Here is a 144,179-nt window from a genome sequence, read left to right as displayed (position 1 = left end):
AGGTGGTCATAAAAAATTAACTTTGGTGAGTGTAATTATCCTCCATGATTAATTCAGCAAAGCATAAAGAAGCCTCCAAAAGTTGAGAAAAGTTCCATGTATCCATTGACCTAGAATCCTGAAGAAATTAAAACAGTACTTTTTATTAAAAGAAACAAAAAGCAATCAAAATATGAGAATATGGGGGCGCCTGGGTGGCGCAGTCGGTTAAGCGTCCGACTTCAGCCAGGTCACGATCTCGCGGTCCGTGAGTTCGAGCCCCGCGTCGGGCTCTGGGCTGATGGCTCAGAGCCTGGAGCCTGTTTCTGATTCTGTGTCTCCCTCTCTCTCTGCCCCTCCCCCGTTCATGCTCTGTCTCTCTCTGTCCCCAAAATAAATAAAAAACGTTGAAAAAAAAAATTAAAAAAAAAAATATGAGAATATGAACTTTTCAATTGAACATCCTTTTCAAAGCACTTAAGCAGATTATAAATATGTTTTGTTTTCACCTTTTTAAAATGTTTTTAAAGTTTTATTTATTTATTTTCAGAGAGAGAGAGAGAGAGCATGAACAGAGGAGGGGTAGAGAGAGGGAGAGAGAATCCCAAGAAGGCTCTGTACTGCCAGCGCAGAGCCCAATGTGGGGCTTGAACCCACGAACTGTGAGATCATGACTCAAGCTGAAATCAAGAGTTGGGCACTCAACTGACTGAGCCACCCAGGCACCCCTGTTTTCACCTTTTCATGTTTATGCATGTGTGCAATGCTTTATTTATTTATTTTGTGTGTGTGTGCAATGCTTTTAAAGTCAGTGCCATTTAGTATAAAAAAACTTGTAACTAAGAAATCAAAAATAGGTTTTAGTGCAGCCACTATCATTTCAGACCTTTGGGTGAAGTTTTTAATGTCTCATGGCTTAAGTGCCCTTATGTAGCAAATAGGTTCAAGATATTTGTCCTTCTGTCTCAAAAGAATGTGATGAAGTTTGGTTGACCAACCATAGATGTAGAAGTCCATCAACACTTAAAACTGACTAGAGAAACATACTTTGCTGGAGATAGAGTTCTATCATTGTGATCTGTGGTGGGCACAATAATGGGCCCCAAAAGATGTTACAAATCCTAATTTCCAGAACCTGTGAATATGTTATCTTATATGGCAAAAGGACTTTTTGCAGATTTGATTAAGTTAAGAATCAAGATAGAGAGGGGTGCCTAGGGGGCTCAGTCAGTTGGGTGTCTGACTTCGGCTCAGGTCATGATTTGCAGTGGATGGGTTCAAGCCCCAGGTCAGGCATTGTGCTGACGGCTCAGAACCTGGAGCCTGTTTTGGATTCTGTGTCTCCCTCTCTCTCTTCCCCTCTCCTGTTTTTGCTCTATCTCTCTCTGTCTCTCAAAAATAAATTAAAATTAAAAAAAAAAAAAAAAAGAAGAATCTTGAGATAGAAAGATTATCCAGGTGGTTACAGGGATTTTCTCCTTGTTCAAACTCTAGCTAGGCTTCTCTGTGCCCTCTTCTTATAGACCTTAACCATGACCTATAAAAACTTGAACAAGTGCGCCTGGGTGGCTCAGTCAGTTAAGAGTCCGACTCTTGGTTTCGGCTCAGGTCATGGTCTCACAGTGTGTGGGTTTGAGCCCCACATGGGCTCCATGCTGACAGTGCAGAGCCTGCTTGGGATTCTCTCTCTCTCCCTCTCTCTCTGCCCCTCCCCCACTCCTCTCTCTGTCTCTCTCTCAAAAATAAAACTTAAAAAAAAACGAAACTTGAACAAATGCTAGCATAGTTTCTAACAGCTTGAGGGCACATTCCTAGGATGATTCTAGCCCCCATTTAAAGTGCCTCCCTGAGAAAACTCAAGCCTGCCCAAAGAATTTATGGTTTGTTCCAGCCAACTCCTGAAGGTGGGGCCCCCTACTCCGGATCTCTGTGAGAGGGGAGGAGCCTAACTTTGCTGAGTGCCAGTTAACAAATCCAGATGGATTCATATGGACCACCCCCACTTCCTGCTGCTTATAATTCTCCTTTCTCCGACTGTGCTGTCACCATTCCCTCTCTTTCCTCCTTCATTCTCCCTTTAAAACCCCCGTCACATGGGGCGCCTGGGTGGCTTGGTCGGTTAAGCGTCCGACTTCGGCTCAGGTCATGATCTCATGGTCCGTGAGTTCGAGCCCCGTGTCGGGCTTTGTGCTGACAGCTCAGAGCCTGGGGCCTGTTTCGGATTCTGTGTCTCCCTCTCTCTCTGCCCCTCCCCTGTTCATGCTCTGTCTCTCTCTGTCTCAAAAATAAATAAACGTTAAAAAAAAAAAATTATAAAACCCCCGTCACCTCTGCACAGATTGGAATGGAGCTCACTCAGCTCTTTCTCCTACCATCAGTAGTCATGGAATAAGATCTGTTTTCACTGCTTCAACTAATGTCTGACTGCATATATCTTTGACAATGGGTCCAATATAAAATCACAAAGGTCCTCATAAGAGGCAGGTGGGAAGATCAGAGATCAGAAGATGCGCCAACCTGAGCAGAGGTGGTGATGCAGCCATGAACCAAGGAGTATAGTCAGCCTCTACAAACTGGAAAAGGCAGGAAAGATCCTTCCCTAGGCTTTGAGAAGGAATGCAACCTTGCTGACGCCTCGATTTTAGCCCCCTAAGACCCTTCTCAGATCTCTGACCTCCAAAACTGTAAGATAACAAATTTATATTATTGTAAGACACTAAGTTTGTGGGGATTTGTTACATAACAGAAATAGGAAATTAAGAAATTAAACCATCCGTACTATAAGATCAGCCCAATGAAAGTGTGTTAATATCATCTAACCACCTGAGATAGTATTAAATCAGTCATCTGGATGGATTTTTGTGACCGTGGAAGATCATGAACTTGTAGCAGGCTGGCATCAACACATTTCTAAAGAATATATCTTCAAGTAGGTCCGTGATTCAAAATTAAATATCTTCCTTTGGGAACATGCAATACATACTGAATACCAGAGCCCTTGCATAAGACTGAGTAGAACTTCTCACCAAACACTTACGTGTCAAATCATGATCATTTTCCTCAGCACTTTTAACAAGGCTGAGTCATCTTGACTGAAATTGATTCACTTCACAACTTCTAAGGAAAATTCTAACATGCTATAAAGCTCTTAGTTATCTCTGCTCATGGGCACTATAAGGCAATGATATACCGTAGTCCCAACACCAGACTTCTTATAAAACCTTTAAAGAATTGCTTTTGTTTGCTTGGTGTGCTTGCCTATAGAAGAGAGAGAACAATGGACTCTTCTCCCAGAAACAGCATAGACAGACCAGGCAGGTGACAACCAGCAACTCATGTCACCTCTGTGCTGAAGGCCAGTTGTGATATCTATCAGATAATTCATTTTCCTTCTCTGGAGTTTAAAGTGACTAAAGATACTTGTATTTTGAGGTGTTTTGGGTTGTGGCTAACCCTGAGAGGCATATTATCAAATGCCAATATCAGTTCCTTTCCTGTTTTCCACCCACTGATCTGATACATTTCCATAGTTGATAGTATTCAGAATAAGCTTCTGGCCCAAGTTTGCCCAGTCATTAAGATGTTCGTTAACATTCCCATTGATCCCATATTTCTCTAATACCCTTAAATGTACACCTTACAATCTCTAGTACTTCTAGCAATTTTCCCAAGATTCACTTAATACAGATTGTGCCCATTTCTATCCAGCCCCACTCTTGCCTGCCACATCTGGGGGAAAATAACTGGAAAATCACTTATTTTCAGGACTCTGCCTGATGTTAGTCTAAGTTCAGGGATATTAACAATTCAAACTGGAAGAACACTTGCAGCAAGGGAAATGGAAATTATATTTTTTCTGGGAACTTCTATGTTGTCACCATTAAATCATACCATGACATGGTTTCAGATCGGAAAGATTCCATTTCTGCTACATTGGCCCTGTGTCTCCAGCTGGGCATTTTCCTTCAAACTATAAACTTTCTTTAGCTTGTTTTAAATTTAAATTAACTTCACCAGGAAAGAGGGTAAAGAAAAATATTATGTTTCAGCTGTAAGTTTGGAAAGGATTCTGTTGTTGTGTCCCTTTGAGGATTTTGTAATGGCAAAATTGCATTGACTACAAACAACCGTTCTTTTGACAGACGTGCATGATACACATGGTTTGGGAAAAGGAAGCCAATTATGGTCTGCAATCCATTTGTAATGAAGTAATGTCTCTAAAATTACCATTAGCATCCTACCTTCTTTGGTGGCAAGTTTTGCAAAAGCAACAGTTGGTTACTTCAACTTGTACAAGGTTTATTACAGGTACTTTCCCTAATGAGTGCCTTAATGTTTCATTACTAATCAATAATTAATTACTGCATTCTAAATTAATTAAAGAGGACCCAGGAGGAGAAACATAGAGCTGGCTAACTTAATTATGAAGCCTTAGGATGTAACAAGTCTCTAAAAGTTAAATTTTGTAAGACTGGCTCTGCCTTTAAATAAATGCATACTACTCTTCTAGAAAGTCCAATTAATTTGGTTACCCACCATTTCGGGAGAGTGAAGCACTGGATAACAACTTATTCTTGCTAAGAATGAGTTTGTAAATATGTCAGAGGTAGTTTGCTAATTTTATGAAATAACTTTAAGGATAATAAAATTAATTTAAAAAAATATATGCTATGGACTCAGGCTTCTAGAAGTGGCAGACCAAGCCCTCCACTGAAGATAATTAGAAAATCTGGGTGCTCCTGGGTGGCTCAGTTGGTCAAGCTTCCGACTTCGGCTTAGGTCATGATCTCACATTTTGTGAGTTGGAGCCCTGCATCGGGCTTTGCGCTGACAGCTCAGAGCCCGGAGCCTGCTTCAGATTCTGTGTCTTTGTCTCTCTCTGCTCCTTCCCTACTCGTGCACTGTCTCTCCCTGTCTCTCAAAAAATAAATAGACATTAAAAAAAAAAGACAGAAAGAAAGAAAATCCAGACAGAATCTTTTTAGTAAAAGTTGTTTGATGGAATCTCAGTTAATAAAATAGTGAAGACATACTGAGCCAGAAACCAGTAAAGGACAGGCCTGGGAACGGAGCTGGAGATTGGGGTCATTTTTCCCCTTAAGATGTTTGTCATTCCTGGAGAGGAGCTGAGGTTGAATGGTACCTTTCACAGCCTCACAGGGCTAGGGAAACAGAGAATGTGTTCCAGGATCTACCAAAAGTGTGTTCCATGAACTTCTTTCTTCATTTTCAGGATGAGAAAGTTGCACCCTAGGGTCAGGGTGAACCAGAAGTAAGTGGCCCTCACAGAAACTGAAGTTCAGCTTCAAGTTATTTCAATGCCCAAAACTGGAATAATATGAAGGAACCAGCCAGAAGCAAATGTAAACCCATCCTGGAGGAAAATCACATCTTCCCGGGACTCTTATTACTTCAAGAACTTTGCAGATGCAAAGTCTGGCATAATTTAAAATAACCAGGCACATGAAGGAACTTCATGACCTGAATAAAACTAGATACAAAAAACAAACCAATTGGACCTCCACATAGTGGAATTATCAGATGTGGACTCCTAAATGCTGAAAAAAAAAAAAAAAAGAAAGAAAAAAGAAAGAAAGATTTTGATCTCCGGGATATTCAGGTGAGAAAGGGAAAGGATTTCTGAAATACCAAATTTTGAAGCACCTCTGCTTCCAGATTAGCCAATCCAGAACATGTCCCCTAAACCCTCATCCCTCCTCAGAACCACTCAACACAAGCCCAAACCTTATGGGAAGCCCCTCTCTACCCCTCCCTGCTGACACACCCCATGATTTCTTCCAAGTGGTTCTCCTTGCTGCAGTGAACTAAATAAATAAATCTAACTTTCAAAGTGTATTTCTTGACATCTTTGGTTGGTGGCTTTGACCCAATTCAACGGAAGCATTAGGGTCATTTCCCTCCATATATGATGAGAAAGCTGATAGGCTTTCCAGCAACTGTAGACACAATAACTTAAAAGTAAGAACATGACATCTGATTTTTTTTTTTTTTTGAGAAGTGTGGCTCATCTGAATGAAGCAGGAAAGTCCTGGAAATTTAGTGCCTACTTATATATCTGAATAAACTAATAATAACAGCTGTATAATTCAGGGATTCTTGGAGCTATATATAGCAATCAGATCCTGGGAAGAAAAAAAATAATATGAAATACACATCATGATCTTAGTACACCTAATGCAGATCATGAGGTCCTTCAAATTATATATAAATATTTTTAACTTCATCTTTTTTAAGCTGTAATTTATAAACTGTAGGTTAACATAAGCTTTGTCTTGGTCACCAGGTTATATTTATTTACTTATATGAATGCTGAAAGATAATATTATTTGATTTCCATTTATTTTACTTTTTGAAGTTTATTTATTTTGAGAGAGACAGAGAGAGTGTGAGTGGGGGAGGGGCAAGAGAAAGGAGGAGAGAGAATCCCAAGCAGGCTCTGTGCACGGTCAGAGTGCAGAGCCCAATGTGGGGCTTGAACTCACAAAACCATGAGATCACCACCTAAAACAAAATCAAGAGTCAGTTGCTTAACCTAATGAGCCACCCAAAAACCCTTCCATTTATTTTACTTTTGGGGCCTTGTGCAGTTGAATGCCAGAGATAACATTCTCATCCATGCCTGCACCAATGAAATCAAAATCTCTGGGGAGGGGTCTCAGACACTGAAATATTTTAAAGCTCCAGGTGATTTTAAGAGGATTCATCTAGGATCAAGAATCACTAGTTTAGATGTCTATATCTTAAAACAAAAATAGACAGAAAACCTTGTTTAGGAAATGAAGAACATTTTTTCAGGTTAACTTATCCTGTTGGGTGAATTAACCAAGTGTTAAGTTACAATGACAATAAAAGTCCTTTTCATAACCAAGAGAAAGGTGCCATGTATATCAGACTTTCCACTATATTTTTTCATTCTACAAAGTCTTATTGTGTGCCTACTGTAAGCCAGGCCTTGTACCCTGGAAATAAGAGCAAACAAAATAGACATGTTCTCTCAAAGGACCTTATGGTCTAGAGGAAGAGCCAGACATTACCCAAATAGTCATACACATAAGCATTTAAGAATGATCTGTGACAAATGCTGTGAAGAAACAGTACAGAGTGCTTTGAGAAAACACATGGTTGGGTGGGTGGGGGGAGCAGTTCCAGGCTGAAATGTCAGAGAAGCTTGAGTTTGAGTTGAAAATTTTGAGTTGTAAAATTAATAAGGTGGGCAAGAGTGTCCCAGAAAAAAGAAAAAGCATGTGCAATGTCCCTAAGAAGAGTGTAGGGTAATGCTTCTCAAACTTTACTGTAGGAGTTGTCTGGGGTTCTTGTTGAAAGGCAATAGGTCTGAAGTGGAACCTAGCAATTGGTTTGTTTGTTTGTTTGTTTATTGGAGAGAGAGAGGGAGAGAGCACACACGAGCAGGAGAGGGGCAGAGACAGAGGGAGAGAGAATCCCAGGCAGGCTCTGCACTGTCAGTGTAGAGCCCAATGTGGGGCTCTATCCCAGGAACCAGGAGATCATGACCGGAACCAAAATCAAGAGTCCCATGTTTAACTGTCTGAGCCACCCAGGTACCCTGGAACCTGGCATTTTTATTCTTAAAAGGCTCACAGGTGATGATACTAATCTACTGGTCTACAGTCCACACTTTGAGTATCAAGAGATGGGCATTTAAGAATGTGAATAACTTTTGGTGTGACTGGACCACAGAGAGTCCGGGAGAGGAGAGGCAAATGCCACATCATACTGTAAGGCCACAAATCTCATTGAATTCTAACAGTTTGCCACTCGATTCCCTTTGTTTTTCTTTTTTTTTTCTTTTAATTTTTTTTTCAACGTTTTTTATTTATTTTTGGGACAGAGAGAGACAGAGCATGAACGGGGGAGGGGCAGAGAGAGAGGGAGACACAGAATCGGAAACAGGCTCCAGGCTCCGAGCCATCAGCCCAGAGCCTGATGCGGGGCTCGAACTCACGGACCGCGAGATCGTGACCTGGCTGAAGTCCAACGCTTAACCGACTGCGCCACCCAGGCGCCCCTCCCTTTGTTTTTCTATTGATGATCACTGTCATCTAGAATTAACAGGCGTTTTTCTCTTCTTTTCCAATCTTTGTAATTCACTTTATTGTATTTCTTAGAATCTCCAGTACAATGTTAAATAATTGAAGAAAGAGTGCTATTCTTTTCTTCTCCTGATTTTAATGGGGATGCTTCTAAAATGTCACCAATATATTTGCTTCAGGACTTATTTTTTTTTAATGTTTGTTTATTTTTGAGAGAGAGAGACAGAGTGCAAGCAGGGAGGGGCAGAGAGAGACACACAGAATCCAAAGCAGGCTCCAGGCTCTGAGCTGTCAGCACAGAGCCTTACACAGGGCTTGAACTCATGAACCATGAGATGACCTGAGCTGAAGTTGGACATTTAACTGACTGAACCACCCAGGCATCCCGCTTCATTCCTTATTATATACATGTTTTCAAGGTAAAGCAAATTCCTCCTTTTCCTTGTCTGTTAAGAGCGTGTGTGTTTACTTGTGACTAGGTGTTGGATTTTATCAAATGATTTTCAACATCTATTAAGATATCAAATGGCCTTCCGGTCTTGGTCTAATTTAAAAAATTAGAATGATAACTTTTCTAGAACCATCCTTACATTTCTGAGAAAAACGTAGGCCATAAAGTATTATTCTTTTAACTTACTGCAGTATGCAAATTATTCATGTTTTACTTGCAATCGTGTTTATAAATAAAATTGGCTTAAAGTTTTCTTGTGCCATTCTTGTTTAGTTTGGGGCTAAGTTTATCTTAGCTTCATAAAATGAATTGAGTAGCTTCCTGTCTTTATCTAGATTCTGGTGCATTCATATAAATGGGAATTATTTATTTCTTGAAGATGGGAAAAACTTGCCTATAGTACTGTAGGGATCAGGGCCTTTTAGAGTTATATCTTTTACTACCCTAGAAATTTATTACATAAATCTTGGTCTATTCTGGGTTTGGGTTTGTTTGTTTTTTTTTTACTACTTAATGAGCTGATGTTAGTAATTTATATTTTATAAAATTGTTGGCATAATGTTATTTATAGTATTCTCATATTTTTATAAACTGTTTGGTATCCAAGGTAAGTCCCATTTGTCTTTCTTGATGTTACTTATTTGTGGCTTTATTTGATTTTATTATCTTGACACTATTTTCAACTTTCCTGGTCTTAACACTAGGTTTGATTTTATTGAGCAACTTTTCTTTCTTTTTTTTTTTTTAAACATTTATTTATTTTTGAGACAGAGAGAGACAGAGCATGAACGGGGGAGGGTCAGAGAGAGAGGGAGACACAGAATCTGAAACGGGCTCCAGGCTCTGAGCCATCAGCCCAGAGCCTGACGCGGGGCTCGAACTCACGGACCGCGAGATCGTGACCTGAGCTGAAGTCGGCCACCTAACCGACTGAGCCACCCAGGTGCCCCTTGAGCAACTTTTCTTATTTCTTTAGGTTTTTTTCTGCTTTCTTTGGATTTGATTGTTTTACTTTAGTTTCTTGAATTGAGATATTTTGGTCTTCACTGTTTTCAAATAAATGCTTTATATTAAATATTTCTTCTAAACACTACTTTAGCCACATTCTACAGGTGTTATTATGTAATGCTTTCTTTTGCTTATTTATTTAACAGATATTTATTGAGCACCTAGAGTGTCCCAAGGACTGTTCTAACTGCTAGGAATACGACAATGAAAGAAGTGGATAGATAGTTCTCTCTCTCCTGGAACTTACATTCAACTCTTTTTTGAGATGAGCTGAATGGCTAACACCTCCTTCTCGGGAGGAAAAGTTGAACAAGAATGTTATATTTTTGTTTTTAATCTGGAAGTAAATCACAGAAAGCAAAGAGAACAGTAAGTACAAAGGCCTTGAGGTAAAATCTTGCTTGCCTTGCTTACAGCAAAGAGGCTAGTGCTGAATCAGCACAGTGAGCAAAAAGAAAGAGGTAGGAGAGAAAATAGCTAGATGGGACCTGGAAGGCCATGGTTAACATTTTTATGTTGTATTCTAATTGTGCCATGAAGCCAGTGGAAGATTTGAACAGAGAAGTGACATGATCTGACTCATATTTTTAAAGTTTCTCTCTGGTTACTCTATCGATAATGGACTATAGTAAACGAGAGTCTTTTAGTCCTGAATATACCTCATATCTGAACCAGTTTCTTTATGTTATGGAGGTTGAGACCCAATTCATGTTCAAATTGTTTAATCAGATTTCATAACCTTTTTACTCAAATCAACAGTATCTTTTGTATGTTTTGTCTACTTGACTTGTCAATTTTGGTGAAAAGTGTGCAAAATTCTCTGTGTGACTTGTCAATATTTTGTTGTATTTCTCTTAGTTATTATTGAACATATTTTGAGGTGATGTTGTGACATATAACAATTTGTGGCCTTCCTTTTGGTAGATTATTCCATTTCCCATTAAGATTTCCTCCCCTAATTCCTTTCTTTGCTGTGCGTGTTTTGTTTCCACTGTTAATCTGCCATCTTGTGGCTATTATTTTCCTTGTATGCTCTCACTCATTCTCCCTCACCCTTGCTCTCTCTTCTCTTTTTTCAACCTTCTGTCATTTTTCTTAAGGAGGCAGACTACATAAAGAACATTCATTTCTTTACTTCTGATTGCCACATTTTAGCACACTGGATATTTGAAGAATGCCAAGGGAAAGACAATAAGGATTGCAAAGCAACAAATACTCCATCCTGGCCAAATGTGAAAGTCCCACTACTATTTTGTTTTAGGAGCATCTTCATTTAGCAAATAAAGGGATTTGGTTTGTTTTTGTTTTTGTTTTTTGACAATCATCTGAGAATCTGTTTTATAATGGGTGAATGAATCTAATCCATTTATAGCCACTGTTTTTATTGAAGAATTTGGATTTAGTCTTGACATTTTCATTTTTGGCTCTCTATTCACTATATTTTTCCCATTTATTTCTCTATTTTTATATTTTCTGTCATGTGTTGAATAGTTCAAACTTTCCTTGTTCTATTTTTTTCTTAAATAGTTTAGAAATTGTACATTCTATTCTGATTCTTCCATGAGTCACCACTAAATTCTAACACAAATATTTAAAGCTCTTGTATTAGTTTCATATTGTAACCAATTACCAAAAAAAAAAAGCTTACTTGCTTAAAACAACACAAAATTATTATCTCACAGTTCTGTAAGTCAGAACTCCAAAATGGGTTGGCAGAGACATCCTACTTACAGAGGCTTTGGGGAAGAATTTGCTTCGTCACATTTTCCAGCTTCCTAGAGGCTTCCCATAGTTCTTCGTTCATGGCCCACATCACTCTAAACTCTGCTTTTGTTGGCACATCTCCTCTCTTCCTGATCCTCCTCAGTCCCTCTTAAATGGACCCTTGTGATTACATTGTGCCCACCTGGATAATCTGAAATAATCTCTCTATGTTAAGATTCTCAATTTAATCACATCCGCAAAATTCTTTTTGCCATGGAAGGTAACATATTCACAGATCTGGGGGATTTAGATGTGGACATATTTGATGGGCCATTATTCAGCTGAAAGTTAATTTCTAAAGTTAACTATATTCACACCTTGCCCTTAAGCAATATAAAGAACCTTAATAGTTTCCTTCATTCACTCCCACTTCAAAGCCACAAGCATCCCATATTGATATTTCCATTTCCCCCATATTCTCATTTAAATTTTTACTTAGGGATGCCCTGGTGGCTCAGTTGGTTAAACATCCTACTACTGATTTTGGCTCAGGTTGTGATCTCAGGGTTGGGTTCTTGAGATCCAATTGAGCCTCATGTAGGGCTCTGAGCTGATAGTGCAGAGCCTGCTTGGGATTCTCCCTCTCCCTCTCTCTCTGCCCCTCTCTCAAATGCTCCCTCCCTCTCTCTTAAAATAAATATACATTTAAAAACATAATTTTTTACTTACATAATTTGTTTAGAATATTATGCTTACTGATTTCTTTGCTTACATTGTTCTTAATATCTAACATATTCTTCTGGGATTGGAATTTTTTTATTACTGCATATCCAGTATAATTGATTAAGAGAGAGTCTCTGAGATATAAAATTTCTAAGTTTTAGCTTAAATGAAAACTTCTTTTATTTTGCATCACAGTTGGTGGATAATTGGCTGAGGTATAGAATCTTATGTTCAAAGATATTTTTCTACAAAATTTTGAGATTACCTATTGTGATCTTAGATATTGCTAATTTAATCTTCTCCATTTTTTTAATTGATGATGCAGGTTGGCTGGGTCCAAGGACCCAGGGGGGTCCTGCAGGACCAGCCAAGAGGGTCCTTGGATTAATGCTGGATAGAAATCAAATGCGAGCCAAGAGGAAATGAGAGCACAATTAAAGACAAAGAGAGTGTAGGCACAGAGCATCCAGAAGACTCAGAAAGGAGAGTGAGTCTTGTTTTTGCTTGGGGCCTGGGGTCTTTATTGAGGACAGTGTTCTGGTTGCACTGTCTTCTCAGTAATCCAGGAACAAAGATCAGGTTTAGGTGTCCTCCATAAATCACTTCTGCCCTGGAGCTAGGAGTCTTGATAAATCAGTGGTCTTGGAAAACCATTGCCCAGCCACTCCTCAGGCATTATTTATTATGCTGGAAGACTCCAAAGAAATCATTAATTCCTTGACCTTTGCGAGGAGGACATGTATTATCTGTTCTATAAGGCCCGTGTAAGGCAGGGGTGTGGATCCTGGCAAGAACAAAGGCAGGAAAAGGAGGGGGAAAAAAAAAAGGTTTTTCATGGGATCCCTTTAGTTTCCCTGTCTCATTGGGAAATTCAAAAACTTTTAGTAAACTTTTTTCCCATGTTGTTATGTGAGGGGTTTAATTAATGGATTCTGCTTAGCAATTGGTGGGTCCTTTTGATGAGATAAATCATGTTTTCCTTAAATTCTGGTAATGTTTTTTCAATTATCTAAGAATTATGTCTACTTCATTGTATCTTTTATTCCCTGTATATCTTTTCTGCCTGTATAGCCCATGGAAATTTTGTCTTCCATGGTCTTTTTTTCATATTATCTATATATTGTCCTGTAGTTTAGAGAAATCCTTGATATGAATTATAAACAGGACATTTTTTTTTTCTCTACTGGGTCCAAAAATGCCACCAAATTGACTTTTAGTTTCATCAATCAGATCTTTTATTTTTATAAACTCAGACTGATTCTTTTTTAGAAATATCTTACATAACTCTAAAGACAATATTAATTGTATTTGTTCTAAATTCCACCTAATTGCCCTATTAACTTATTTATTCAAGTATACTCTCTGCCATTTTTTTTATAGTGTGGTTTTTTCTAAGCAGAAAGAGTTAGGGGTCCCCTGATTAGGCCCCCAGTTGTTTTTGTGATCTATGCCCAAGCACACTACTTGCAGAACTTCCTAAGTGGTGTTGGAATTACAAAGGAATGCAAAAACCTCAGTACATAAGGATTTTAAGGAAACAAAATGCAAAAACTACCAGTCTATAGGCCAGGAGATAGCCTCACTGCATTAGACTTTAAGTTGGTGGTAAAATTTCCAGTGTTTTTTCAAAAGTGAAGTGGACCTAACACAGTCTGGAATCATCTTTATAGGATTTGAATCCCTGTGAGTATTTAAACACTGGACTAACTGGAGCCAGAGAATTGATGATACTGACCTTTGCTGGCCCTTGTGACTTCCATCAACCAGGACCTGGACTCTATCAATTTAGAATAACGTTTGCCCCAATTCTATACTGAGGTCTCTTTGTTAAGACCCTTTGTGAATATTCATGAATGCTTAGTTTAAAACCTCCCCAATTTTGTTGCCTGTGGAGTCACAACTTTGGAAATTATTCCCTGTGATCTCCATATTTGCTGCAAATAAAAACTACATTGTGTGGGGTGCCTGTGTAGCTCAGTCAGTTGAGCAGCTGACTTCAGATGTCATGATCTCATGGTTCATGAGTTAAAGCCCCTGCATTGGGCTCTTGGCTGTCACCATGGACCCCACTTAGGATCCTCTGTCCATCCCCGCCCCCCTCTCTGCCCCTCCCCAGTTGCTCTTGCTCTCAAAAATAAATAAAGATTTAAAAAAATTATTTTGTGTGACAACTCCCCTTGAGATAGTCTACCTGTAACTCATCAAGTAGCAAACTCACATTAGTTTGGTTACATTTTCTCAGCTATTTAATAATATGCTTTGGTGTGCACTTAGCATTTGAGAATCTCTCCTAGATGATTTGTTGTATCTCCATGGGCAGCTTGCTTAGGAAGAAGGGTGGTTTGTGCTCTTTCCTGACAGTCCCAATAGTCCTACGACCACAGAGGGGTGGATTTATAATGAAATTCCAGATTTTTCCTTTTTTGGTCATTTTTCAGTTTCTGAATCACCATATTTCTGATTCCCCTTTTCATTTTTGAGTTTAGTTATCTATTAATAATTAATCTCTCATTTTCAGAGATTTTGATAATCTCTGGGAGATTATCTAAGGGAGACATAGCATGCATTCACTTTATGATCTCTAAACAATTTCATAATCAATCATTTGACATTAAAATTTTATTTTTGTGTTTCTTAAACAGGGTAAGAATGCAGAGTATAACAAAGGTAGTGATTCACCATGTGGTACAGGGATAAGGATAGATGTACAGACCAATGGAATGGAATTGAGGATCCAGAAATAAACATAAACATTTATGAACAATTTATTTTTGACAAGGTTTCCAAGATCATTTAATAGGGAAAGAATAGTGCAACATATAGTGCTAGGCAACTGGTTAACCACATGAAAAAAAAATGAAGTTAAGGCCCTACTTTACACAATATATAAAAATTAACTCAAAGTGGATCAGTGACCTAAATATAAGAGATAAAATCATAAAACTCTTGGGAAAAAATAGGAGTAAATCTTAATTAACTTGGATTTAACTACCTGTAGTAGATTATGACACCTAAAGCCTGATCAACAAAATAAGAAACAGATAAATTAGACTTCACCAAAATGGAAGACTTTTGTGCACCAGAAGTCATCATCAAGAAAGTGAAAAGACAATCTTGCACAATGGGAATAATATTTGCAAATCATTTATCTGGTAAGAATCTGTTATTCAGACGTTACAAAGAATTCCTATAACTCAACAACAAAAAGATAAATAACTCAATTTAAAAATGGGCAAAGGACTTCACTAGATATTTCTCCATAGAAGATGTACAAATTGTGGGGCAACCTGGTCAGGTGGGGGCTGAAGGCACAGGTGGTGAAACAATTCACTCAAGGCAGAACAAAGGAGATAGAAGTTTACTGAATACGTTGCAAAGAATCAGCAGGGGCAAGACAGCAAACGAGAGACTGTCTGCCACAAAGCAGTCAGTGGTGAAGGGGATACTGTTAAGGAGGGATTGAGGAGGTATGGAAACATATGGAATTTTATTTTTTGATGCCTGTGCCCAGTTGTAAGTAGCCCATTGCTCAGCTAAGGCCTATGGATATTTTGAGGTGGGTCACCTAATAAGCCTGTTTGCATTCAGCCCAGTGGTCACTGTGGTCCCTTTTATCCTAGTCAGGTTTCCACTGCTCAAGCCTGTTGACCTCTATACAAATGGCCAACAATCACATAAAAAGATGCTCAACATCTTTAGTCATTAGGAAAATGCAAATCAAAACCACAATGAGATGCCACTTCACGTCCACTAGGATGACTATAATTTAAAAATGGGGGCGCCTGGGTGGCTCAGTCAGTTAAGCATCCGACTTCAGCCCAGGTCATGATCTCACCATTCCTGAGTTTGAGCCCTGCATCAGGTTCTGTGCTGACAGCTCAGAGCCTGGACCTTGCCTCAAGTTCTGTTTCTCTCTCTCTCTCTGGCCCTCCCTTGCTCATGCTCAGTCTCTCTGTCTCTCAAAAATAAGTGAACATTAAAAAAATAATAATGGAAGGGCACATGATGACTCAGTTGGTTAAGAATGTGACTCTTGGTTTTGGCTCAGGTCATAATCTTACAGTTCATGAGATCAAGCCCCTCATCTGGCTCTGCAGTGACCACATGGAGTTTGCTTGGGATTCTCTCTCTCCCCCTCTCTCTGCCCCTCCTTCCCCCCAAATAAATAAACTTAAAACAAATAATGGAAAATCCCAGGTGTTGGTGAAGACATGGAGAAATTGGAACTTTTATATTTTGCTGCTAGGAATGTAAAATAATTTAGCCTCTGTGGAAGACAGTCAGTTCTTCAAAAGGTAAACATACAATTACCACATGTACCCTTCAATTCTACTCCTAGGTACATATCCAAAAGAATTGAAAACAAGTACTTGAACAAGTGCACCCATATGCATGTTCATAACAGCACTATTCATAATAGCTAAAAGGTGAAATCTTGCCCAAAGTTCTCTCAACAGATAAATGTATAAACAAATCATGACGTATACACACAGTGGAGGATTATTCAAGAATGAAGTAATGATACATGCTACAACATGAATGAACCTCAAAAACATTATGCTAAGTGAAAGAAGTCAGACACAAAAGGTTGCATATTGTATCATTTCTTTTATGTGAAATATATATAGAATCGATAAATCCATAGAAAGAATGCAGGTTGATAGGAGACAGAGGCTGGGGACAGTGGGGAGTAAGGAGGAACTGCTTAATAGATATGAGGGGTGGTTTTTTTTACTAATGGGAATATTTTCAAACTATATAAAAGTGGTAGTTAGAGAACATTGTGACTATGTTAAATGTCATTGAGTTGTTTACTTTAAAATGGGTGATTTAAGTTAAGTGAAATTCACCTCAATAAATAACTTTTTTAAAGTGGTGACTAGTTTCCACTTCCATTTCTGGACTAGATGGAGTAGATATACATTCTCCATTCCTTCCACTAAATGCAGTTAAAATACATAAAACAAATACAATGAGACTCTGAAAGGTAGAGAGAAAAATGCCAGACCATCTAGTGACCTCTAGATTTCAGAAGCAACATGGCAGTATGGTCTTTGAGTTTTCTTTTTGCTTTGTATCTCAAACTAGGTAATGGAAAAGCCAGAAACCTGGAAACCCCAAAGGTACAGACCAAAAAACAAAACAAAACAAAAGAGCTCTCTCTTTCCAGCCAAAGGACCGGGAAAGGGGAGCTTAAATTTCCACCTCCAGCAGCAGTTGAGACAAATCCCTTCTCTCCCTCTTAAGGTGGTGCCAGGGTCAAGCCTTTCACTACTGTGTGGTCATAACAAAATCACCTCCTACGATGTCAGCAGGCCATGTGGGCAACAGGAATTAGACCCTTCTGCCCTTCCCAGGAAGTCTAGAGTAGCAAGAACACCCATCCACACCCAGCTGTAAAGAGGAGCCCTTCCTCACCCTGTATATCAGTGAAACCTCAACTTCCACCTCCACTTAGCAGTAATGAAGCAGCGCCCTCTCCCTACACCAGTGTAGTGTCAAAGAAAAATCTGCTGAAACAGAAGACTTATTAAGATTCAGAGTCTCATGACAGAATATCAGAATGTCCAGGTTTAAACAAAAATCCCTAGCCATACTAAGAACCAGAAAAATCTCAACTTGAATCCAGAGATGTTAGACTTATCTGACAAGGCTACTAAGGGAGCCAAATGAAACAAATTAAAATTTTAGGACTGAAAAATACAGAAATTTCAATAAAAATCTTAATGGATAAGCTCAACAACAGAATGGAAGGGGCAGAGGAAAGAATCAGCAAACGTGAAGATAGAACAATAGAAATGATCCAATATGACAAGAGAGAAAATAGACCAACAAAAAGGGAACAGAGCCTGTGGGGATATATAACAAAAGATCTATTCATGTCATCACAGTCCCAGAAGGAAATGACAAAAAGAAAAATCTAAAAAGGTATTCAAAGAAATAATGGCTGTAAATTCCCCAAATTTGGCAAAAAACATAAACCTACAGGTTCAAGAAACTGAGTGGACCCCAGACAAGATCAAAGAAAACATAGTAGAATATCTTCAGGGTACAGGGCTTGGTAAAGAGTTATTAGACATAATGCTAAAAGCATGATCTATAAAAGAAATCATTGATAAATTAGATTTAATCAAAATTTAAAATATTTGCTCAGTGATAGATCCTGTTAAGAGGATAAAAAGACAAGCTAAAGACTGGAAGAAGATATTTGCAAACCACATACACCACAAAAGGCTTATATCTAGAATGCATAAAAAACTCTCAAAATACAACAGCAAAAAAACAAAAACAAAATTAAAAAACCAATCCATTAGAAAATGGACAAACGATGTGATATAGGAGTGCTGACAATATTGACTCCATCTTTGACCCCTGCTCATGCTCTCTCTCTCTCTCTCTCTCTCTCAAAAATAAACATTATGGCACAAAAACAGACACACAGACCAATGGAATAGAATAGAAACCCCAGAACTAGACCCACAAACGTATGGCCAACTCATCTTTGACAAAGCAGGAAAGAACATCCAATGGAAAAAAGACAGTCTCTTTAACAAATGGTGCTTGGAGAACTGGACAGCAACATGCAGAAGATTGAAACTAGACCACTTTCTCACACCATTCACAAAAATAAACTCAAAATGGATAAAGGACCTGAATGTGAGACAGGAAACCATCAAAACCCTAGAGGAGAAAGCAGGAAAAGACCTCTCTGACCTCAGCCATAGCAATTTCTTACTTGACACATCCCCAAAGGCAAGGAATTAAAAGCAAAAATGAACTACTGGGACCTTATGAAGATAAAAAGCTTCTGCACAGCAAAGGAAACAACCAACAAAACTAAAAGGCAACCAACGGAATGGGAAAAGATATTTGCAAATGACATATCAGACAAAAGGCTAGTATCCAAAATCTATAAAGAGCTCACCAAACTCCACACCCGAAAAACAAATAATCCAGTGAAGAAGTGGGCAGAAAACATGAATAGACACTTCTCTAAAGAAGACATCCAGATGGCCAACAGGCACATGAAAAGATGCTCAACGTCGCTCCTCATCAGGGAAATGCAAATCAGAACCACACTCAGATATCACCTCACGCCAGTCAGAGTGGCCAAAATGAACAAATCAGGAGACTATAGATGCTGGTGAGGATGTGGAGAAAGGGGAACCCTTTTGCACTGTTGGTGGGAATGCAAACTGGTGCAGTGGGGAGGTTCCTCAAAAAATTAAAAATAGACCTACCCTATGACCCAGCAATAGCACTGCTAGGAATTTACCCAAGGGATACAGGAGTACTGATGCATAGGGGCACTTGGACCCCAATGTTTACAGCAGCACTCTCAACAATAGCCAAATTATGGAAAGAGCCTAAATGTCCATCAACTGATGAATGGATAAAGAAATTGTGGTTTATATACACAATGGAGTACTATGTGGCAATGAGAAAGAATGAAATATGGCCCTTTGTAGCAACATGGATGGAACTGGAGAGTGTGATGCTAAGTGAAATAAGCCATACAGAGAAAGACAGATACCATATGGTTTCACTCTTATGTGGATCCTGAGAAACGTAACAGAAACCCATGGGGGAGGGGAAGGAAAAAAAAAAAAAAAAAGAGGTTAGAGTGGGAGAGAGCCAAAGCATAAGAGACTGTTAAAAACTGAGAACAAACTGAGGGTTGATGGGGGGTGGGAGGGAAGGGAGGGTGGGTGATGGGTATCGAGGAAGGCACCTTTTGGGATGAGCACTGGGTGTTGTACGGAAACCAATTTGACAATAAACTTCATATATTGAAAAAAAAATAAAATAAAAATAAACATTAAATTTTTTTTTAGTAGTTTGGCAGTTTCTTAAAAAACTGGACATATACCCACCATATGACCCAGCAATCATGCTTCTGGATATTTTTCCAGATAAACGGTAAAAAAAAAATCACAAAAAACCTTCACATTTATTTGTAATAGCCAAAAACTGAAACAACTCAGCTGTACTTCAACAGATGAATCATCAAATAAAATGTGGTACAACCATACCATGGATCTACTCAACCATAAAAAAGAATGAACTATTGATATGTACAACTTTTGTGAATCTCCAGAGAATTATGGAAAAAAGTCAATCTCAAAGAATCACGTATTATATGATTTCATTTATATAATATTCTTGAATTGACAAAAGTATAGAAATAGAAAACAGATTAGTGGTTTGCAGAGGTTAGGGATGGTAGGGAAGAGAGGACGGAGTATGACTATAAAAGAGAAGTATGGGATGGGGTGCCTGGGTGGTTCAGTCAGTTAAGTGTCTGACTCTGGCTCGGGTCATGATATCACCGCTCTTGAGTTTGAGCCCCACGTTGAGCTGTCTGCTGTCAGCACAGAGCCCGTTTCAGATCCTCTGTCTCCCTCTCTCTCTGCCCCTCCCCTGCTCACACTCTCTCTTGCTTGCTCTCTCACTCACAAAAATAAATAAACTTAAAAAAAAAGAGAGAAGCATGGGGAAGATATTTGGGATGATGATGATCTTGATTGTGTTGGGGGTTACACAAATCTACACATGTGATAAAATGACATAGAATACACATTGTGCCAATGTCAATTTCCTAGTTTTGCTATTGTACCATATATACAATATGATATGCCGTAATATAAGATAATTTATAAAAGTAGCATTGTACTATAGTCGTATAAAATGTAACCATGAGGTAACTAGAGGCGGGGTACAACTAATCTTTGCAACTTCCTCTGAATCTATAATTATTTTTTAAAAATGGTTATAATTTGACGGTCATTTAATTTGGGGGAGCTTAGCACACATAAATTGCTGTGCTAACAATTTAGCACAGCCCTCTGGGACATTTGGTTGAAATGTCAATGAATTACCACTAGATGACAGCATAGATTGCATAACCAAAACATCAGAATATTCCCTAAGGAACTGACATTTAGTTAAGACTATTGTCTTTAAATACATGATGTTTTTTAAAATTTAAAAGATGGGATTTATTTATTTTTTTTTTTTTTTAATTTTTTTTTTTCAACGTTTATTTTATTTTTTGGGACAGAGAGAGACAGAGCATGAACGGGGGAGGGACAGAGAGAGAGGGAGACACAGAATCGGAAACAGGCTCCAGGCTCTGAGCCATCGGCCCAGAGCCTGACGCGGGGCTCGAACTCACAGACCGTGAGATCGTGACCTGGCTGAAGTCGGACGCTTAACCGACTGCGCCACCCAGGCGCCTCAATTTTTTTTAATGTTTATTGATTAATTCTGAGAAAGAGAGAGAGAGTGGGGAGAGGGGCAAAGAGAGATTGGGGGAGACAGAAAGAGAGAGAAACTTGAGCAGGTTCCATGCTGTCAGCACAGAGCCCTACACAGGGCTCAATCTCACAAACCATAAGACCCTGACCTGAGCCAAAATCAAGAGTTGGATGCTTAATGGACTGAGCCATCTAAGTGCCCCAAAAGACGGAATTTATAATCAGATAAAATTTTACTCTTCATTGATCTTATGTATTAAATTATGTATTAAAACTTACAGGGGCGCCTGGGTGGCGCAGTCGGTTGAGCGTCCGACTTCAGCTCAGGTCACGATCTCGCGGTCCGTGAGTTCGAGCCCCGCGTCAGGCTCTGGGCTGATGGCTCGGAGCCTGGAGCCTGTTTCCGATTCTGTGTCTCCCTCTCTCTCTGCCCCTCCCCCGTTCATGCTCTGTCTCTCTCTGTCCCAAAATAAATAAAAAACGTTTAAAAAAAAAAAAAAACTTACAGATGTTTTTTGTTTTTAAATTTTTGGTCCAACTATAAAACATTTCTAGCAATAATGATAAAACTTAGCAAGAATGATAAAACTTTAGCAATAATAATAAAACTTCTGTGTACCTCCTTGGAGATGCTAAAGTTACTCTGTGGCTATAACTGAAGATGAAAGTTGGCAAAAATATCACTGAAGAACTCTGACAGATGTGAATCCTGTGAGTTAAATACCAAACCTGTGAGTTAAGTTACAAACCAACTTTATTTTTAATTTTTATATTTAGCTTTTTCTTGAGAAAGAGAGAGAGCAGAGGAGGGACAGAGGGAGAGAGAGGATCTTATGCAGCTTCCACGCCCAGCGAAGAGCCCAACACAGGGCTCCATCTCACTACTGTGAAATCATGACCTAAGCCGAAATGAAGAATCTGACGCTTAACTGACTGAGCCACTCAGGCGCCCCCAAATAACTTTAGATCAAAAGGTATCTGCATGGGCCTTTTCTATTTGCTGTAAGAGTCTAGAAGTGCTGTCAGGCCAAGTAACCCCACACTCACTTTTTTCTTGAAGGCACATCTGTTTTCCCTGAGGTTGGAGTACATGAGATGTTATATAAGGTGACAAATACATTCCAACCTCAGAACTTTGTTCTTGTTACCTTTTTTTCCAGAATAATCTCTTATCAGATGTCCATTTAGCTCCTTCACTGTACACAAGTCCCCAAGATGTTACCTACTTAGAGATGTCTTCAGGGAGGCACCCTATCATATATAGCACCCCCCCAAAACACACACACACACACACACACACACGCACACACACCATATTTCTCCATCCATGCTATCTGATTTTTTTAGTTCCTAGTATTGACATTTTGGCACACTTTTTTCCCAGGGTAGGAATTTTGTCTATTTTATTCACTACTCCCATCTACCTAGATCAGTATAAGTACACATTAAGGAGATAAAAGATCAATTAAGGGAGATGTATATGATACGTGTATATAGTACATACCAAACAAATACTAGTTAATAGGGGTCCTGACTCTTCTATGTTGCCAGCAAGCCTGTTCTGGCATCTTCTTTTGGCATCTAAAAATATCAGCAAGACATGGCTTTTTGCAATTCTTAACAGCTTAGTATTTAAAACCTGATGGCTTTTCAGTGAATATAATTAAGCCATATTTTTAAAAATCTTATTTTTTTAAAGGGCACAGAGTATCCAAACAGAGTAATTAGGTGTCAGTGAAACTTGTAAATTTATAGAAGAGTTACAGCTTTAATTAAATTTTTATATTGGCTTTACTTTCTGCCAGCAAAAACCAAAACAGCTGGGTTTGGCTTGTTCTTATGAAAAACTAACAAGTCTTCCTTAATATCAAATAAGTATAAATCAGCACTAAAATTATTTTTTCTTCTCATGCAGGTAATCTTATAGCAATGGCCCTCCATAATATCAACATAAAAATTTAACACTCATGCTTAATCACCACCTCTTCATCAATACTTTCTTACTGTATGTTAAGAAAATTATATTTTCAGTCCAATAACTTTGTTATCTCTTAGTCAAGTCATATGTATACCAAAAAAAGTGAATTAGCTAAAAAAGAGGAGTATGATGTATAGTCTTAAGCAACTCTTCTCAAGTCTTCACAATTCTACAATTCAAGAAAGCTCTGAAGAATGAGTTTTCTTTTTAAAAATTTTTTTTCATGTTTATTTATTTTTTAGAGAGAGAGAGGGAATCTGCAAGCAGGGGGGGAGCAGAGAGAGAGGGAGAGACAGAATTGGAAACAGGCTCCAGGCTCTGAGCTGTCAGCACAGAGCCTGACATGGGGCTCAAACTCACAAACTTTGAGATCATGACCTGAGCCGAAGTCGGATGCTTAACAGACTGAGCCACCCAGGTGCCTCAAAATGAAGTTTTCTATAGCCTTTAAAATATGACCCGAGAAGTACTTCTGGAATGCAGAATAAGAAGCTCTGAAAATTAGCTCCTTCAGAAAAACAATGAGAATATTGGCAAAAATTGTCAAATCAACTTTTTCAGAACTCTGAAAATTAACCAAAAGCTTGCAGTAATTATAAGGAGAATTTATGAAGAGCTATTAAAGCTCAACAATAAAAAGACAAATAACCTAATTTAAAAATGAACAAAGGGAGGCGCCTGGGTGGCTCAGTCGGTTAAGCGCCCGACTTCAACTCAGGTCACGATCGCGGTCCGTGAGTTCGAGCCCCGCGTCGGGCTCTGGGCTGATGGCTCGGAGCCTGGAGCCTGCTTCCGATTCTGTGTCTCCCTCTCTCTCTGCCCCTCCCCCGTTCATGCTCTGTCTCTGTCTCAAAAATAAATAAAAACGTTAAAAAAAATTTTTTTTAAATGAACAAAGGATTGAATAAATATTTCTCCAAAGAAGATATATAAATGACCCATAAGTACACTGCTGATTGACATTATCAGCTGTCAGAGAAATAAAAATCAAGACCATAATGAAATACCACTTCATAGCCACTGGGATGGCTATAAATTGGAACCATCATTCATTGCAGGTGAGAATTTAAAATGGTGCTGCCATTTTGGAAAAAAAATTTTCAGTTTCTCCAAACAGTTACAAAGACATATCATCATATGACCCAGCAATTCCACTCCTATGTATGTAACATATGTTCACACAAAAACTTGTTTATGATTGTTCATATCAGCCTTATTCATAATAACCAAAAGGTAGAGAACCCAAATGTCCATCAACTGATGATTGGATAAGCAAAATGTGACATACTCATACAGTGGAATAATATTCAGCAATGAAAAGGAATGAAGCACTGTTATATGCTACATGGATAAACCTTGAAACTACAACTGAAGAAAGCAGACACAAAAGGTCACATGTTGTATAATTGCAATTACATAAAATGTCCAGAAAAGACAAATCCATAGAGATAGAAAGTAGATTTATGGTTGCCTGGGGCAGGGGAAGGGAGAATAAAGGGGAATAAAGAATAAATTCTAGAATCAGATAGTGGTGATAGCTGTACAATACAGTTGATCCTTGAACAACACAGGTCCGAACAGCATGGTCCACTTACATGCAGATTTTTTGCAGTGAATACAGTACAGTAAATATATTTTCTCTTCCTTCTGACTTCAATAACATTTTCTCTTCTCTAGCTTACTTTATTGTAAGAATACAGTATATAATGCATATGCAAAGTATGTGTTAATTGTTTACGTTATCAGTATGTCTTCCAGGCAATAGTAGGCTATTCATAGTTAAGTTTTGGGGGAGTCAAAAGTTATGTGCAGATTTTCAACTGTGTGGGGTCATGTTGTTCAAGGGCTAACTATAAATTGTACACTTTAAAATGGTGGATTTCATGGTATTTGAATTATTATCTTGATAAAGCTGTTTTTATATGTAAAAGAAAAAATAGGACTTGAACTCACAGTAAACTGAGTCGCTGTTATAAAATTTTTCATCTTTATTTTTGCCACTGAGCACAACTATTCACATATTTTCCTGCAGAAATATTAATGCATTTCTTCAGCGGGTGCTGGCCCGGACCCTGCTACAGGTGTTACAAATTACAAAATATGTTCACTGTTTATCATTCTAAAGTGCTAGAAATTCCAAATTCTTAATTCTGAAATGCATCAGTTTCCAGGGGTTTTGAATAACAACATGAACCTGGATTATTACTGACAATCGTTCACATAATAATAAATACTGAATCTCAAATTTGGTTCCTTTCTTGCAGCTCAGGACGGGGGCAAAACGATGCATGTTTAATAAGGGGCTAAGTATGGTGTTACCTGGCCTGAGAGCATTGCTAGACAGCTAAGAGCAAAAAGGGACTAATCTGTGATTAATGCAGGTACCTGTATCTCAAGCTGGTTTGTAAAACTAGGTTTGGTACTTTGAATCACAGCTCTGAGTTCTTGGTCGACACATCCGATCTTTAATCATGACCACAGAGAAACCTTAGCACCTCCAACAAGTGCTTAGAGGTGCTTTTTCCCCCCCAACCACTTTTTTAATGGGACAAAATTTAAAAGAAAAACAAAAATAAACAAACCCAAGCAAACACGCACACACTTGTGCAATGAATACTTCCTGATGCAAAGATCTCCATCATCTCATGTAAAAAGACTAAAGTTTCTCTTAATGAGAAACTGGTAGGATGAAACCTCAAACCATGGGATATCATCATTAAGTCCATGTTTTCTTCCTGTTAGAAACCAGACATTGTCATATTATTCACATCAATGCTGTCCATAAAACAACCTGTGGGTCTCTGGAGACTCTTGATAGGTTATTAGTAGTTCTTGGTCTTCACTTTTGAAAATACTAGATTGAGGTGTAATGACAATAACAAAAATTTCCACTAGGTAAGAGCTATGTTTTCATTTGCCTCTTATTGGGAGTTGAAAGATATAAAGGACCCCTGAAAATATATTTAAGCCAAAATGGTCTGAGGCCAGTGGTCCCCCAAATGGTCCCAGACCAGAAGCACCACCTGCATACTTGTTAGAAATGCAACTTCTTGGGCCCCACCACAGACTTAAACTGAATCAGAAACTCCACTCAGGGTGGGAGAGCATTATGTTTAAACAATCCTTTTAGGCAACTCCACTTTTTTTTTTTTTTAATTTTTTTTTTTCAACGTTTTTTATTTATTTTTGGGACAGAGAGAGACAGAGCATGAACGGGGGAGGGGCAGAGAGAGAGGGAGACACAGAATCGGAAACAGGCTCCAGGCTCCGAGCCATCAGCCCAGAGCCTGATGTGGGGCTCGAACTCACGGACCGCGACATCGTGACCTGGCTGAAGTCGGACACTTAACCGACTGCGCCACCCAGGCGCACAACTCCACTTTTTTAAGAAGTTTTTAGTTTATTTATTTTGAAAGAGAGAGCGCAAACTTGAGCAGGGGAGGGATAGAGAGAAAAGGAGAGAAAGAGTCCCAAGCAGGCTCCGTGTTGTCAGCACAAAGCCTCATGTGGGGCTCGAATTCATGAACAATGAGATCACGACCTGAGCTGAAATCAAGAGTTGGACACTTAACCTACTGAGCCACCCAGGCACCCCCAGGCAATTTTGAGATGTGCTGAAGTTTGAAAACTATTGGCCTATGCAAATGTCCCCACATATTCCAAGATACATTGGGAAAATGCTTTTTATAACATTCCCGTTTAGGAAATCATGCTGCACATTACCTGCATATTAAAGGTACTACTCGGAAATAGGCCTGCAGTAAAGGAAACAGGAAAGCATAGGAACCTGGGAGGACTAAAGCAAGGCATTACAGTGCCCTCGAGGGTAGTTCGTTGCTTTCCTGATATAACTTCAGTGTGCGGAGACCAAATCTGTTTTTCCTTTAAGCATTGCAGTAGAAATTATTTTTAATGATAATTTGTGTTCTGTTATTGCCTTGCTAGGCAGCTATTGGTCTTTATGTAGGGCACATCTGCCTACCCGTAATGGGGTATGGTAAACTGCTCTGGTCCCCGGAGCGACCCCACGTGGCTTGGCAACCTCTCCCTATGGAAGGCTTGGTTTTAGACTGCTATTTTCCATAAAAGAAAAGCAGGGACATGAGTCCAAGCAAAGACAAGTTGCAAAGACTCAGAAGCTGGTACAGATGGGGTTCATTAGCGATATTCTAAAAAGACCAAAGAAAGCCAGAGTGGAATATTCTCCCTCTTGTTCTCTCTCATTCTTTGTATGATATTCTTTTTTTTTTTTTTTTTGTGGCATATCAAATTCACCCATTGCCCTTTAAACATCTGTTTACAATTAAGGAAGTAATTTATTATTTTATTCTATTTTATTCTATTCTATTCTATTCTATTCTATTCTATTCTATTCTATTTTAGAGTGAGAACGCACACAGGGAAGACGGGCAGAAGGAGAGAGAATATTTCAAGCAGACTCCACACTCAGCATGGAGCCGGATATGGGGCTCGATCCTATGACCCTGGGATTATGGCCTGAGCCAAAATCTAGAGTCAGACGCTCAACTGACTGAGCCACTCAGGCGTGCCAGAAGCAATTTATTATTGAAGGATCTCATAATCATACTGCTGTCTTTAAACAAACACAATCCCATACAACTTCATGCTTAGGCTTGAAACCTCAGTCTCAAACTGATCTTAAAGAAGTAAACTATGCTGGCTTCATAAATGTAACCGTAATTGTGCTCTATGAAGCAAAAAATTTACTTTCTATTCTTAGCAAGTGTAGAGATCAAGTTACACATTTGTATCTTAGCCTTGCTCTTATCTATAGTGTTTACTCCTACCTTCAGCTGTTTCTTTGCACCAATATTGTCTCTTACTTCTAATTTACATTATACTTATGGGTTTTTACCATGCCATGTGTTTTACATTTCTAGAAATAATCCACAAATAAAGGTGAATGTGTATTCTCTTCTTCATTCTTATAAAGAATAACCAGGTTCTGTTTTTTCTTTTAGCATCCTTTATACCTTAGCAAATATGTTTTTAAAGTTTATTTTAATTATTTTGAGAGAGAGAGAGAGCATGGGAGGGGAAGAGAGATGGGGGGGGAGAGAGAGCAAGAATCTGAGGTGGGCCCCACACTGCCAGCATGGAGCCTAATCCAGGTCTTGAACCCACGAACCGTGAGATCATGACCTGAGCCAAAATCAAGAGTCAGATGCTGCACTGACTGAGCCACACAGGTGCCCCTTCCTTAGCAAATATTTCTGATAATTCACTGCATCTGTCTTGTGGCAGGCATCAGAGATATACAAAATTATATCACTTTTATCCAAAGTACTAATAGAATGATTAGGCAAATAAACTATGCAGTTATGGAACAATTGAAGTAACTAAGACCATGGTGGTGTGAGGAAAGGACTGTGATGACCAATATCATCAAAATGATTTGCAATCAGATTTCATAGACAAAGACAAAGCTTTCATAGAAATCTGCCTATGTTGTTTCTTCTAGACTTAAGATGTAAACTGGAAGATGAAAGATGGAGTAGAGCACCTGGGTGGATCAGTCGGTTGAGCATCCAACTCTTAATCTCAGATCAGGTCTTGATCTCACAACTCAGGGTTGTGAGAACAAGCCCTGTGTTGGGCTCTGTCCTGGGTATGAAACCCACTTAAAAAAAAAAAAAAATGATGGAGAGATGCCGTGTTTAAATTTAATTATTTTAGTGGTTCAAAATTAGTGCCATCCATATGAATATGTAATATCTATAATATATAAATAGCATTTTAAAAATAAAGTAGAAAAAAAATCTTATGAAAAAAATTTTAAAGGGCACCTGGGTGGCTCAGGGGGGTTAAGCGTTTGACTCTTGATTTTGGCTCAGGTCATGATGCCACAGTGGTGAGATTGAGCCCTGCATCCAGCTCTGTGCTGGGTATAGGGCCTGCTTAATATTCTCTCTCTCCCTCTGACCCTCCTCTGCACACACGTGTGCTCCTATGCTCTGTCTCTCTCTCAAAAAAAAAAATTGTTTTAAATACATGAACAAAGGGGGGAGCCAAGGTGGCAGAACAGCATGGAAGTTTTTTGTGTGTCTCGCGTCCTTGAAATACAGCCAGACCAACACTAAACCATCCTACACACCTAGAAAACTGATTGGAGGATTAACACAACAATCTGCACAACCTGAACCACAGAATTCAGCAGATACGCGGCGAGGAGAAGTGAATTTGGGGAGCCAGAAACCGCAGAGGGTAGGGAACCACTTTTGCGGGCAGAGAGAGGGCAGAGACTGGGAAGAGGGGCAAAATACGGGAAAAGCACCCCTCCCCAAAAGCAGCTGGAGAGAAAGTGGAAAACTGGAAACAGCCGCAGGGACTAAACTAAAAGGGAGAAAGGAGACGGTTTAAATCCCATTAAGACTGTAAACAAGGGGAGTGCAAAGGCTGCAACTCTGCAGCTCGATACCTGGTGGTGCTCTGGTGGGAAGGGCGAATCCACAGGAACAGAGTGGGGTCCGGGAGGTTCTCAGGCCACACGGGGAAAAGCGGTTCCACTGCTGGAAGGACATTTGGTAGAGACTGTCGAAGCCCCCTGGTCCCAGCAGACCCCGGAAGGCGGCCACATTTGCTGGTGTTGGGGCACCCTTCACTTAAGGGTGAAGCCTGGTGCCAGATGTGTGTTGTGATTTTCCAGAATCCCTAAAACGCTGCTGCTCATTGTCTCACAAACTTTTTCAGGGGGGGCTGGCACGTGGCCGCAGTCTCGGGGCGCCGGCAGCAGCAGGGTCAAGGGCGTTCCTGGGTGCCGCAAACATTCGGCCATTGCTCATTCGGCCATTGCTCGGTGAGACCCTCCCGCAGAGGGGCAGAATGGGTCAAGGCCATAGTCCGTCAGAAGTAAGGGGCCGGAGAAAACAGCCGCGTCTGAGACACAACTTGGGAGAGAGGTGCTGCCTGGGGCCTGGCCACGGAGAGTGAAGAAGTGGGGAGTGGACGAGAGCTGAAGACAGACTACGGGTGCGTGACTGCTGATCCAGGAGAACAGACTGGGTGACTGGGTGACTGGGGGGCACCATTTTCACTGTTCCTGCGCATGCCCATATGCACCTACCAGCACGGCAACAATCCACCCCAGTAGGCTAGCAGCGCCATCTAGTGGAGAGCGGAGCTGTTACACTGAGCCGCGCCCAGCTGGGCCAACTTCGCTCTTCAAGAACACAAGGCCTACCGCTGGCTTGGTTTGTGGACTGTAAAGAGCTACATATACTGATTCTAGGGGAAAACGAAGCAATTTCAGTCCTACTTAAATCTGTTAGTAGGTTCATGTATTCAATTTTCTTTATTTTTTTTCTTTTTTCTTTTTCTCTTATTACAATTCTTTTCTATTTCTTGAATACAGAAAGAGAAAAAATTTTTACTTTCAAATTTTATTAAAAATATTTTTCTTTCATTTTTATTACTATATGTTTTACTTTTGAGTAAATGTTTTCAAATTCTATTTTACTTCCATCATTTTATTTTAGACTACTACAGTGTATTCACCTTTTCAAATTTTCAAACAATTTCCTTTTTTTCTTTCTTTTTCTTTTTTCTATTTTTCATTTCTTTTTCTTGAATGCAGAAAGAGAAAAACTTCATTTTTACTTTCAATTTCTATCAAAAATATTTTTATTTAATATTTATTACTATATGTTTTGCTTTTATGTAAATTTTTTCAAATTCTATTTTACTTCCATCATTTTATCATAGTCTACTACAGTGTATTCACTTTTTCAAATTTTCAAACGATGTCCTTTCTTTTTCTTTTTTTTCTTTTTTGTTTCTTTTCTTTTTTCTTGAATACACAAAAAGAAAAATTCATATTTATTTTTATTAAAAATATTTTTCTTAAATTTCTTTCTACTATATTCTTTACTTTTGTATATATTTTATCAAATTCTATATTACCTCATCATCTCATTTTAGTCTACTTCAGTGTATTCATTTTCTCAAATTCTCAAACGATTTCCTTTTTTTTCTCCCCCCCACCTTTTTTTTTCTCTAATCTGTCAAACCACTTTCAACACCCAGACCAAAACACACCTAGGATCTAGCATCATCTATTCAATTTGTGTGTGTGTGTGTGTTATTAATTTTTAATTTTAATACTTTTTAATTTTAATTTTTTTTAATTTCAATTTTCTACCTCATTAATTCCTTTTCTCCCTTCAAGCTGACAAAATGAAGGAATTCACCCCAAAAGAGCACGAAGAAACGACAGCCAGGGATTTAACCAACACAGATACAAGCAAGATGTCTGAACCAGAATTTAGAATCACGATAATAAGAATACTACCTGGGGTCGAAAATAGGCTAGAATACCTTTCTGCAGAGATAAAAGAAGTAAAAAATAGCCTGAATGAAATGAAAAATGCTATAACTGAGCTGCAATCACGGATGGATGCAGCGGCAGCAAGGATGGACGAGGCAGAACAGACAATCAGTGATATAGAGGACAAACTTATAGAGAATAATGAAGCAGAGAAAAAGAGGGAGATGAAGGCAAAAGAGCTCGATTTAAGAATTAGAGAAAGCAGTGACTCATTAAAAAGGAACATCAGGATCATAGGGGTCCCAGAAGAGGAAGATAGAAAAATAGGGGTGGAAGGGTTGTGTGAGCAAATCATAGGGGAAAACTTTCCTAACCTGGAGGAAGACACAGACATCAAAATCCAGGAAGCACAGAGGATCCCCATTAGATTCAACAAAAACTGACCATCAGCAAGGCATATCATAGTCAAATTCACAAAATACTCAGGCCAGGAGAGAATCATGAAAGCAGCAAGGGAGAAAAAGTCCCTAACATACAAGGGAAGACAGATCAGATTTGCAGCAGACCTATCCACAGAAACTTGGCAGGCCAGAAGGGAGTGGCGGGATATATTCAGTGTGCTGAATCAGAAAAATATGCAGCCAAGAATTCTTTACCCAGCAAGGCTGCCATTCAAAATAGAAGGAGAGATAAAAAGTTTCCCAGACAAACAAACATTAGAGGAGTTTGGGACCACTACACCAGCCCTGCAAGAAATTTGAAGGGGCACTCTGAGGGGAGAAAAGATGAAAATATACATATATAAATAAATAAATGCCAAAAGCAACAAAGATTAGAAAGGACCAGAGAACATCACCAGAAACTCCAACTCTATAAGCATCATAATGACAATAAATTCATATCTTTCAGTACTCACTCTAAACATCAATGGACTCAATGCTCCAATCAAAAGACATAGGGTAACAGAATGGATAAGAAAACAAGATCCATCTATATGCTGTTTACAAGAGACCCACTTTAGACCTAAAGCCACCTTCAGATTGAAAGTAAGGGGATGGAGAACCATCTATCATGCTAATGGTCAACAAAAGAAAGCCGGAGTAGCCATACTTATATCAGACAATCTAGACTGTAAGATAAAGACTGTATCAAGAGATGCAGAAGGGCATTATATCATAATCAAGGGGTCTATAGACCAAGAAGACCTAACAATTGTAAACATTTATGCGCCAAATGTGAGAGCACCCAAATATATAAATCAATTAATCACAAACATCAAGAAACTCATCAATAGTAATACCATAATAGTAGGAGACTTCAACACCCCACTCACAACAATGGACAGATCATCTAATCAAAAAATCAACAAGTAAACAATGGCTTTGAATGACACACTGGACCAGATGGCCTTAACAGATGTATTCAGAACATTTCATCCTAAAGCAGCAGAATATACATTCTTCTCCGGTGCACATGGAACATTCTCCAGAATAGACCATACACTGGGACACAAAGCAGCCCTAAGTAAGTACAAAAAGATCAAGATCATACCGTGCATATTTTCAGACCATAACGCTATGAAACTCGAAATCAACCACAAGAAAAAATTTGAAAGGTAACAAAGACTTGGAGACTGAAGAACATCCTACTAAAGAATGAATGGGGTAACCAAGCAGTTAAAGAGGAAATTAAAAAGTATATGGAAATCAGTGAAAATGATAATACCACAACCCAAAATCTCTGTGATGCAGCAAAGGTGGTCATAAGAGGAAAGTTTATAGCAATCCAGGCCTTCGTAAAGAAGGAAGAAAGGTCTCAGATCTTTCAGGTTGTGTAACCTAACCTTCTGCCTTAAGGATCTGGAAAAAGAACAGCAAATAAAAACCAAAGCCAGCAGAAGACAGGAAATAACAAAGATTAGAACAGATATGAATGCTATTGAAACCAAAAAAAAAAAAAAACAGTAGTACAGATCAACAAAACCAGGAGCTTGTTCTTTGAAAGAATTAACAAAATTGATAAACCACTAGCCAGTTTGATCAAAAAGAAAAAGGAAAGACCCAAATAAATAAAATCAAGAATGAAAGAGGAGAGATCACAACCAACACAACAGAAATAAAAACAATAATAAGAGAATATTATGAGCAACTATAGGCCAATAAAATGTGTAATCTGGAAGAAATGGGCAAATTCCTAGAAACATATACACTACCAAAACTGAAACAGGAAGAAATAGAAAATTTGAGCAGACCCATTACCAGCAAGGAAATCGAATTAGTAATCAAAAATCTGCCAAAAAACAAGAATCCAGGGCCAGATGGCTTTCCAGGGGAATTCTATCAAACATTTAAGGAAGAGTTAACACCTATTCTCTTGAAACTGTTCCAAAAAATAGAAATGGAAGGAAAACTTCCAAACTCTTTCAATGAAGCCAGCATTACCTTGATTCCAAAACCAGACAGAGACCCCACTAAAAAGGAGAACTATAGACCAATTTCCCTGATGGACATGGATGCAAAAATCCTCAACAAGATATTAGCCAACCAGATCCAACAATACATTAAAAACATTATTCACCATGACCAAGTGGGATTTATACCTGGGATGCAGGGCTGGTTTAATATGCGCAAAACAATCAATGTGATTCATCACATCAATAAAAGAAAGGACAAGAACCATATGATCCTCTCAATAGATGCAGAGAAAGCATTTGACAAAGTACAGCATCGTTTCTTGATAAAAACCCTCAAGAAAGTAGGGATAGAAGGAGTATACCTTGAGATCATAAAAGCCATATATGAACGACCCAATGCTAATATCATCCTCAATGGGGAAAAACTGAGAGCTTTACCCCTAAGGTCAGGAATAAGACAGGGATGCCCACTTTCGCCACTGTTATTCAACATAGTATTGGAAATCTTAGCCTCTGCAATCAGGCAACACAAAGAAATAAAAGGCATCCAAATTGGCCAGGAGGAGGTCAAACTTTCACTCTTTGCAGATGACATGATACTCTATATGTAAAACCCAAAAGATTCCACCAAAAAACTTCTAGAATTGATTCATGAATTCAGCAAAATTGCAGGATATAAAATCAACGCACAGAAATCGGTTGCATTCCTATACACCAACAATGAAACAACAGAAAGAGAAATCAAGGAATTGATCCCATTTACAGTTGCACAAAAAACCATAAAATACCTAGGAATAAATCTAACCAAAGAGGTGAAAAATCTATACATTGAAAACTATAAAAAGCTTATGAAAGAAATTGAAGATGACACCAAAAAATTGAAAAAGATTCCAAGCTCCTGGATAGGAAGAACAAATACTGTTAAAATGTCGATACTACCCAAAGCAATCTACATACTCAATGCAATCCCTATCAAAGTAACATGAGCATTCTTCACAGAGCTAGAACAAATAATCCTAAAATTGGTATGGAACCAGAAAAGACCCCGAATAGCCAAAGCAATCTTGAAAAAGAAAACCAAAGCAGGAAGCATCACAATCCCAGACTTCAAGCTATACTACAAAGCAGTAATCATCAAGACAGTATGGTACTGGCACAAGAACAGACACTCAGATCAATGGAACAGAATAGAGAACCCAGAAATGGACCCAAAAATGTATGGCCAGCTAATCTTTGACAAAGCAGGAAAGAATATCCAATGGAACAAAGACAGTCTCTTCAGAAGTGATGCTGGGAGAATTGGACAGTGACATGCAGAAGAATGAACCTGGACCACTTTCTTACACCAGACACAAAAATAAACTCAGAATGGATGAAAGACCTCAATGTAAGACAGGAAGCCATCAAAATCCTCGAGGAGAAAGCAGGCAAAAACCTCTTTGATCTTGGCCACAGCAACTTCTTACTCAACACATCTCTGGAGGCAAGGGAAACAAAAGCAAAAATGAGCTACTGTGACCTCATCAAAGTAAAAAGGAAACAATCTTCTGCACAGCAAAGGAAACAATCAGCAACACTAAAAGGCAACCGACAGAATGGGAGAAGATATTTGTAAACAACATATCAGATAAAGGGTTAGTATCCAAAATCTATAAAGAACTTATCAAACTTAACACCCAGAAAACAAATAATCCAGTGAAGAAATGGGCAAAAGACATGAATAGACACTTCCTCAAGGAAGACATCCAGATGGCCAACTGACACATGAAAAAATGCTCCACATCACTCATCATCAGGGAAATCCAAATCAAAACCACAATGAGATATCACCTTATACCTGTCAGAATGACTAACATTAACAACTCAGGCAACAACAGATGTTGGCGAGGATGCGGAGAAAGAGGATCTCTTTTGCGTTGTTGGTGGCAATGTAAGCTGGTGCAGCCAGTCTGGAAAACAGTATGGAGGTTCCTCAAAAAACTAAAGATAGAACTACCCTACGCCCCTGCAACTGCACTACGAGGCATTTATCCAAGGGATACAGGTGTGCTTTTTTGAAGAGGCACATGCACCCCAATGTTTATAGCAGCACTATAAACAATAGCCAAAGTGTGGAAAGAGCCCAAATGTCCACTGATGGATGAGCGGATAAAGAAGAAGTGGTATATATATACAATGGAGTATTACTCCGCAATCCAAAAGAATGAAATCTTGCCATTTGCAACTACGTGGATGGAACTGAAGGGTATTATGCTAAGTGAAATTAGTCAGAGAAAGACGAAAATCATATGACTTCATTCATATGAGGACTTTAAGAGACAAAACAGATGAACATAAGGGAAGGGAAACAAAAATAATATAAAAACAGGGAGGGGGACAAAACAGAAGAGACTAATAAATGTGGAGAACAAACTGAGGGCTACTGGAGGGGTTGTGGGAGGGGGGATGGGCTAAATGGGTAAGGGGCATTAAGAAATCTACTCCCGAAATCATTGTTGCACTATATGCTATCTAATTTGGATGTAATTTTAAAAAATAAAAAAATAAAGTTAGAACAAAAGAAGAATAAAAGTGAGATTACAAAAAAATAAATAAATAGCTCCCGGCTTTGAAAAAAAATAAATACATGAACAGATAATTCACACTCACACACACATACACACACACACACACATACACACACATACACACACAGATATAATAATGGCTTTATACACAGGGAATTAGAGTAATGCAAATTAAAACTTCTATGTCTTCTATGTAATGGCAAAAAATTCAAAAGAATGGCAATGTATTCTGGTAAAGGGCTGTGAGATAATAAGTTTTCATGTATTGTTAATGGAATGTTTTGAGGGAAATTTAGCATATTCTAACAAAACAACATAAGCACTTAATTTACTAATTTTTTAATTAATAAATAAATTAATTTATTTATTTTAAGTACGCTCCACGCCCAACATGTGGCTTGCACTCATAATCCTGAGATCAAGATTCACATACTCTACCACTGAGCCATCCAGGTGCTCCAAGCACTTAATTTTTTATCTAGCAATTTATCTAGTAATCCTAATTCTGGCAATTTATTCTGAAGATACACCTCCAACAATACCAAAGTATTATGCACAAGGTTATTCACTGTGGTATTGCGCATAATTGAAAAATATTTGAGGCACTCTAAATGCTTATATAAAGAAAAGGGGCTGGATTAGTGATGGTACATCCACACAATGTAGCATTTTTACACAACTAAAAATAACAAGATGTCTATGAAGTTTCTAGAATACTTTCCAAAATAATTGTTACATAAAAAATAAAGGTGCAAACAACTGTTTGTAATATGAAGGGAGGAGAAATAAGAAAATACACGTTTCTGCTGCATTGTGTAAATAAACAAACAAAAACATAGGAGGGATAACTCCGAAGCTCCTAATATTGGTTACCTAGAAGGAACAGGGATAAACGTGGTGGGGAAATGGGGAAAAGGGTAAGGGATGAGGGAAATGACATGAGGAAAAGCATAGCCCCACTGAAGCGGGATGGGGAACAAACCAAACTAATCTAAGTAACTGAATAATAGTATATTTAAAGTATATACCCCAAAGTTAAAGACAAAAAGAACTACACAGACACACAGCATTCAGTTAGGAGATTTTGTTTTTACAGGGATATGGAGTAGCTTTTGAAACTGTATGTATTGTAGGACTAAGCAAATAAGCAAATATGTTGTGGAAAATGAGAGCCAGGTTTCTCACTATTGGAGTAAGGGGTTACAAATAAAGAAAGATGGAAGTTGGAGGTCTCAGCATGATCTCATGGTTTTAATATCATGCAGATGGACAGCTCTAGAAAGAGGTAGAGTGAGTGTGAACGTGCTTTTTTCTGGCTCTGTCCTAGAAGCAAGGACATCCCAGCACCAAGGGGCACACCTAGTGCTCAGATTTTGTTTTCTAAACAACATTCTCAAAAAACAAACAAACAAACAAACAAACAAACAAAAAACAGGAGGAAAAAAGAAAAGTAAAGAAGAAAGAAAAGAAACTAAATGAAACCAAGGCTCCTTGAAGAAGTGGTTGATTCCAGGGCTGTAGGAAAAATACAATACTGAAATATTATGTAATGCCAGAAAGTAGGACGTGCTCAAAGAAATGAATATGTCTAAAGGACATAGGAATCAACTTGGAAGGACCCAAATTTGGAACAATTTGAACAATTAAATAATGATGTAATGGATTTTAACCCATTTAATAAAATAAGAATCCATTCTGAATAAATAGGAAAATTCTTCCTTTCAGTAGAGTTCCAATTCATAAATATAGGAGGAATGAAGAAATTGAACATTACTATTTGCCAAGCACCACTATAATAATTGTTTTAGACAGAGATCACCCATGGATGCTAATATAGGTGAATGCAAGTCTAATCAGAAATAGAATATGTGGTGTTATATTATTTCCTCACAAGATATTTATCAATTACAAAGGCTAAAAAAGAAAAGTAACCTTACACTGGAGAAGTCTGGCCTTAACCAAATATATACCACTTAGTGTGATTTATAGAGAAAAATATATTACTTCTGTTGTATTCTTGACAAAAATGCATAATCTGGATATAACCAAGAGGAAAAATCAAACTAACCAAATCTAGAGGAATTCAACAAGATAACTGACCAGTACTCTTCAAAACTGTCAGTGTCACTAAAGAAATACAAATTGAGGAACTTTTCCAAAGTAAAGGAGAATATGGATACATGACATCTAAATGCAATGTATGACTCTGGATTGGATCCTGGGCCGGAAAAAGGACACTAGTGGGAACAATGAAATAAACAGAAATAAAGTCTCTAAGTTAGATAACAGTATTATAATAGTAATATTTCTTAATTTTGAAATTGTGATGTGTAAGATGTTTACATTTAAGAAATCTGGGCATTGGGGCACCTAGGTGGCTCAGTCGGCTAAGCGTCTGGCTCCTGGTTATGCTCAGGTCATGATCTCATGGTTCGTGGGATCGAGCCCCACATCAGGCTCTGTGTTGACAGCTCGGAGTCTGCTTGGGATTCTCTCTCCCTCTCGCTCTGCTCCTCCCCTTGCTCTCATGCACACGTGTGCCTGCTCCCTCTCTCCTTCAAAATAAATAAATAAACTTAAAAAAGAAAAGAAAAATAAATTGGAGTGAAAGATGTGGGAACTATTTGCATCATTTTGTACTTTTTTATAAGTCTGAAATTATTTCAAATGAGAAGTTAAAAATATTTTTAAAGTAGTGCTTTTTATTGATAATTCTCTTTCAGTAATATGTTGGAGTTATATGAATACACATTTTTTTCTTCAACAAAGCTTTTTTTTTCTAATTCAAAAATGCAAATCGGGGCACCTGGATGGCTCAGTCAAGTGTCGGACTCTTGATTTCGGCTCAGGTCATGATTTCACACTTCGTGGGTTCCAGCCCCGCATCAGGCTCTGAGCTGACAGCTTGGTGCTTGCTTGTGATTCTGTCTCCCTGTCTGTCGGCCCCTGTACTGCTTGCTCTCTCTCTCTCTCTCTCAAAATAAATAAATAAACACTGAAAAGTGCAATTCATAACCAGTTTAATTTTTTTTCTGAATTGCCCACATTAAAAAACATAGAGAAAGAAAAGAAAGAAAAAAAGTTTGCATTGTTAAAGTCAATGAGTAATAAGTGCAGTGTCCCACAGGTCAGAGCAGAACTCTGTGGATAAAACACAGTATATATTTCTTTTTCCTCATGCAATTTAATACAGAAGATAGAAATTTTAAGTGACTGTCAATGGCAGCTTCAAAGAGAAAAGAAGTCACAAAAAGAGTGACGAACATGTAGCTTGGTGCAAGAAAAGTAGAAGGGTGGGACCATTTCACCTATTTATTTCAGTGACAGTGGTAGGTGCATTCACTTAATCATTCAACACATTTCTAGGTACTGAGGCCTGAGGCCTAAGAGAAAACCAGAGAGACAAGATGTGAGCACTGTTTTCAAGGAGCTCACATTTTTGTGTGCACGCGTGTGCTGGGGTGATGGGTCCACTGAGGAGTAAAATGCAGACACTAAAAGATGTCGGCATACACAGGGTTATTGGAGGACATAGATGAAGCAACTCACCAAATGTCTTACAGGTGGAAAGGACATGCACAGTAGAAACTGTAAGTGTCAGAATTACTAGCACTATTTGGATCCTCTCAGCTTGCCATTTCCTTCATGGCAACCACTTGCCTCCCTGAATCTCTGTGTAACTTACCAGTCATGGTGAAAGTAGGGAAAAATCTTTACCAGCCCTGAGAAAGGAAACAACATATCCAAGGAAAAGTGGAATTGAGTGAGAACGCGGACAATTGCAGAAACCAGAAAAGGCTCAGTATGGCCAGTGCAGATTGAGAGGAGTGAGTGGAAAGAGATGAAGTTGTAAAGGTAAACAAATGCCAGAGCACGAAGGACCTTATACTCCATACTGAGTTCTTGGACATTATCCTGAGGACAAAGGAGCATGGCTCTTTACAGAGAATTATTTTGTTTCAGCATACAAATCTTCAGTAGTTTGCAGTTTTGTTTTGGGACCCTATGTCAGAGCAACTTCCTTCTGACTAATGCTGCCCCCAAAATAACAACAATCCTCCCAATTTGCTGGGCCTATGGAACATTCTGACAATTAGATGATATATTTAAACATGAAGACCAAAGGAGATTGCCTTAGGGAAGATTCTTCTGTGTAGAACATCAGCACTCAGAGACTGTCCCCAAGCTTTTTCCCTTTTGTGTTGGAAACTGGCTTTGCCAGGGTGCCTGGGTGGCTCAGTCAGTTGAGCCTCTGACTCTTGATTTCAGCTCAGGTCATGATCCCACAGTCTGTGAGATAGAGCCTTTCCTTGGGCTCTGCACTGCCAGCACAGAGCCTGCTTGGGATTCTCCCTCTCCCTCTCTCTCTCTGTGCCTCTCCTGCTCAAACACACTTTCTCTCTTTCTCAAAATAAATCAATAAACATTTTTAAAAATGAAGAAAAAGAAGAAGGAGGAGGAGGAGGAACAGGAGAAGGAGAAGAAGAAACTGGCTTTGCCTCTGAATCCAGGGATTTATGGTAGGTAAATATCCTTCACATCCTCACAAACATAATGGTGATTAATAATAATAATAATAATAATAATAATAATAAGTAACATAATGGGATTTCCAGTTTCTACTTCTAAATGTTAGGGACTTAGAAATCACTCCATCCTAACAATAGGTAAAAAGCTAAATAGACTGAAAAATCAACAAATCTTATTGGATTTGTAAGAGAAGTGAGGTCACAGGGCAAACCACTACCCTCCAAAATGGAAAAATCTATAAATGAACACAGAATTTCAATTTACCAGAGAAGAAACCCCTAGCTGAAACCTTGTAGCAGGATTCTCACACAGAGTCGTGACACCAAGGCTTTTTTTTTTCTTCCAGGAAGCAACTTTATTCATGCCGGCACAACTCAGATGGGTTAGTACCCGAAGAACTGACCCCCGAATGCCACGTGGCATCGTTTTTTATACATTTTTTTACTTCTTTGTCTCCCATATATGTAACACACAAACGTGCAATCTGACTAAGTGGTCTCATGTTACAAGGTCGTGAGGGATGTTGTCACATATGTGTATAGCCTGGTTGCCTTGAGGTTTTTTTTTTTTTTTTTCCTTTCCTTTGGGAGGGGACCCTACCACAACCTCTGTGGGAAATAATACCAGCGCAGAAAAACCAGAACAGTGATTGACAAATCCTGGAGGCTCAGATTGGACGGTCTGACAATTACAAACTTGAGGGGGACCAAATCATGGGGGAGGGGTCACCATCCTGTGAGTTTTACTTTAAGGACCTCCACGAGGTTCTCACAGTAAATATCAGAGAAAAGGCTTGTGCTAGCACCAGTGCAGGAGAAAAGAAACCATTCTGAAATACACTAGAACACTCTGTTCTTAACAACACCTGCTCTCTGGAGAAACTATTTTAACCAGGGGGGGTTTTATCAGAGGCTTACTGACACAGGGGAAGGGAAATACCATCTCCAGCCCACTCCCACCATCTTGTTCCACATAATTGTGTGTGTTTTGGGGGGTTGGGGGAGCATCAGAGAATCCCGTGTGAAGTTCACAGTCCAGAAGCAAAGGTTCACCAAAAGACTGAGCCCTAATCATAAGACTATACAGCCCCTCCCCTTCCCTGACACCTCATCATCATATTACTAAAAACTTATTTGTAGCAGTTTCTTTAACCAAGTACATGCTTTCTTGCTATAAGTAAAATTACAAGAGATAACAAAAAGCAAAAATACAGGCTAAAGATACAGAGCAAGGAGAACCAGATATAGCAGGGATGTTGGAATTATCAGACAAGGAATTTAAAGCAACTATGATTAAGTGGTGCCTGGGTAGCTCAGTTGGCTAGGTATCCAACTCTAGATTTCTACTCAGGTCCTGATCTTGCAGATGGTGGGTTCGACCCTGTTTGGAATTCTCTCTCCCTCTCTGCCCCTCCCCCCTCAAAATAAATAAATAAACATTAAAAAACAAGTATGATTAATATGCTAAGGGCTCTAATGGATAACGTAGATAACAAAGTAAGCAGAGAAATGGAAATCTAAGAAAGAACCAAAAAGAAATACTAGAGATCAAAAAACAATGTAACAGACATGAAGAATGTTTTTGATGGGCTTATTAGCAGAGTGGACATGGCTAAGGAAAGAATCTTTGAACTTGATATATCAATATATCTGTTTATCTATATCTCTATATTAGATATATCAATAGAAACCTTCAAAATTGAAAAGCAAAGAGAAGAAAGACTGAAAAAAAAACCCCAGAAAATCCAGAAGTGTGGAGCAACCACAAAAGATAGGATGTCCCCATAAGAGGAACAGAAGGAGAAGAGAGAGAGAGATAGGAACAGAAAAAATATTTGAAATTATAATGTTTGAGAATTATCCCCCAAATTAATGCCAGACACCAAATTGTAGATTCAGGAAGCTCAGAGAATACCGAGGAGGGTAAATGCCAAAACAAAACAAAACAAAACAAGCAAACAAAAACACTACACCTGAGCATACTGTATTTTAAAAAATCCTAAAAGAAGCCAGAGAGGGAGAAAACCTTACCTAGAGAGGAACAAAGACTTAAATCTGACTTCTCAGAAGCCATGCAAAGGAGAGAGTGGAGTGTGGGTGTTTTCAGGAGTTGAGATAACACAATGTAACGCACAGTGGAATGTTGTCATTTAAACTGCTCATCATAATATTTTGAGGTTTCCAAAACGGTGAAGTTCAGAGTCAATGCTGAGTGGCCAAACTGAAAAGGCATAACACTTCTCACAGTTCGCTGCAAGGGGATTTTCCATTCAGTCTCTTTTTACCAGTTGCCACAGACACTTCATAAAATTACTCACCAGAGGTGGGAGTGTTTTTCAATTTTATCTCAAGGGTGTGCTCTACTTCACTGGAAGAAAAATCCGTTTACATTTTACCTACCAGTTGTGTAAGATTAGTCTGGCTATGCTAACCTGCTATTAAGATAACAACCACCACCTCCCCAAACTCTGTAACACAAAGTTTTTTTTCTTTGGTAGACAAGAAAATGAATAAAATGTTTTGAAAAACTAAAAATAAAACCTTTCAAAGATATCTCCTATGTCTTCTTTATTTATTTCCTTATTTATTATTTATTTTAAATTTTTAAAAATATTTTATTTATTTTTGAGAGAGAGAGAGTGCTAGTGGGGAGAGGGGAAGAAAGAGAGGGAGACACAGAATCCGAAGCAGGTTCCAGGCTCTGAGCTGTCAGCATAGAGCCCACGATATGGGGCTTGAATTCACAAACCATGAGATCATGACCTGAGCTGAAGTCGGATGCTTATAGACAGAGCCACCCAGGCACCCTTGCCTTTTCTGTTTCTTAACAAAGAATTGATTGTATTGATTTATTGAAGTGTTTGAGTTATGTGTACTTTATAGAAATACTTATGTGACTCAAAAGACCATTGATATACTTAAGCCATGAATTTAGCCTTAAACTTTCTAGCAACCAATATGAATAGTTAAGTGTTATTGGATCATATATAGATCCTAATAATTTATATTCTTTCTATTCGTGAGACAGATAGAAAGAGAGAATGGGAAAGAGAGGTAGAGGGAGAAAGAGAATCTTAAGCAGGCTCCAAGCTCAGCAGGAGCCTGATGCAAGGCTCAATCCCACAACCCTGAAGTCATGACATGAGGCAAAATCAAGAGTTGGACACTCAACTGACTGAGCCACCCAGCTGCCCCTATAGATCCTAATTATTTACCATCAAAATCATTTTGTAAAATATTTTGGAAGGCTATGGAGAATGCAGGAGAAAACTAGTGAGCTGGCAGGAGTCACTGAACACAAAATAATCTCTTTTCTACTTCTTGTGTAATTGTCACAAAAGTTCACAAACTTAATACAAATGCTGTATGTACAGATTAAATTTTTTTGTAAAAAAAAAAAAAAACAAAAACCTGAAGGAGAAGAGCTTCATATTAAAGTTTGACCCAGGTGGATGATAGGGGTTGGGATGAATGGGACTCAGGAGTCAGGAGAATCCAGGTGAGATTCTGTGACAGAGCTGTACAAAGTACCAGTAAACCCTTCTGATTCTGAACTGCATTTTCCTTCTCTACTTTAAACCCATTTTCTATTGGAAAATGCCATTCTCTTTCATATGATCATCTGTTAAATCTCTGAAGATAGACTTTTTACTATGGAATTTGGTGTCACATCAAGTAACTCTTAAAATTCGTGCAGGAAAAAAACAGTGATAACGGAAGGTAACTTTCATCAAATGTTCACCATGTGCCTGGTGTTATTCTAATGCTCCACATGCATTAACCCATGTGGATCACTAGACATCCTTTTAAAATAGGTACTATTGCCACAGAGAGGTTAAATAATTTACCTAAGTTCACACAGTGAGTAACTGGCAGAGCCTAGATTTGAGTTACTTTATTACAGGAATTTTCATACGATTTTCTTCCTATCCACAAGGGGAAGTTTTCATCAGCTTTTCAAAAGTTTGCTATAGAGCACCAAATAGATCACAAATTCAGATTTCCCTGTTAGTTCACAGGATAACAGAGTATGAAGCTTATGTGGAATAAAACAAGCACCTTGGGTCGCCTGGGTGGCGCAGTCGGTTAAGCGTCCGACTTCAGCCAGGTCACGATCTCGCGGTCTGTGAGTTCGAGCCCGGCGTCAGGCTCTGGGCTGATGGCTCAGAGCCTGGAGCCTGTTTCCGATTCTGTGTCTCCCTCTCTCTCTGCCCCTCCCCCGTTCATGCCCTGTTTCTCTCTGTCCCAAAAAACGTTGAAAAAAAATTTAAAAAAAAACAAACAAACAAACAAAAAAACAAGCACCTTATCTATTTTACCTTATCTATGTGTTATCATTTTGTTTACTCAATTCCCACCAAATATGCCTACATATTAGGTACAATGTAGTATATTTAAATTAATTTAAATTTACAAGGTGTTCTATTATATCTGGATTTGCCTGCAAACTTATATTCCTGTGCCCTATTTTATGATTATACAAGTTAACATTCCTAATAGAAACTTTATTCATGTCTGCTCCTAATTTCCTGCTTGATGTTGAATTGGTCACAAACTAGCCAATGGTTCCTATTCCCAAAGTGTAAAATCGAGGTGTGATACCTGGCTTATTAAATCACACAGGCAGAGACTGATGTTGTAACTTAACTTTTAAAAAATATGGGTTTCTCTTCTTGAATTGGACATTTCTTAAAGTCTGAAAAAGCATGTCAAGGAAAACTCAAAAAAAAAAAATATATATATATATATATATATATATGTCCAGGTTAAAATATGAGAAAGAAAATAGTCCTAGTCCTGAGCTGGGCAGAAGTTTATGATCTAATGTGATTAGCTACTCCTTTGGAGAAAAAAATTAGAATTGTACTTGATAAATCTTAACGAGTTTAAGAGCCACTTCTGTGAACCCCACCCCTTGTCTCTCAGTCCTGGGAAAAACCTCAGAATCTGTGATCTTTGAGTTCCTCAAAGAGTCTAATGAGCTTAGACCACAGTCCTTTATTCTCTCTTCTAATCTATGAGTTGAAGCTCTTTGCTTTCCTATTAAATATCTCTAGCAGGAGATGCATCATTCAATTGTTCTCTCAGGGAACATTTTCCTGGCAGCAGGTTTGAAATAAAATTTTGACTCCTTAAAATGTTTTTGCCTGAGAAATTGCTTTGGAGATATTTTAATGGGACTTTGTGACTTTTATTAAAATTCAAGTTGAAGTGAGGGAGGTGACACTTAGATCTTTATTAGCTGCACTGTTGAATTTACTCATTTCCTTTTCAAAGTCGAGCTTTTGATAGGATGGCTTTGATAGGAGACCAGAACCTCAGCACATTGATACCTGAGGGGGAGGAGAGAGGAGAGTAGCCTAAGGGAAGATAGTATTTGATTCAAAAGTCAGCACTGTTGGAGAACAAGAGGCCAGAGGCACCGAGGCACTGTGGCTCGGCACTGTGAGAATGTCCTGAAGGAAAGGGACGGAGCACCAAGGAACTGAAAGCTGTTTCATTCCCAGGACGCCGGAAGGACGCCGGGACTGCTCGTTCTCTCCAGAAGGACATCGTACGGGCGCCAGGCCTGGGAAAAGAATGTTTCGTCTGGCGCCAGATGTACTCATGACCCGGTATGGAATACACTGCAGGTGGATGGCCTGTCCAGATGTCAAATACCATGTTGTATGTGCTTGCTGCTGTCAGACAGTTTGCAAAAATGAAAGAGGCTTGAGCCAGGGGACCGATGCTTGCGCTCCGGGAGAGTCTTAGCCCCTGCTTTGTAGTTCTTTCGTCACCACACCTTTAGGACCCGTCTCTCTACAAGTGTAATTAGAAAACCTAGAGAGAGACAGGGAACAACGGTTTGATACGAAGTAGCTCTCCAACTCTTTGCAAACCCTCAAGTCAAGGGTGAGTTATGGGAGGTTCCAGTTTATGAAAGATTACTTATTTAACTCAACTTTTTATTTTATTTTTAGAAGTTTTGACTTATTTTGAGAGAGAAAGAGAGGGTGGGGAGGGGCAGAGAGAGAGAGAGAGAGAGAGAATCCCAAGTAGGCTTCCCACTGTCAGCACAGAGCCCCAGGCAGGGCTCAAACCCACGAACCGGGAGATTGTGACCTGAGAGAAAACCAAATGTCGGATGCCTAACTGACTAAGCCACCCAGGCGCCCCTTGATGCAACTTAACTTTTTAAAAAAAATTCTAGATTTTCCTGTGCATCATTTATTTCAGGATATTATTTGCTAACTCCCTATGGCCATACAAGAACTGACTAAGAAGAATAATTTAACTCTAACATCTGCTCTCTGAATGATCAAAATAGCCCTAGTCTATCTTGACATGAACTATAAAATTTGTATTTTTGAAAATACATAGATGTTTTTAAAATATAAGAAAACTCATTAATGTCACAAAAATCTATTAATTATAAATTATAATTATTTTATTATAAATTATAATATTTATTATAATTACAATTATACACTATAATTAAATTATTAATTATAACATGATCCTTTGAGGCACTGTTCAGTCAAATAGCCTTGCCTCAAAAAGTACAAAGTAAAAAAAGACACCTCTTCTGACTTCCTGGTTTTCCAAACACAACCATTTTGTCTGTTGAAAAGGCTGTGATCCTTATTTCCAGAGGGGTGTGGTCAAATGTCCACCAGATGGCACTCCACCTAGTCAAGGCTACAAGTGTCCTTACCTCCTTCCCTTGCTCAGCTCTGTCTCAACGTTGCCACCAGATCTAAAATCTTCACTCGCTACTCTTGTTCATGGACTATCCAAGGGGCTGGGTTGCCCCCCACCTCCAACCTGCCACCATGGAGAGATCCAAGTCTCAGAGTGGTGACTCATTCTTTCCTTCCTTATCCCCCAGCATTGATCATTACTTTTTATTGCAGTCTGCAATTCCCTGCTGGCACTTTCTCACTTACTCTAGCAGTTCTGGAGTTGGCTGCTGTTAGGCAATATATAGTTTCTATTGAGATATTTTTTTGAGATTTCTCTTAGGATTCCCCCATATAAATTTTATATTCCACCTGCCTTTGGGTTTCATAAGATTCAGTCAATAACTCCATATGTGCTGCTCTGTGTTGTTGGACTGTTAGGGTGAGCCCATCAGTTGTCACAGAAAGTTCAGCAACAGCTGCAAATAATTACCTCTAGCAGCTTCTAAAATGAAATCTGAAGGAGTGAATGATTAGGTGCGTTGCCAATGGCAGGAAGCCTGTATTAGTGATTAAGTCACTCCATTGAGCCTTTGATTCACAGGCTTGCTTTCTGTTAGAGCCTTTAAAAAATGAGAGTTATATTTTATGAGGCCAACACTACCCTATACTAAAGCCAAAGAATCCCCTCAAAAAGAAAGTTACATGAACATTAATGGAAAAAAAACCTCAACAAAATATTAGCAAACTAAATTCACCAATACATTAAAAGGATCATATATCATGATCAAGTGGAACTTACTCCAGGGATGCAAGGATGGTTCAACATTGGCAAATCAATTAACATGATATACCACATTAACAAAATAAAGAATAAAAATCATATGATTATCTCAATAAATACAGAAGAAGCATTGGACACAATTTAACATCCATTTATGATAAAAACTGTCAAAAAGTGGGTATAAAGGGAATGTACCTAACCAAATAAAGTCTGCATATGACAAACCCATAGTTAGTATCATTCTTGATGTTAAAAAGCTTGAAGCTTTTCCTCTAAGACCAGGAACAAGACAAGGATGCTCACTTTTACCACTTATATTCACATACCGCCAGAAGTTTTAGTCAGAGCAATTAAGCAGCAAACAAACAAATAAACAAAAAGGACATCTAAGTAGGAAAGGAAGAAGTAAACTGTCCCTATTGGCAGATGACATGATACTATATACAGAAAACCCACAAACTCCACTAAAAAAAACTGTTGCAACTAATACGTGAAATCAGTCAGCAAAGTAGTAGGATACAAAATCAATATATAGAAATCCATGGAATTTCTTTACACTAATAATGAACTATCAGAAAGAGAAATTAAGAAAACAACCCCATTTATAATTGAATCAAAAAGAATAAAATATCTAGGAATAAATTTAACCAAGGAGGTGAAAGACCTGGGTATTGAAATCTAAGACACAGATGAAAGAAATTGAAGGAGACATAAATAAATGGAAAGATATTCCATACTCATGAATTGAAAGAATTAATATTGTTAAAATGTTCATACCACCCAAAGTAATCTACAGACTCAATGCAATCCTTATCAAAATTCTACTGGCATTTTTGATACAACTAGAACAAATAGTTCTAAAGTTTGTATGGAACCACAAAAGATCCCGAATAGTCAGAGCAATTGTGAGAAAGAACAAAACTGGAAGTGTCACACTCCCTGATTTCAAATTATACTACAAACCTATGATAATCAAACCAGTATGGTATTGGCATAAAAAACAGATGCACAGATCAATGGAACAGAATTGAGAGCCCAGAATTAAACCCACATATATATGGACAGTAAATTTACAACAAAAAGCAAAGAACATACAATGTGAAAAAGACAATCTCTTCAATAAGTGCTGTAGGGAAAAGTGGACAATGACATGCAAAAGAATGAAACTAGATTACTATCTTACACCTACACAAAAATTAACTCAAAATGGATTAAAGACTTGAATATAATACCTGAAACCATAAAATTCCTAGAAGAAAACATAGGTAGTAAGCTCCTTGATATTAGTCTTAAGGATATTTTTGTCAATCCAACTCCAAGGGCAAGGGAAACAAAAGCAAAAATAAATAAAAAGCTCTTGCTTTTTACCAAACTAAAAAGCTCTTACACAGTGAAAAAAAAAAAAACCATTATCAAAACAAAAAGGCAACCTACTGAATGGGAGAAGATTTTCACAAATCATATCTCCAACAAAGGATTAATATCCAAAAAATATAATGAACTCCTACAATTCAACAACAATAAAAACAACCCAATAAGAAAATGGACAGAAGATCTGAATTGATAATTTTCCAAAGAAGACATACAAATGAGCAACAGGCACATGAAAAGTTGTTCAACATCACAAAAAATTAGGGAGATGTAAATTAAACCACAGTGAGATATCACCCCAAATCAATTAGAATGGCTATTATCAACAAGACAAGAAATAGCAAGTGTTGGAGAGAATGTGGAGAAAAGGGAACTCTTGTGTAGTATTGGTGAGAATGTAAATTAGTACAGCTGCTATGGAAAGCAGCATGGAGATTCCTCAAAAAACTGAGACTAGAACAACAATATGATTCAGCAATTCCACTTCTGGCTATTTATCTGAAGAATACAAAAACACTGATTTATAAAGAATATGCAGCCCGTGTACATTGCAGCAATATGTATAATAGCCAAAAAATGAAACAACTTAAATGGCCATCAATGGATGAGTAGATAAAAAAGATGTGGTATATATGATGGAATACTACTCAGCCATACAAAGGAATGAAATCTTACCATTTGCAACAAAATAGATGGACCTTAAAGGTGTTATGCTAAGTGAAAAGTCAGATAGAGACAAATACTAAAGGACTTCACTCATAAAAAACAAAACAATTTAAAAACACAACAAAACAATCAAATAAAACAAAACACATAGATACAGAGAACAGATTGGTGGTTACCAAGCAGGAGGAGGGCAAAATGGGTGAAGGGGTTCAATTGTATGGTGATGGGCAGTAACTAGACTTTTAGTGGTGATCACTTTGTAGTGCATACAGATGCCAAATTATAATGCTGTACACCTGAAACTTATATAATGTCATATATCAATTGTATCATAATAAAAAATATTACAGTTGAACCCAATTTTCCTTAATGGACTAAAACAGAAAAGGGATGTTCAGGTGAAATTCCAAGAGTGAAAGAAGGGGAAGAGTAATTTAAGCCAGATGATATAAGCCAGATGACCTATTACCCAAAAGTTGCTGTAGTTTGCTGACCAATTTCCCATTATCCCTTCAGTGAGTCACTCAGACTGTCCGACTTCATTCCGGTTTATAACAGTGCATCACTTAGAAGAATCACCATCAAGGAAGAAGGAACTGGCCATAATCCATGAACAACAAACACCCATTCTTACATTTTCCCTTTTATTATTTCAAATTTTTCACTTGTTAGAGTTGTTTTCTTTATATCATGATTACCTGTTGTTTGTTCAATGATAAAATAAAGTATAAAGGAACAAACCAACAAAACCCACACAGTTATCTCTCCACCCACGCTGTTATGTCTCCAGTCCTTAGATACCTCAACCCAGAGTCTAGGACTCTAGAATTGCCACATGGGACAGACCAACAATCAACCCAGCCAGGACTCTGACAGACCTGACTGAAGCTCCAAGGGAGGTGGCAGGGACCTGCGCTTCCATGTCTCTAGAGCAGAGATGTTTTCTCAAACATCTCTTTGATTACCTCTAACTATTCCTTAATTTATTGGAGTTATTCGTGCTATCAGTCCGTGCTCAATCCTCTCATGACTATAAGACTCTGAAGCTCCTGAAAACAGCTGTGATGAAGATGTGTCTTCTTCTAACATTTAACCTATTAAATACCATCTCATTATTCAGTTTCCTTAGAAGTAAAGTATTAGAGTAGTCCACATGTACCTTCTGGTTTTGCCCAGGGCCAACCATGACAACATATATACACAGCTGACCTTCGAATAACATGAGGGTTTAGGATACTGATGCCTGTGCAGTCGAAATCAACGCATAAATATGTATACTTAATCTATATTATTCTTTAAAAACTTTATATGTAAATTTTAAATATATATTATATATTTATATATATATTTAAAATATGTCATTGTTTAAAAATTTTATATATATATATATATGTATATATATATATATGAACAATTACTTAACAAATTCATTGATATCAAAAGTTTTTGTGGGGGCACCTGAGTGGCTCAATTGGTTGAGCGTCACACTCTTGATTTTGACTCAGGTCATGATCCCAGGGTCGTGGTATAGAGCTCCACACCAGACTCTGCACTGAGTGTGGAGCCTGCTTGGGATTCTTTCTTTCTCCTTCTCTCTGCCCCTCCCCCATCACACTCTCTTTCTCTCAAAATAACTAAATAAACATTTAAAAAAAAAGCTTTTGTGGACATAGCGGGATTTATTACAGTTTACACAAGGGGCAGGGAAAGGAGGAGTTGCATTGCACACGCATAGCACCTGACTTAATAAATCTCCATTAGCCATTTGCTGTTTATCTAATTCCTCCTTCAACCCCCTTGTCATCCCATCAGAGATCACTTCTCACTCCCTCTTCCCTCCAAAACAGCACTCACTCCCTCTGCTTCCTTCTACCTTTTTTTTTATTATGCAGGGTATCTGAGAGCTGGCCAGCTTTTACTCGGCTAAGGGCCTATGAAATCTTATTTCAACAAACCAGTCTCTCTCAGGAAGGCAAGATGGGGGATGCAAAATGAGTCGTTGCCTAAAAATTAGTAATTTTTCTAGATCATTACATTGCACACAAGTTTGTCTACTTTCCCATGTGAAGCTAATTTTGTAGATCCCCAAACAGAACCATAAAAGAGTTCAATTCGCTTTGCAAAGCTTTACACAACTCCAATTTTAGTTTTACTGGCATTCATATAAATTACTGGGCTCTTTTCCCCTCTGGTGTGCCTACCTGCCTTCCACCAAATGTCAGATAGACGATTCTGTGCAAGGCTATGTCATCTATTTACATCAAGACTTATCTTCTTTTGGCTTTCACTTCTTTTCTCTGTAAGTCTCCCACATTCCTCTTCTACAAGAAGCATGGAAGAGATAAAGGGTGGCGGGAAAGAAACTGGTTTTGGGCTGCTTGCCTCAACTTGACCTTCTGTGTTCACCTGCTAACTTATACTCTGCGATAAGAAAAAGAAAAGGCGAAGAAGAAGAACCAAAGCTGACAGCAGTGTCATTTTCTTTTTTATTTATTTTTTTTTTAATTTTTTTTTTTTCAACGTTTTTTATTTATTTTTGGGACAGAGAGAGACAGAGCATGAACGGGGGAGGGGCAGAGAGAGAGGGAGACACAGAATCGGAAACAGGCTCCAGGCTCCGAGCCATCGGCCCAGAGCCTGACGCGGGGCTCGAACTCACGGACCGCGAGATCGTGACCTGGCTGAAGTCGGACGCTTAACCGACTGCGCCACCCAGGCGCCCCAGCAGTGTCATTTTCAATGCCAGGAAGAGCTGACTGTAAGTTTTCTGAGTTCTGGGATCATTCAGTGAAAGTTTCCCTCAGAAGTCACCCATTTCCCAGCACTGTTCCTTACCTTACTGGGTTTTTACAACTGTTTTCCAAGGCCAGGGATCACATCCATCAGTTAAGTCTCATCTCTACAAATACATACTGTCAGATGGGAGAATAAACAAGGAGTGTGTATCTAAGCACTAACTTATTTCCAATGTTGGGATGGGAAAAAAAAAAAGGAACTTTAAAAATTCTTGCCCATCATATTAAGGACAATTTTACATTTAAATTCAACTTGATATTTTATCAAACACTTCTTGTGTGGAAGTTCTTTGCTAGGTCTGGGGCTACCAATGGATATGAGACCATTTCTTTACCTTTGATGAATCTGTGATATAGACAGCAAGATAATTTGACAATTGTTATCAAGAGTCATAAGGATATTCTCACTGCCATTTATTTTAAAGGTACAGATCAATATAAACTGCATGAAAAAAGGACTTTATTGTAGCATTAATCATAAGGAAAAGAACTGGAAACAACTTGTGTAGAGGTCATAGTAGAGTATAATTAAGATTGAAATGAAATATTATCATTTAAAATAATAATTGTGAAGACAAAATAGAAATATTAACTCTAAGGATATTAAAATGATATTTACTAAATTCAATTTTATTTTGAAGATATGCTCAATCTCATTTGTATAGTTAACCAGACAGATTTAAGGACAAATACATTCTAAGAAGTATAGTATATAGGGTCAGGAAATGTATAGAAATTAGGACAAGGAGAAACTATTTCTTTTAAATAGACTGGACTTGTATGCTGGCCAGTGGAAAAGGAGACTCCCTAATATATTACACAAAGTTTTGGGGGAATAGTTAATTACAGGCTGCATGATATAAAAAATGTCTTTGGAACCCAAAGTTTAAGTTTATATACCTGAAGCTCAGACTGTTTCTGTGACTGCCTCTTCTAACCTCCAAAAATACACAAAAAGTACAAGTTACTTGTATTTTCTGCAGAGAGCTCCCGAGTTTTCTTTAACAGAGAAAAAAAGCTAAATGCATATTTTTTGTTAAACAATAGCCAAAAAATAGTCTTACAATACACCTGAATGAAATTAAATTATGGTCCCTCAAGTACATGGAATATTATATAAGAATTAACATGACAACTTTGGAGAAATATAAACATGTTTGTTAATTCAATAAGTAAAAACTTAAAAATATAAATTATTGGTCTTGAACCTATTTATAAAATTTTAATTTCATAGGGACAAGTTCTAGAAGAGCATATATAGGAATGTAAATAGTTGTGTTAGGGTAGTAAAATTTTAGAGGAAGTCTTTTCTTCGATCAATTAAACTATTTTTATATTTAAATAAAAAGAGAAAACTAGAGGCTTAGAGTTACTTGTCATATTCTGCTGAATTCAGCCCATCTATGAAGGAGGAAGGCACATTTATCTTATAGAGTAATTCAGTGTTAGAACTTGGAATGTAGTGTAAAAGAAATTTACTTCTGTAATTTTTAGACAACAAAAGGCCAGAATCCTGCTCCTGCCATTTTCACAGGAAAAGCTAGTGAACTGTCCTTATTTGTAAAGAGAATAATCATAAAACCTACTTTACTATTTTGTCTTGTTTTGTTTTTGTTTATGTTTGTTTAGCTTTAATGAGAATAAGTGCCCGGTACCTAGTTGGTACTCAGTAAATGTGCACGGTTGGTGGGAGTGTTGTCCAAAGCCTGATAAGAGTCTGCGGGGCACAACCGTGACCTTCAGTTCACCTCCATAAATGGCACAGCTCTTTGCTACTCTACTTCAAGGAGGACTTGGGGAAACAGAAGACCTGGCCTCCATCAATGCCCCTGCCATAAATGTTTCCTTTGGGGATAGAGCAGAGTACAAATGAAAGGTAAATAAATAACCATTTGTTTCATCTCCTTTTTCCATCCCTTTACTCTTTTTTTTGTGTGTGTGTGTGAAGAGTTTATTTTGGGGGCACTTGGGTGGCTCAGTCAGTTAAGCATCCAACTTTGACTCAGGTCATGATTTCACGGTGTGTGAGTTCGAGCCCCACGTCAGGCTCTGTGCTGACAGCTCAGAGCCTGGAGCCTGCTTGGGGTTCTGTGTCTCCCTCTCTGTCTGCTGCTCCCCCATTCACACTCTGTTTCCCTCTCCTTTGAAAATAAATAAACACTTTAAAAATAATTTAAAAACCGTTAAAAATTAAAAATAAAAAAAAAAGATTTTATTTGTAAGTAATCTCCACACCCAACATGGAACTCAAACTCACAACCCTGAGATCAAGAGCTGTACCTTGCACTGACTGAGCCAGCCAGGTGCCCCTCCACCCCTTTACTCTTGGGATCCAATTGATACACAAAGAACCCACGGGTTTGTAAACACCAAAGCCTTCTTTCTTAGTCCATGGGAAAGCTAGAGCAAGGATCAACATTAGCAATAACATTTATTCATTAATTCATTCAACCAACATCTTTGGAGCCCCCAGAGATGAAAAAAATCCTCTGGTGTCAAATTTCATGAGACATCAGCAAAAAGGATGGAGAGAAGGGAGAAATGTTGAGTTTTATTTTAAGCTTCTGATTGGGTTTTCCGTATCAGGCTTAATAAAAGCTTCATAGGAGCAAGTCATTGCAAATATCTTGCTTCTTAATCCTTTTGACAGAAATTAGCTACCATTGCAGGGAAGGGGGTTTTACAAGGATGATTATGCAATGTCGTACAATCAGCCAAAACGACATGATATTCAAAACCTTTGAAGAGCCTGGCGTTCCTGCTTTGGAATGACTCAATGAAATGTCTTCCACACTGTCTCTTGGGAGACTTCCCTCCTGTCCCACCTATCTGTGGTTCTTCAACCACACCCAGGCTTTGCTCCCACTCTCCGAATTTCCCATTTCCCAAGTATTTGTCACCCTGAGTTATTATAGCACCCCAATTCACTTTCATACACTTAGTTATGTGGAAGTTAGTCATGTTGTTAGCTACTGGAAAATAAATTTGTAATGATTTTGTCTGAACTGTCACACAGTATGCTTTCTTGACATCTGGAATCCAGGTAAGGTAGACTGGAATGAGCACAATGCTACAGTGAGAAGTGCCAGAAAACAGAGATATGACGGCAAAGGGGCCATAAGGAGAAGGACAGTAAACTTAACGTTGATTCGAATGTGCAGAATATCAATACTGATGATGTACAAAAAGAACCTATGCCAGCTATTAAAAAAAAAGGGGGGGGGCTACAAAATGAATAAGATATAAGCATTCTGGAACCTTAAGAAGTTTCTGACCTAGTGAGAAAGATGGATATTAAGTGTGAAATCCCATTGAGAAATACAAATATAGTTACATAGGAGCACAAAGAAAATACTTATTAACCCTGCATATTATAGCACATGGGTCATGGAACTGGTTAAAATCATGGGCTTTGTAGACAAGCCTGGGTTAAAATACTTACTTTACCATCTATTGGCTGTCTAGTTTTGTGTTCTTTTTTTTTTTTTTTAATTTTTTTTAATGCTTTTATTTATTTTTTTGAGACAGAGAGAGACAGAGCATGAGCAGGGGAGGGGCAGAGAGAGGGGGAGACACAGAATCTGAAGCAGGGTCCAGGCTCTGAACTGGCAGCATAGAGCCCAACGCGGGGCTTGAACCCATGGACCCGAGATCATGACCTGAGCTGAAGTCGGACGCTTAACCGACTGAGCCACCCAGGCGCACCTAGTTTTGTGTTCTTAAGCAAGTTACTGTCCCAAAGGTAAAATGGGTTTAATACTAATAATTATCTCATAAAATCACGTGTGAGGCTCAATGAACTTCATACACATGTGCCATGTAAGTGGTCAACACATTTCCTATTATTATTAGGTCACTAAAATGGTCTGCTAGAAAAAGCCTGTATTAGAATGATTATAAGGTCATTTTCTGTCTTCTACACTTCAGTTCCATGCAAAAAGAAGTCAGATTTTCCAGGGCTAAAAAACAAAATAGGCAAGAAGAATGAAAAGGAGGAGCTATATCGTTTTGCCAACTATCACGGTCTTTGTCTTATTGCCCCTGTTACTGGCTGTAGGAGACTTCAGATCCCAGATTACATGCCATCAACCTTCTGTGAAGAATTCCTTGAGTGCAGCTGGCACTTCCTCATCCAGGGTTCCATAGCAGTTTGTCTACAGTTCTTGAATGGTAACCATACCATAATCATAATACCTACAATTTATTGAGCACATGTCACTATTATTCAACATAATTCGCTCTCATCTCTGATGCATCTCTGCAATGCCAAATAATAGTGGGAATTACTGCTCCCACTCTGCAGGTAAGGAAACTGAGGACTAGATAAGTCAAGAGAATTGGATAAGGTAGAAAATCTTGAGGCTAAGATTTGAACAATGGTCTGACTGATGCCAAAGCCCAATTTCAGTGGTTCACCACATTGCTTCCTCTTTTCCACATATGATTTGAACTATTGATTTAAATGTCTGACTCCCAGAGCAAAAACTCTCAGAGACCAGAGGCTCTTTCTTGCACATACATGTATCTCCAGCAATTCATACTAGAGCTGGCATATAGTGAGCACTTTTTGCTCACCAAAAGAATTGTATGACTAAATAAATAAATTCTTATTCTTAGACATTCAAAAGAGGCAGCACATCTCAGTTCATGGATTAAAGGCCTCAACATGGATTTTGTTATTGATCTTGTGATTTTGCTCAATTCATTAGTTTTTACAGTTTTTTGCAGATTCCTTAGGATTTTCTACATACATAATTATGTCATCTATGAGTGAAAATAGTTTACTTCTCCCTTTCCAATGTCAATAGTTTATTACCAAGAGTTCATTCATTACATTGCTGTACAGAATAGAAATCAAATTTTAGAATACAGCCCTTTAAATAGTTGGGAATTTCAGGGGCGCCTGGTGGTTCAGTTGGTTGAACATCTGACTTCGGCTAAGGTCATGATTTCGTGGTTGACAAGTTCGAGTTAGAGCCCCACGTCAGGCTCTGTGCTGACAGCCTGGAGCCTGCTTTGGATTCTGTGTCTCCCTCGCTCTCTACCCCTCCCCTGCTCATTTTCTGTCTCTGTCTCAAAAATAAATAAACATTAAAAAAATTTTTAAATAGTTGGGAATTTCCTAAGATTTCTATGTTAAGGTAATATCTAAGTTGCTGTAATGAAAAGACCCCAAATTAGAGCTGTCCAAATAAAATGAAGTTTTATTTGCTTTTATACAACTCTCTTGACTAGTCCAGAGAAAGGGAGTGCCTGTGAGTTCCATAAACGGTGCTATTCCCAGGCTGCCATCCTTGTCTGCATGATGAAGGCTGGTCTCTGAAGCCTGCCCTCCCTTCTGCAAGAACAGAGGAAAACAGGAAGTCCAGATGAAGTGATTTTCTGTTGGGAAAGTAGAGTGGAAGCTGTGCATATCTCTTCTATTCACATTTTGTAGGAGGAAATGCTGTCATCTGACCACACATGACTGAAGAGGAAGCTGGGCAATATAATGTCTCGCTGGGCAGCTAGAAAAAGGTACAAAAGGTGGGGAGCAATTATGCGACTGCCACACCCTTCCAAAGCAAATGCAATAATACTTTTCTTACCTAATGGTCAGACTTTGGATCAACATTCAGAGAAAAAGCCACAGCCCTTTCCAGTATGTGAAAATGCCATGAACAGAACATACAGAGGTAGTCCCCAAATCCTGGTCACTGTTCCCCGTGAGAGGAGAGGAGTTATTCCACTTCTAGAGTGCTCTAACAGCATTGTGCGCAAAATGAGGGCAATAAAGAGCAAGACTGCATCTGTGGTTTTCCCCTGGCATGCTTCAATTTTTCCTAGGCTGCTGCTGGAAGAAAATGAAGCACATCAAAGATGTGGAAAGATGGAGAGAAGCCACTAGGTACAGACACAGTGGTTACAGGGCAAAGTGACGACTAATGGCAGGGATGGAGACAGCACACCAAGGAGAAAGCACAGTCTGGGATAATTTAATGCAGAGCAAATATCCCCAAGCACATTTGAGTGTTCTCTGAAGGCATCACTGTGTTGCTGCCAACCACAGAAATTGATGCTTGTGAGGAGGAACTGTGTGAAGGTCGTCTCTAGAAGATGAATATCGGCCCCAGTATTATTTACGTCCTCCCCATCTCTCTTCACTCTCCTCTCCCCATCTCCCCCTACTAAAAACCAATCCTAGGATAATTTTCATCCCAATTAAATGAGATTTAGGTGACCATTAAAAAAATACCTTTAATGAGAAAAGAGATCTCAACAAGGGTACCTATCACCTAATGGAATGATTGCTGTGTGATCAATAAGGAAGGTTAAATGGCCCAATAGTCACAAAATGATGCATTTAGTCTACATGATAAAGCTATATTTAGTAGACAAAATTAAAATGCTTCCGTGGCTTAAAGGCAAACTTTACTTACCCAAATAGTCTCACTACCCATAGAATTATGCAAATCAGGTATTTGTAAGTTGAACTTCATGAACTTGACATTTAATGAAGGATTTCATTCTTTTCCATACTTCATTATGCAGACAAAATATATTTGATGAAAATGAGAATGCATTAATGGATATGTTTAAAGTTATTATTGGTCACGTGTGTGTGTGTGTGTGTGTGTGTGTGTGTGTGTGTGTGTGTTTTGCTTTGTCAGTTTTCCAACTTCAGAATAGAACCTGGACTTCAGAGCAAGTGTTACAAGAGCGGATTTTTTAATCATTTTAAGAATGTCATTTGCATCATTGTAAGATTTGTCCAAAGAAGAAAAGTGGTAGAATAGATAACTCTAAAATGCAATAATCAGAAAGCAATCTATATTTGTTTTAAGAATATGTGTCTGTGTGTATATGTATGTCTAATATTCTTGGTATTCCCAGAATTTTGAACAACTAACAAGGGAACTGACTTGGTCTGACTTGAAACTAACAAGGTCTGACTTGAAAAAGTTACAAAGCTTCTAGCTCCTTTACCCCTCTTGACCTCAGTAAAGCTAAGCAGAGAATTTGGTTCAGTTCCAGCCAACAGGATCTTTTATACATCCACTCTGTAATGATTAGTGATTTTAAGGAGCAGAAAGTATCTTTAGCCAGCTTCAGCCCCCGAGGGGGAGTCTGCCATAAAGATACAAACAAGGAGGCATGTGGGAGTCAGGAACAAGGAATGACCAAGACTAGAAAGTTATCAGAGCTCTCTCATTTGCACCTCTTGATTCATAAGGATTTTTTCTGCTTCTTTAGCACATGGACAGAAGTTTACATATTACAGGCCTACATGGACAGACTTGTCATCTCCGAATTACAGTTCCAAATTTCCAGCATAGGAAACCATATTGGCCAAATTTATTTCAGGTTTCTTCCCCTCATCCTACCAGCTATAGTTGCTGTGGCAAAATCACATGTGTGAAAGTGGCTAAAAGGGAAATATCCCTACAGATGGAGAGGTAATTCCCAGAGGAAGGAGATTACTTAGAGGTGAACTGATAGTCTCTAAATTATCTTTTTATATTATGTGTTTAGCCCAGAATAAGCATTGTGGGAACCAAAGGGATGCTTATAACCCCTGTCTTAATAAAGGTCACAATCTCATAAACCCACCTCTACAAATGAAGGAGTAAATGTTAGTGCTATGATTAAGTACTGAGTGATGGCGTTGATCCAAAGGGGCTGATTACAGTAGAAGCAAGAGGGAATTTAAATGAAGAGACACGGGTTCAGATCTTGGCTCTGGCTTCTACTCCTTATGTATCCTCCATGGGTCACAGATTTTTCTTTGTAGTCTTCATTTTATTCGTAAAATGTGGAGGATTATATTTAACTCAAAAGCATCTTGTGTTGCTTCAATGCAGTCCCCAGCTAGTTTACATGTACCTAGCACACAGCAGAATACAACAGTTTGGTTCCATGAGCTCGTGTTAAACACACAACCTCAGTGAAGCACTGGACTACGTGTTGGCAACAGAGGTAAGGCACGGGCGTTGGTTGTCCTTCGGGAAACCGCAGTCTGTGGGAGTGAGATTGTAGGGGGTGGGGTGGTTGGGAAGGAGACAAATGAACAGATTATTGCAGTGAAAGGTAGTACATTTGTTGACTATGATTCTTGATGTGGTTGGGGTTAATCTGGGCCAGTTTCAGGGAGGTACGAAGACACAAGCTCAGCCTTATGTAGCTAGATAGGATTTTAACAGGAACATTTCATATCAAACTGAGGTAAGACCTTGAGTGGAGCTGACTTAGCTTCACAAGATGATGGTTCACATTTTCTGTGGTAAGGAATCTAAATTAATAATTTAAAAGACCTTTTCCCAAATGCTGCTGTGCTTAAATAAAGGGGCGAAGGGAGATAGCTACGGTGTTTTTTGTTTTGTTTTGTTTTGTTTTTAATATAATTTATTGTCAAGTTAGCTAACATACAGTGTATACAGTGTGCTCTTGGTTTGGGGGGTAGATTCCCGTGATTCATCGCTTACATTCCACACCCAGTGCTCATCCCAACAAATGCCCTCCTCGATGCCCATCACCCATTTTTCCCTATCCCCCCTACCCCACCCACCAACCCTCAGTTTGTTCTCTGTATTTAAGAGTCTGTTATGCTACAGTTTTGAAGAAGGTTTTTACATGGTAAGGGAAGCTAGAAAATCCACCCTTGCAGACCATCCACCTTGAGGCAATTAAGAGCCTATTTTCTGTGCTCGGTGAAAATGAAAATACTCAAGAAAGGAAATGTACATTTGATTTAATAGCATAAGTTAAGAAAAGTTGGACCACAATCTAACAGTAGATAGATTTCAAAATCACTCTTTGCTGGACTTAACTGGGGGGGGGGGGGGGGGTAGAGGAAGAAGTGATACCCACACTTGACTATTTTGAAGCTGCTGCTTTGATACACTAGTCAGATGTTGCCAGAGCTATTTACCATCTCAGAACAATTTGTTCACTTCACTCAGAAATTAGAAGTGTGTTTTGGCCAATAATCCTAAATTTATTTTGTAGTAGTCATTTTTCTTAATGGAAGTGTTTTCCAGATGTTGCCTAAGTCTAGTTGTCTGGGCCCTCTTCCAACAAATGAGGAAAGTTTGATTTCATAGTGTTGTCACTGTTGATTCTGTCTAACCTTTGGACTAATTGGTTCATCCCAATATATTTGCACTGATATATAAGACTTCCAGAACATTGGAAAAACTCACTATTGCTTTTACGGGTAAGTGTCAAAGTTAACTCGCTTCGTGGAATTAAATGTGTTTTCAATTCAATAGGGCTATGCTTTATTAAAGAAGTTTGAGAACAGTTTTTAAGGACAGGAGTAGGAAAGTTTTGAAAAGGATCACAGCTACACAATACACCTGTTGGAAGCTTACAAATTTATATGGAGAGTTAAGGGAAAGTTGGAATGATCACTCCTGTGTTTGTTAAATTGAATTTTGCTGAAGCTGGTTATTTTTTCCCTGTAAGCTGGGATTTCAACCTTGCACTGTAAGTATATACTATAATTTAAATGGAGTTTGAGATAGGGCTGTTTTTCATTTGGGAGAATTCTAAAGTATTAACATGGACCATAACATGATTGAGATGGTGACTCATGATTTCTTCTGCATAAGATGGTGAAATATTTACAGTAGAATTAAAGCTCGTTATCTTTAAAAGTCTTGTTTCAAGAGTGGGATGGTTTTATCATTAACCCACGTTTTAAAAGTTACCGAAACACCGTAAGTAACATGGGCATAAATTAGTGGTGAGATTAAAGAGCAGTTTTCTGATGCTTTTCTTTTCTTTTCAGTGAGGTCTCGGTACCTGGAAACAGACATGGAGTGGAAAATACTTCCCATGTACTTGCTGCTGCTTTCTGTTTTCTTGATTCAGCAAGTTTCTTCTCAAGGTAGCTTAACCACCAAAAAGACTTATTTAACAACTGTTGCTAATCATTCTGTTTCGACTATTATGACCACAAAAGAAACAGATTTCTGAAAACGTACATTTGTTTGAATTTAATGTATAGTATAGTTTTAAAATTATGTAAAAGCGTATGCAACATTTCTAAGCATTTTGGAATTCTTACTTTTGCTCATGTCTTATGAAACGTTTCAAGTTTGGAGCTTTTCTATAGACTAATTTTTGTACTCATTTTTGCGGTGACTCCAAAAGCTAAAAAAGAAACCACGGACACATGATAAAACTGTGCTATTGTGATACAGTATCATCAGATGAACTGAAAAGAATGACGTTTAAATGGCATGTTTCCAGTAAATTTAATGAGTATTTTACATCAAATAAATTATTGCTAGCTTCTCTCAGGATCTGTAGAACTAGGCACTGTGGTACAGTGAGCATTGACAATGTTTCAAATGGCCTTGGATTAATCTTGAAAGTGCTCTGTTTCTTACAAGAACTATTCATCCAGGAATGGACTCTACTTGTGTGAATGTCATCTTATATTATAATATTGAACTATTCACAGTACTCTAAAAACTGTCCTGGATGAACAGTTCTTGTCACTGACATTTAGAGAATGTTAAGATATATCCAGTGCAATCACCTTAGCAAATGTCTCTAGCATGCGATCAAAGTTGATTAATGGCAATAATACTGAACATGGGATTTTCATATCCTTGTTTTTCTTTGATAAGCAAAACCTGAGAGAAGAAAAATCAAGGTGCATGCTTGTTATGGTGAAATTGCATTTATAAAATAGGCATTTCCAGGAAAATAGTTAAAATTCCCATAAATCTAAGCATGAGAGATAATCTCCTGACATGGACATAGTTTCCGAATCACTAAGATAAGATGGAAAAACACATGGAAGCACATGTGAACGTTTAATAAGGAATCATGGCCTCTACACTATCTTTAGACTCCTCTGCTGTCTTACGATAGCATTACAAGGCTCACAACACTGAGAGCATTTCCTAATCTACCTTTCCTCTGGAATAAGATCAGTTGTTCTCCAAAATGGTTTTACTCTCCTTTAAATGAATGAATGTAAAATTATCTTTAAAATTAACAGTGGTAAAAGTAGGACAATCACTTAGTCTATGAAAATAAACTTTTCCTATAAAGATAATTGATTTCTTCATTCAGAAATCTGCTAATTAGGAAAGAATAGATTTTAATGTTGTGTTGCTGCTTTTCTCGCCTTCTCAATTTCTCATTCTCTTTTTCCTTTATATATAATATATGTATTTATATACATACACTATATATGCGTTTTTGTATGTATTGTGCACATATGTACGCAAAAGGTTGTGGAAGTTGTCCTAATATCTACTATTTTCTTTGCATGTGAAGACTTTCAGTTTCCCAGACTCATTATTTTGAGATTTTTTCAGTGTGTTTCAACGTCCCTCTATGGATTTAGGACATTGCACCTGCCAATTTCTATTCCAGAGACGGATTCGATTGTTACATTTCTGTGGTTTTATCTCTCAGGAAGGTGTTTTCCAAATGACTTTCAGAAATATATTTGAGGATAGCTATGCTTTTGTTCATATTGTTGTTTTTTTCACCCAGAATAACTCTGACCTTTATATTCATGCCCAGATGCTATTTGAACAGTTATTTATTTTGTCTTCTCTGTATCTGTGGTTGTAAACATCTCACTTCCTCAACATTTAAAGAACCGGTTATCCTCACCAGTAAAAAGAGGAGGAAGCCTAGGGAAGTTTTTGCTGGCCTAACCAGCTTGTTTTAAACTCAACATGAGGGATGAGAGGCAATGTGATTGGGTGGGAATAGTGTTGGCTTTAGAATCAGATATATCAGAGTTCAAGTTCTAGGTGACCATGTAACTTGTTATCCAAATCAGGACACTTCAGAGAGTGAAAGAGGTCAGTATGAATAATTGATAGGTAACACATATTTATTATAGGTATTATAGGTAACACAATTTATCTGTAATACATATATCCTGGAACCATTAACTAACCAGGTATTCTTGAGCTAGTTATTAAAATCTCTGTGTTTCAGCTGCCTTATCTCTCAAAAGGGGCTACTAATACCCTCCTGGTAACATTTTCATAAACATTAGAGATAACATATGACTGAGTGCCCAGCACAGAGATACAGAGATGCTCAATAAATGTCAACTAGCCATCATTTTAGCTGCAGCCTCAGTTGAGCTGTGGCCGCTCTCCGCACCACAACTCCCCAACCCCACTACTGCCGGAATATCACCCTCTTTATGCAAAGCCATTACCTTTGCCTCATTTTCAAAAGTGTATTTATCTTCTCAGTCTGGTGAAGAATGAAGTGGCATGATTAAGGTCACATCAGAGATCAGGCAAAGATCACCTGGACCCATTGCTAACCATCATCCCCAACCTTTTCCAATTGATAAAATTCTCCCTGACCAAATGGCTTTGTCCTCCTCATTAGACCCCTTCCTTTCTGTAAAGTGGTTTGGCCATGTTTACCCTAGTATTGTATAATTTTAGATTTACCAAGCTGTGCAGGGAGATGTGGGGAAGGGTATTCTAGAGATGCCACCTGCAACTGTGATTATAACTGTCAACACTACATGGAGTGCTGCCCTGATTTCAAGAAAGTCTGCACTGTGGGTAAGTCCCGACAGCTAGTGTCTCCCCTGCCAAGCAGCACTGTTCTGTGAGTCCCCTTGCAGCCCCTTCCAGTGCTGTTTCCATACTACTGCGCTTCTTTTTGCTTAAATGCCTTTCCCTTCCTTGCATAAATGTTGCAGCGTGCTGTACCTAAGGATGGTGTCAAAGCTCGTGACTCTTGGGGGAGGGAAAAGGAGGGGAGCCTGGAACTCTGACAGGTGCGCAAGGTTATTGACTAGTCCAAGTAAAATATCTTGTTTGAAATAGAGAATGCTGTGACTCAGGAGTCATCAAGTAAATAGTAATGAGTACTATTCACTTACCAATCAGGGATATAACTGCTTAGTGATGGGGTTCTTCCATAGCTTCATCAAAAGAATCCATGGATATAAAATAATCTTATCTACTGTTTGTTTGATATAAACATGTTTCTAAATTGTCTGAAAAAAGTCACTTTAAGTACGAAGCATTAGTGTCTTATGAGGAATTTCAGTTAAAACCCAAAGGGTCGGAATTTTAAATGATGGGTGGTATTTCACCTGAACGCATTTTTAGATCATTTTGTTAACACGGGCATTTCATGTCCAATTTATGAAAATTATCATTAAAAGTGGTTCAAAGTTATGTTTACTTCAGAATCTGTATGTGAAGTTGATAAATATACTGCTGTACAATTATGTGTTGTTGAAGGTGATCATTTCAAACAGGCTTTGGTAAAGTTATTGTGTCTCTAACCAAAGCTTATTTTGAAATGAGCAAGTATAATCTATGCCACGGGATTAGGCTGAAATCTTTCAACGCCACATGTTGCCCAGTTCATCATAATAAAAGTCTCTGCGTTATAAATGATTTCTGAGCCTAAACAGTGACCCATCTATATTATGCCAGCTCTTTGGAATATTGTAGGATCTGACCATTCACTTAATAAGCATCTATTACAAAGCAGTGGTGTGACATGGAGAGGATGGGGGGATTTCATATGAAGGGTTCCCACTTTTCCATTGTCCGTATGTGAAATGACTCAGCACTGGGGTGTCTCTTAGAGTCTTGAAAGGCAAGAGAAGCTTCCCTGAGGCACCATATTTCCTTCCTGACTTCTCCACTTAGAAAACCGTGTATTTTCCAAATTTCAAATAAAAGACTCAGAAATGTACTTTTGGAACTCTAGGCAGCTATAAGGTGGGAAATGGCTATCAGTACATGGGTGTGGCTGCATAATCAGTAATCTATGTTTTGTTTTGCTCTGGATAGAGCTTTCCTGTAAAGGCCGCTGCTTCGAGTCCTTTGCAAGAGGGAGGGAGTGCGACTGTGACTCGGAATGTAAGAAGTATGGCAAGTGCTGTTCCGATTATGAGAATTTTTGTGGAAAAGGTAAGCATCATGGTATCAGTCAGCGCCTCTCAGTACAGCCCGATCTATGCACCTACCTTAGCTTTGCTGATAATGTCCAATACGCACTCCACCCAAGGACTTGATTTTACTAGCACAAGCCATTTCATATTAATTTTGCTTCACCAAGATGAATTGATGAAGGAAAGCCTCTTCCAACAGCACTGCCTGGTTCTGTCAGTCTCCAGGAGCTCCAGAGATCGCTGGTTGAGGAATAGAGAGAATAGGGGCTGAGTGCACATACTTTTTCCTCAGGTGTGGTTCAATTTCAGGTGCAATTAACAGTAGCCAGCTCATTCCAGGATTTCTTGTTTCACCCTAACGGTGCTGACGCCACAAAGTCAGCAGTCCTTTGAGTTAGCTGTGCTTTTGGCTTCAGATTTTTGAGTGTATATTGAAGGACAGAATGACACAGCTTCTCTAAAGTAGTAAATTTAGGAGTTTGATTAAAGACGCTGAAGTTATAGGCAAACCTACCGAGAAGTTGTCAACCGTCTGTTGTATGTCCCTTCTCATCTCTGGAGCCCATGGCCATCTCTATCTAAATCCCTGTGTGTGATAGAGTCAATAAAAAGGGATATTGCTCCATTTTAAAATCCTCCTCTCTGGTTATAGGTCCTGGAGAACTAATCTGAGAGTATAATAAAACTTCAGATTTTCCAAAACAGTTTAAAAAGACTTAAATAATGAATTCTTTTGTTTACCAAATATTTATTCTTAAATTATACTTTGTTGAAACAATGATATTTGTGAAGGTAAAAGTGAAAATAAGCATTGCTTGCATAATCTTATTCTATTTAAACAAGACTGTACGTCCTACTTCTTTTGAACAGTGGAGAAATAGGGTAAAAAACTGTTTATCAGCATAGTTGAGGGATATTTCTTAACTGTTCAATGTTTTCATTGGAAAGCAGTCCAAAAATGATGGAGACAACACCCTCATAATCAAAAACTGAGTGTGGAGTTCCTGCAGCTTTCAGAAGGACCCATGATGAAGGATACATATTTATTCATTGCCCTGATAATGGTTTTGGCTGTGAAACAAAAAAGAATTTATTTTGGATGGAAGATGAGTGGGAAGGAAGGTTGGGTAGAGAGTGATGAAGCATTGAAAGAACGTGTTAAAGACCATGCTACCGGGTGCTGGGTCAGATTACTTGAGGTTTAAGTAGGACTCAACAACAACAAATTTGATGAAGGTCATGCTTCATTTACAGAATTCACAAAGATAGTCAGGGTCTCAAGTGAAAATAATGGAACCACCCAGAGCTTCAATACTTCATTTTTTACAAATAACAACTGAACCATCTTACGACACACCTCTTAGTTGTTTCAGGATTGCTATAGACACGGCTGGTAGGCATCTATACATTTCAAAATCATAGTGTTTCAAGAGCTGAAAAAATGTGGGTGAGAAAACAGTCCAAGAGGTTGTTTGGCTCAAGATTATGAGCTAGTACATGGCAGAACTGAGCTGTTTGGGGGAAGACAGAGGAAGGTGTGGGGTGGTCAGCTCACAGAGACTGCATGGGCAGGGGTTTCTGGGATGTTTGGTCAGAGCAGCAGGATTTATCACAATTCCCTCTACCCAGAGCATCTCATTGTCCTCCGCTTTCTATCCTCTAGAAGTCCCTCTCCTTTTCTTCTGGTTCCTAATGATCAAAACACGTCCCTTGTCTTGTCTTCTAGACACAGAAAAGGTAGGAGGACGGGTGAGAAAAGGTTTCAAAGATACACACCAAACCATTAACAGTTGTTTAACTTGGGGAAGGGCAACACATTTCGAGAAAAGCATAATGTGAAGGTGTGAACTGTTTACAAGGCTAAATATTCATGTACAGCTTTTGTAATTAGAAAGAAGAAAGGTGGATTGGCATCATTTTATTTAAGTGAATATGAAAACAGGACAAATGTACTTATTATATTTCTCTTTGTGAGAGCACACATACCTGTCATTCACATGCAGTAATTATTTTTACCATCATAGAAGATTGGCATAAGGTATGGAGTTGAGTTGAGGGTTTTTTTGTTTGTTTGTTTGTTTGTTTGTTTGTTTGTTTTAGGAGAGAGAGAGCGAGAAAGATTGGGAGAATCTTTTTTTTTTTTTTTTTTTTTAAATTTTTTTTTTCAACGTTTTTTATTTATTTTTGGGACAGAGAGAGACAGAGCATGAACGGGGGAGGGGCAGAGAGAGAGGGAGACACAGAATCGGAAACAGGCTCCAGGCTCCGAGCCATCAGCCCAGAGCCTGACGCGGGGCTCGAACTCACGGACCGTGAGATCGTGACCTGGCTGAAGTCGGACACTTAACCGACTGCGCCACCCAGGCGCCCAAGATTGGGAGAATCTTAAGCAGGCTCTATGCTTAGCGTGGAGCCTGATGCAGGGCTCGATCCTATGACCCTGGGATCATGCCCTGAGCTGAAATCAAGAGTCGGACGCTCAACTGACTGAGTCACCCACGTTCCCCTAGAGTCAGGTATTTTTTAGGCAGAGAAACACCTTCAGAAATCATCTAGAATAAATATCTCAATATGCAGATCTGAAAACAAAATTCAAGAAGGGTTAGTTCATTTGCCCAAGGTCACAAGGGTAGAGACTTGCAGGGCTAGGGCTGGAATTCAGGTTTATATTTTATAGCAATGCTCCTCAGAATTAATCACTTTGCGGTAATTAGTGTTAGGCTAAGGGCCTGCCTACACTGGTTTTCACCAGCCTCTATTCTTGAAGCCAAATGCATCCATGCCTTTTACAGTTAAGAGTTGCTGATGAATGTCAACAAGATGTTAACTGACTTGTCTCGCTTGGCCTCAGTGCATAATCCCCCATCACCATCTTCAAAGACTGTACCTCCAGCTCCAGGAGCATCTCAAACCATCAAATCAACAACCAAACGTTCACCCAAATCACCAAACAAGAAGAAGACTAAGAAAGTTATAGAATCAGAGGAAATAACAGAAGGTAGGAAGATGACAGATGTAATAAAAGGTTTTGAGATGGACTAAGCTGTAGGTAAACTACTTTTAAAAGACTCTTCATAGAAAAAGGGAATCATATGAGTCATGAAAGGCTTATTACACTTTTTAAAAAAGTGTGTTTTAAGTCAAAGTTTAAGCCACATTATAAACCCTCAGATATTTATTTTTCTTACAACTGAACCCAGCATGGGTGTAGGTTACAGTAATCAGAAGACAAATCTCATTGGGAAAAAAAAGCCCAGATCTTCTGCAGAATAATTAGATTCTGTGAGACATGGGGAATTTGAGAGAAAGTAATATATATTGCTGGTATCTGTGATAAGCTTAGCTACCTGGCTTTTAACTGACAAATTTAAAGAGCAGTTGATCATATTACTGATAAATTAAAAAAGCAGAACACGGACATTTGCAGAGCAGTCAACAACATTTCTCATTGTATTTGGACTGGCGTTTTTTGCTTTCAATTGCAGTTGGTGTGATCAACCTTTTTATTTGATTTATAGAACATTCTGTTTCTGAAAATCAAGAGTCTTCTTCCTCCTCTTCCTCTTCCTCTTCAACTATTCGGAAAGTCAAGTCTTCCAAAAATTCAGCTGCTAATAAAGAATTAAAGAAGAAACCCAAAGGTTTGAGCATTGATAAAGATCAAAGACTATATCAATGCCATATTAAAAATAATTCTCTAAAAGCAATGCGTGTTGGTAGAATGGTTTGAGGACATTTCAATACTTGGGGCATGTATAGATTTGTAAAAATAATTTGTGAAAGTTATTTTAGAAGATACTAATGAGAACTTCCTATAGGAAACTAGTGCAGAGCAGCTAAGAAAGCACTCTTAAAACCAAGGATAAGAAGATGCTATAGCAGCAGCTCTGGAAACACAGGATGGCACCGGAGATGATTATTTATGGTTTTTGATTTTCATTCCTGTCTACCTGATATCATTTTTCTTTCTTCTCCTTCTTCCTCTGTATTCCTTGTGGTTTTTGCTTTCCCTTTTATTTTTCCTTATTTTATTTTGCACACATTTATATGCTGCTTTAAGTGTTTTAAAACGTTAATCCATTAAAATCTCATACACATCTCTGGGAAAGGCAATGTTATCCACGTTTTACAGATCTTTTTTATTATTTTTCTAATAAATTATGTCATATCTGGGTGATTTTTTTTTTTTTTTGTAGTAGAGACTGTCCCACGGGGTAGGCAATTACCTCCTAAAAAAAGATTCCTTTTGTTCTTTTTTTTTTTTTAATTTCCTGAAATTCTAAAATACATTCTCTTTCTCCAGGAAATACTGAATTTTGGATACTGGAGTTTCAAAGAACTCTATTTCCTGGGTGGTTGTTATTTCCCCTGAAGCCTTTACTCTGGCAGAATAGCCAAATAGTCTTTGAATCATCCAGAGTCTTGCATACAATGCAAGTGCAATACATGTTTGTTAAATGGAACGCATCTCAGGGATGAGCTCTTGGGGTAGCTGCTAGGGGAAATCTTGTTCAACAAGGTCTTTGGCTGCCATGGCATCCTAATCCCCTCTCTGTATCCCCTGGGCTGCTGAGTTTAGGTGGGCAGAGGAAAGGGAAGAGCTAACAGCTGTGTGTATGGAAACAGATTAGTAGGCACCGCTGGAGTGACTGGAACAGATTCCTGAGGTGTAGTTGTAGAGGCTTCCGAGGCCAATTGGTACAGTTAATCTTGAAGATGTTGGAACTAGGTTTCCAGAAGGAAGAGTGCAGCACTCAACAGTGTGAAGTAAAAGGAGTGGAGGAAGTGAGAGGCAGAGAACATTAATATAAAGAGATGAATTCGTGTAGTTGATCATGTTGGTAATTTCAAAGTTGCCACTTGTTTCTATACATTAATAGTATAGACTTTTACTTGTGCTTTTTCATCCCTTCTCATCAATTCCCTAAAATAGCCCAATCAGATGAGTTAATCATTTCCCATTTTACAACAAATTAATGAATTACAGGTTAGCAATTTGCCTACAGATAAAGCAGTTTGATCAGCTATCAACACAGCTAGCTGGTAAGGACGAGCTCTTTAGGTCACTATGGAAAACTATTCAAAAGTAAAAAATGTGCATATTTTTTTTTCTAGTAAAAGATAGCAAGAAGGAAAAAACTCCTAAAAAGAAACCTAACCCTGAACCACCAGTTGTAGATGAAGATGGAAGTGGACTGGACAATGGTGACGTCAAGCTCACCCCGACTCCTGACATTCCTACCACCCAACGCAATAAAGTTACCACGTCTCCCAAGATTACAACAGTCAAACCGACAAATCCAAAACCCAGTCTTCCACCTAATTCTGATACACCCAAAGAGACATCTTCAACAACCAGTGAGGAGACAGCAGTTGAAACTAAAGAGACTTCTATAACGAATAAACAGACTTCAAATAGAGAAAAAGAGAAGACTACTTCACCTAAAGAGAAAAAAAGTGCGGAGAAAACACCTGCTAAAGATTTTGAACCGACATCCAAAGCTCCTACTACATCTACACCAAAAGCTGAAACTACAACCAAATCTTCTGCTCCCACCACCACCAAGAAACCTGTTCCCACTACCCCCAAGAAGCCTGCACCCACCACTCCCAAGAAGCCTGCACCCACGACCAAAGAGCCTACACCCACCACCCCCAAGAAGCCTGCACCCACCACCAAAGAGCCTGCACCCACCACCCCCAAGAAGCCTGCACCCACCACCAAAGAGCCTGTACCCACCACCCCCAAGAAGCCTGCACCCACCACCAAAGAGCCTGCACCCACCACCAAAGAGCCTACACCCACCACTCCCAAGAAGCCTGCACCCACGACCAAAGAGCCTACACCCACCACCCCCAAGAAGCCTGCACCCACCACCAAAGAGCCTGCACCCACCACCCCCAAGAAGCCTGCACCCACCACCAAAGAGCCTGTACCCACCACCCCCAAGAAGCCTGCACCCACCACCCCCAAGCAGCCTGCACCCACCACCAAAGAGCCTACACCTACCAAGGAGTCTGCTCCCATGGCCCCCACGGAGGCTGCACCCACCACCCCCAAGAAGTCTGCTCCCACCACTCCTAAGGAGCCTGCATCCACTACCACCAAAGAACCTCCACCCACAGCCCCCACAGAGCCTGCACTCACCACTCCAAAGGAGCCTACACCCACTGCCCCCAAGGAGGCTGCACCCACCACCCCCAACAAGCCTGCTCCTATTACCACCAAGGAACCTGCACCCACGGCCCCCAAGGAGCCTGCACCTACCACCCCCAAGGAACCTGCACCCACAGCCCCCAAGGAGGCTGCACCCACCACCCCCAACAAGCCTGCTCCTATTACCACCAAGGAGCCTGCACCCACGGCCCCCAAGGAGCCTGCACCTACCACTCCCAAGGAACCTGCACCCATGGCCCCCACAGAGCCTGCACCCACCACTCCCAAGGAGCCTGTATCCACAGCCCCCAAGGAACCTTCTCCCAGCATTCCCAAGGAGCCTGCACCCATGGCCCCCACAGAGCCTGCACCCACCACTCCCAAGGAGCCTGCACCCACAGCCCCCAAGGAACCTGCTCCCAGCATTCCCAAGGAGCCTGCACCCACAACCCCCAAGGAACCTGCTCCAAGCATTCCCAAGGAGCCTGCACCCATGGCCCCCAACAAGCCTGCTCCTATTACCACCAAGGAACCTGCACCCATGGCCCCCAAGGAGCCTGCACCCACCGCCCCCAAGGAGCCTGCACCCACCGCCCCTAAGGAGCCTGCACCCACCGCCCCCAAGGAGCCTGCACCCACCGCTCCCAAGGAGCCTGCACCCACCACCCCCAAGGAGCCTGCACCCACCGCCCCCAAGGAGCCTGCACCCACCGCTCCCAAGGAGCCTGCACCCACCGCCCCCAAGGAGACTGCACCCACTGCTCCCAAGGAGCCTGCACCCACAGTCCCCAAAGAACCTGCTCCCAGCATTCCCAAGGAGCCTGCACCCACAGTCCCCAAAGAACCTGCTCCCAGCATTCCCAAGGAGCCTGCACCCACAGTCCCCAAAGAACCTGCTCCCAGCATTCCCAAGGAGCCTGCACCCACAGCCCCCAAAGAACCTGCTCCCAGCATTCCCAAGGAGCCTGCACCCACAGTCCCCAAAGAACCTGCTCCCAGCATTCCCAAGGAGCCTGCACCCACAGCCCCCAAAGAACCTGCTCCCAGCATTCCCAAGGAGCCTGCATCCACAGTCCCCAAAGAACCTGCTCCCAGCATTCCCAAGGAGCCTGCACCCACAGTCCCCAAAGAACCTGCTCCCAGCATTCCCAAGGAGCCTGCACCCACAGCCCCCAAAGAACCTGCTCCCAGCATTCCCAAGGAGCCTGCACCCACGGTCCCCAAGGAGACTGCTCCCACCACCACCAAGGAGCCCATCCCCAAACTTCTCAAGGAGCCCACTCCAGCTTCTCTTGAGACACCTGCTCCAACCAACTCAGAGGGCTCTACTACAACCACCATGGAGCCTCCCACTACTCCCAAAAACCCTGCTGAATCAACTCCTGAGTTTCCCAAAGAACCCACACCAAAGGCTCTTGAAAACAGTCCCAAAGAACCTGTTATACCTGTAACTAAGGCTCCTGGAGTGACCACACCTGAAATCACTACAACAGCTAAAGACAAAACAACAGAAAAAGACATACACATGACACCTGGAATTATGGCCGCTGTACCTACATCAACTCCGACAGAAGAAAAGACCACTGATTCCAAAACAAGAATAACCACACAAGTAACATCAGCCACATCATCCAAAAATACTCCTCAAGCCACAACTCTTGCACCCAAAGTAATGACTACAACAAAAAAGGCAACTACATCTGAAGAGACTATGAATAAACCCGAAGAAACCACAGCTGCACCAAAAGACAGAGCTAATCCTAAAGTGTCAACTCCTAAATCCCAAAAGCCAACCAAAGCACCAAAAAGGCCCACTTCTACCAAAAAGCCAAACACGATACCTAAAAGGAGAAAACCAAAGACTACACCAACTCCCCCAAGGATGACTACATCAACAGTGCCCAAATTACACCCCACCTCTTCCACAAAAGCCATTCTCCAAACTACCACCAGCCCCAACCAAACACCTAACTCAGAAATAGTTGAAGTAAATCCAAATAAGGATGGAGATGCTGCGGGAGAAAAACCTCACACGATCCCCAGGCCCCCTGTGTTAACTCCTATATTTATCCCAGGCACAGATATCTTAGTGAGAGGATCCAATCAAGACATTGCCATCAACTCCATGCTTTCAGGTAACAAGCATCAGTTACTTTGTTTTAAAATTGGTGATGTTAACTTAAATTTATTTGGACCAGAATGCCAAGTTAGTATCACTCTATTGAAGTACATTATCTAGAATCCTGAACTTGTTAACTTGTGGAGTTTTACAGCTTCTCCATAGGTAAGCAGAGGAGTAATTGTAGTAAGGTTATTTGGTCTTTGGAAAATCATGTAATAACCTAGTGTGCTAGGAACTTAGTGCATCTGTGTCTATATGCAGACACAGTGTATAGAATGTCAAAAATACTTAAGTGGAAGTCTATCCTTAAAAGAGTATAACGCAAGGCAAAAACCTGCAATATTCTTTACCAAACCAAGTCTCAGAGGCAATCCGAACTGAAAAATGGAATTTTGTGTTGGGATCAAACATCCTATAATTATCTAATACATGTAGATAATGGGTAACCTGGCCTATTTCAATTCGCAACTTATTTTTATATATTACTTTTTGAATAATGATCACTTTTAAGTAAAACAATTATGAAATCTCTCTCTTCTTTTTCATTTTTGAAATACATACACCTCCCACTAGTCCCTTCAAAGGCTCAGGAAAAGGTGAACAGAGGAAAACAACACTGTGGGAGGATTTGAAAAGAATGTGAACACTTTTCGCATTTTCTTTTATCTTGGCTTAATTTTTTGTTTTAGACGAGACTAATTTATGCAATGGTAAGCCAGTAGATGGGCTGACTGCTTTGCGCAATGGAACACTAGTTGCATTTCGAGGTGAGCTATGCACGTATTTCTTTTTCTGCTCTTCATTTTGTTCTTGGCATTTGGGAGAACCAAAGAAAAGTGGAAGTTTGGGTTAAGCTTTCTGGAGGGAAACTGATTGATGAACGTACCTCACACAGTATTATGAGAACCTGAGAGTAATAACCAAAACATAAGATTAACAAAATTGGACATATAGGGAGAGACAAACAAAACAAAGAACTTGAAGAGATACTACTAAGATTTTTCGTTCCATTAGAATGAAAAGGTAGTTCATAGTTTGATTTCGTATCAAATGAAATGATATCAGGATTTGTATTACCTGCTCTATTTTATTTGAAAGTAACATCTTGATTGCGATGTTTTCTACAGTGCTACATTGTGTGTGAGTGTAACAGAGCAGCAGTTACTTCCCGTTAATTCTCTGCTGTGCCTTCTGCTGGTCCAGTCCTCTTATATTTTAATTAAATCTGACCAGAAACAAATCATAGACTAGCACAGTAGAGGCTAAAGAGATTTTGGCAGTCATTGAATTATAACTCCTTGGTTCTAAAAGGTAAAGAAATGGAGAGAGAAGTAACTTTCTGTTAAGTCACAAAGCCAGAAGTTTCTAGGGAAACTGGAAAATTAAAATATTTCAAAGGCTTGAACTTCAGACTTGAGAAATCTCTACTCAGAAATGTTCAAATACTAACTATACTAGTCCTCATGGTATTGACTAAACTTGTCATGTAATGCTTATTCAATCTGTTCTTACGATAAACTAAATTTTTTTCATTTTGATTTCTTTATTGGGATTCATTCAGCTTATAGGCTGATAGATCACTTTCAATTTTAGGTCATTATTTCTGGATGCTAAATCCATTCAGTCCACCATCTCCAGCTCGTAAAATTACTGAAGTTTGGGGTATTCCCTCCCCCGTTGATACTGTTTTTACTAGGTGCAACTGTGAAGGAAAAACTTTCTTCTTTAAGGTAAGAAAAATATCTTTTTTCAGAGAAATCAGCAACAAGCTATTATTATAACAGCATAAATCAGCTTAACCTCTACTTCAGAAGGGTCTCCATATTTTATTAAGCTATTCTATCATCAAAATTTAATCTGAAAAGTTAACAACTTAGTAACATTACAGGCTAATTTATTCACTTAATGAAGTTAAAACTTTCTCCCCATATTTAAGTCTAAGAATGAATCCCTAACCTTTTTATTCCGAAGCTGTTAACATCATTTCCTCTGTTGAATTTCAGGATTCTCAGTACTGGCGTTTCACCAATGACATAAAAGATGCAGGGTATCCCAAACAAATTGTAAAAGGATTTGGAGGACTAAATGGAAAAATAGTGGCAGCTCTCTCCATAGCTAAATACAAGGAAAGACCTGAATCTGTGTATTTTTTCAAGAGAGGTATGTGTTACATAATTGACAAGATTACAAAACTTTTAAGAGTTGATTTGTCTGGGAAATTGTATTCAATATTTTCATTTATTACTGGGTTTACTGTCAAAAGATCTTTAATGGCTGGAATCAGATATTTTCAATGAAAAAACTGAGGACAGGAAAGAGTATTTAGAGCTCTCAGCATACAAATTACAATTTCATTTGAATGTTCAGGTCCTTAATATAAGTGTCATCATTTACTTTCAAACAAAGTTAAATATACAAATATACAATTTGTTGGTTTTGTTCATTCAGGAAGGATTTCAGGACTCAGTAATTATTTTATAATACCCTTGGACTAATGGTCATTAATGTCAGGACATACTTTATGAAAGACCTTGATCATTTCCTCTATCTTGTAAAAGCTCTTTTCCACCTTTTTGGAGGATTAAGCTTAATTTTCATTATTATATGTGATTTTCTAATACATAATAGGTGGTGGCATTCAGCAGTATATTTATAAACAGGAACCCGTCAGAAAGTGCACTGGTAGAAGGCCTGCTATCAATTATTCAGTGTATGGAGAAACAACACAGGTTAGGAGACGTCGCTTTGAACGCGCCATAGGACCTTCTCAAACACACACCATCAGAATTCGCTATTCACCCATCAGAGTCTCTTATCAAGACAAAGGTAATGTTTCTCACTATGTTAAAAATTCTTGCACATGAAATAGATGTTAATACAGTTTCTTACAGAATGAAGCTTATTGAATGCAGTGACTAAATAGCTCTAATAATTTAAAGCGTATTGATGTAAAACATCAATCCAACTCAGTGGAGGACCAGATCAATACTTTCTTTGTGTGTGAGAGTAAAGAAATGTTTATTCAGGTTTGTTCATTGTAATTAATACCACTTATCAGGTACCTCTTACCAAGAACATTACATACAAATCTGTAAACCTCAGAAGAGTCCTGTAAGGTAGGTATTTGTACCATGTCAGAGAGAGCAAAAACTAAGGCACTTAAGTTAAATAACTCGCCCAAAGTAATGCTACTAAGTCACCAAACTGCGATTCAAACCCAGCTCTGCCTAATGGCTGCTCTTTCCTATAGTACATTGCTTTTCAGTCTGATATCTTTAAATCTACAGGTTTCCTCCATAATGAAGTTAAAATGAGTTTATACTGGAGAGGATTTCCAAATGTGGTTACTTCAGCTATAGCACTGCCCAACACCAGAAAACCTGATGGCTATGATTATTATGCCTTTTCTAAAGGTAAGCTATTAAGTAAAATCTTCATAGGTTCTTACAGATGTGCTCTAATCTCTGAAATAATATAATTAAAGCAAAACCACGAGTGTTCAATGGTGACTAAAGATGAGAAGTTAAACTATACTTATTCTAATTGCTCTGAAAAAGAGAAAGTTTAGATTTTCACCTTATTTTCAATTGAACTGAATGTGCTACAATTCAATTCTGTACTATCCTTCATGAGATTAAAGCCTAGTATAATAAAACATATTACTTGAGTAAAACTGCTACTAAAAACAGTATTTTACTTCTACTGCCTGTGGCATTTATAGGAGGTCTTGTGCCACAAAATATTACTGATTTGCATCACTACACAGTCATGAAGATCACAAAGAAGTTGAGAAACTACCTTTATTAATTCAATTATATTACCTGGGGCACTTTTCTTAGAAAAATTCAGAAATCTAAGTTATTCTACCTATATAAATGTCAAAAATATTTTTAAAGGATAAAACAAGTGAATAATTTTTTAGACTTAGTTTTTCTCAAATTCTTACCGTGAAAAAGGAGAGATGAACCTAATTTTATGGAAAGATGGTGAAAGGTCAGTATGGGAAAGCAATTTTCTTTTTGTAAATTCAAATTAATTAATCTAAACATTTCTGATATTAAATTGACAAACACTGTCTTTGAGTGTAATAATAAAAAAAAACCCTATTTTTAGTTCAGGTGTTTTGTTTTCTTTTAAATTAAAAAAGGATTTCTCTTTTATTTAGATCAATACTATAACATCGATGAACCAAGTAGAACAGCAAGAGTCATTACTACTCGTTCTGGGCGGACCTTGTCCAATGTCTGGTACAACTGTCCTTAGACCCACGGGCAAAGGAAGAATCAACTAATTAAAATGAAGAAAAAAATGAAAAATTTTGACACTGAAACACATTTTATTAATAAAGAATGTTGAGAGAAGCATACCGATTTAAATACAAAAAGGTTTTTAATCTTGACAACCATTACACTAAAACAGGCTTGGACAATCTTATTCACAATTATTACAGTTTACAGGATATTTAATTAATATTTCCTCTATTTATTCCTCCTCTCCCTCCCATTGCATGGCTCACACCTATAAGAGAAAAAAATAACCAAACTGAATGCATCTTTTAAGAAGTTAGCTCAAAACTGGAGTATTCACTTACCCTAGGTCATTATAAAAATTGTTTTCAATATCAAATATCTAGGTATATAAATATAAAACTGTGTTAGACATTTGACATCTTCAGTGAAAATTAGTACAATTAGATTATTATTTTCATGACATGAATACAATCTTTAATGTTTACCGTAGAAGACATATTAAAAATTTTAATTTTTTTAACTAAACAAAGTCACAAAGCTTTATTCTGTAGTGTAAGAAGTATAACAATAGGCAGAGATGTAACAAATGACTATCTAGTACTAGAACACTTCAGCTTCTCAAAATCTTTACTTTTAATTCAAGGAAGAAATGAATAAATATGAATTCTAAGTACATATTCATTATATACCTATAGTTACAAATCTTTCTGCAAGAAGCTTACAGGTTAGTAAACATCACATGCTCAATGTGTAATAATTTAATCAACCCTTGAACATTAAAAAAAACCTAGATACAGTTGGAAGTTTAAGGATTAGAAAACTTGTTCCGTGTATTACTATCATACATCCTATCATGTAATCAATATGTCAGAAATTTACCTCTCTGTCTGTTAAACTGACGACCACGGACACCTTGTCTCAATGTTGTCTGAAGTCTTACTCGTCTGAAAGGCTTTGGTTGACTACTGCTAGTATCTAAGGAAAAAAAAAAACACATTAAAATATAAGAAAGCAGGTTAAAAAATAAGAAAAGCATTTACAATGACAAAATCTAGTTACTAAATGCATGGATAAATGCAGAGGTGTCCATTTGTTTCAGTATTTAAAAGTTGTTTCATTTTTAACAAGGGACATTTAACAAACAAAAGAGTAAAATGTAAAAAAAAGTTTCCTTATTAAAAAGAGTGCTTGAGGTTTTTCATTCATTCACTCCACTCATTTGATAAATATTCACTTGGTGCCTATCCAGGTATCACTGTGCTAGAAGGTGAGGACTACAATAAAATACCACATATCACCTCCCTCAGGAAATAACAGTCCCCTACGCTATAATGTGATCATTATCTGAATCCTCTCGTTTCCAGACATGCCAAATCCAATCATTAGCAAATCTTGCCAGCTCAAATTTATCCCCAGATCTGACCTCTTCTCACAAATTAAACTCTACCAGCCTGTCTAAACATCACTGTCTTAACCCTGAATCAGTACGATATCCTCCAAACTTTCTCCTTCTTTCTGCCCATTACACATTTTCAAATCTCTTATTTACACAGCAGCGAAACTGATACTGTTAAGTCCTTATTACTACTCTGTTTGAAGCCCTCTAAAAAAGCTTCCTAAATCCAGGGCACCCGGGTGGCTCAGACAGGTTAAGCATCTGACTCTTGATCTCACCTCAGGTCATCTCACGATTCGTGAGATTGAGCCCCATGTTGGGCTGCACACTGACAGCACAGAGCCTGCTTGGGATTCTCCCTCTCCCTCTCTCTTTGCCCCTCCCCCACTTATGTGCGTACACACACACTCTCTCTCTCTCTCTCAAAATAAATAAACGAACTTAAAAAAAAATAAAAGCTTCCTAAATCCATGAAAGCCAAAGCAATTATGATGATCTACTGGGCCTCTCCCCCGGTGCCTCTCTGGTCTTCCTGTGCTCTAACCACACTGGCCTCCTGGCTGACCTTGAATATACCACACTGCTGTCTTAGGGACTCTGCATCTGCTAGATCTCTCACCTGGAACACTCTTTTTCCTCAAAACTGCACAGCTTTTCTACCTTACCCTTTCCAGGTCTTTACTGAAATGTCATTTTCCTAGTAATGCTTTCTTTTGCCTGGCACATGGTGGGCACTGAAATATTTACTGACCAAATGAACAACTGCTCAGATGAGGCGGCTTAGTGTTTTATATTACCAAAAAATGCAGACATCCTAATTTCATAGTATACTATATAAGGGAACAAAAACCCTATCTTCTTATGCAAGCCCTGGTAAGATATAACTAGTGCCCATTCTACAGTTGAAAAGAATTCTCATGGGACATTAGAATATAATTGGAGAAAGAGCACTTCAGTAATTCTATTATTAATAGTTCTGATAATTATGATACTTGAGCCCTGTTGACTATAATGCATTGAGTTATATAGTTTATATACATTTCTAATTTGACTACAAGATTAATTATGACCATCCATACTTCATAATAAAATAAATGTGCAGGCATTTAAAGTTACTAGCTGTTAAAAGGGATCTGAGCCTTGGGATGTTGGCTCATCGGTTGATGTGTCAGAGAAAAGCAGCTGATAGGCAAAAAAGATCTTGAGATAGTAAAGTCCCATGACTGAAAAAAGTAATAACTGAGCAGATCTTCCACAGAACATGAAGGTTCCATGGCAGAATTTGAGAATTACTGCTATAAACAATTCAAAATAAAAATAATCAGAGTGGATGATGGGTACTATATTTCTTCAATAATTAAAGTAATTCCGTACCTAAAAACTGTAAGACAGATAAGTTAGTACAGCGTATTATTTTAAAAGTGGAGTCCCTGAAGCCAAACTTCTTGAGTTTGCATCCTGGCTTGCCCATTATTTATTAGCTATGTACTATGGCAAAGTTATTCAACATTTCTGTGCCTCAGTTTCCGTATGAGTGATTACCATGTTGGTTTCATGTGAGAATTAAATAAATATATGTAAAGGGCTTAAACATGGTCTGATACACAGTAAGTGCTCAATAAATGTTAATTACTTTTTTAAGAATACCAGATAAATAGTTTTTATTGTAGGAAAGATACATAAAATAGCCTTTTTCAAAGTTAATGTCATGTACTTGAAAAGAAAGCCAAACTTTGAAATTATTTACATCAGTAAATTTCAAATATTTTTTGAGCAACAGACCTCCTACCCTTCAACTCTTCAAATCCAATCTCATGTCAGAACCCCCAAATGTAGAACAAATAACATGAAGCTGCTTTGTTTTCAAGAGGCAGGAGATGTGAAGTATTGCTCCCTAGCTTCCTTCCCAGTGACCAATCCCTCACAGCCCTGCTGCACCTCCAGGACAACAACGTCTTTAATATACCTGATGTCTCCTTTAATGAAATACAATTTCCATTTTAAATAAGGCATTTTAAACTCAGGGAAAAAAGAGAATTATCAATTTGTTACCGATAAATTTGTCTTTTGCAAACAAGCTTGATGTATCGAAGTTGTGCTGTATTCAAGAGCAGGACTTACCTACAGAAGAACTGGAAGGAGGATCCTGACTGGTGGAAGGAAGATCTGACTCATCAGATGCCTGAACAGGTTCTTCTTCCTGCTGGCTATCAATTTCTAGGCCTGCTTCTGAACTAATACTAAGAAAGGAAAATAAAAATTGATTGGTAGAAAATACAAGCTGGTCTTTGAGGTATCCAAAATTGTTCCCAACCTCTTTTTGATATAGTTTATCACTTAAATAACCCCAAGTTCCCCCTAACTCAAGATTGTAGACTCTGACATTGATAATGGTTTATTTATTTTTTTTTTTAAGGGGGCAGGGGAAAAGAGAGCTCAAGTTGCTTTTTCCTTATTCCTCTCTCACCAGGACATGTTCCAATTTTAGTTTCTGCTTCCTTTCTTTGTCGTTTTTTTCTTTGACAAAGGATGTGCACATTCTTGACATTCATTAAGAGATATTACTGAGATCTTGAAATCTCAAAACAACTTTCTAGGAAAGCAGAGCACTAAAATAATTTACAAGTCACAACTATAAACAACTAATTCACCAGGGGCTCTAGCCCAGATGAGACATGCTGTGGGTATGTGATTTCCTGGCTCAATGGCTATAACTTCACCACTCTCTCTCCCACTCAAAAAAGCACATCAAAACGCAAGGAAGGGAGGTAACAATCCAAAAGCACTTTGAATCTGCTCCAGTATTATCATCTGCAAATTTTAGTACAGTCATTAGTAATAATGTATCTGAAAGATGTCTTTCATAACTATGTGTTGAAGTTGAGAAGTGCTAATGAAGTGTAAAGTGCATGGGGCTGAAGTCAAGGGTCAAATCCAGTCTAAGCCAGTTACCAGTGGCCTAAGCAAGTTATTTTAACATGCTCTGAGTCTGGGCTTCCTCATTGTAAATTGGAGATAATACTTTGTAGAGATTTTGTATGGGTCAGAAACAACATATACAAAGCAACTTGTATACATGGTATGAAATTAATGACAGCTAGTATTCCCAGCAGGGTGTATAACCTCAAAATTAGCAGCACTGTGTTACAGAATAATAGTAAGTCTGCTTTTTCTCTCATATGCTAGAAGTGGCCTATAGTTATGCTAAGAAAATACTGCTAAATAAAACACAATCTTTGAGCTCTACCTAGGAAATCTGGGTGCTAGTTCTAGCTATGCTTCTATGAAGTAGTTCAACTTTTTTATTTTATAAAGAATTAGGTTCTGCCTTGAAAGTTAAAACTTTTCCAAGACCATGGTCTAGTGCTTCTTTGCATTAAATTACTCTACTCCCTCTGGGGTGCCTGGGTGGTTCAGTTGATTAAGTGTCCAATTTCAGCTCAGCTCATGATCTCATGGTTCTTGAGTTCAGCCTCGCATTGAGCTCTGACAGCTCAGAGCCTAGAGCCTGCTTTGGATTCTATGTCTCCATCTCTTCTCTCTCTGCCCATCTCCCACTCACACTCTCTCCCTCAAATAAACGTTAAAAAATTTTTTTTAAATAAATTACTCTACTCCCTTGACTTAAAAAATACAGATGATGTGTCATGAAATACTTTTGTTAAACTTTGTTTATAACTGATGTATTAAAAAAATGTTGTCAGGTCTTAAAAACTACTAGAAGTTTCTAATTTTTAAGAAGTCACTATTTCAGACATCAAGTTCTAAATGCACATAAAGAATGAATAAATGAGGTTCACTTAAGAGCCCACTACAAAATGGAAAGTGAGTCATTTCCAAATTTTCACAGAAAGACTTCTTACTTAGAGAAAAGTTCAAGCAGCTACATTAATGCAAGGGTACCAGTGACTTTAAAGAAAAGACTGTTCTAGAATACATCATGTAATTTTCAGGGAGATAAACATTTTAAAAATTACTTGTCTGCTGCAGTAACATCCAAGTCCTAAAATATATTACTATATGAAAAAATCAGTCTTCCAAAATGTATAGCTTGGTTTATTTTTGTAATGGGATACTACTGAAAATACAGCCAAACCCACTGTTTCCTGGCTAAAGGAAAACAAGTGTAAAAGTCTAAAGCAAGCAAAAATTATAAAGTAAACCTTTACCCTTCAGATTCTGCCTCCACAAATACTTCATCTCCATCATCACCTGTTGCTGTTTCATTTGTTGTGGATAAAGTGCCAGTGGACGTTGTCACCATTGGAACCGACTGAGAGGCGTGCTCTGAAGCATCAGAGGTGGTACTCTCAGTAAATACGGTCACTTTAAAATGAAAAGAAACGACAACTTTAACTTGGTGGCTTACCAAATCTTTAGCCAGAAGATGGCTCACAGGTTCCCCTTTTACCAAGAATGCACGTAATCTACCAATCTGCCTGTGATACTTACCAGGGGCTGCCACTTGTAGAGGTGTGGTGGGAACACTTCGGCCACCTGACTCTTCTTCATGAGCTAGGAAGAGGGGTGTTTCATACATTCCTAAACCTAAAGACAATTCTAAATATTAATGAATGATTGAAAGAACATAAAACTGTCAATATGCTAAGTATCTGAAAGAAAAAAAATGAATCAGTGGAGACACACAAGTTTGCTGTAGCCCACTTATTTTGCACATCAGGCAAAAATCAGTCTCTCAAAATGTAAATGTAATCGAAACATATCCTTTAAGTTCACAGACACTCAGAAGCCTTTAAAAAAGTACCTAAGATGCTAGTCCTGTGATTTCATATAAGCTAACTTTATGGAATACCCAACTAAATCAGGTCCTATGTTAGAATCTACTCACCAAAACTACAAGATATGACTCTTCCCCTTTTTGTTAAAGAAACTGAATTTCAAGGAGGCTAATCAACTTTCCCCAAGTTGCAAAACTAGTAGGTGGTAGCATTCCAATTTAAGCCTAGACCTGACTTCCAAGCCTAGGAATTGTCCTATAAAATAAAAAATCATATAAGATTTGAATTTATATAAAAGATACAGTATATGGCTTATATGAGGGTTGTAGATTAATCCTTTATTTTGGGTTTATAAAAGTAGTATGCTTTCCTTATTCACTTACAAAATGCCATACAGCTTCCCACAAATATAGTTGGTTATATGGATGCCGACTGAGGATTAAAAGGCAATTAATTCCACAAAAAGCATAATTCATGTTTAACAGCCAACTAGTATGACTTAACTTAGGGGTCATTTTATGCCACATATTTTACACATTTTATCTTTCTTACTTTCAATGTCAGTAGACAATATCTAATTAATTTTATACCTTTAACTAGAAATGTAAAGTACCAAACTAAACATAAAACATGCTGCATTCCTTCCAACAACTTTAAAATGGCTCATTGTACCTATGTTCAACAAATATTCCTGAATAGTTTGTACACGTATGACATATAGGAGCCAGAAGAAATAAAAATGTAAAATTTGGTCCTTATGCTCAAAGATCTGAGAACTTTGTTGGAAAGGTAAGATTTATATGTAAGGCAATGTTTAACAAGTAGTAAATACAGCTTTTCCCAAAAATCTGCAGAGGAATTACTTAGATATCAATTTTTTAAAAAAGTTTGTATTTGCTCACTTAAAAAAAATCACATCAGAATAGCTTATTACTTGAATACGTGCAAATCCAGGTGATCTAAGCATTTATTTATCTATTTACCTCCTTGAGAAGCAAGCTGGCCAAGATCAGAGTGACTTGAACTTGTCTGTGGCATATCTTCAGGTGGCCCAAACCGGAATCTAGGAACACCAGCAACCTGTGGGGAGCTAAATAGACAAAAATGAATTTAAGATAAAATTTAAAGTTACTTTGTTTAAATCACAATGGTGGGAAACAATATAGAAGGAAGAATAAGCACAAAGTAGGAAGAAAACAGATTAGAAATAAAATTGATTACAGAAATCCTTATAAAAATATTTTCAAAATATCAGTTGTCAATGAATTTAGTAGTAAGATTACATGTGATTTATATATATTTAATTTATCGGTAACTTTCAGCTCTCCTGAACTATGCCTCACATTTCCTGAATCTACTGGATCTCTATCTCCACGTAGATACACTGAAAACAACACAAATCTAAAATGAGAAGTACCAAAAAAGAGTTAGAATGAAGTCATGAGACAAAGTCTTGTCTTGGTTTTCACTGTTGAGTCATAGATAAGTCAGCTCTAGCCCACTTCCTCTCCGAAAGAGCTCATCACACGGCTCCCAAGGTCTAGAAAAAGTCTAGACCCTGTTAGATGGCTAGAAACTTGTCTTCCCCTTGTCCTAATAACATTATCATCCATCTGCCTGCCCATAATCCAGGGTATACAACAGCATTATCTCTTTGCCCACGCCTCACCCTACCCTTCCACCTTCTTTCACTAGCCAGCCACTAATGTTTATGGATTATTCCTCTGTGTTACTCTTAAATCTATTTTCTTTTCCATGTCAACACTATTGCTTTAGTTAAGGATGTTCTCTTTCAGGTGGATTGTTAAACTTATCTTCATAAAATTATTAGAACCTTGCATTCTGACCTATGCAAGAATCTGCTGACTGGCTGTCACTCAGAACCAGCTTACTGGAGTCTCTTTCTGATAGGCTGACTTCCAGAAGGGAAGGGCAGACACTGATCAGTTGGCTTGGAAAGTGTGTTAACCAAGATGAGTTATGGTTAATTGAGCAAGTTTAAAATAGGCTTTGATGGGCATATATTATATGGGCATATATTTTCCCAAGTCTCTGGAACTTTTTCATTCTGGTATTCAAGTACATCCTATTATGCACCTAATACTTTAGCTACAATTAAACGAGTACTTTCACATGGAAAGCTTTTTTATCCTTTAAGAGAAGTGGTTTGGCCCAAGTTAACACAGGTTCTAGAGCCAGAATGACTGGTTCGAAATAATAAACTGCCATTTTCTTGCTGTCTGTTAATATCTCTGTGCTTCCTTATATGTAAAACAGCAACAATAATGGTGTCTAGGCTCATAGCTATAAAGATTAAATAAACAGATTCATGGAAATGCTCAAAAGTGGTAGGTAATTCTTTTCCAAGACTTAATTCAGTGTTGTCCCCATTAAGTCTCATATTCTTTTCCCCTAACTTCTTTGTATTAAAAAGCCTATTGCTTATCCTTTTATTCTCCTAGACTGAGTAGGTGACAATTAGTTTCCTCATATGCTTGGCTTTTGAAATAATGCCATCCTTCACGATCACTGCCATTACCAACACTTTCATCAACATCTGCAAGGCATTTACTACATACCAGGTAATATTCTAACCATGTTAGTGTAAATCAGTTCATTTAATTCCCACAACTTCTATGGTACTAACTACTGTATTATGCCCATTAGTAAAATGAGAATAGAGAATAGAATAGAGAACCTAAATAACCTGACACAGCTGGCAAGCAGTACAGCTAAGTTTCAAACCCAGGCATTCTGACTCCAGAGGCTGTGTTCTTAACCACTGTTATAATGCCTTTAAATTTCAAATTCCTAATGGAAGCAACTATATTTCATTCACCTTTATATCATTTTCCCCAACACTACATCCTCAGCCCTCCTACCCCAGTGCTCAGGACACAATTAGAAGACTCAATAAGTAATGAATCACTCAAATATAAACAAACTGACAGGGAAAAAGGAAGAATATGATTAGTTACAAAATATGTTTCTCGTTCATTAACTTACTGAATTGCTTCAGCAAATCCATCAGTGCGATGTGGTACCACAAGAGTTGGAGTACTGGGAACTGTTCTGTCCTCATCATCAAAAAAGTGCTGCTGCTGAAATGAAGGCAGAAAATGGGAATCAACAGGCACGACAGAAACACATGTATGGACTACGTAAGTATGTGCTGAACAAATGAGTCACTTTCACATAATGGGTAGATAGTTACCATGCCACCTATTCCCGGAGTCAACTGAAGCCCACGTCCTACAGACTGCCTCCGAGTCATCTGAATTCTCTGTGTCAAGAAGGGAATTACATTTGTTTTAAGGAATCAGGCAATGAAACAAGAACCAAATACCAATAGATACAGCTTACTACACTGATCATAACAGCACTGAAATGTTAGCATATAATGTAACCATCAGGGTATCTTTTCAGGAAAAATTGCTTATATTTGCACTGAAGAAATCAGTTTTAAATAGCGATAAATTTTTAAATGTACAGACTGTAATATTGACCAACATATACTTTATTAACCAAAAGACAAAATATTAACCAATATTTAAAACCAATCTCTGATCCTATTTTATTTGTATGTAGCCAATTTACTTTCTATTTCCTTAATTTAAGACATTAGGGAATGTGCCTTTGGATCTTAAAGCTTAATTATTCTTTGTAGCTCAAACAGCAATATGGTATTCACATAAACTGTTGCCCAATTTAGGCAATTCTGAATTGGTAGATTTGGTATATATTGCAGGATCCATACACAATCCATTAAGGCTATATTTTTACCTAATGAGGTTATCTTCATCTGTGGTATTTTAGAAGAATCTACACCTGACAGTTTTCAGTACACTATAATGCAGGGTAAGAGTCAAGCTAGATTAGTAACAGCCTTTGTAGTTTTCCTGCTGTTTCTGTAAGAGTTTCTGATTAAGAGATGTTCAACCCTATTACAAAGAGTGCTACATGCTAAAGGGTCATGAATGCTTTCATTAATTAGGAAAATGAAAATTAGTATGTATGAATGAAACAAAAGGAGAGAAAAAAATGTTCTGTTAAGCAGAATAGCAATTTCCTTTTGAAGAAAAAACATGCGCACCATAGAAAAGGAAACCTTCAAAATACATGGTGGTCTACTGCTAAAATAAAATTTACTTTAATTAAAACCGCAGAAACCCTTTTCCTTTTTTTAACCTTTAGAAAAAGTGACCAGACCTTTATTTGTTATGACTGTAACCATTTCAATTTATACACAACTTTTAGTAAGCCTTGCCTTTCTAAACCTTGCTTCACTTATGAAGTAAATTACTGCCATATTTTAAGGAAAAGAAGTAAGAGATTAGTTTCAGTTCAAAAAACTTTATAAAAATATGCTAAAACGTTAAAAAGTTCATTTAACTTCTGGAAAAAATTGTATCTAACAGAAAGGAGGAGAGATAAAGCCAAGATTTTTAGTTTATTTTTCAGATTGACCAGTACTTTTAATACCTGAACTGGTGGTCCCAATTCTTGAGGTGGAGCATGAATGGTCAGGCGTGGGGGCAGAGGGTGTGGAGGGCGTCTGGGAGACTGAGGTGCTCGAGGAGTCTGTCTTTCAGATGCTGATGATGGCTGTTGTTCTCTAGAAATGTCCTGGGAAAAAGATGGCTCCGCAGTACCTGCACTGCCTTCACCTAGAGGAAAAGAGAAGCTTATTTTGAACTATTAAATTTATCACAGAATAATTTGGACAATCCCTTAGAAGTATAAATTTTGCCACTAGGAATGTTCGCCTCACTAATACTTTCAGAAGGAAAGCAGTGAGGTGTGGACAATGGGAGTGCAATTATCAGCTGTGCAGCCTTAGGCAAGTCCCTTAACCTCTCTGAGTCTATTTCTCTGGTTGGTTAATGGAACCAGCTAAAAAATACTTCTGTATTTTCGGTTTCTTAAACTTGTAATTTCAATGTCTTGATCTTCAGATGTCTAGGTCTTCTACATACATGGTAAAAACGACAGAAGCTGTTTCCCACTGGGAAAGTAAATAGGCTATCACAGAATTTAGCAGTTTTAAAAGTCTGAGGTCTGGAATCAGATTCTAGCTATAACATTTAATAGCTATGTGATCTTTTTTTTTTCCCTCTTCTTTTTTAAGTAATCTCTATGCCCAATGTGGGGCTCAAACTCACAACCCCGAGATCAAGAGCTGCATGTTCTACCGACTGCATGTCCTGAGCCAGCCAGGTGCCCCTCTCAGATTCTTAATTGGTACCTAAACTGATAAGCTCATTGTAAGAATATAGTTGACTCTTGAACAACACGGTTTTGAACTGCACAGGTCCATATGTGCAGATTTTTTACAGTGCAGTACAATAATTATATTTTCTCCTCATGATTGTCTTAATAATGTTTTCTTTTCTCTAGCTTACTTTATTAAAAGAATACAGTATATGATACAATATATAAAAACATGTTAATTGTTTTATGATATCACTAAGGCTTCTAGGTCAACAGCCATTAGTAGTCAAATTTTGCGGGGGGTCAGAAGTTATACTTGAATATTTGACAATACAGGGGGTTTGGCATCCTTAACCCTGGCATTGTTCAATTTAATATTAAGTACAGTTGCTCAGGAAAAGCATTCTTTCTGTAACTTTTTGGCGACATACCAAATACATCCACTAACTTATTTTTATCCAGATCACTAGGCCTATTTTTGTTTGATTGTAAAAAAGAAAGTCTCCAGTAAGTATTCAATGAACATCTATTATATGCTTTGTATCTAGAAAAAAAATGGCTACCAACATTGGCCCTGAAAAGACTTAACTTTCAGTGATAATACTTAAAAGGGCAAAACATATTTCTTCCTGTATCCCAACTATGTGACACATAAGATGTTTCTTAAATCTATGAAATGTTTTATAAAATGTAAATTATGACCCCAAATTATCATTAATCTCTCTCCTTATGCCCCTTAAAAAGTAATACTATGTTTTAGTATATGGTTTAATATTCATTAGTTTATTTTTTTTCCTAAAAAATTTAAAAGCTGAAAGGTTGCCTATGCCCTTGCTTTATCTTAATTCACATGAGCACATACCACGCATTTATTTTTTAAGTTCATTTATTCATTTTGAAAGAGAGAGAGAAAGTAAGGGAGAGAAAGGTAGGGAAAGAGCGAATCCCAAGCAGGCTCCGCACTATCGGCACAGAGCCGACGTGGGGCTTGAACTCACAAACTGCAAGATCATGACCTGGGCCAAAGTCAAGAGTTGGACATTTAACCCACCAAGCCACCCACAAGCCCCATACCTTGCATTTTTAAATGTGCAGGTTTATACAGAAATTCAGACACAGTTTTCCCAATAGTCCACATATATAAGGCTTTATTACATTACCCTTTATGATTTTGGCTCAGTATTATTTATAAAACCAGGAATTCTTTAAAAAAACCACCAATTCTTTAAAACACATTTAAAAATGTTCTAAAATAAATTTTTCTATGATTTCCAGAATCCTTTAATACCTACAACATTTCAGTGAGGTCTGGACTCATCCTCTCAAACATTTAACAAAAAGCATGTTACGATGACCACAGTATCTTTTATTCAACGGAAAACCGGTAAACATTGCAAAGCTCCAACACCCACAAATCCTAAATGTACAGCTTGATTTAGATGACCTCTTCTGGCTGTGAACTGCTATTACCACTGTTAGAGGCCCCTGACTGAAGTTTTTCCACTTAATAAAAACAGCAGCAACACGTTACATTTACAATACTTTACAGACTTCGGAATGTTTGAATCTTACAAAAGTCTGATGTGGCAGCAAAGACAGTATAATGACTTTAGTGATAAATATAGTGGACTTTACATGAGAGAATAACAAACCTAGAATAAGCTAATCTCTTGCTTGCTAATTTACTAACCAAGTTTCATTCCTTACATGATAATCAAATGCTATCCTCGTTTAGAAGATATTACCAGAAATATTCAATTAAAAAAGGTCTCCTTAAAAAAAGTCTCACCACTGTTCTGAGAATCAGCAGCTCTCTGATTACTTTCACCTCCACCCATACTTTCTTCTGTTTCTGTACCTGGATCAGTTCCATCACCACCCTAAAAACAAAATATGAGGAGTAAGTGTAAATATATTAGTTACCTTAAAAACATCATAACCAAACTAAACCACAATAACAACAAACAAATCCAAAGGTCTAAGAAGTGTTAGTGTTCTGACAACACAGGCCTCTGTATACCCTTGGAAAACAGTTTTTCTAGCAAGTTCTTAATTCTAGCCACTTACCTCAGCATCATCAGCTTCATATCCATCATTGCCATCTGCGCTACCAGTGCCTTCGTTACTATCTTCACCCTCATCTCCCATCCCTGTGTCATCCTCATCATCATCCTCGTCTTCCTCATCTTCTTCATAATCCTAGCAGAAAAATTCCCAAGGAAAAACAAAGATCTTTGATGTAGCACACATATTCTGCACATCCTAACGGCGTGTTTAAAAATTTCAATAGGGGTGCCTGGGTGGCTCAGTCAGTTGAGGGACCGACTTCGGCTCAGGTCACGATCTCACAGCTCATGAATTTGAGCCCCGCGTCGGGCTCTATGCTGACAGCTCAGAGCCTGGTGCCTGCTTCCGATTCTGTGTCTCCCTCTCTCTCTTCCCCTAACCCCCTTGTATTCTGTCTCTGTCTCAAAAATAAATACACATTAAAAAAAAAAATTTCAGTGACACACCATTGATCAGGATACAGGAGTTGTCCTGAGAGTTATATGGAATTATGTCAGTGGCAGCAAATAGCACAACTGTGAGGTTTACTGGAATGAGTACTATAATAATCAGTTCTGTATCCTAACTGTTGACATGAGATCAGTTCAAAGATCAAAGCTCTGAGATGTCCAAAAAGTGTTAGGTGGTCCACTTGATTCTCAATTTAAAAAGTGGCACTGAAGAAAAAACATGATGGAATTATACTAAACTATGAGCCTTTAAAAACCACTGTTTGATTAATGAAAGAATCTCAAATGAATGGTTATCAATAAGGATTAATTCCCAAAATAAAAAATAAAGTTTCACTTAAAATATGCTTCAATTAGCAAAAAACCAAACACACACAAAAGACACAAAAAAACCTTCCATTATTCTTGAAAAAAATTATGTGACTAAACAAGAAAAAAAAACCCTTTTTTTATCTCCAGAAATGACAGAGCTTACAATTAAATCCAGTTAGTTGTCAGTATCAGTAATATTTAAAACTAAGTTCAATTAATTTAACAAATTTACCAAATCCTAAAAGGGCTTAGCAATTAAAAAAAAAGATGGACTTTTCATCACTTGTTCTATGCTCAATTCCATTATAAAATGTTAATTTCAGAACTATTGGGATAAAAAAAGCAAAATAACCTATTTAAACTGACAGGGAAGCAGATGTTACTGGTTGATGAATTAGCAGTCTTAAGGATTGGAGCATTTCATCCAGCAGTTTAAAAATAATGGATGATTTACCTCATGTTCTCCATCATTTTCATCATCATCCTCTTCTTCATCGTCACTGTCAATTACAATGACATCATCTCCTTTGCCTTGACCATCTTGGGATGAAGTTGTCGTTTGCTGATCTGACTGAAGGGGTCCAAGGTCTATTTGTAGAGACTGAGAGGTTTCTTCACTGTCTTCCATCGGAGTATAATCTCCCTGGGTAACTCCCTTATAAGAGTGAAAAAAAAAATACAAAGAAAAACAATTTTTTTTAAAGTAAAATATACTTAAAACTATCAGTGAGATACTGTATATCTAAGACAAAAAAACACTTGTGGACTAGTAGCATTTTGTTTTTAAAACGTGATTTTTAGGGGCGCCTGGGTGGCTCAGTCAGTTAAGTGTCCGACTTCGGCTCAAGTCATGATCTCACGGTCCGTGAGTTCGAGCCCCGCATCGGGCTCTGGGCGGACAGCTCAGAGCCTGGAGCCTGCTTCAGATTCTGTGTCTCCCTCTCTCTCTGACCCTCCCCTGTTCATGCTCTGTCTCTCTCTGTCTCAAAAATAAATAAACATTAAAAAAATAAATAAAAATAAAATAAAATGTGACTTTTATTAAAAGAAGAATTAATTTGAAACACATGCTAAAGAAAATAAATCGGGTTTCTTTACCGTCTTCTTGTAGAGGAAGCATTATAAACCCACTGAGTAATACTCCAATACAAAAAAATGCATAGATACAGATATATGTGTATGCAAACCGGCATGATAGTGTACATCAGTGTTGTCCAACAGAAACACAATGTGATCCACGATGTGATTCACACATGTAATTTTCAATTTTCTAGTAGTCATTTAAAAAATGAAAACAAGTGAAATCAGTTTATATTCTTAATATATACAAAATATTATTTCAATATGTAATCAAACTAAGAATTTTAAAGTAGATATTCCACCTTTTAAAATTTATAATTAAGTCCTTTATTATCCAATGTAGATTTTTATACTCACAGTCTATCTCAATTCAGACTAGCTCTATTTCAAGTGTTCAACAGCCAATGTGGTTAGTTGACAGTGTAGTTGCAGACCAAAGTCAAAAAAAAAAAATATTCACAGGCTTGCAACTTATTATCAAAAAAAAATTTATTCCCCAAACCAGAAATAGCTTGGAAAACACACTAAACAAAATAAGCTATTATTATTGTCTTTTTTTAAAACAGCTGCCTTTTTAAGACAATGTTTACTTATTTTTGAGAGAGAGAGAGAGAGAGAGAGAGACAGAGGGAGAGAATCAGTGGGGGAGGGGCAGAGAGAGGGGGGCACAGAATCCGAAGCAGGCTCCAGGCCTCGAGCTGTCAGCACAGAGCCTGACGCAGGGCATGAACTCATGATCCACAAGATCATGATGGGAGCCAAAGTCGGATGTTTAACTGAATGAGGCACCCAGGTACCCCTATTATTATGGTCTTTTTTACAAAGGTGCTTCTATCCCTAATAACTCAGTATACTGTTCTCAAACCATGTTAAAGACATTAGACGTGAATATAATTCTTTGCTTAATTCACCCTCACAATTCTATCTTGTTAGTCTCTGAAATCAACTGTAATTTAAGCTTTATTTTTGTTATTTACTATAAAAAATTAAATGACTACTTTTTGGTTAAGCACTCAGCAAAATCTATTTTTTATACAAGCCCAAAGCAATGTCTTGTGAATTCCTTCACAAAGATTATATTTGCTGTAATGGGAAAAAATGAGTAATTTATGGTATAATTAAAAATGTGCTTCAAAGTGACAGGCTTATTTCAAGAAAAGCAATGCTTACAAAGAACATCTGCTTCAATGTCAGAAAACCAGAAAAATGAACTGTTACACATTAGTAGATAATGCTAAAAGTGGAATGGAATGCCAAATGGTACTTCTGAGTCACAGGCAATTTTGCCAATCTCAAGAAAAAACTTTGTACAGAAGACTTTAGTATAATTTGACCAAGTGTGGCAAGAAATTACAAATTCAAGTATTATTTCAAAACTGTTATTATGCTTTTCAGATATGACACTCTGAAAGACACGTGAAATGGAGGTCATTTAGAGTACTATGCACTCATCTTTAAGGTTTAGTTTTCTGCTTTAATTAAGGAAAATAGGGAAAATTAACTTAAAAATTAATACATCTAAGAAACCAAAATTCACTTGCAATCTATGGTTGCTTATGATCTGCTTGAAACAATCCCTTAATTTTATATAGATAATTTTAGAATAAATGATCCTAAAAATTTATCCAGACAGCACATACTATTTCAAGCTGAGGAGTATAACTAGAAACTAGACAGCCTAAGTTTAAGTCCCAGCTCCAGTGCTATCAGAAGTTGAGTATGTTACTTACCTGAGCATCATATAATAGGGCTGCTGAGGATTAAATTGGCTATTAACTGCTAATTTCTTAGAACACTTGGGATGCACAGTAAGGAATTATATTAATTATCAGTTGTTAAACTATTAATATTACTATATTACGAATTCTCAATTATTGTGGCAGAGGGATGAAAGAAAAGTAGTAGTACCTAAAACAGTATCTATTACAATTTGTCAAAGCTGATTTCATTCATGAAATGCAACAATTTATTACTTTAAATGTTTTACTTACTTCTCCAATGGAATCTTGAGAATCTTGGTTGTATACTTGAGTCTCTACCTCTCCATCAGTACTTTCTTCTGCCATAACTTCTTCCTGAATAATAATACAAAGTGTATTAACCAGATCAATTCACTAGATGAAGAGTTACCTGCTCAGCTAGTTTTCCCAAAATAAAAACTTAAATCTATAATTTTATGAAGCTGCTCTTACATTACATACATACAACAGAAATGCTCTTACATTTGTATGATATAACCAACCACAGTTCTCTTCAGTATAAACAAGTTTATAAACACTAATTAAATACATGCTAATGAAATTAACTTAGTAGTTTTAATGTTTCATGGTAAAACTTAATTCATTACAATTTTAGCTTCAACAAAAGAAAATAAAGGAACACAGTTTTGGTTAATCTGAGAAAAAGATGGCAGGTAACAGTTTAAAATGTCCATGAGATGATAAACTCCTTATTCTTTGATTAGAAAAAATAACCATTCATTCCATTGAAATGGAATACAACTTAAGTTTTTATAACTGTCTTTTTTTAATTGAAATGGGAAATAATTCAGTCAAAACATATGCCAAGAATTATAAACAAATGTTGGCAAAGCAACAATACCTGAGCTGCCAGTTGAAGCTTTGCAGTAAGTTCAACAAGAGTTTTCCAAGTAATGGATTTTGGCTCCAACAGGTCCATGCACCTAATAATGTGACTGAAAGACTTACCTCAGTTCCTACAGGGGTAACACTTTTCAACTTCTTTGGAAGAGGCATTTCCACGGTATCATCAGAGACTTGGTCTGATGCTTCTATGGTGCTATCCTCTTCCTCTTCACGTGTCCGTTTAGGCAAAGAAGAACTTGGGGTAGCCGAAACTTTGAAATTACATAATTAAAATCTTGAATTAGAGGATAACAAACTCAATGAAACAAAGTTAGTTTTTGAAACATTTTGGTCGTTTAACTGAAGAAAGATACAGTAAACACTTAACTGAACAGTTCAACGTAATTTATTCCTGCTAATATATGTGTAAGCAAAGAGTAACTGGGGTGCCTGTGTGGCTCAGTTGGCTAAGCGTCTGACTCTTGATTTCAGCTCAGGTCATGATCTCATGGTTGTGAGATGAGCCCAGAGTTGCACTCCAAACTCTGTTTAAGATTCTCTCTCCCTCTCCCTCTTACTCTCCTCCACACACCTGCTCTCAATCAATGGTCTTATACTATCAATCTTAAATGTGGTTAATAAACCCCATCAACTTTTACAGCAATGCATTTGATTCACGGTGTACTGATGTATAACTGCTATTCACAAAGTTTACATAGGGCCTTCTATTGCTATAAAATCCAAGACTCCTTGGATAAAAAAATTTACACTGTTTGTTTAGATTTGAAAATCCTTATATGGTCTCCTACATGTTTTTTTCCTCTCAGGACCTGTATTAAGTTACATATAATGTTATGGGGTTGTATCACCTTTAAAACCAGTCAAAATAACTGGAAGAGAAGAAAGATCTTAATGACAAAAATGAGTGATCTAGTAGTAAACACGAAATGAAGTGTTAGGAATCCATTCATCCTTCTTAACCCCATTTAGAAAACAAGTATGTACAAAGAATACTCAAGATGTGTATCGTATCCAAGAAAATACAATGCACAGGTCTACTCTAACTTGCTTTTAAAATTATCAAAAAAAAATTAAAAATTAAAACAAAATAAATGAAATTAAGCTTACCAGTGCCAAATACTGCTGTGGAAGTAGAAGGCCGCTCAACTGGCGAACTCTGTACAACTTCTACTATGTTGGGGGACAGCTCTTGATTTGCAGGCTCTATCTGAGGATGACTCTGCTGGGTGGGTTGCACAAAAGCTGTAGCCTGCGTTTGTTGCTGAACGGTTAAAATGGGTTGAGGGATCGAAGGCTGGACATTAGGACTAGTAGAACGAACAGAACCACTTGCACTTCCAAACACTGGAACATGTTCCACAGGCCCTTCTGACTGCATCGCTGAAAAATAATTATAATATTTAATATATGAAGTTTCCTATTCTTAGCAAACTTGGATTTTTCCCTCCCTACTATGTTACAGGTAACATTTTACAGTTATTTGTGTATGTATCTCTCACCACTCACTAGGCAAAAACAGTGTGGGTAAAGGTAATTAATGTATTCTGCATTTTTGTGTTGCCTATGTGACTGACATGGTAGTGTGCAGTTTGGTGGTTGAATTAAATAAGTCTCTAAAACTCTTTGCATCTATGATTTTATTTAAATCATAACCAAGTAAGATAAATTAAGAAGATCAAAGACAAATTACACAGTTTTATTATTAGTAATGAGTAAGAAACTAGCCATGGGAACAAAGTGAAGAAAATACTGAAATGGTCAGACAGTTTCAGTGAAAGAGTGGTGTCTGCGTTGAACCAGTGGTTTAGTATGCTTTCCAAGGTGGCTTTCATATCATCTTCCTAAGCCACTAGAAGTAAATATGTTGGCCTTAGAAAAACATGCTATGTACTTATAGTTGTATTATTTTCCTCCTCCTTCAGCTTAAAAACAATAACAACAACAACCAAAAACACAAAGCAGAAAGAAAGGGAAGGAAGGAGGAAGGAAATTCACTGCATTAACAAGTATCCTGGGAGGCACACACTTGAAAATATTAACTGCCCACTTTTACTATATGTTTGTCTTTAGCTTTAGTGGAAGCCTTATTTACCCTTGAACTTACTGTTATCTTCTCATAATAAATTTAAATGAGTAGTCAGTCTGATCAGATTTATTATTTTACTTACCTTCCTGTGATTCCACTTGTGTAGTGGGCATCACTGTAGCTGTTGGGGTTGTAGTAGGATTTGTAACAGTTGCAGGTGTGACCATTGGGCGGATACTAGCCCTGGGTGTTGACTTATTCCCAGCCATAGCTGCAGCTGTCACTTTACTTGGAGTAGACACAACAGGAGTTGGCTTGATATTGGCTGTTGGTGGGTCTGATGTGCTGGCACTTAGGGGAAAATGCAAGAATAATGATTCATATAAAGTTACTATAAATACTTCTTATAAAGTACATATATTCTATCAAAACAAAAAGTGCCACATAAAGTAATCTGGATAAAGAACAAAACTGGAGGTACCACAATCCCAGATTTCAAGATACTGTAGCAGGTACACCTGGGGTGGCTTAGCTGGTTAGGCATCCGACTCTTGACTTTGGTTCAGGTCATGATCCCAGGGATGTGGGATCAAGGCCTGAGTCAGGTTCTATGGGGTTGACAGGATGGAGCGTGCTTGGGATTCTCTCTCCCTCTCTTCGCCCCTCCCTGCTCACATGCACATGCTCTCTCTCATATAACTCTTAAAAAAAAAAAAAAAAAAAGGATATACTGCAGTACTCAAAACAGTATGGTACTAGAACATGAACAGACACAAGATCAATGGAACAGAATAGAAAGCCCAGAAATAAACTCATGATTATATGATCAATTAATCCATAACAAAGGAAGCATGAATACACACAGAGAAAAAGACAGTCTCTTTAACAAATGGTTGAGAAAACTGGACGGCTATATGCAAAATAATGAATTTCTTTTTTTTTTTTTTTTTTTTTAATTTTTTTTTTTTCAACGGTTTTTATTTATTTTTGGGACAGAGAGAGACAGAGCATGAACGGGGGAGGGGCAGAGAGAGAGGGAGACACAGAATCGGAAACAGGCTCCAGGCTCCGAGCCATCAGCCCAGAGCCTGATGCGGGGCTCGAACTCACGGACCGCGAGATCGTGACCTGGCTGAAGTCGGACGCTTAACCGACTGCGCCACCCAGGCGCCCCAAAATAATGAATTTCTTATACCACACACAAAAATAAACTCAAAATGGAATAAAGACCTAAATATGAGACTTGAAACCATAAAAATCCTGGAAGAGAGCACAGGTAGTAATTTCTCTGACATTGGACATAGCAGCATTTTTCTAGGTATGTCTCCTGAAGCAAGAAAAGCAAAAGCCAAAAAGTTAAACTATCAGGACTACATAGAAATTAAAAAAAAAAAAACCCTCTACACAGCAAAGGAAACAATCGACAAAACCAAGACACTGTACTGAATGGAGACGATATTAGTAAATGATACATCTGATAATGAGTTAATCTCCAAATCACATAAACAAATAATTCAATTAAAAAATGGGCAGAGGACAAGAACAGACATTTCTCCAAAGAAAACATACAAATGGCAACAGACACATGAAAAAGTGCTTAACACGACTAATCATCAGGGAAATAGAAATCAAAATCAAAATGAAATATCACCTCATACAAATCTGAGTGCTAGTATTAAAAAGACAAAAAATAACAAGAGTTGGCAAGGATGTGGAGAAAAGAGAGCACTCATGCACTGCCAATAGGACTGTGAACTGGGGCACCTGGGTGGGTCAGTCAGTTAAGTGTCTGACAATGGCTCAGGTCATGAACTCTCAGTTTGTGAATTCGAGCCCCGTGTCGGGCTCTGTGCTGACAGCTTGGAGCCTGGAGACTGCTTTGGATTCTGTGTCTCCCTTTCTCTCTGCCCCTCCCCTGACTATGTTCTGTCTCTCAAAAATAAAAAAATGTTAAAAAAAAAAAAAAAAAGAGAATGTCAATTGGTGTAGCCACTCTGGAAAACAATACGGAGGGCCCTCAAAAAAATTAAAAATAGAATTACCATATGATCCAGTAATTCCACTAGTGGGTATTTACACCCACTGAATATGAAAACACTAATTGGAAAAGATATATGCACCCTTGTGTTTACTGCATTATTTACATTAGCCAAACTATGAAAGCACCCCAAGTATCCATCAACAGATGAATGAATAAAGGAAATATGGTATATATACACAGTGGAATATTACTCAGCCATAAAGAAGACTGAAATCTTGCCATTTGTAACAACATGGATGGATTTAGAGTGAAATAAGTCAGCTAGAGAGAGATAAATACCATATAATTTCATTCCTATGTGGAATTTAAGAAATAAAATAAATGAACAAAGGAAAATAGAGACAAAAAACAGACTCTTAAATATAGAGAACCAGAGGGGAGGTGGCAGGGTAGGAGGGTAAAACAGATGAAGGGGATGAAGAGTACACTTATGTAGTGATGAATAACTAAGGTAGAGAATTGTTGAATCACTATATTGTATCCCTGAAACTAATACAATACTGTATATTAATTACACTGGAATTAAAAAGAATAAAAACAAAAAACACCAAGTTGTACACTGAAGTAGCTGAATTGTGGGGTTTAATTTTATCTCAATAAAGCTGTTATTAAAATAAATAATAATAATAATAAAGAGCACTATGTGTTTCCTCAAGGGAGTGTTTAGTAGGTACAATTGTGTATGAGCTCAGACCCTGTATTCAGTTTTTCCTAACACTGCTTTGGGTACTTTTGGCAACCTTGAAAAAAAAAAAAGTTATAGAGTGCAATTCTGTATTTTTTGTTCACTAAGTGTTTCAAAAGTCTTAGTGAAAAAGTTTTGAATTTAAGCATTAAAAACTACAGTAAATGCTCTACGATCGTGCATCCTGATAGTGTTCTGTTTGTCACTGAACTCAGGTCTTAGCCTAGCCTCTGAAATTTGTTATCACAGAACATCACAGAGAATATCAGTAGCCTTGCTGAAGTCTAAAAGATAAAAGATAATCTTGTTTCTTTTGTCACAAAGGTCTACCTGAGAGGACTGAAAGGATGCTGAAAACAAGAGTCCTGGAAAAAAAGAGTTGCAACTACAGGATGCAGTTTTGTACAGATAAACAGCTCTTTAGTACATAATTTTATAATATAGATTTGTTTTCTCCTCCAAGATCACTAACTCTTGCCTGAACTTTATTTTTTTTTTTCAACGTTTTTTTTTTTTTTTTTTTTTTTTTAATTTTTTTTTCAACGTTTTTTATTTATTTTTGGGACAGAGAGAGACAGAGCATGAATGGGGGAGGGGCAGAGAGAGAGGGAGACACAGAATCGGAAACAGGCTCCAGGCTCTGAGCCATCAGCCCAGAGCCCGACGCGGGGCTCGAACTCACGGACCGCGAGATCGTGACCTGGCTGAAGTCGGACGCTTAACCGACTGCGCCACCCAGGCACCCCACTTGCCTGAACTTTAAAGGAAATAAAAACAGATAAACTGTGACAGAACTAAAACTCACATTCCTCTTTCACCAGAAGCTGGAGTTGTTTTCAATGTGATCTGCCTCTGCTGTTCTGGGACCTATAAAAAGAAAATTATGGATTATTTTGTCTACGCTACAAGAGTTCACTAAACAATGCCATCAAAATATTTTACTTTTATTAATTCTCTCTGTATACTTTGTTTACCCAAAATTTACTGATAAAGGCCTCTAAATCATCAGACACCTTCAAGCACAATGTACAAGGACAAAATGATTTGTCATTTACACAGAATTAGCTAACTACCTTAGTAGTAGGTTCTTGAGGCTCATCTCTCTGCTCAAGGTGTCTCTCTTGATGCTCCCGGAGTTCTCTTTCCAAGCGACTAATTCGACCTTCATACTGGGACTTAAGAGCAGTCATTCGAACATCCAATTCATCTTTCTGCTGATCTAAGGCTCCATTCCTTTGTTTAAGCTCCTCATTTTCTTTAGTTAGCTGATCTTTTACACCTAAAGAAGAAATCACATGATTCTATTATTATAATCAAGCAATGGAAGTAAAGAACCTTTATGCATTTCATAGGTACACAAAGGTTGTATCAGATTCTATTCCTTAGCTTTAACATCTACAATTAATTCTAATACACAATACATCTGAATAAATAAACATCTACATAGATCTATATTTACTACTCCAATATAAAAAATACTGTACCATAAAAATGTGTAACTATCTCTAAGATCTCATAAAGATAAAGGATACAGCATAAACTGTAGTCAGTGTAAGTCCTTTTATAAATATAGCTTTTAATATTTCAATACATTACTAAAATACAAGGTTATAAATTCCAAAATTTTCATTTCATACAACCTATAACATACTTAAAAATAATCAGGTAACTTTACTTTTTTTTAATGAAATAAGTTGCTGGGACACTATATTACAGATCATTAAAAAAATTGCTTACAATAAAACCCAGATGATTGGGCATTTTATTTACCCACTAAACAGAACAGCAAGCAAAGTGCAATTAGTTCCCAAGCATTCCAGCACTGGGTCCTTCACAAATCGGACATGATATTCTCCACAAAGGGCTGGAGGAGCCCCCAGAAAAGTAAGGCACAGAAAAATCAGTGGGCTAGTAAGAGCCAATGCTATCTAGGAATTTACAGAAGGCCTCTTGACAAAGCACACAGCGGACCCAAAGGATCTCCCAACAGATGGCAGAAACAGACACACAATAAAGGAGAAGGACCACAGTACTTCCTATTACCAGCCAAAAATTAGGAAAAACTTCATAAATAGATCAGGGACATCCTCATCATTTGAAAATTAAGACTGTTCTAATTTTGTGTCTAAGAGAAATCAACCTAATATTTAAGTACAAACTCTAGCATATACAGAAATTTACCAGCTAAATGTGCAATTTTTGATTTTGCTGCTACAATGGCCTTTCTTGTTTTTTCTTCCTTTTCAGTTATCTGCTGTCGGAGTTGCTCCTCTTGTGTGGTTCTATCTTGAAGATCCTGGCGGAGTCGTGAAAGCTCAGACTGAAGCTGCACAGTCTGTTCCTGCAGATTTCTTGCTTCTGTCTCTTTTTCAGATAATGTCTTTTAAAAGAAAGCAAAGTATTCATGTAATTCAATTATACCAATATAAACTGTACACCCTGCAGACTTAACATGTAAAACTTATTAATTTGCTTATTTAAATGGAAATATAAATGTAAAATGTGGTCAAACCATTCAAGTGGATACCTGAAGACGATTAGATACTATTTACACACATGTCATTCACGTATAAAAGATAAATATCCATAAAAAAGATAATAAAAATGCTTCCATATAACAAGAGAAACTGTCAGTGTTTAACACATATTTCAAGTATTTAACAAGGAAACAATTAGGGACACATACACTCTTCACTACTCTCAGTCATACCTTCTGCAGATTCTCTACTTGACTCTCCAGTGATTTTGACTTTGTTTCAGCTTGATTGAGGGTTTCTTTGAGCTCCTGCATTTCCTGGACTGAGACATGCTGTTCCTGGTGGTCTCCAGAAGATTGAGCCGAGGTCTCCATGGCCTAAGATGACAAACAGTAATAATATACTTCCACATTTATATTCAATAATTCCACTTCCAAAAGTTCATCTAAGGTAATAATCACAACTATGCAAAGAAATTTACCTTAAAAGGTATTCATAAGTGAATTTTCTATGGAATAACTCTAATGTCTGAAAGGAAGATGTATTAGTTAAGCAAGTTAGAGTCTTCTATACAACTGGATAATAGCCATCTAATCAAAATGATGCTGCACTATCGATGGATCTCTGACATACAAATATATTTTCACAATAACCCATTAAGTGAAATAGCACTCAAGTGCTAATGCAGTCAATACTAAGGGGTAATAATTTTGGACATTTTTACATTTTATTTATTTTTTTATTTGAGAGAGAGAAAGAGTACACATGTGCAAGTCTAGGTCAGGGAGAGGGAAAGAGGGACAGGGAGGGGGTTGAGGGAGAGAGAGAATGAATGAATGAATCAGTGAATGAATGAATATCTTAAGCATGGCGCGTGACATGGGGCTCAATCCCATGACCCTGGAATCATGACCTGAGATGAAATCGAGAGAGGGACGCTCAACCGACTGGGCCACCCAGGCATCCTGCATTTTGGATTTTCAAAATACATTTTCTAATCTAACAGGTGCTAAATATATACTTAAGTTAACATACGTTTGTTTTTACTTCTGGGAATTAATTCAGATTCAAAATGTTACAAGAACTAAACAATTCCTTTTGATAGGTGGCTAATATACATTACCTATGTAAAACTGTAATAAAGTCTGATTAATTATAAAGAACTATCATTTTTTATATACACAATTTTAGTCAGCAATAAGTTACAAGAACAGGTCTGAAAAAGGAAAATATTTGAAGTTGGAACACTGAACTAAAATAACAAAGCATTTACTAAAATTTCTTCATGAATTTATAGTGTAACTTGAGGCAAATTAAAGAGATATCTTAAACCAAATAATCATATATAAACTTATAGTTATGTTCAGAATCTAAAAACCAATAAATAAAAATTATAAAGAAAACTTATTACATGAGTAAAAGTGTATAAAACAAAGTTGTGTATATCAAAAATTATATATACAAACATACAAACATAAAGAAAATTACTTCAAAATACCTTATCCTGTTGTGCTTTAAGTTCTTCATACTGAGTCTTGTATCTACGCCCAATCTTCTTGACTTGAGTAATAGTTTTGACTTTTTCCTGGATGTCAATTATTTTGGCATCTAAGTCCTTTTGGATGGTTTCCTTTTCAGTTCTTACTTTATTTAAGTCTTCCTTTAGACTCTGGATTAAGTTCTGGTTGTTCGTCAAAGATGCATTTGATCTAAACAAACAAAAAAATAAAGGAGAAAGTAATCAAATGTTAGTACACAGATTTTAATCCACTTCTGCCTGACACTAAAATATATAATTTCTACTATATTGGGTGTTGAGTAAATACGTTAGGCTTTGTAGTCCACATGTAGTCTTTGTCACATGTCCTTCCTTTTTTACAGTACTTTAAAAATGTGAAAATCTCTCAGTTTACAGGCCATGCAAACACAGGCATGTAGGTTATAGTCTGCAAACCCCTGTACTTTATCAAACTGAATCTGAAATCACATGACCTGAATTAAGAGTATGGGTTTAACAACTACTACCTGTGATCTTGGGTACCTTTCTAAAACTCAGTTTCCCCATTAAGTACTAATTATTATCTCTCCTACTTAAAATGTCAGACTGCTATAAAACAAAAGAATATACATGAGAAAAATCTGTAAGCTGTCAAGTATTACAGAAGTAGGAGCTAACATAAATAAATAACACTAAAATTTAAACTTAAAAAAGATGTCAGAAACATTAATTTTAATTTTAAATTTCTTAACTTTAAAAAGGCACCAGTTCATTGTAAGTTCATTTTAAAAAATTTCTTATTTAAAAACTTTCTTTATTAAACACTTTCAAAATACTCATAAATAAATGCTAACCAAAAGAAGAAAAACCTGCTTACAAAAGTTATCAACTGTTAAGAAAATAAATATGTTTAGGTTTAGACTCATACCAAAAATGTAGATTTTTAAAAAGTAATAATCATATACATAAAGGCATAAAATTAAATTACTGCTTGCTTGGCTCCATAAAGTAATAAAGGGAAAGCCACATGTAAAGGCTGCAGCACTTTTCATTCTTTCTAACTCAGGAAGCACTTGGGCAGTCAATATATAAAGAGTAGAAATAAACTCAAGATTTCATATATTAATATACAATTTAAGATTTCTCTCCATATACCTTGCAATTTCCGCTTTAAGTCTCCCAATTTCTTCAGTCAACTGCTGGATACGCTTAGTATGAACTTCCTTTTCAGAAAGGAGCTTCCGATATTCTTCTGTATCTGGATCTTTCTGTTGACTTACTAGATGCTAGAATAGCAAAAACGCATAATATGGTTATATAGGTTTTATGAAACTAATATCCTATGATAAAATAGCAGCATATCTAATTATGCTTGCTGTCTTATACATGGTGATCAAGTACCAAACTATAAAATAAGATTGAAGGTTTAGTTTATTTACCTAAAATCCCTAGCCAAAATGGGAAAGGGAAATAAATGTCATTATGCATTATTTTTTTATAACTACAAACAAATACTTCAAAATAGTTACAAACAAGTCAAATAAATGAATCTAAAGAAATGATAAGCTTTTAATATTAAATATCCACTTTCATTAAAGTGACATTTACAAGAAAAAGATGTCTATAAATCATTACAACTTAAAAATATGAAATTATAAGCTTTTAATATTAAATATCCACTTTCATTAAAATGACATTTACAAGGAAAAAATGTCTATAAATCATTACAACTGCATAAAAATAAACTAAATTTAACTGATTCCATTGAGTCAGGAAAGAGTGCAGTGAAGTTTACCAGGAACATATCTAGATTTGGGAAGATCACCCTCCTTTCTTAATTTTCAGATTGCTTGTGTGATAAAAACAGGAAAAAATGGGCTCTAAAATTCTATAACCCTATTCAGATCATAACAATTACTATTCTAGACCATTTTCTAGGAGCCAGGTGCTAAGTGAACTGCTTTACATTTATTAAACTTTTTGTAAAATGAAAAGTGGCTGGGAAATATTAAGGAACTCTCACAAATTGCATAACTACTATCTGGCAAGGCAGATTTCCAATCTTTTGTTTAAATATGGAGCTGGAGTTTCTAACCCTCTAATCAAAATTATACAGTTTTGTCCCCCCAAAAAGTTTTCAGTGAACAAGTCTTTTTAAAGTGTTTCAATCAGCTAGATAAATTCATTTTTTTCATGTACAAAAATATTTTAGATACAGGAAAAGCGTAAATTTGGAATTAAAAGAAATAAATTAGCCATTTCTCATCCTCTTAAATGTTGTCCCATTATTTAAAAAATCAACACCTCCATGTTTAATTGCATTTACCTGGTTACGTGCTTTCCAACGTTTGACATCTTCTTCTAGTAACTTCTTCTCTGCTTGCAACATACCGCTTTTCTCACTCAGCTCAGCATTTGCTTCTTGTAAGGGTAAAATATCTAACTCCAGTTTCCTTACCTGAAAATAGTGTCAGTATTTTTTTGAACATCTGATGTAAAAACTCTAACATTATTAAAAATGACATGTGTTTACTCTTGATTAGGAAGTTCCAAACCTTTGCTTGCATCTGCTGTAAATCCTGTTCTAGCCTCTCTTTTTCTTCTCTTAGCATCTTATTGGTCTCCATCACTACATTCATTGTTTCGGTTTTCTTCATCAGTTCTTCATGCTGAGCCATTGTTTTTGCAGTTACCTAAAGATTTCAAACACACGTGTATAACAACATCCAACGGTAGGTGAAAACTTATCTTTTCCTACCAGTTCTAATCTTTCCTACAAAAAGTAAAAATTGGATTTAAATGTCAGCTTTTAAATGGAAATTTTTGAAAGTTGTACATGTTTATTTTTCTGTGATGCACGCTAACTACAAGTTTAAAATTATAGGGATGAAAACAAAAAGATAAAAATCCCACTAATAAATAATCAGTTCTAACACTGGGTAAAAACATTAATTCAGATCTCTATTATCTATTAATCTTTCTCTATTCTTTTTCTTGGTATACTGAATTTATTAATAGTTCTAAAATGATATTATTCCCCCTCCACCATGTTCCCCACTGTTTAGAAATTCTTCATTTCATTCAGTTGTTTCATCACTTTGGTTTTGAGCAATTCCACTGAATATTTCTTCAACGGTGACGAACTTCTCTGTTCTGTTCTCATTGGGTGTAATTATCCATCTTTTACATGTTACTTTATTTCCTCACCATTTTTAAAGCTATGGCTCGGGTCAAAGGATAGTGTTATAGCAGTCAATCAAAAAGAAAAACCATAGGCCTTCCTCCTCCTCGCCCTGCCGCCTTGATTTAAGCAGTCTTCGTTTTTCACAGTAGTTAATTTTCTAGATATGTCTTGTAGATCTCAAAGTACTAAAAGGGAAACTCCCATTCAAAAGCAATTTATCTTAAGATACTGTAAGCAATTCTAATTTTTTTGTCCATTTGAAATATACGTTATGCTCTAACAAATCCTGTCAAACATAACCACCGTCCACATAGTTGAACTTCTGGGATCAAGAAAGTATACTTTGATTCCAATCGTAACCGGTGGGGCCCATCTAACTCAACTGTGAAAAGACATATCACACAATAACCTTCTGCTGATTACATGGCCTGCAACAGCCCTCCTGCTAGAGGAGTGGGGGTTTCAGGTCGGAGCCTGTGGGACTACTGCTATGTGCGGTGGTGGGGGAGGGGGCTCTAGCTGCATCTCTGGTTTCTTTTTTAAAATCTTAGATGATGCCCCCCCGCCCCCCCACTTCCAATCCATTGTCCTTTCTTCACTTTCTACTACCACCTTTGACTGAAGCATAGACAGCACCCCCTCTAATCCCCTCTGAAAATGGCCTTTGGGGACAAATTCAGGGTTTTCCCATATCTTCTCCCCAACCTTAACTGAGGACTGTGTTTTCCTTCCTCTTCCTCAAGTGCATTTTTACACTATCACCACTGAACACCTTCCATGACACTTCCTTGCTTTGGCTAGAAGCCATCAGGTAAGGTTGGAGAGAATTTCAGACTTCCTTTGTGTAGTACTGGAACCACATTTACTCTCTCTCCACCAGCTTGATAATGAATATTGGATCCTCAGCCCTGCCGTACTTGGCTTTCATTATTAAATGATTTGGGATTTTTTTTTTTTTTAATATTTATTTTTGGGAGAGCGCAAGTGGGTGAGGGGCAGAGAGAGGGGGACAGGGGATCTGAAGTGGGCTCTGCTCTGACAGGCTGACAGCAGCAAGCCCAATGCAGGGCTCGAACTCATGACCACGAGATCATGACCTCAGCTGAAGTCAGATGTTCAACCGACTAAGCCACCCAGGTGCCCCAAATGATGTGGATTTTTTTTAGTTCAGGTTTTGACAAAGTGAAAGTAACAGTCACCAGGGGTACTCAAACCTGCCAGCCCTCACTCTTGTTGGTGGTTAAACTTGGAGAAAGGCCACAGAAGACACTTACAAGCACACACAATCCCCCTGGATGAGTTGTTTTCTTTTCCTAGAATTGCATTAGCTTTTAAAAATTGATCCTTGCAATCCATCTGGGTCTCGTTTGCAATCTGACAAATGGAACAAAAAGAACCCTGAATTCGGTGCATACTTTGCTTTTGGTGCTGCTGCTTCTCATGGTTCTCAGCAGAGATTAAGAAAGAACGTGCACACAGCAGATCCCTGATATTGGTGGGCCTGATTTCTTGGCAAATTGCTGTCGTTTTCCACTTTTCTGTTCAGGACCACTGATTGCTGAGATGTGGATGCATACTGAAATTAAAGCAATTCATTGTGTTCTAAAGTTTGTTTCTTTTAATTCAGTGTTCGTGTAAAACCACCTTTTGAAGCAGCAACTCTCAAATCTGAAGAGCAATTGATGTTTCCATTAATTTAATTAAATCCTTACTTCTAAGGATTTAACATCCTGTAAGTAAAGTTTAATATAACAGTATTTCATAAGCAGCCTTTTTATTGTCAGACTATTGCCTTTTAATATAGTAAAAAAAAAAGTGTGCATAAAAAAAAAGCTATGATACAGGGTTACCATCCTACACTTTCATGTTTGGGTATTATTTTTTATATAACGTGTGATATTTCTTGACTCTTTCGATTGTATGTAAAAGCTGGTTCTCCCATCTAACTTTGTTGGTTGGGCATTTTCTAGTATTATTTGCCGGAAGGAACACTGAGAGAATATGCCATCTTTTTAAAAATCCTGATTCTGCTTTTTTTTCCTCCAAATGTTAATGCCACTGATTGGAGGGTTTTATATATTATGAGATATATTTGAATGGGTTTTTGTCAAGATATAATTCTGAAACTTTTCATTTCTGTATGAAAATATAAACCCCATAAATCTACTCACTTTCCCCTGGGGTTGGATGGCTTTTGTCTAACAGCCATTCCAACTATCATTTAAAAGAAGATAAATGAGTAAAGGTCATAATTTCCTTCCTTCCAGATGTGAAGTTCTATTATTGAATCTCCTTAGAATGAGCACATGCAATTGTAAGCTTCTGGGTGGTAGCGTGGGTTAAGGAGTTGAGCTTTTGCTGTGACCATCCATTCACCTCAGCAACTTCTTTTCCTTTCTTGGTTGACAGTTTTGACTATTTTTTGCTCCCTTGCTGAGGAAAAAATGTTCTGTAGCAGTTTCTACCCACAATTTTATCCCAGAATAATTACTGACATACATATGACAACTATAATAATAAAAAAGAGAACTGAAATTTACTTAAGCACTCACCATGCACCAGACATGTTTCTAAATGCTTCCCGTACTTGAACTCACTTAATCCTTATTATTATCATCCCAATATTACAGATGAGAAAATTTAAGAGCAGGGAAAATAATATACCCAAGACACACATCTAATGGTATGAAGCTAGAATTTAAAACCAGGCAGTCTAGGGGCGCCTGGGTGGCTCAGTCGGTTGAGCGACCGACTTCGGCTCAGGTCATGATCTCACGGTTTATGACTTCGAGCACCGCTTCAGGCTCTGTGCAGACAGCTCAGAGCCTGGAGCCTGCTTCGGATTCTGTGTCTCCCTCACTCTCTGCCCCTCCCCCACTCATGCTCTGTCTCTCTGTGTCTCAGAAATAAACATCAAAAAAATTTTTTTTAAAGGAGGCAGTCTGATTGCCACTAGTCTTTTACCATTACACTGTATCACTAGTTAATAACGTTTAATAATCTGTGAGTGTAGGAAAAACGCTTATTTCAGATTAAATTTTACGTTTCAAGAAACTGAAATGTGCTCTCTTGATTTAATAACTGCTTTCTTAAAGCTTGGGATACATACCTGGACTTTCTCTCTTTCAGCATTGAGACTATCCTGCAGTTCCTGCAGCTCTCTTTCTAAAAGTTCAACTCTTTGACGATAACGCAGACTCTCAACCTGAGCCACCTCAAACCTGGTTTCAGCAATTTCTTTTTCTCGTCGTATAAATCTACAGGAATATATAAAATTTTATTTGAGTAAAAAAAATGCCACCAACACAACATTTTAAAACTTGGATAATCTTTAAAATGACAAATCTATTCACGTTAGTAACTATTTTTACATGTTTTCATTAATAAGTAACGAGAGATGCTTTTTATCATAGACAATGGCTTCAGAAATGTGTATCTTTAAAAAAATAATTGAGGGGCATCTGCTGGCTCAGTTGGTTAAGCAGCTGACTTCAGCTCAGGTCATGATCTCACAGGTTGTGAGTTTGAGCCCCGGGTTGGGCTCTGTGCTGACCGCTAGGAACCTGGAGCCTGCTTTGGATTCTGTGTCTTTCTCTCTGACCCTCCCCCACTCTCATTCTGTGTCTGTCTCTCTCTCAAAAATAAACATCAAAAAAAAAAAAAAAATTGAAAGGCATTTAGTTTTTCAAAGAACTCGCTCAAGTTCTTACTATCAGATTCAACTTAAAGTCTTATCTTTAGCGTGGCCTATGTCTAAATGTCAAAAGTGACTGCTGATAGGGTAGAAGTGGGTTTGTTGGCCAATAGGAATGGAATGAGCTTTATAAATAAATAGCAGATAACCCCCACTTCCCTAATTTATGCATTTATAGTTACATTACACAGTGCTTGGTATACCACAAAATAAAGCATTAAGAATATTATTGGATTTACCTGAGAATTTCTAAAATTTGTTCTTGAGATTTTCCTTCTTCACTTAGAGAGACATTTAAGGGACCCTGTACACCTTCCTTCACAGAGGCAACAACCTTGTCACTTAATTTTTCAATTTGATCATGAAGTAATCGGTTTTGTTTCTCTAGATCTTCACAGCGAGACACACACTTGGAAACTTCATCCTGTAAACAAGAGTCTATCATAATAGCAGATTTTCTGGAGTACCTGGGTGGCTCAGTCGGTTAAATATCCGACTTCAGCTCAGGTCATGATCTCATGGTTCATGAGTTTGAGCCCCACATCAGGCTTTCTGCTGTCAGCAAGTAGTCTGCTTTGGACCCTCTGTCCCCTTTTCTCTCTGCCCCTCCCCAGCTTATTCTCTTTCTCTCTCAAAATAAATAAATAAAAAACAATAACAGCAGATTTTCCAATCACTGTATATTTAAAAACCCCCGTACCTTTAAATTCTCCAGAATACTCTATCATGATGTATAATAATACCTTTAACATTCTTTCTCTTTCTTCCCAAGATGCTTTGCACTCCAATAACTGTGATTCTGCTTTCTGGGTTGTTTCTTCCAAATGCTGACGGACTGATGCCATTTTGGAAACCTGTTCCTTGGCAGCTTGTAGAGCTTCAACATCAGCAGCATGGAGCATCAATTCTCTCTCATACTTATTCTGAGCTTCCACAGCTATTTTAGCCTGTAAGAAATTATTTCCCCATTGACACAAGATTAAAAACTCATAAGGCTAGTCAGTATTTTCTGAAAAGATGCACATTACATTCTTTAAAAATCTAAATATACCAAAATAAAATACTTAGAAGTTACGCTGTATCTATTTAATGAAATATGCTGCCTATAAGAAATTCATGTTAGACCTAAAGACACTTGCAGATTGAAAGGTAAGGGGATGGAGAAACATTTATCATGAAAATGGAAGTCAAAAGAAAGTCGGAATAGCAATACTTCTATCAGTATCAGTTAAAACCAAACTTTAAACCAAAGACTGTAACAAGAAATGAAGAAGGGCACTATATCAAAATAAAGGAGACTATCCAACAAGAAAATCTAACAATTGTAAATATTTATGCCCCCAACATGGAAGCATACAAATATATAAAACAATTAATAAAAAACATAAGCAAACTCATTGATAAGAATATAATAACCATAGAGAACTTTAACTACTTACATCAATGGACAGGTCATCTAAGCAAAAAGCAACATGCAAACAATGACTTAAATGACACACTGGACCAGATGGACTTAACAGATATATTCAGAACATTTTATCCTAAAGCAGAATACACGTTCTTTTCTAGTGCACATGGAGCATTCTCCAGAACAGATCACACACTGGATCACAAATCAGGGTTCAACAAGTATAAAACGACTGAGATCACACCACCACACACCATGCGTATTTTCCAACCACAACACCATGCAACTTGAAGTCAACCATAAGAAAAAATTGTGGAAAGGCCACAAATACATGGAATTTAAAGAACATCCTACTAAACAATGAATGGGTCCACCAGGAAATTAAAGAAGAAATAAAAAATACATGGATGCAAATGAAAATGAAAACATGATGATCTAAAATCTTTGGGATGCAGCAAAAGCAATCATAAAAGTGAAGTACACAGCAATATAGACCTATCTTAAGAAGAAAGAAAAATCCCAAAAATGCAACCTAACCTTATCCCTAAAGGAGCCAGAAGAAGAACAAATGAAGCCCAAAGCCAGAAGGGAAATTAATAAAGAGCAGAAATAAATGACAGAGAAACAAACAAACAAACAAATATCAGAGCAGATCAATGAAACTAGGAGCTAGTTCTCTGAAAAAATTAGTAAAATTGATAAACCCTTAGCCAGACTTATCAAAAAGAGGACCCAAATAAAATCATGAATGAAAGAAATCACAACCAACACAATAGAAATACAAACAATTTTAAGAGATTATAAAAAATTATATGCCAACAAAATGGGCAACCTGGAAGAAATGGATAATTCCTAGAAAGATTAAATTCCCAAAAGTGAAACAGAAAGAAACAGAAAACCTGAACAGATTGATAACCAGCAAAGAAATTCAATCAGTAATAAAAAATCTCCCAATACAGAAAAGTCCAGGGCCAGATGGCTTCCCAGGGGAATTCTACCAAACATTTAAAGAGTTAATAACGGGGTGCCTGGGTGGCTCAGTTGGTTAAGTGTCCGACTTCGGCTTAGGTCACGATCTCATGTTTTGTAGGTTTGGGCCCGCGATGGGCTCTGTGCTGACACCTTGCTTGGAGCCTGGAGACTGCTTTGGATTCTGTGACTCCTTCTCTCTCTGCCCCTCCCTTGCTCACACTGTCTCTCTGACTCTCAAAAATACATAAATGTAAAAAAAAAATTTTTTTTAAAGAAGAGTTAATAATACCTATTCTTCTCAAACTGTCCCCAAAAATAGAAATGGAAGGAAAACTTCAAATCTCATTCTATGATGCCACCATTACCCTCTGATTCCAAAACCAGACAAAGACTTCACTAAAAAAGGCAAATACCCCTGATGAACATGGATGCAAAATTCTCAACAAAATACTAGCAAATCAAATCCAACAGTACATTAAAAGAATCATTCACTGTGATCAAATAGGATTTATTCCTGGGCTGCAGGGGTGGCTCAGCGTTCGCAAATCAATCAATGTGATACACCACATTAATAAAAGGGTAAAAACCATATGCTCCTTTCAACAGATGCAGAAAAAGCATATGATGAAGTGTAACATCCATTCATGATAAAAACCCTCCACAAAGTAAGGACAGAGAGAACATACTTCAACGTAATAAAGGCCATATACGAAAACCACAGCTAATATCATCCTCAATGAGGAAAAACAGAGCTTTTCCTCTATGGTCAGGAACAAGACACGGATGTCCATTCTCACCACTGTTACTTAACATATAGTATTGGAAGTCCCAGCCACAGCAATCAGACAACAAAAAGAAATAAAAAGCATCCAAATTGGCAAGGAGTAAGTCAAACTTTCACTATTTGCAGATGACATGATACTTTATATAGAAAACCCAAAAGACTCCACCCAAAAATTGCTAGAACTGGTACACAAATTCAGTAAAGTTTCAGGATACAAAATCAATGTACAGAAATCTGCTGTATTTTTATACACCAATAATGAAGCAACAGAAAGAGCAATCAAGGAATCATTCTCATTTACAACTATACCAAAAACCTTGAGATATCTAGTAATAAGCCTAACCAAAGAGGTAAAAGATCTGTACTGTGAAAACAAGAAAATCACACAACACTGATGAAACAGAAGTCAACAAAAAGAAAAAACATTCCACACTCACGGATTAGAAAACCAAATATTGTTAAAAAGTCTATACTATCCAAAGTAACCTATCCATTTAATGCAATCCCTATCAAAATACCAGCAGCATTTTTCACAGATCTAGAACAAATAACCCCAAAATTTGTATGGAACTAAAAAAGACCCCAAACAGCCAAGGCAATCTTGAAAAAGAAAAGCAAAGCTGGAGGCATCACGTTTCTGGATTTCAAGCTATAGTCATCAAGACATAATGGTACTGGCACAAAAACAGACACATAGGTCAACAGAACTGAATAAAACCCAGACGTATGTAAGACAGAATATCCTAAGGAAAAAAGTCTCTTCAACAAATGGTGTTGGGAAAACTGGACAGCAACACGCAAAAGAATGAAACTGGACCATTTTCTTAATGCCAAACACAAAAATAAACTGGATAAAAGGCCTAAATGTGAGACCAGAAACCATCAAAATCCTAGAGGAACAGGCAGGAACCTCTTCTGACATTGGCTGTACCAATTTCTTACCAGATATGTCTCCTGAGGCAAAGGAGACAGAAACAAAAATAAACTTTTCAGATTTCATCAAAATACAAAGCTTCTGCACGATGAAGTAAACAATAAACAAAACTAAAAGGTAACCTACAAAATGAGAGAAGATACTTGCAAAGAACGTATCTGATAAAGTGTTAGTATCCAAAACATATAAAGAACAAACTCAACATCCAAAAAAAACCAAATAATCCAGTGAAGAAATGGGCATGAATTGACACTTTCCAAAGAAGACAGCCAGATGGCTAACAGACATACGAAAAGATGCTCAATGTCACCTGTCATCAAGGAAATACAAATCAAAACTACAATGATGGGGAGCCTGGGTCGCTCAGTAGGTTAAGTGCTTGATTTCAGCTCTGGTCCAGATCTCACAGTCCTGAGATTGACCCCTGCCGTCCAGCTTTGTCCTGGGTGTGGAGCCTGCTTAGGATTCTCTCTCTTCCCCAATGCCCCTCTCCCTGGCTTGCGTGCTCTCTCTCGCTCTCAAAAACAAAACAAAACAAAACAAAACAAAACAAAACAAAACAAAACAAAACACCCCAATCTACAATGAGCTATCACCTCACACCAGTCAGAATGGCTAGAATTAACACCATAGGAAACAACAGGTGTTGGCGAGGATGAGGAGAAAGGGGAACCCTTTTACACTGCTGATGGAAAAGTACAACCATTATGCCATTCTGGAAAAATGTACAGGTTCCTTAAAAGTTAAAAAAGAACAACCCTATGACCTAGTAATTACACCACTACAAGATATTTATAAATACCTTTTGTATCTACAGATATAAAAATACTGATCTGAAGGGACACATACACCCCAATATTTATAGCAGCATTTTCAATGATAGCCAAATTATGGAAAGGGCCCAAATGTCCACTGACTGATGAATGGATAAAGAAAAGGTGGTGTGCGTATGCGCGCGTGCATGGTGGAGTACTGACCACAAAACAGAATGAAGTCTTGCCATTTGCAATGATGTGGGTGGAGCTAGAAATTATCATGCGAAGTGAAATAGTCAGAAGAAGACAGATACCATATGATTTCACTCATATATGGAATTTAAGAATCATACCATAAGAATTTGGAATCATACCATATGATACCATATGATTTCACTCATATGTGGAATTTTAAGAAACAAAACAAATGAACACAGGAGGCAAAAAAGGAGGAAAACCAAGAAACAGACTCTTAACTATAGGGAATAAACTGAGGGTTGATGGAAGGAGGTAGGGGTGGGGGGATGGGCTAGATGGGTAATGCTCTAAAGAGAGCACTTGTTGGGATGAGCACTGGGTGTTGTATGTAAGTGACGAATCACTAAATTCTACACCTGAAATTAATATTACACTATATGTTAATAATTGAATTTAAGTAAAAATTTGGAGAAAAAACAACCACCATAACAAAAAAAACCTCAAAACAAGGAAGAAATATGAAAGAACTGTTCAAAATGAAACTTATGAAGATGATACAACAATTTGCAACAGGCTTTATAAAATAAAAGCTAAGAACAACTCCGATATGTAACATACATGTGCATACACATACATAAACACAGACTTAAAGTAAACAAAAGGAAATAAGAATAATTTATTTGAATATTGAATTACTGATACATTCTTTTATTTTAATTTGCAATGTTACACTGTTTGGCAATAAGCCAAGGATAATTTTTGTCTAATTTACCTTTGAAGTATTTTCCCCTGTATTCCACTTCTGATGTAATCTTCATACATGTACGTACCATATATATAAGCAATAAAGAACTGTAATCAAATGACTATTCATATACCACTCAAAGATGAGAACATTACACGTCTTCCCGTTCTATTTCAGTTTTACTATTACTCGTACTTTTATATTTTTCCCCATTTGTCAAGATTGCTTTGTTAATGGTTATTGCACTATTTGCTTTTAGTCTTCACATACACTTTTCAGCTGATCTTAGTGCAAGTTCCACAATGGTGAAAATAACTGTGTTTCTGTACGGTTTACCAATCCTCAAGATGCAGTAAGATACTCCAAGAACTGCTCCCTAGGATCAAACCTCATTTCTCAATAACTGGCTACATGATCAACACTTACTTGTTCCTGACAGTCACGTCTGGCTTGCTGTTCATTACTCAAAGCTGTGCTTGCTCTCTGAAGAGCTTCTTGTACTTCATTCTGAACGCTGTTAAGTGTTTTCTTTAACTCAGATAACTAAATCAGAAGAACATTAAAACCAGGGTTAACTGCAAGACAATTATTGTAATAATTAATAAAATAACCAGGCTTATTTTAAAGACAAATTTTTAAAATCCTACTGGCCCAAACAGACTTACTAAATTTAAAAGATAACTTGAGGTAATACTGCACAAATTTCACAAGCTTATGTTCACTCCTTACTAACATCTGCAAAAGTTAATGCTCAGGCAGAGAGGCTTGTAAAAAACAGCACTGACATCTACTACCATAAAGTAGTCTAGAATACTCAAAAGGAAACACATACGGACCTACAAAGCAGTGTAAAACATACAACTAAAATTGTTAAATATGTGTCCATTCAGTATCAGTTGAAATGAACTGGATGGTAACTAATAAGCTACTTAATTCAAATCCTTACACACACACACACACACACACACAGACTGATATGGCTAATAATCTAATTTACCTGTTGTTCCATACTTTCTATGGCTTTTCTCTTATCATCCTGAAGTTCCTGTTTTTCCTTCTCTACTTCCATCAACTTCTTTTCCAACTGTGTCTGAAACTCAGCTGACTCTTTTAAACGAACTTCAATATTCTTACGTACTTCTTCTGTCACCTTTACCACCATCCAGGTAATAGAATACAAAAATTATACACATCTAAAATTATACAATTAGTTTCTCTAAATCTAAACTTCACAAGTACTAAAATTAACATTTGCTTTGTATTAAAAAAAAAAATCTATCAGGGTGCCTGGTGGCTCAGTCAGTTAAGCATCCGACTTCAGCTCAGGTCATGATCTCACAGTTCATGGGTTCGAGCCCCATGTCAGGCTCTGTGCTGACAGCTTGGAGCCTGGAGCCTGCTTCTGATTCTGTGTCTCCCTCTCTCTGCCCCTCCTTGCTCTCTCTTTTTCTTCTCTCTCAAAAATAAATAAACATTAAAAAAAAAAAAACTTAAAAAATATCTATCAATGCTAATCAGTTTTGAATTTTGTGTGTTTTGTTTTATCTGGCTTATTAGACTGAAGTACTTTTTAGATTTAAAAGGTAAACACAATGATATCCGTCAAACTCATATTTACTACAGTACTTAACACACAGCAGGCTTTTATTTAAAAAAAAAAAAGTTAAGAGGCATCTGGGTGGCTCAGTTGGTTAAGTGTTCAACTTGGGCTCAGGTCATGATCTCATGGTTTGTGAGTTCGAGCTCCATGTTGGGCTCCGTGCTGACAGCTCAGGGCCTGGAGCCTGCTTCAGATTCTGTGTCTCCCTTCTGCCTCTCTCTCCCTTCCCTGCTCATACTCTTATCTCCCTCTCAAAAATAAATAAACATTAAAAAAAAAAAGTGCATTCAAATTAAATTTAAAATTGAATATACCTGTTTTTCCTTGTTAAGAGATTCTTCTAAACTAGTAACCATTGCTCGATACTGTTCCACATTACTAGTACTTGTTTTGAGTCTCTCCTTCAAATCATTCACCTGCTCTTCTGCTTGCCTTAGCTGACTCAGAAGATCATCCACATCTTCTTTGTTGTTAGGCTGACCTAAAAGATTTAAGAGCTCTCTTAAAACTAACATTTTAAATGGCTGTTATCAGAGAGTTTGTGAAATTAGGATTAAGGCTCGAATGTAAAAGTACTTATCTTGAAAGTATATTTCAACACACACTAAATACCAAAATAAAAACAGGTATTTCTCCAGAATATTATTTCTTTTTCAAAAAATCAAATATTTGAAATCTGCCATTACAAATATTACAATGAAGATATTTAAAAGAGAAGAATAAACATTTGAGCTAAATTGAGAAAGCTACTTGAAGATATTACCAGGTTACTTATTTACTTTTTTAACATTGTTTACTCTAAAACACTAAATCTTAAATTATTTAGTCCAATTTTCATTCTAAAATCCATGGAAAAGGAAAAAACTACAGATTAAAAAGGATGTTTTCTTATCATGTGATGTATCAATATGGACTATTATTGGATAATTACACATCCACTTATGTATCATATATTTACACATGTACATATATTATGTTTTTCTTAAGATTACCTGGACCAAAGGCTTTGCATTTGAAATGGTACATTCACAAAAAGAAGCAAAATCTAATGAAAAAAATCTTTTACCTAAGGCTATCAATGAGCAATGATTATGAATACTACTCTAAAAGAGACCAAACGAATGAATTATTTCTGCAAGTGACCCTTATTACAGATTCAATACGGGAGAGTTAAAGATTTAAGTATTAATCCTCCTCAAAAGAAACATTTTACAAGTAACAATAAACGGTTTCAACAACTGGAAAACTGGTCAGGTGCCATGCAGAACTATTTCCAGTCTTCTGAGTCTGCAAATTTATTAATTTAAGCCTAAAACAGCTTTTCTATATGAAGAGTAAAACTTTTTTTTTTTTTTTTTCCTCTTTTGCTATTATCCAAAAAGAACATAGGTTATTTATTTACAGGGTATGTTATGAGCCTAAAAAAGTACTTTGTTATCACTTTACTTATTTATTAGTGTATTTACCTTTGCCAGTTCTCTGTGAGGACTGAGAAGCAAGCTGAACTTCCATATTACTGAGGTGCTGTTTTAATGTAGCAATTTCCTTTTGAGCATTTTTTAATAGTTCTTTTGTGTTATGATGAAGATTTGTCTCAGTATCCAGTTGTCTTTTTGTATCCAAAAGTTGAACCTAAGAAGAAAAGACACATTAACCCTACAAACACTATCTTTCAGGTAAGCAACTAGAGGTTCACTTTATCATTTTAAAACACTTTAAACTCTGGCCAAGATAGAGTAACAGAAATCAGATACATCCTCCCATCTGAAATAACTGAAAAAAAGAACCGTGATACCTGAGACAGGAAACAAAAGAAGCCCTGTAATTTTCCTAGCTTCCTGTGTGTTTAGGCTTTGACAGAGGGAAAGGGAAATAAGGCAGAAGCAAGCAGACTCCTTGAACTGAGAACACATTACTGAGAGTACAGGAAGACTAAATTAGTTCCTAATTCCTAAGATAGACTATCACAGAGAGCTGCACTGATAGAGTACCCAAGAGATTTGCAGAGGATCCCTGCTGAATATTCAACAAAATAGTCATCAGTACATACATGTGAAATTACCCCAGACAGGCTTAAGAATCATCCAAAGAGACTGAGTGAAGAGTGTCTGGTGTTCACAGAGAGTCAGGAATAATGCCAATTACCAGCAGCCAGAATGAAAAAACTCATAATTCACTGGACACTGGGACTAGTATACAGGAAAATCTTGTCTCAATAGTGGGGAATAATTAGTTACAGACTGAGCACTGCTTTGGACCTGCCTAAAAAATCATAAAAAGCAACACTCAAGAGAATCAAATTATTTTCAATTGCTGCATTCCAGAAAAAAACACGGGATTTATAGGAATATAAAAATATCCAGCACCCAATAGGATAAAACTCACAATATATAGCACCCAACCAAAAATTATTAGGCACACAAGGAGGCAAGGAAAACTAACAGCTTCTTCAAAACCATGCTTCAACAGGAAATGGCAGTGTACCTACATAGCAGCTTCATTTCCAGAAATAAACAATCTATAGAAATTCATAACACTAACAGACTCACATCTAGATTTCTAGTAAGTGTATGCCTTTGTTCCACCTCATTTTCCAACTTCTTCTTTAGATGAGATATCTCATGTTCCAGTTTTTCTATCTGGCCACTAAGCCTTTGTTTGGTTTCCGTTTCAGATCGCTCTAATATTCCCTAAGGTAAAAAAAGATTTTTTGGTTATGCTTAAGAAAGAAATTAAAAAAGTAATACAGAGAAAATGAAAGGCTATAGAGCATTACAACCCATTTCTACATGAAGAAATTAAAATCTAGAACATTTACCAAAAAAATCTTCTGACATTTTTCGTATTAAAATATCTACTTAATAAAGGAAAAGAGACATATTGCAATAGTCATTCAGACCTCCTGAAGTTTTAAAATAAAAAATAAAAACAAAAATTTAATCTTGTAAACAACTCAACTGCACAGGACTCTGTAAATATAGATTTGAGGGTGAAAACTGCTACATGCATGGTTTCAATCAGTTCTCTTTCAAGGTTTTATTTATATAATGCACGACAAAAGTGACAGAAAAATGTTCTAATTAAGAACCTGAGAGGATGCAATGTTAAAACTACTTATTTAACTAGAACATTTTTTTCTACAGGTTTTTTTTTTTTTTTTTGGTTACCTGAATTGTTTGCAGGTTAGTCAGCAGCAAGTTTTGCCCTCTTTGTTCGGCTAACAAAGACTCTCTTTGTTGAGAAAGGCGGACTTCGGACAATTTAAGCATCTCCTTTTCCTTTTTCAAGTTTTCTGCTCTTACCTTGAGGCAAATACAAGTAAAAGAAAAAATTTAAAAGATCCCTCATTGTTATTTCTTTTTTTTTTTTAATTTTTTTTTTTTAAACGTTTATTTATTTTTGAGACAGAGAGAGACAGAGCATGAACAGGGGAGGGTCAGAGAGAGAGAGACAGAATCTGAAACAGGCTCCAGGCTCTGAGCTGTCAGCACAGAGTCTGACGCGGGGCTTGAACCCACGGACCGTGAGATCATGACCCGAGCAGAAGTTGGCTGCTCAACCGACTGAGCCACTCAGGCACCCCCCTCATTGTTATTTCTTAATGCTAATTAGAGATGAGGACATTTCTTCATTACATAAGAATTTATAACTCTTAATTTTCAGGTGTTAAAATATGAAGCGAAAATTATGGGAATATCAATAGACCAAAGGAAAAAAATATTGCAATTACCACAAATACTTAATGATTTCTCTGCTCTTAACAAATCAGACTTTGAAACAGCCAACAAAAAAACCTAAAACATCAGAGTAAAACAAAATTGCAAAATTTTGCTACATTCATACTTATATATTATTAAATTATGCAAGTTTTAGAACCAAAGCTTGGTTTCTAAGTATCTGGTTTGAGAATGATGACGGATTTATTTCCATTTTTTCTGCCTCATGAAGAGTACACTCTGAGTCTCAGGAGATTTGGAAGGGTGCTCTGAAAACAAATATCCTCAAAGTATTCACAACTACACCATAAATCATAAATGAGCAATCATAAAACTTACTCTCCCAGTTTGAAAAAGTGATGCTGTCCATTCCCCACAAATGAGTGGAAACATATAAAAATGAAGGGATGTAGCCAACAGAATTAGAAAACCTAGGTATAAGTCCCAACCAACCCATCTCTCATGACTATCTCAAACAGGAAATCATTTAAGTTTTGAATCTGTTTCTCAACCAGTAAAATGGGGGACAAGTGTACCTAGCTCACAATGATCAGAAAGTTGTGAGACAACTTTACAGAACAGTAAAACATTAAATAGAAATTCATCATCAAGAATCCAGTATAGTTGAAAGTACTGCCAATTTCTAGTAGATATTTGTATTCATGTTGAAATTCAGAAATATAATTTATAAGATTTTTATATTTTTATGACAAATGAGCAAGAATGAATGAAATATTCATTTGTCTGTTACAGAAACAGTGATTTACAAATTTAGTATGAAATGGAAGACCTGTAAAGAAATCTTAGTCCAGAAAAGCAAATTTCTTTCCCCATTTAGTTTTGATAGAAACAATCACTAAACTGATGCACAACTAGGTATTTAGAAACTATGCTAATAAGGATTTGAAATCAGGGAGCCGGGATGTCAGTCAGTTGGGCGTGTGACTCTTGGTTTCAGCTTGAGTCATAATCTCAGTTTGTGGGTTCGAGCCCCATACAGGGCTCTATGCTGGCAGCATGGTGCCTGCTCGGGATTCTCTTTCTCCCTCTCTCTGCCCCTCCCCTGAGCGCACATGCACTCTCTTTCTAACAAATAAGTAGACTTGAAATCCATAAACCTCTCAAACACCTGTATCATATCAACCAGTGGAATCAAAGTAATAACTAAAAAACACATGCGAAATGCAATTTACAATGCAAATCAGATGAGGGAAATTGGTCTCACTTCTGCAACAGCCAGCTTTTCATTTGCTCCTCTCAAATCTTGCGTCATTGTATTGATAATCTGTTCCTGCTTTTGAGTTGTTGCAGTAAGTTTCTGATTTCTCTCATGTAGGGATGTTATTTCTCGACGATATCCTTCAACATTATCTTGTAACATTTCATAACTTATGTGAGAGAAAAGAATTCCATTAGCAACTGAAATACTGAATCCTAGCTTATTCCTTGAAGAACTTTACAACAGACTAATTTCACACGATTAACAATATGAAAAAAAGTACCTTGTGTAATAATGTAAAACCTTCAACTCCAAATTTAACAGTTAAATTCAAATTCTAAGTAAACTTTAAGTTCTCATTTCATGCTGAATTAACTTTTTAAACTAGATTTTGATTCTTTTTAAGCTAAGAATTTTGATCACATTCAAAATAGCACCAATATAATGTTGATACATGAAACACCCACCATGATACAGAACGCAATTTATTTATGCATGGTTAGAGTTTTGCAGATCCTTTTTTCCTCTATAATTCTTTCTATTATGTGCTTGAAAGCCTACAAATGGCTGGCTACAGTTATCAACATAGGGGAAAAAAGGTGCTTATATCTGGGGTATCAAACTGTTGGGACTGTATAGAGGAAACAACCTGCCATATGCTTACAAAAACCTAGTTTTATCATGCAGTATACAGAAATACATTTCATTCTAACTTACTAAACTAACAAGTATTTGATAAACCTACTAAAACTATAAAATGAGGTTTACTATTACTTTTATAAATGACCAAGAAAGTGAATTTTCTCAAAATTAACTGTCTAGTGCTTGCTTCTCTTCTACCTAGAAAAGGCTGAATGAAATTTGCTCACATTTTTCTCATCCTCTTATGCATTTATGAAATAATTTCGTCCTATAGAAACAGTAGATTGTTCAATCTCAGGAAGGAAAACCAGCAACATTCTTCACATCAATTTCAACTTATTAAAAAACTACCTGGCCGGGGCGCCTGGGTGGCGCAGTCGGTTAAGCGTCCGACTTCAGCCAGGTCACGATCTCGCGGCCCGTGAGTTCGAGCCCCGCGTCAGGCTCTGGGCCGATGGCTCGGAGCCTGGAGCCTGTTTCCGATTCTGTGTCTCCCTCTCTCTCTGCCCCTCCCCCGTTCATGCTCTGTCTCTCTCTGTCCCAAAAATAAATAAAAAAACGTTGAAAAAAAAAAAAAAAAAAAAAAAAAACTGCCTGGCCTACTTAGGAAATGCCCAAGAGAATCATTAATCAATATTCAAAAATGAACCCCCACAGCCCTGGATTATAGTCCACAAATGAGTAAACTTTTGCAAACTAATCCTTGAACTGGATTCAACTGAATATTGAAGTTCAGACTATTTTTACTAAGACTATTAACTTATGAATAAAAGAAAACTTACCGTTTAGAAGCAAAATCTAGTTGTGTAGATATTTTGGTGTTTTGTGATCGCAAATCTGTAATTTGATCCTGAAGTTTCTCAAGCTGCTCATTTTGTATTTTTTCATTATCTGCCTTTTCTTTCTTGTAATTCTCAAAAATTTCCTGCAACTAAATATTGATGAAATTATTAAAAGATGACCACCTGTGTTCTCAAAGAATCTAACCAAGATAAAAGTGTCATGGTGTGTTCTTACCTGTTTAAGAGCAGCCTTTGCTTCTATAGCCTCTGCTGACTCAATTATAGGTACCGGAGCAGGAGTGGAAGCAGTCTGTGATGTACTTGAACGTTTCGGAGTTGATGCAAGAGAAATATCATCTAAACTTGAAGCTTCAGAAATGTAAAAGTAATAATGTAACATCTCTTTGTACATATGGCATTGCCAAAATAAACAAGCTCGACTTATTTAAACGAAACAGTAAGATTACAGAGATTATGAAAGAAGGAATCTAATGAACAATCTACCATGATCACTTTCAGTTTCTGGTTACAGACAATATTTGCAAATGAAATGGTGAAACAAGACATAACTAAAAGGTCATGGAGATGTAATGTATAGTATGGGAATATGGTCAGTGACAGTGAGTTAACTCTGTATGGTGACAGAAGGTAACTAGACTTATAGAATGTGGGAGTCATTTCATGTTGTATGCAAATGTCAAATCGTTATGAGGTACACCTGAAATTAACAGTATATTGTATGTCAACTATACTTAAAAATAGACAAATATAGTAATTCACGGATTCTAAGATGCACACTTGTCAACAATGGTCAGAATTTCTTCTTTCTTAGTCATACCTAAAATGATTATATGTTTTAGGATTGGTGATGTCATGATTGATCAATCACATATAGTAGATAAATTTGAAGCTACCATCAGTAAACACTGCTTATGTTGCAAAATCTATTCTATAATATACATTTAAAAAATATTTCCCAAAATTACTTGGAATTTTTTAGGATAATATGTAAAAACCTACCTTGTAAAGGAATGGCAACTCCTGTTGTTTGTGACAACAAAATACGGTACATATCACGCTGACGAACTATAGAATCAACAAGCTGCATTTGATGTTGTCGTGACTCCCGGAGTTGTTCTAATTCAGTGAGGGCATTCTCAAGTTTTAGCTGCAGCTCAGTGATTCTGTAGGAAAAGAAATCAGTCTATTTCACATGACTGAGATTGAGTTATAATATCTACTATAAATTCTACTGTATTTCAATAAACTATAAATTAATAAACATTTTACCATCTATCATTAAGCATAATGTTTTGTCTCTCTTATCTTTTCCTTCTTCTGCTGGTATTTTAAGAACCACTTTAAAAACCTCCACCATACAGGACTCAGGTACTCACCAATGTCACCTGAAAAATCTGTTTGCAAAAATCAAACCAACTCCACCCAGTCCAAATCTCAGTCTTGTTAGCCACTGCTCTTTCTCTGGCACCAAACACATTTTTGGAAAAAATTCGTTACTCTGCTTGAGTAATTCCTACATTACCTTCTCCATGAAGCCTGGTCTGTTTCCTTAAACCTAGGCTAGGTCCTCCACCTCTACACTCTCAAAGACAGACTTCTAGCCATTACAGAACTGAACACACGGGACTAAAATTATCCTACTTATTTATATACCTTATTCTATCTTACCATCAATCTCATCCACAAATTGAGATCCCTAAGAGTAAAAAAAAATTTTTTTTGTATTGTTGCTCAATTCTTTTTTCCGTTAAGTCATCATATTCCCAGTTTACAACACTATTAGGGACACGTAAGAACTTTTTAATAAATATTTTTGCTAAACAAACTGAGGTAATCAGTTGCTTACTTGGATGAAGTTGTTTCTTGTTCCTCTCTTTCTCTGGTTTCCCCAAGTTCCCTAAGGGCCACTAAGAGACGTTGATTTTGCTGTTGAAGTTCTTCAATATTTCTATAAGATACTAGATGCTGTGATATTACTTCAGATGAACTACTTATATCAGCGGAGCTCACTTCCTCATCACGAATTACATGATTACCCCTTGCTTCCTCAAGTTCCATCAAAAGCACTCTAATCTAAAAACAAAATTTTAATATATTATCAAATAGCATTGACTTTGATTCTGGAAATGTTTAGAATAAAAATTTTCAAATGAAAATATTACTTTATGAAAGCCATCAATATTAAATTATCTTAATATCAAGATTGTTTTAGATATTAAAACTTAAATTTTAATGGGAAAAACTATTTTTCATTTCTATAAAAGTGTCAATGAAAGCTGTTGTTTTTTTTTAAATCACCAATTCACAATTCTAGAAGGATGGTCCCATTTTTGTAAAACAGTGGCCAAATAAAACACAAAGAAATATATACCTGTGTGTGTGTATGCTTGCACTTGCATGCTTATGTATATATTGTATGGTGCGGAAGGACAGCATGAAAAATAGATTTTAATTCCATTCATATGAGGTTTTCATGTATGTGTGTAAACCTACACATAAAATTGAGGATAAAATATATGAACAAGATAGATCTACATTCTTGACTTACTCAGTTGGAAAAAAAAAGTCCCAGAGTAATGCATATAGCATGGTTTTATTTCAATAAAAACAAGAGGTGGGGGGGTGGGGGGGGAACGCACCTGGGTGGCTCACTTAAGCATCCAACTTCTGATTCTGACTCAGACTCAGGTCCTAGTCTCACAGTTCACTGAGTTCAAGCCCCGCACTGACAATGCGGAGCCTGCTTGGGATTCTCTCTCTCCCTCTCTCTCTACCCCTCCCATGCTCATACATGTGCTCTCTCAAAATAAATAAAAATAACCAAAAAACAAAAAACAAGGAATGCTTATACATGTTCATGAATGTTCACATGTGTCTGCATATATATGAAAAAAGACATGAAAAAATGTTAGCACTGGTTATATTCTGGGACTTGAGTAGGAGGCAGAAACTTTTATTTATCCTTGAATTATATCATTTATTACAATCGGTACTTGCAATTTGAAAATTTATCAAGTACTTAAAATATAAATGGGAAGGGTGATGAAAAAACAAAAAAACAATGACTAGCCTATAATTCTGTTAGAGTAGTATCCCTAACTGATGAGAACTTCAGATGCAGTAGTTCTATCTTAGATACCTGCAGATTCGATCACTACTGGGCAGTCTATACAGAAAAAAAAAGAGAAAAGAAACAAAAAATTCTAACCTGTTGTGAAAGATCTTTTATTTGTATTTCCATTCTTTGATTGTCTCTTTCAAGCACAGATGAATGTTTGTTAGCTTTATCAGTGTCCTCCTGCAATCGTTGAATCTCCTTTAAAACATAAATTCTAATGAAAATTCTGTATTCCCTTCTAAGATCTATACCAATAAAGTAGTTATATGAACAATAAAAATACACAGTGCTCAACTACTTCTGTATAAAATAGTAGTTTCTAAAGAGTTACTTCTCTACAAATATGAACACATACACTTCTTAATATCTCAAGTACTGCTTATCATTATGCTAATGCAAACAATGGAGAATTTGCCACTCCGAATTAACTGTAAATTACAATTATACAACCACATGAAATTAATAGTGTATATCAAATAACATCACACAAATACTCTCAAAAGCTGTGTTACTGAGATGAAAACAAAGAACTGTATTTTAATGCTAATCATTAATACGTTGCTTATCTGCAAATACATATCAAAAGTAAAAAATGTTGGGTAAGGGATGCAGAAGACTTGTATAAAAAAGGCATCAGGAATTAATTCTAAAGAAGCAATAGCCAATGTTTCAAGGCTGTTAAAAAAAATAGCATAAGCAGTGCCTTGCTAAGTTTCGCATCACAATATCACTAGGGATTTAGGGGCATACTTTTAAGGAGCCTGAAAAAAGCACAAAATTTGTTGAAATCTTATACTTTATCTCAAATCCATACAAATTTTGCCTCTTGATGAGTTTTTTTTACATAATAATGTTTTAAATACTATCCAAGTGAAAGATGGCTCATATTTATCCTGTGGTTTCAAGTACCTGAATGCACTGCCCTAAAGGTATGCATAAACCATTTTCTGTAGAAACAAGTATGTAACAAAATGAAGAAGGCAAATACTCATGAGAGATGGCAATGATACAAATTTGTCACAGTCATTGACATGCTGAGTTTAAAATGGGATTAACTACGATGCCAAGGAAGAAGCAATTTGGTTATAAAACTCTTAAGTATCTAACAAATGAACATCACAGAATCTAGACTGGAGGACACATGATATTGGTTATGGACAAACGATTCTACTATAAAGAAAATACAGAAATTATCTATAAATTCTTTACTAGTTTTAAAAAAGTATGTAAAGGATTTTTATTGTTATACCTGCACATTAGTGAAAAACAAATAGGTTTTTTCCACAATGACCATCTGCCCCTCTACTTCACTATCCTCTTCAGACAATAAGCTCCAGGCAAAACACTCTCAACAGTAAGAAACTCAAGATGATGTAATTATATCCAAGGGACTTCTTTTCGAACAATGGGGTTGGGGGTGTGTGTGTGTGCAGATTTTAAATGCCAATATTCTGTCAAGGCAAGACTGACAGATGTCATATAACCCAGGAGAAAGAGACTATTAAATATAATATACCCTGATTTAAACTGACAAGTAAACTGTAATAGCAACAGCAACAAAATTTTAAGTTTGAATTAAGGACCCTATTTATTTATACTAATCTCCAGGAAAAAAAAAAAAGAAAGAAACTGATCAGTTTAGAACAGCAGATACAAATGGATTTAACTGAATTTTCTCAATAAAATTTGTTTAATAAACTTTGACTACTTCTCAGTAATATTAATAGTTGTACCCTAAAAGCAAAATTATCAGAAAGTTTTTTAATCATTATCTAATAAAAAGGAACCTTAAAAGGGAAGATATTTGTGAATTTCCTTGGTACTTCCAATTGGCAAAGAACAGTTAACAAAATAATGTACATAAATATTTGCCAAATTATGAAATGTTATAAAAAAGGAGTTCTTCTCTATGGTCAAACAATGTTACCATTTCTAGATAGAATATCAGAACCTGATTGACAAGGAATGACTGTGACAAATTTAAAAGAGTTCTATTACAAAGAGACTGTTATTTTAATTTGAAGAGAAGCCCAGCGAGATTTGGCTATTCATCATCCACTAGAGAATCCTACAGAAAACATCTCTAATGTCTTAAAAAATATAAAAGGCTCCCATAATTTTAGCAGAGTAAGAATAGAACATTTCATTATTACAGGTGTTTAATGAAGTAGAATTACCCTATTGCTGAAAAAGCACGATTAGCCTTTCCCAACTCAAACACTTTAATTCTAGGAAAGAATTACCTAGTAAATCATGTGTCATCTAGATTTTTCCCACAGCTAAAATTTAAGAATGGAACCAACCTTCATAGCTTGTTCAAGCTTAACAGATAAACTTGCCACAGCTTTCTGAGCACGTTCATACTCCTCACGCTGGCGTTTCAAAATTGGTGCTTTAGCTTCAACTTCTTTCACTATTTCATCTAGATATTTATTAATTCTTTTATTCTCTAGTTTCTCCAAAAGCAACTGATCCTGAGTTTCCACATAAGCATTATACAGCTGAAAGGAGAAGAGGGATTGTTTCAAATCTGAGCATAACAACAAAAGTATATACCTGTAACTGATACAGCCTCATAATAAACATGTGTTAGCACTTACATAAGACATTAATGTTTATTTACTATGTTGTAAGAACCAGAAACCAAGAAAGCTTTTCTTGGAATGTTCCAAGAAATCATCAGATGATTTTAAGAATAATTTTTCTCAGCATTAAATTTCAGCAAATTTCCTTTTGCTGAAGGAAAACAGTAAGATTTAAATACCATTCGTACCTCAGTTAATTTCATGCCAGGCTTCACTATCTTAGCTACAGCTGCTGCAGTAGGAGACATGGCTGCAAGTTCTTCTTCAGATAATATGGCTCCTGTGCCAAGACATAGGAATCTAGTGTATTTCTGTAATATTTCAAACTAAAGCCACTAACAGTTTTTTCAAGACAAGTAAAATGTGACACCTATGAAGCATTACATACAAATTCCTATGTGGATTTTACAATGGGGTATCAAATTGTCAGGTAACATAATCCAATTCTAAAAATCATGCAGTTAAGTATAGTTAAAGATATTCTGGAAGTTGACACATAAATTATGTGTGATCAAATGATAATTATACTTGACAATATAGTAAAGATACAGATAGATATTAATTTTAAAGTAAAAAATTCTAATTCTATAAATTAATGGAGTTTCCTTTATCACAACATGATAAAGAAATACTATTAGCGGAAATTAGTAAGAACTATGTAGGAAGTTCTAGTACTTCATTCAAACCATTATTAAGTACCTATTAATCCATACCTTTACGTTTTGTGGCAGAAAGCAGGTCATTTGCATTCTCTAATTCCTTCTCCAACTTTCCTATTTTCTCAAGCATTTCTTTTTCCATTTGATCTTTAGATTCCTCCACTTCTAGAAGATGATCTTGAATTGCTTTATTAGCTAAAAACATTTTTAAAGACAATATCCAAACATACAATTAAAATCTTGGAAGTTTATAAAACGTAACAGAATAGTCATTATTTTTCCCTTCAGTAGACAACATTAAATTGTAGACAGGCTATGGTTTATGGTTGACAGTCACCCTCTGAAAGTTCTTGCTCTACATTCCTTAAATGTCCTAGCCTGGTGAATCTACTTCTCCTTTGGATGTCTCCAACCTAAGGGGAAAATAAGGGAATTCAGATTGTAAAGAAGTGGCTCTATGTATCTCTTTGATTTTATTCTGATCTTTAGAACACAGAAAATGACTGGAAAAAGATCATACAAAAATGAAGAATATAAGAAAATCAAAGACCCTAAAAGACACAATTTACAAACTGAAATGTTAGGCTTATTTATGGAGTAAGAGAATACCCAAACTACTCATCAAGTAAGTGTCTCATAAATGGAAGAAAAATTTCCTTTAGAAATCAGACCATATATAGGATTATAAGATGAAAAAAACAGAAAACTAGTAGCTAACTCTATTTTCAAAATAGAAAATATCTGCTGAAAATAGAATTCAAAGTTTCTTACTCCAAGAATCTTTCTTCTATACCAAATTTTGTCTCTAATAAGATTGCCTTCCAAATCCAACAACCTACACAAATGTGAAGAAAAAAAACACCTTTTATCTAAAACCAAAAATAATCCCCATAATTTAAATCTTACCTTCTCCAGCTTCTTTCAAAAGTTTGTGCAGTTCATCTACTGCTCGGGTCAGTTCATTGCTCTTTGCCTCGGAGTCATCAGCAGCACTCTAAAATTTAATCTTACAAAGTTATTTGACATCCAAAAATGCAACAGTAGGACACTAAAATGTGAGGCTGGGCATTTACCTTGTATAGATTAGAGAGTTTTATGTGAGCATTTAATTCATTGTGGAATTTCTCTTCCATACTGGCCTGCTGTTCCTTGGCCTGCAAAAAAGACCCAATTACAGCAGTCTCATCTGAACTGAATTTAGAATGCTTATCAAAGACTAAGATAAAAAATACAATTTACAAAGAGATAAAAATTAACATCAATTTTCATGATAAAGGTGAATTACCTTAAAAACAAAAATATGTTTTTATCTTAAAGTGTAATACATAAATACTAAAATTAACCATACTCATTTTCAAACAATATATTGGATATTGGATAAACTACGTGATTGCCTTTTCTGGGTCTAGCTATTTTAACCTAGCTACATCATATCAGTATCCTGGCCATTTTATGGTGCCAGAAATAGTTCACAACATGAAATCATTTTAAAAATAATAGCCTCATAAATGCTTTTTTTTAAAAAATTTTTTTAATGTTTTTTTATTTTATCTTTGAGACAGAGAGAGACAGAGCATGAGTTGGGGAGGGTTAGAGAGAGAGGGAGACACAGAATCCGAAGCAGGCTCCAGGCTCTGAGCTGTCAGCACAGAGCCTGACGCGGGGCTCGAACTCACAGACGGTGAGATCGTGACCTGGGCCGAAGTCAGAAGCTCAACCGACTGAGCCACCCAGGCGCCCCGCCTCATAAATGCTTTGATGATTTTATAAAAGAGAAATTTTAAAGTGGTCTTCTATACCTCTTTTAGTTTGGTCAACAGCTCTTCTACATGTTTTTGAAGATTCTCATTTGACATCTTCAAGCCATTCATCTGTTCTTCCATTCTGGAAACCTAGGAACAAGAGAGTTGGGTAGAGGGAAGATGTTGTATTAGCTGAAATTAATTTTCAATTACATAACATAAACGTATGTTTCGATAAACATAAAGTTTAGCTGCCAAGTGAAAGCAAAATAATCCCCAAACCCAAAAAAGGATTTCATATAAAATATGTATATGTAAGAGAATGAAAAATAACAGCTCACAGAACAATACACTTGGATTTAGTTGACAAAATTTATCACCACTTCTTAAACAAGTCTTAAAGATATATAAAAAAATAGTAGAGTATCAAAATTCATCAAAGAAGATCTTAAAATATTTAATTATATGCAACTGGTTCATTTCCTAGGCCAAATGTTTATGTCCTCCACATTTCTAACATTATAATACATTTCACTTGGTATACCCATGGAATATTTTTGTAATAACCTGGCACATAAATGTAAGTTTTAACCAAAATGAAAAAAAAGTTTTAGTAACTTACCTCTTCTTTTTTGTTTTCAAGATTACATTTAAGCTCTAGAATCTCATTTCCTTTTTCTCTGCCAAGAGCCAGAAGTTCATCAGTTTTAGTTTTCAACTCTGTATTCAGCCATGTATTCTGATTATGTAATAACTCCTTTTCTTGCTCCAAACGTTTTTCTCGATACTAAAAATATCCAAGAAAATCATGTTTACAATTAAAGACAATATAGGGCTAATAAAAGATTTTGTCTGTAGCTAAAGAACACAAGCAGAATCTTATTTTAACAGAAATAAGTATTTGCATGCATTCTTAACAGAAAATAGGTAATCAGGTAAGATAATCATATCAAGAACTATAAGAAACAAACATCACATAAACACTTCAATTAAAACGGCCATAATATTTAATTAATTCCCTGATATTAAACAAAAACAAAAACACAGATTTTAATCACTTTATAGATAACCTGCCCATATTTAAAATTTAATTTAGGGAGTTTTAAGCAAACATTGTATTTTGTGCATTAGAAATTATTTGTTACTTGCTTTAACAGAAACATCAGAAGCTTGAAGTTCATCCAGTTTTAACTGAAGATCACCCTTTGTGGCATTGCTTTCTTTAAGTTTTTCATTTAGACGTTTAAAATCCTCTAGAAAGGTCAGAAGAGAATTTGAAAATAATGACTAATTAATGTTCAGAGAAACCAAACATCAAAGATACATCTCTAGAAATACAAGCAATTAATACAAAGTAGTTCTCGACTTCTTTATTTTGTTTCTGTCATACTTTTATATGTTTTATATATATATATATTTTATATATATATGTATTTTATATATACATGTTATAAATTTAATTTAAACATGCAGATGATAAACCAAATTTGTGCACCCAAGCCAACATATAACTTACACTGGTTATTTTAAATGCAGTATCTTAAGCTAAATATGCAAATTAGCATTAATTTTCCTGATATATACTTACAGATCTATTAAAATTTCATAAATAGCCATTTAAGTTAAGAAGCAGTGATAACAAAAACCTACTCAACAGAGCCAGAACATGTACATGCTTAGTTTTCTATATACTCCTTACAGCAAAGTTTTATTAAATTTTTTTTTTAATGTTTATTTTTGAGAGAGAGTGAGCATAAGTAGGGGAGGGGAAGAGAGGGGGACAGAGGATCCAAAGCAGGCTCTGCAGTGACAGCAGTAAGCCCTATGTGGGGCTCAAAGTCACAAACTGTGAGGTAAGGACCTGAGCCATAGTTGGATGCTCAACTGACTGAGCCAACCAGGTTCCCCTACATGAAAGTTTTTATTAAAAAAAATTCCGGGGCACCTGCGTGGCTCAGTTGGTTAAAGTGTCCAACTCTTGATTTTGGATCAGGCCATAATCTCATGGTTCCTGGGTTCAAGTCCTGCATCAGGCTCTACACTGATGATTGAGATTCTCTCTTCTTCTCTGCCACTCCCCTGCTTGTGTGTATACCCTCTCTCTCTCAAAATAAAAAAAAAATGTTTCAATTTTATCTACCTATTAGTTGATCAACTTCATCAACAAATACTCTGAAGTAACTTTTCTGAGACTGGAAAAGTATAGTTACCTAACTGAATAGTACTGTATAGCAACATAAATAATTGAAAATTCTTCCATTAATAAAACTTCAAAAATTTTTAAAAAGTAACCAAAGGGAATTTGATACATTAAACTGCTTAAGAGTCATGTTTACCTTAAAACATCAACTGTTTCACATACTATCTACTATCTATCTTACGTACGTGTGTTACTTAGCTTATGTTCCTGCCTCGGAACTCCTTCAGTCTGTAGTTTTAAATATAAGCTCTCCTTTCAGGTTCTTCTACATATTGAATGTTTATGGACAGTTTATTCCAGCAAGTGTGTCTGTATAAAATGAAGGAGTTTAGCCTCTACAACTAAACACTTAAACTGCTTCCAATCTGATGTTATAAATAACGCTGTAGTGTTAGCATGTAAATCTTGGTTCAAATTACAACTTCTTAGAGATGTTTTTCATTTATGCATACTTATCTAGACACTGTTTTAAAACCTTGGTAATGATCTAAAGACAAACGAGTGGCAGACACAATAGGATATTACATTGAATTATATTCTGCGCTATGACAAAGAAACACCAGCAACAGAAATGGACTGAGGATTAATTCCTAGCACTGTAAGAAGAGACAGGAAAGAGTGAAGTTAGAGCCTAAAGTATTTTCTCATACCTGTTAAATATTCAAGTTCTTGAGATAGTCTCTCATTGGTTCTAACTAAGTCTCTTTTCTCAGCTTCTAATTCTTCTTTTGTCCTTGTAAACTGGCTCTATCATGTAAAGGAGAAGCATAATACATTTAAATTAAAAAATAAAGTTGATTAATCATTATAGGAACTTGAACACAGAACTTTAACATTAGCTGTGGTTTAAGAATGGTTGGTTTTTCCTTATAACTTAATGCATTTAAAAGTTTAAAAATTACCCATAATCTCAACACTTCTATTTATATTTTGCAGTTTTAAAAATTATTTTTCATAGCTTATGAAAAAATTTCCCCTATCATTATTTATCACTTGGAAATGTCCTAGTTACTTAAACATGACTTTGTAGACAGGACATTTTATTTCTAATTTTTTGCTGCCATAAAATACAATTATGATGACTGTCACTGTATTTATACCTTGGTTCAAATTATTTTTTTAAGAAAGAGCCCTAGAAATGGAATGTCTTAAAACCTTTAATATATTTTGTCAACTGTTTTACAGCAAGATAATGGCAATTAACATGCTTTGATTCATAAGCACCAATCTCAAGCCACTCATGCCAGAACTGAAGATTAAAAAAAAAAAAAAAAAAAAAAAAATCAATGTTCACAGGAGGAGGTAAAAAATAATTACCTGATTGTTTTATCTGCATTTTTCCTTAAAAAAATTTTTTTATTTTTTTTGCATTTTTCTGATTACAAGTAAAGCAGAACAACCTTTCACATTGCCATAGACCATTTGTGCAGCTTCCTGTTTTTTTTTTTTTTAATTCCTTTGCCCATTTCCCCCTTGAATGATTTTTAAGGATGAAAGCAGTCATGTATTAAGGATCCAAACAGTCATATTTTAAATGAAAAATACTTAATAGCTTCCTTGTGTTTTAGTTCTATGCAGAAAATTTTAAATTTCTATTGGATTAAGTCTAGCACTCTTTCCCATTGTAAGTACCTTTAATATACCAAGTACATTTTAATTTCAAATCAAACACAAGTTTTAAAAAAGCAATAGCAAGAGGCTGACATTCCATCTAGTTTCTCACGGACTATGACCACTTTATTAAACCAATGGGTGACCAATCCTCATGATCATATTCTACCTGTTATTCTTCTTACTACTCTAAAATGATTATTATATGGATTCACCCATATCCCCAACCAGATCACAATAGTTGAAATACTGCCTGAGCAATAGTAAACATTAGAGAATTTCTAGGTAGGTTAAGTAGGTGGACAGATAAATCTGTGAATGTCTATCCTACCTACAGTTCTATGGCACTTTATTTACAACGTGAATTTCTGGAAAAAAATCACAACCTTAAGAACTACAGAGTTAAAAGCAAGTTCCCTTTTATATTAAGCACTAATACATTCTGATGAGTAAAAAAAAATGCTCAATCAATAAAACACATAAAGGACCAATTAAGGAATATATATTTATGCATTTTTGTTTAGTGATAGAACACGCTTCATTTTCCCATTAAGTAATGAGTAAACACAACCAGAATAGAATACTTCCTCAAGTATCATGTTTATAGTTAGCTTTATTCACAAAAATAACTTTTACCTGAATGGCAATATTGCGATCCTGAGCAACTTCAAGTTCTTTATTTTTCTCAGTTAGTGCCTTCAGTTGATTGTCTGAATAAAAGGAATTTTATGAACTTAAAAACTGCAATAACGGTTTTCATCCAATTGCCACCCATATGTATTTCAAAATGAAGAAACTGAGACTCAAAAAGACCGAGTTGTACATTCCAAATTCATGAATATTCCAAGTTTACTTGTAGACCAAATTTTTAATTGTGCTATCCTGTCTCCAAAATCACATTTTTGATCATTCTAACCAACATTTACAGGAAAACGCATATGTAGTTCTCACGTTTATCATTTTTCCAGGACATCTCTGAGTCAATCATAAAGAGTAAATTATATTTACAAATAAGAAAATTGAGTAAAAAAAGACAAAACCAAGAAAGTAAATAACAACATTTAAAGTATAGAAAATGTATACAGAGCAAATAACAATAATGGATAATTTTAATTCAGCTTGTTTATCACTTTAAAAAGAGCCATTACCATGGAGGGAAAAAGTTATGCTTGATACTGAATTATCAAACCCACAATCTCCACTCATAATGGTCTATCTTCCCTTGTACAGTCTCTCCCTTAAATGCACACAGTAACTAGGAAAAATATACTTCCTGAAACTTTCCTCCATTAAAATACATCTATATTATTTACGTGCTAGCAATTTAATGACTAAATACATTATCACTATTTCCGATCTTAAGTTCTATTTAAACAGTTGGCTTATTATACAGAAAAATCTTGTTAAATTAGTGTAACTTTTCTATTTTGTACTTGTATCATTTGCTGCTTTCCAAAAGCACAGATTTAGAATGACAAACTAAAAAAACACAAACATAACTGTATACTCCTAGAAGGCATACTAGATGCTTATTATACAGAAAAATCTTGTTAAATTAGTCTAAATTTTCTATTTCACACTTGTATCATTTGCTGCCTTCCAAAAGCGCAGATTTAGAATGACAAACTAAAAAAGCACAAATATAATTGTATACTCCTAGAAGCCATACTAGATGCCTTGTGTAAATAGACTCATACACCTGAAAATATAAAATAACCAAACTTATGCAAAACTGTGCTAACTTCACACAGGAAGGACTGCATGTGTACTGTCCAGCACAGTATCAAGTACATAGAAGACAAATGATAGGTTACCCTCATCTTTTCCAGATCTCATAAAAGGAGCAATAATCCAGTAATTTTCCTGAAATTCTTAAGTACCACAGCTCTACAGACCTAGTTATCATGCCAAAACAGAACTAAATACAGATGGATGAACCAGATGTAGCTACTCGAGAAATTACTTACACCTTCATTACACGTGTATATATATCATCGTACATATATGTCATATTTTTTAAAAAAATTAAGTGCTTCAAAATGAGCTGAAAAAAACTATGACCTAAATACTCGATGGCCACAGACCTGGTTAAATAAAAAGGTTGAAGTGTTAACCATTCTCTTGATTATTAGCTTCTGTGTTCCCAATCAAATTAAAAACCCAGCTATCCCTAATAATACCATGTCCCTACTCTAGAAAGCTCTTGCCTGACATTTGCTTTCTTCTATCATAAGCAAAACATATAATACACATCATTTTCGTAAGAAATGCCACGACCTTTAACTAAGATCTTGTGTACCTTCTAGAACTTAATGATAGAAGGAAACTAATTAAAAAGGAAATTACTCAGCTTTCACAAGAAATGGGACTTAAAGAGGAAATATCCTGGGATTCATACACATTTGTAAAAATTGTGACAGTTAAAATTATAATAATAGAACTAATAGGCTTTAATCTTCAACATGCAAATAATAAAGTCACTCTCCTTAATCACACTTTCCGTTGCATAATGCTTTATGACCTTTTAAAATGCTTTCAAACATCTCTCATTTGATCTGTACAGTTGTGTAAGCAGACGGACAGGTGGTTCTAGCCATTTTATATGTTATGATTTACATGTGGCAAAAGAACTTTTTAACAGCAGAATTGGAACTCAGATCTCCTGACCATTAAGCCCTATGACAATCAGTATTTTCATAAATAGTAATGTTTCCAGGGCACACAAAAAGGTATCTAAAAATCTCCATTCTCCAAGAATAAAATAAGGACACAATTAGATACTTACTGAGCTTCTCGAGCTCAAGCCTCAAGCTTTGGCACTCTCGGGTTTCATTCACAAGCCTCTCCTGACTGTGGGACAGCCTCTTCTCTATCTCAAAGTATTGTTGTTCTTCAGAAGAGCAGAGAAAAAAAAAATCAAACACACATGTGCACATACTGTCAATACTGCTACTTATTTTTAATAACATTGATTTTAATAGTTAAGACACAGTATTTGAATCTCACTCCAAATAAGAGAATTTAAGTAAAGGTACACAGAGCACTGAAAGGACTTTAACATTTCCTTATATACTTATCTATACATGTATATATGAACATATACACGTATATGAAAGAAAACAAGAACTAAAGAGAGTTTTACAAATTACTTCTCTGTCTATTCACAAGACTGAAATTCTTCAAGGTAGGCAAAATCTCTTATCTTAGTATTTTCCCCACACATTACTTTTTAGCATAAAGCTGACACACGTACAAAAAACCTTATTAAATGGAGAAACAATACTTAATTAAAAACTGCTTTGTTTTAAAAGGTTGTGTAAACAGACTCATACACCTGAAAGTATAAAATAACCAAACTTATGCAAAACTGTGCTAACTTCACACAGGAAGGACTGCATGTATATTGTTCAGCACAGTATCAAGTACATAGAAGACAAATGATAGTTATGTGTAAATTAATGAAAAGAATGCTGTATACAACCTTCAGTGTTGGGATTCAGGGAATTATTAAAAAAATTTTTTTTAACGTTTATTCATTTTTTGGGAGAGAGAAGAGAGAGACAGAGAGACAGAGACAGCATGAGCGGGGGAGGGGCAGAGAGAGAAGGAGACACAGAATCCGAAGCAGGCTCCAGGCTCCGAGCTGACAGCACAGAGCCCTGTACGGGGCTCGAACTGATAAACCGTGAGATCACCACCTGAGCCTAAGACGCTTAACCGACTGCGCCACCCAGGCGCCCCAGGGAATTACTTTTTAACACCAATTCTGCTTGATAATTACATTTTTTTGAAGTGATAATGTATTCAGAATTTTCAATCAATTTAGCAAAAACAGCACCATAACCTCCCCTCCCCCCCCAAACCAAGAAACTTACAGAGTCTCTATATCTAACCATAATTACGGTGGTCTTAATCTCTCTTCAAGGATGTTCAAGTCACTGTCGCCGGTAACTTTACTTGAGGGTCTGCTAGAGGTATCTATAAACAGGTCTTGACATACTTCCTATTAAACTCCAGCTTTTACAGAGAAATCCAAGGTATCAAACTTACTTAACCTATTTACGATCGCTGCGTTTCCAGCGCTGTTATGCACCTACTCATTTTTGTGAATATCTACATCGTTACTGGATCCGCTCGAAGGGCTAAAAAACAGAACTAGGTGCACGAAGTGGTCAGTTCGACAAAGGCCTTTGAAGGCAGGTGACCGGAAAACTGAGCGGCAATCGCTAGCATTTTACGCGCAACGTAAAGACACGGTACTCTAAGCTTAGAGGGAGAGGGGTCGCGCGGACTCTGGCTAGTCCGGGGTAAAGAAACCCAGATCTTCACAATTTGTGTGCCGACCAACGTTAAGTGTCCCTATGTGAGACTACTCTAACTACAAAGAAAACGGAGCTAAATGTAAATTCAGTTTAAAACAAAAGGGCTCCTTCCTTTCAAACTGTGAGGGAAGCAGGTAAGAGAAGGCCTACAGGAGGGCGAGGCAGCACAGGGAAGCGATGCCATCAGCGAAGTCGTACGCAGAAAGCGAGCTTGCAAGGGGAGAAGACCAGCCATGGCTACGGAGTCGGGCCCAGAACCACGGGCGGGAAGAGCGTCGCCACTTACCACTCTCCACCTTAAATTTCTCATGCCGCCCCTTCAGGCCATCGATCTCGGATTGCTGGTCGGCAAGGAACTTTTCAAGTTTGTTCTGGACGGACTTAGGCAGCTTGTTCAGTTCCGTGCGCTCCAGGACTTGCTGCAGCACCGCCGCCATGTCGATGTGGCCGGGGGCCGCGGGGCCAGCGGCCGGCGGAGCAGAACCGGAGAAGAAAGGCGAAGACCAAGAGGACCCAGAAGCCTGGGCGCCCGCCTCGACCACCTCGCTCCGGGGCTCGCGCGCGCCTGCCCGCCGGAGACTCCCGCGGCGGGACCCTGGGAAATCGAGTCCTGCGTTAGGCGCCGCCGAACGCGCCACAGCGCCCGCGCCCGAAGTGCGCGCGCAGCCGCCGGAAGGTGGGCACCCTGGGTATCCGAGTTCAGAGGCGGCCTCTGACCCGGCCGGGCACTCCGATTTCCGGCTCCCCAGTCCACGCGCTTCAAGCCCCACAGACCTGTGGGAAATGTAGTGTTTTTTGGTTTTGGTTTTTTTTTTTTTCCTCAATCCCTTCGGCGAGCCTGATTGCGCACCGCCCATTCCGCTTCCTCTTTTCTCCCCGCCCCCCGGCTCTCCTCAGGTCGTACGACTACTGTCCGCGAGATGGCGCCACGGAGTATTTGTCAACTCACGTCCCTCCCTGAAGAGCCAGGCGACCTTACCGTCAAAGCTCCGGGATGCCATGGGTCGTCCTCTTTGGCGGCTTCTAGACACTGAG

General features: G+C 37.2%; 2 protein-coding genes and 1 long non-coding RNA gene across 32 annotated transcripts; 1 reads left to right on the top strand and 2 right to left on the bottom strand.

Annotated features, from left to right (window-relative positions):
- Positions 1-58,420: 58,420 nt before the first annotated feature.
- Positions 58,421-67,872, bottom strand: LOC131496117 (uncharacterized). Its single transcript, XR_009254321.1, has 2 exons — positions 67,213-67,872; positions 58,421-58,750 (listed from the first exon to the last, which is right to left on the bottom strand). It is a non-coding gene; the product is annotated as an uncharacterized LOC131496117 (long non-coding RNA).
- On the top strand, positions 62,315-79,782 carry PRG4 (proteoglycan 4). 29 transcript variants are annotated; one of them, XM_058701331.1, is made up of 18 exons: positions 62,315-62,436; positions 63,013-63,111; positions 65,663-65,785; positions 67,037-67,156; positions 69,989-70,135; positions 70,656-70,778; positions 72,253-72,732; positions 72,847-73,143; positions 73,186-73,809; positions 73,930-73,995; positions 74,092-74,307; positions 74,380-75,429; positions 76,106-76,183; positions 77,010-77,146; positions 77,420-77,576; positions 78,045-78,242; positions 78,704-78,829; positions 79,582-79,782. In XM_058701331.1, the coding sequence occupies exons 2-18, from the start codon at positions 63,039-63,041 to the stop codon at positions 79,677-79,679; spliced, it is 4,113 nt and encodes a 1,370-aa protein (XP_058557314.1). In that variant the 5' UTR covers positions 62,315-62,436; positions 63,013-63,038; the 3' UTR covers positions 79,680-79,782. The 29 variants fall into 29 exon arrangements, with proteins under 29 accessions (XP_058557314.1, XP_058557320.1, XP_058557309.1 ...); XM_058701337.1 differs by having other exon boundaries at positions 72,253-73,143; positions 73,186-73,587; positions 73,660-73,731; positions 73,948-73,995; XM_058701326.1 differs by having other exon boundaries at positions 72,253-73,143; positions 73,186-73,587; positions 73,660-73,809.
- Positions 79,783-79,786: 4 nt separating this feature from the next.
- On the bottom strand, positions 79,787-143,717 carry TPR (translocated promoter region, nuclear basket protein). Of its 2 annotated transcripts, none has more exons than XM_058701314.1 (51): positions 143,431-143,717; positions 141,608-141,712; positions 139,459-139,532; positions 137,862-137,958; positions 136,161-136,264; positions 135,634-135,798; positions 135,069-135,161; positions 134,343-134,423; positions 134,176-134,263; positions 133,324-133,464; positions 132,799-132,890; positions 132,329-132,526; positions 130,116-130,223; positions 128,754-128,980; positions 127,907-128,070; positions 127,122-127,255; positions 126,887-127,035; positions 125,469-125,631; positions 123,695-123,829; positions 123,077-123,217; positions 121,994-122,159; positions 120,842-121,008; positions 119,925-120,077; positions 119,354-119,470; positions 113,875-114,078; positions 113,371-113,555; positions 112,547-112,694; positions 108,809-108,946; positions 108,580-108,711; positions 107,409-107,539; positions 106,254-106,464; positions 104,989-105,132; positions 104,460-104,658; positions 103,352-103,557; positions 103,084-103,145; positions 99,695-99,903; positions 98,634-98,906; positions 97,629-97,777; positions 96,912-96,995; positions 94,295-94,495; positions 93,080-93,211; positions 92,802-92,892; positions 90,284-90,468; positions 89,016-89,084; positions 88,808-88,899; positions 86,785-86,891; positions 85,515-85,610; positions 85,232-85,388; positions 83,184-83,302; positions 80,546-80,641; positions 79,787-79,934 (listed from the first exon to the last, which is right to left on the bottom strand). In XM_058701314.1, the coding sequence occupies exons 1-51, from the start codon at positions 143,579-143,581 to the stop codon at positions 79,879-79,881; spliced, it is 7,089 nt and encodes a 2,362-aa protein (XP_058557297.1). In that variant the 5' UTR covers positions 143,582-143,717; the 3' UTR covers positions 79,787-79,878. The 2 variants fall into 2 exon arrangements, with proteins under 2 accessions (XP_058557297.1, XP_058557298.1); XM_058701315.1 differs by having other exon boundaries at positions 88,808-88,902; positions 143,431-143,706.
- Between the last annotated feature and the right edge of the window lie 462 nt (positions 143,718-144,179).

The sequence above is a fragment of the Neofelis nebulosa genome, chromosome 15 (genome assembly GCF_028018385.1).
Source record: "Neofelis nebulosa isolate mNeoNeb1 chromosome 15, mNeoNeb1.pri, whole genome shotgun sequence".
Classification (NCBI taxonomy): Eukaryota; Metazoa; Chordata; class Mammalia; order Carnivora; family Felidae; genus Neofelis; species Neofelis nebulosa.
The sequence above is the reverse complement of the archived record's forward strand: the minus strand, read 5'-3'. Positions and strand labels throughout refer to the sequence as shown.

What these genes read in the sequence shown, in the direction of transcription:
- TPR (XM_058701315.1), bottom strand. Translation starts at nt 143,581, where the DNA reads ATGGCGGCGGTGCTGCAGCAAGTCCTGGAGCGCACGGAACTGAACAAG. An exon ending in CACTTACTAGAAATCTAGAT is followed by an intron (nt 122,160 to 123,076) that starts GTGAGTCTGTTA and finishes TTTTCTTCTTAG; the next exon opens with GTTCAACTTTTGGATACAAA. An exon ending in TTACCCCTGTAGGAACTGAG is followed by an intron (nt 96,996 to 97,628) that starts GTAAGTCTTTCA and finishes ATTATTATTCAG; the next exon opens with GAAGAAGTTATGGCAGAAGA.
- PRG4 (XM_058701316.1), top strand. Translation starts at nt 63,039, where the DNA reads ATGGAGTGGAAAATACTTCCCATGTACTTGCTGCTGCTTTCTGTTTTC. An exon ending in ATCAGAGGAAATAACAGAAG is followed by an intron (nt 70,136 to 70,655) that starts GTAGGAAGATGA and finishes TTTGATTTATAG; the next exon opens with AACATTCTGTTTCTGAAAAT. An exon ending in AGTCTCTTATCAAGACAAAG is followed by an intron (nt 78,243 to 78,703) that starts GTAATGTTTCTC and finishes TTAAATCTACAG; the next exon opens with GTTTCCTCCATAATGAAGTT.